Source organism: Pithys albifrons, chromosome 29, assembly GCF_047495875.1.
Source record: "Pithys albifrons albifrons isolate INPA30051 chromosome 29, PitAlb_v1, whole genome shotgun sequence".
Classification (NCBI taxonomy): Eukaryota; Metazoa; Chordata; class Aves; order Passeriformes; family Thamnophilidae; genus Pithys; species Pithys albifrons.
In genome coordinates, this window is record NC_092486.1 from 3987036 (window position 1) to 4124471 (window position 137436).

The window sequence follows — 137436 nt, forward strand, 5'->3', positions numbered from 1 at the left end:
TGTTTCACCCCACCTGGATGATTCCCAAATTCCAGGAATTCCCAAATTGCCTTCTCCTCCCGATTATCTCTCTTAGTTCTGCAGGAGGGGCAGCTGCACACTCGGGGCTCTGCTGCTGTGGCATCTCCCAGAAAGCAGCTCTGAGCTCCTACCCAGCTGTGGGTGGGATTTGGGGGGGAAAAATGGCATTTTCTTCTGAGGTTTTGGGCCTGGTTATCTCTCCCAGATAACCAGGTGTGTGTTGGGACTGAGCTGGGACAGGAGCCTGCAGAGCTGCTGGGGGGTTCCTGCCCTCCTGGGAATGGGGATGTCAAATCTCCTGTCTCCCCCAGACCAATCTTGGCTTAAATCAACTTGAAACCAGTTTAAACTACTCTGGAGAAAAGGCAGAGAGGAATATCTGCTGCAGGTTTTGCTCTGATTTAGTGAAACAAGCTTAAATCCGTGTTTATGCAGCCCCTGGTTCAATAAATCTCTGAATTATTGCCTGTATTTCTGAGTGATTTAAGTTGATTTAAGGGATTCGAATTTGCAACTCTGTGGCCAAATGGGGAATTCACACCCGGGTGAAATAAATAAACAGCTCCTGGAGCCTCTCAGAGCCCTCCAGAACCGACTCTGCATGTGCTGGCCCCCATTTCTCCCACAGGAAACACGGGATGCTCCTGCTCAGAGCTGCTCTGCAGCCCCCAAACTGTGCCCTTGGGGCCTTTTAACCCAGTTTAAACATCCTGTGTTTGAGCTGGGAAAAAGCCTCATCCCCAAAGCTCTCCTTTAGCTGACGCTCCACTGGGCTGGTTTTTGTCTGTCCCAGTGGAAACAGCACAAATATTTCATCCTGCACTTAGGGATCAGAGAATCCTGGAATGGTTGGGTTGGAAGGGACCTTGACGATCATATTGGTCCAACCCCCCTGCCATGGGAAGGGACACTTTCCACTAGCCCAGGTTGCTCCAGGCTGGACAGTCCCAGGGATGGGGCAGCCACAGCTTTGCCAGGAAACCTGTGCCAGGGCCTGCCCACCCTCCCAGGGAGGAATTTCTTCCTAATCTCCAATCTAAACCCACCCTCTGTCAGTTGGAAGCCACTCCCCCTTGTCCTGTCGCTCCAGGCCCTTGTCAATAGTCCCTCTCCCTCTTTCCTGTTGGGTCCCTTCAGGTCCTGGGAGGCCACAATTAGGTCACTCCAGAACCTTCTCTTCTAACAATCCCAATTTTCCCAGTCTTTCCTCCCAGCAGAGCTGCTCCAGCCCTCTGATGATCCTCTGGGCTCCAACAGCTCCATGTGCTGGGACACCAGAGCTGGGGCAGCTCTGCAGGGGGGTCTCAGGTGGGACAGAGGGGCAGGACCCCCCTCAGCTGCTGCTCTGGATGCAGACAGAGTTAACTGGTGCCCCAAATGTGGTGTGGGCTGCCCAGATGCCCCAGCACAAAGCAGGGCACAGACAGGGGTGCAGGGCAGGGGCAAACATGGGGTTTTTTTGGGGGTGCACCAATTTAACTGGTCACCAGTTCCCCCTGACTGGTCTCTGCAGTCACCCCATCTTTGCTCAGCTCTGAGGACTCCTGAACTGTGACTGCCCTGGAGCAGAGACAAGGGATGAGTCATGAGTTAAAAACAAAACAACTTCCCTAAAAATACTTCCTGGCATCCCTTGCTGGCTCCTGCCCTGCACAAACACCCCGTGACTGCCTCTGGTGTGTGGGGAAACAACCCCACACCCTCCAGCCCTCCCCCAAACTGCCCCAGCAGAGCACCAGTTTTGGGAGGGAGTCCCCAGTGCCCTCTCCCACCTCCCAGCCCAGACCCCCCAGCTCTGCCCACCCTCCCCCCAAGGCAGTGGCACCTCTGCAGCCCCTCCTGCTGCTCTGATTCCCTATCTGGAGGTGAGAGCTGGGGACCCACAGCCCTGGTGTGTCCCAAAGCCCCTGGGGAACCGTGTGGGGTCGTTGTGCAAAGGGCTCGCTCCTTTATGGGGTCTGATTATGGTTTATAACACACAGAGTTAAACTGCAGGGCACATTTGGATTTTATGGGAGCCATCAACAGCCTGGGGAGGAGCAGCTGGGCCAGGACCTGTGATGCCAAGGGGGGCATCACATCCCCGTTGGCATGAAATGCTGCTGGGTGAACCCAAACCGGGGATCTCAGCCCTGTTTCCAGCATCCCCCTCCTGCCAGCCCAGCCCAGCCCCAGCCCCTGGGGGACTGTGAGAGCACCATGTCCCACTGCTGTCCCAGTGCAGAGCAGAACAGGGGACACCTCTCTGTGGGTTTTGGGGGGATACTCCCCAGCGCTTGGCTCACACGTGCCCAGGAGGTTGGGGAGCCCCCTCAGGGGGGTGAGGGTGGTCTCAGCCCAGCTGCCACAGCCACCACTTGGCTGCAAATCCCATCTTTTATTGTGGTAATTGCCAATGCTGAAAATCAAATTACTCCAGGCAGAGATAAGGCTGAGGCCCAGCCCCACACTGGGCAGGAAGGGGATTTGGGGAAAGGAGCTCTTTATCATAGGGATACAGAGGAGAAAGGGATGGGAAGTACAGGGAGAGCAGTTGGGGATTTGGGTGGTTTTTTGCAGCCTGATTTGCTGGTGGGGAAACAAAGAAGGTCTGCCCAGTGGAAGAATAATCAGTTTTATTCTTGCCTTTGCTCAAGCTCTTTCACCCCCATTTCCTCCACTCTCAGCCCAGTCTGAACCTCTGGCTGTGCATCCACCTTCTCCAGGAGCCAGGACACGTTTGGGATCGGGGGTGCAGACCAGGATGGGTTTGGGGCCCAGGGCACAGGCTGGGGCTGCACTGGCAGAGCAGGGAAAGCTGTGCCAACATCCTGCTGCTTTCTGCAGTTTCCACATCCCAAACCCACCCAGTCCCCTGACATGGCACAGCCTCACCCCCAAAATCTCCTCAGTGTGGCCCCACCAGCCCCCATCCTGTGCTGGCTGCAGAGCTCTGCACACCTCCAGAACTGGCTGTGCTTCAAGCTGGGAAGGATTTATAAATATTTAAGCAAAATGCTTTCAGCACGATCCATGTTTGGTGTGAGCTGCTCACACCGAGCCTGGAACAGGGAGAGAACTGTGTGGGCACCACCCCACCCCCTGCCCTGTGCTGGGCAGTGATGCCCACCTTGCCCTGGCCTCTGGGGGGAATTCCTGGTTTATCAGCCCCCTGGAAAGGCAGCCCCGTGTGGGGGCTCCTGGAGAGGTCAAGATCCTGAGAACTGCTCAAGGATTCCCTGTGGGAGAGACATCCCCAGCAAAACAGGGATGGAAAACACAACTCGGGGGCTTCACACGTGGCGGCTCGACAGTTCTGACCCCCCACCACAGCCACCTTTTCCTTCTCAAAGGCCTCCCCTTGCCCAGGATCAGGCTGTCTAATCCACCTCCCTCCCTGCACAGCAGGATCCCAAATATCCAAAGGGAAAATGGGAATTGCAGGTCTCCCCTGTGCCCGGTGTGATGGTCACCCATGGGTGCAGCCCCTCATGGCACAGCCTTGCCCTGGGTTCCAGGGCTCCCAGAAGCTGCTGCCCCTTTCCCTCCTTCTCCTGGGAATTCCTGGATGAGACCAGGCTTTGCCCTGATCCCCTGCACCTTCAGGGACCCACGGAAAGGGGGGTGGGAGGGACCCTTGGTGACTGCGTGGGATCATCTCCCTTCAAAGCCCTGAGCTCAGCAGCTCTTCCCAACAGCACCAGCAGGAGCATCTTGGCTTGATCAGAGGGAAACTTTGCTCTGGAGGAGAGTGGCAGAAGCCCCAGCAGCTTTGCTCTGAAGGGTGATGTAACCACATTTCCCTCCTCAAAGCTCCAGGATGAATTATTTAGACCTGGAGTGCAGCAGCTCTGCTGAATTATTTAGGAGGATTTGGATTTGTAGGCCAATGAAGCAGAAGCAAACTGAGCTGAGCAGCACATTGAATAGTCCCAGGAGGACACCAGGCCCCTTTTCCTTTCCTTTTTTCCCCTGGTAAGCAGCAGAGAAGCAGCCTGGACCTTGCTGGGGGTGAGTCCTGGGAGCCAGGCAGGCACAGTCAGACAAACTGCTTTTTCCAGCAGAATATTTCTTGCTGCCCAACTGGTTACTGGAGTGTGCAGGGCTGGGAGATAAGCATTGCATAACTGGTGAGTAATGCTGAGGAGGAGGGGAGGGGAGGAGGAGAAGGGGAGGGGAGGAGGAGGAGGAAAAGGCTGCAAGAGAGAAAACTTCTGCTCCTGAGCTCCTGGACTGGGACAGCACAGGGCTTGGGGTGTTCCAGCTTGGCTGATATTCCTGTTTCTGAGCCCAGACTGGGATCTTTGCTCACCCTCCCACCTTCATCCCCTGACATAACACCCATCAGCTCCCTCCACAAACCAGGAGCAGGGTTTGGGGCACAGGATGCTCTGGAAGATAAAATATTGAGGGTCTGTGTGTGTGTGTTGCCTTTTGTCTCAAATGCCCCCAGGAGCCAAATTTTCCAGCTTCTCTTTCTGGCCCTGAGGACCTGAAACTGTGTTTACTGTCAGCACTCAGGGAATGAAATGACACCAGGGTGGTGCTTTTGAAGAATTCCTGGTTGGGTGAGATCTGGATGAACAAGGGAGACTCTGTGTGGTGATGGGATGTCCCAGATCAGTGCCCAGAACCACAGAGCAGCTCATCACTGCTCCACCTCCAGGGGCACAGGAGGTTCACTTGGAGACAAGCTTTGGTTACTCTGCAACAAACCTGAGGCTCTGGGGATGTGGTTTGGGTTGTCTCTGCTTCAGCATCAATCAAAGGAAGAGCCTGAAGAGCTCCCAAGATGTGCTCTTATCATCAACTGCAATGGGAAAGGAACAGATGAGTCCCAGAAGTGGAAGAGGAAATATCAATCTGTCTTTATAAGATGGGATGGGAGATGATGTTCTCATGACCTTTTGAAGGCTTTTTTTTTTTTTCAGCTAAACTGGCTGGGATTGAAATCAGAGCTTTTGGCTGCTTCTCAGGGCTCCAGGAAAGGGAGCTGGGAGCAAAGTCTGGTCTAAGTAGGCTTGAACTCACCAAGTGACTCTGCTGGGCTGGGAATGCCACGTGGAGTTTACTTTCCAAGCTGTGGCTGCCCCAAGTGTTCAAGGCCATGTTGGATGGGGTTTTGAGGAGTGGAAGGTGTCCCAGCCCATTGCAGGGGGTGTAGTAAGATCATATTTAAGGTCCCTTCCAACCCAAATCATTCTATGATTATTCTATTTTAGATTTTACCTGCAGTTACGCAATTTGTGCAAGGAGACAGCACAGAGGAGCTGCCAAGTGTCCTGTGGGTGCCACATTGCTTTGCTTGGTCCTTAAACCCTGGCAGGGAGGACACAGTTGGAGAGGATTATTTGAATGGATTCTCTCCTCAGCCTCAACCAAAACAAGAATTATCCCCAACCCTGGCTGGGAAGGGCTTTGTGGAGCACAATGGGGACAATATCCCGGGCACGTCAGGGGGATCAGCTGCTGGCTGGGCCACAGCAGGGCTGAGCTGGCTGATTAATATGCAGCAACAGCCTTAAAGCAAAGCCCAGAGGACACAGAAAGAGCCACCAGCAGCACCAGTCAGGATCCTCCTCGGCCACACACATGAGCTCTTCTCTCACTGTCTCACAGGGCATAGAATGGTTTGGGTTGGAAGGACCTTAAGCCCACCCAGGGCCACCCCCTGCCATGGGCAGGGACACCTTCCAAACCCCACCCAACCTGGCCTTGGACACTCCCAGGGGTGGGGCAGCCTGGGGTACTCTGAGCAGGCTGTTCAGATCACTCTCACAGTGTTTGTGGCTGGTTTCAGTCCTGCATCCCCTCCGTGAGCACACAAAGTCCCTTCAGTTCCAACACAATTATGCCCGAGGAGCTCCCCAGCCTAATTATCATTTGTAATCCACCTGCCCAGCTGAAAGAACCCAACACCAAGCCCTCCTTCTCTGCTGCATTCCACATCCCGATCCCCAGGCAGGGCCAAGCACAGCTCTGCCCACAGAGGGGTCTGTGACTCCAGGGAGGGGGAACCAGGCAGGGGGATTTGCAAAGGAGCTGCTCTGGGGAGGGATGGAGGAGGATTCTGACCAGCACTCAGCACTCCCGAGGACACACCCCAGTCCTGGAGTCCCAAATCTCAGCTCTGACACCTCCAGAAAGGCTCAGAGCCTTGGGCAGAGCTGCAGCCACTTTCTCTCCACCTGGAAGGGGAACACCTGAGCAGGTGGGTTTGGGGAGCAAAGCTGGGCTTGTGCAGGCAGAGCACTCGTGTCCCCCATACCAGGGGGGCTGTGACACCCCTTTGTGTGGCCCCAGTTCTCCCCACCCTGCCTGGCTCCCAACCCCAGCACAGGGATGCCCCTTCCCTGCCCCACCAGCACTTCCCACCTTGGTTTCACATCCTGTGTTGCTGTTTAAAATTGACATGCAAAAATAAAGGTCCTATTTATCATCCCGGTGTCCTCATCCTGCTCCTCCAGGTACCATCTGAGCCCTGCGACCCTCCAGAGTGTTTCTGGGTTCATTTCCTTTCCCCAGCATTGCCTCACTCTTCCAATATTGCTTCATGACTCTGTGGGGGAAAAAAGTCATTAAATACACCTACTTCTTGCTTTTATCACTGATCTTATTGTCTTGTAATTCCCTCCCAGAGCAGTAAATTAGTATGAACTAAGTTCCATCCAATTTTAATGGATTTGTAAATAATCTGGTAGTGAAAAAAAAAAGAAAAAAAAAAAGAAAAATCCTGTCTTTGTCATTTCTGCTTAGTCTTTATCCTAAAATATAAGGGAGGAGGGACTTTTATTCAATCCATCTGTGCAAATCCACTTAGGGCTGTGTCCAGGGTGACTGTGCTCAGTGATTAAGGAAGACTCCAGTGGAAGGGATGAGGGTGGGAGTCACTCCCCCTCTACCTGTGCCCATGCCCAGCAGCAGCTGGAGGTGCCAGACGTGAGTAAAGTGGGTGAACATTTCTCTGCCCAAATCTCCTGCAAGGAAACAAGTCACTGGTATTTCATCCCCTGTTTGCAGCCAAAGTGCACCAAGTGGATTATTGTAGGTTTTTCTTTTTGTTATTTTATTTGGTTGGCTGGTTGGTTGGTGTTTTGTTGGGGGTTTTTTGTTTTTTTTTTTTCAGAGTTGAGTTTTGCTGGAGGAATTTTTAATCTCTGTCAGTGAAGGTGGGAGGCAGGACAGTGTTTGGGGTGGGTGGTGGTTTCAGCTCAGCTCAGCTCCCACCATGGGCAAATCCAAGTTCTACACTGAGCTGGGAGCACAGAACCCCCCCAGGAATTCAGGTGGGGATCTGCCTGAGCACCCCATGGACAGGCAGAGCTTGTGCTCCTCAATAACCAAATCTCCACGAGGATTCTTTACTATTTCTCTCCGGGGCTCCCTTGCCCTGGGAAAGCTTCCAGGTGACTCGGGCTGGGAGGCAACACCCCCTCCCTGGTCAGACTCGTTTGCGGGGGCGAGGACGCGGCAGACGGACAAGCGCTGACACGAACAGCGGCTGGATGAGCCGGGGACGGGGAGTTCCAGCCCAGGAGGAGCCAGCACCGGACCAGCGGGGTGTGAACACAGCTGCCCCATCCCGGCAGGGACAGTCGAGGGACACAGCAGGGCCCCCTGCCACCCTGTGTGCCCCCACCTCGATGGTTGAACTCCTGAGCTCTTGGTTGCAACCTCTGCCCGAGTCAAGAGGATTCCTGGAAAGCTGCACATCCAACCGCTGGCCCATCTGGTATAAATAAACTTCTTGGCTTGGCCGCCTTGTTTTGTTACAACTGAACTATAGAAACACAAAGCTGGGCCCGACTGAAAATGAATTATAATTTCTTTTTATGCCTTTTCCCCTTGAGTGGAATCCTGCTCAGCCATTCCTCTGTGCTCACGTGAATGTGCTTTCTCCTCCTTCTCCCTCTCCCTCTCCTCCCCCTCCTTCTTCTTCTCTCCCTCCCCTTCTTCTCTTCTTCTTCTTCTCCTTCTCTTCTTCCTCTTCTTCCCTTCAATTTTTAGCTCCCAAAATAGCAAATTCCAGCTGACTGTGCTTTCAAGGCAACGAGGCACCCGCAGGATTGTGGGAGCGTTGCTCAAATCAGCAGAGAAACCAACTAAGCTGCCAGGAAACAATATTAAAAAAAGCAGGGGGTGGATCCCGTCTGCCGAGCGCCAGCTCCATAAATCAAAGCCCTGCGGTTTGTGCCGGGCTCAAACCTCACTTCTCCTGGGCTCCACCCCGGCAGAACCAATCCTGCTCGGTGTCAAACGCCCTGGCAGAGGGAGCTGAGGGCTGGGGTTCAGGCTGCACCTCCTGCCCGCTCGTGGGGTGCCCCAAAGCAAACCCCAGTGCCGAGCTCCGGCTGTTCTCCTCGAGATGTGCCAAAGGCAGGCAAACATCCACGGCACACAGTCCCAGTCCCATCAGCTGACCGGTTTGAGGCTGGTTTAGTCCCTGTCCCTGCGGTCCTCTCGTTCCCGGGGGTCCTGCTGGGCCGCTGTGCTGCTGCAGGGGCTCTGTGTGCTGCACCCAGGGGGTTTCCCAGCGGATTTTGGGCAGGGCGCGGCTGCCGCTCCCCTGCCAGGCACAGGACTGGGACTCCCATCCTTCCCGTCCCCATTCCCTGTTGGCAGGAGCAGACACGGGGCTCAGGGAGCTGCCGGAGCGGGGGGATCCCCCTCCCCGCATACCTGACCGGGACACAGCCCCGCAGCTCCGTGCGCGGGGCAAGTCCAGATGTGCTTCCAGCTGCCCAGAGAATTCCTGAGCGCTGCGTCATTGCCCAGGGCAAACAGGCCGGCTCGGCACGACCTGACTCCTGCAGGGAGGGACAGATTAACGACCAGGTGAGGAAGAAGGAGGCAAACAGACTTCCCCAGGGACAGTTGTGCAGGGAGGGAAGGGATGTGGGAGCAGAACTGCGCCTCCAACCCGGTTCCAGGCTAGCAGGGAGTAGCGGGATGCACGGAGTGGAAAGTCTGAAAGTTTGTGGGGAAATCTGCTCTGATTCCTCCTGATACTGAAAAAATCACATCTGCACAAGCAGGAAAGGCCTTACGTGTGAACAAGCACAACTCGCTTGGGCTCCAGAAACTGGGGCCAGCCTGTATCGCTGCAGGAAGGTGACTTAGCAAGGATGGCCAGGGTTTCTCCTTTGGACATCCCTGGCACCGATCAGCACTCGGGTGAGGCCAGGAGGGGGCAGGAGGCCGGTGCCCCCTTGGTCTGCACCTTGGCACAGCAATTCCCAGCCCCATCGATTCGGTTCCCCGTGGTCAGAGGCCTTGGGAACGTGTCCTTATTTCTGCCGTGAAGGACTAGTTGTGACATGAACCGGTCACACCCCGGTGCTCATCCCAAACAGGAGATATTTGGAGCCTCGGCTTCAAGTCCTTGCTCCGAATCAGGCAAAACAGGAACTTCAGCCCGGACCTTTCCCGGCCGGTGCCGGCTCCTTCCCCCGGGCTCTGGGCTCTATTTCCCAAGAGCTTCCCAAAGCGCCAGACGCAATCCCAGAGGCGGGACAGTCCAAATCCACCCGCGTCCCACCTCCCACGCCCCCCATCACCTCTCCCCTCTCCTTCAGCATCTGCGCCTTCAGACCAAGCAGCCAAACTCCCCCTTCCCTGCGGGCCCGGGGCGGGCAGAGGAGGGGCTGGGGGGTCCGGGGGCCGGCACACAAAGCCGGGGGCTGCGCCGGGGCGGGCCCGGTGCGCGGCTCGGGGCTCCAGGCTCCTCCTCCGCCGCCGCCAAGCCGGGGATGCTGCGGCCGGGCCGGCACCGGGAGCCCCGCGCAGCCCCGCGCCGCGCCCAGGAGCCAGCGGCCACCCAAGGTGGGCACGGGGGGCACCGGGGGGGCCGTGTCCGGGAGCTCCGAGCAGGGGGACGAGGCGGGGATGAGGCGGGGAAGCGCTGCGGGACGATGCGCGGGGAGCTCCGGGGAGGGGGATGCGCGGGAGGACAGAGAGGGGTCGGGACTCCCCGCACTGCGATGAGGGCGCGTCGCTTTGGGGTGAAACACCCCCAAGCCCCGCCGGGCACAGCGGATGCCCCGCACCACCTCCCTCCCGGGCACAGGGCGCGGGCACAAAGGGTCGGGGTCGCCCCCGGGAGCGGCTGGACTCGCCCCCGTCCCGGCTCACATCCCTCTTCTGCCCGGCCGGAGCCGCTCGCGGCTCCCCCGGGGCTCAGCTCTGGCTTTTCGCTTCCCTCTGAAGTCTGGAAAACTTCTTTTTCGCACGGCAGCGAGAAAATTCTGCGTGTTCAGCACCTCGGTGCGGCTGCCTCAGGTTACAGAGTCCCCAAACTCTCTGGGAAGGGAAAGGAAGGAGCCGGATGCCTTTGGTTTGTTGTCATCAGCACGGAGCCATCCCGGGAGAAGGGGCTGCGTGCCCGTGTAGGAATTCCGTGCTGACAGAGCCTGGGCGTGCGGGCAGCGCGGGTGGCACGGGATTAGGCAGTGCCAGGCGTGGGCATCGGCACCTCTGTGGGAAACGCCGATTGCAGCTGGATGCGGCACCATCCGAGGGCAGCCAGGGGTGGCTGGAGGGGTTTAGCCTTTCCCTGAGTGCAGAGCTGGCCAGGTGGCTCTGGCGGGCTCCCTTCGGGCTGTGCTCGCTGTGGATTCGCAGCCAGGTGGAAGCGCGGGCGGGAGGTCAGTGCCGAGCGGAGGCTGCACAGCTCCCGCAGCGCCCGCGCAGCTCCGGGAAAGCTGGGGATTAACCTCGCCTTTAAAAGCAGTGCTGGAGAACTGCCACGGCTGTGGCAGAAGTCAGCTCTGGGCTGTCACTGCTCACCCCGCTGACACTCTGTGCTCAGTGCCAGACCTGCACAGCCCAGCAGCTGGAAATTCAGTGGGTGCCAAGCACAGAGATGGGTCAGGCTCAGGACACTCCTGTCCTTGCTCAGCCAGCTGAGGAGTGTCCACCTTGCTGTCTCCAAACAGGACAGACACCTGCTTGGGCTCTGCAGAGACCACTTTGCTTTTTCTCGTGGTTCAGGAGTCTCTGGCCACATGACAGGTCCCCAGTGGTGTGGTAGGAGGGTCCCACAGGGCCCTCATGGCTCCCATCCAGATTCCCCCCCAGGGGTGTGCCCACATGCCCCTTACCTGGTACCACCTCATTCCTGCTACACATCCCTTACTCTCCACGGGAGAGTTGCATTTGATGTCCCGCTATCCCCTTCTGCCACCACCCCCTGGTTCCCGTGCCAGCCCCTTCCAGCAGTGCCAAGTCCTCCCTGGGCACCTCCTCAGCCAAGGCTGCCCCAGCAGAGCAGCACCAGGGTGGTTTCTTCTTTCTCGTGTTCCCAAGTCAGGCCTGTGACCTCCTTCCCGGTGTGCCTGGGTGTGCTCACAGGGACCAGCACCTGACCCATTTTCTGGAGCAGGCTGTTTCCATGGCTGTCCAAATTCCTCCCCAGAGCTTGTTTTCCGCACTGAAGGCTGCGGCAAGTGGAATATGAGCAGGGAAAAAAACTCTTCGTGAGCCTCCACTATCTGCCATCTCTCCAGACACTGATTAACCTCCCTTTGAAATCCCTGCCAGGGCAGAGCCTGTCCGGCTGCTCCTCGCCCAGTCCCAGCCTCCCACGCCAGCCCGAGCCCTGGCCATGCCCCTGTCACACTCCGAGCCCCTCCTTGTGCCCAGCTCACCCATCTACCCTCAGCCAGGCTTTTCTAGGGGACTGCAGAGCCCTCCTTTAGCCACTCTGCCCGTGCAATTAATCACCAGGGCCATTAATCGGTGGGACAAAGGATTCTAAGTGCAAACCCTTCACCGCAGTCAGCGTGGGGTGGGGGGACACAATTAATGGCAGCTGCCAAAGAGCACTCGGGGCCACAATCGCGGGCTCTGGGGATGCTCTGAGCTGTCTCACCCTCGGAACCCCCAGCTGTGCCCGCAGTCCTCCGGCTCCCCGGGTGACCCCCTCCCTTGGCACCCCGGGCTGCTAAATTGGGCTCGAGTCGTTCTCTCCCACCCACCCGTTAGTCACTCTTCCCTGGCAGGCGGCGCTGGCAACGGTGGGAGGCAAATGCATGTGAGACTCAGGCAGGGAAATGAGAGCTCCAGAAAAGCCAAGCTCCTCTGCGAGCCACCAGAGCGGGCACAGGGACTTGCAGGGCAGAATTCCTGTGCTGAGGGTGTGTGGGGCAGAACCCTCCACCCCAGGTTTGGGCAGAATGGGGGAACCCAGCGCTGGCAGATGCAGGAGCTCAGAGCATCCTGTGCTGTCCCAGCAAGCTGCTGCTCCCCCATCCTGTGCCTCCCTCGCTCTGCTGGTGTATCCTCAGCCCTCAATCCCTGTTTTCCCCCTCTTGGAAAGCGTCTGTGTTGTGGTGGGCAGGTCCAGTCTTGCTCAGCTCACGCTCAGGGGAGGCATGTGCAGCACGCAGGGGTGGGCAGAGCAGCCCCGCTCGGGACAACAGGCAGCCAAACCCGGGATCACCGACCTGCTTCCCTTGGGACCATTCCAAAAAATCTCCAGGGTCCCTCCCTGGGACACTCAGTCACCCACAGACAGCCTGGCAGAGCTCAGTGCCTGTGCTGCAAGGGGCTGCGTGGACAGGTGTGAAAATGTAGTAGCACCGCGGGTATTCTGGGAAAGTGGTGCTAAAACTGGTGCTAAAACTGGTGCTGAAACTGGTCCTGAAGCAGCCCAGGCTGGTAGAGACAGGCCCATGGCCCTACATGGCTCCATAACAGAGCCACATGCCCTGAACTCCAAGCCATGGGACCTTAACCCTGCAGCATTTAGGGAAAACTTAACGCTGACAGGAAACCTGGAGGCTTTTTGTCCTGCTTCTCCCCCAAACCACTGACTTGGGTGTTTATAAAATATTTCTTTCTCTTGGGAGGTCTTAAAACTCACCCCCCTGCCTAATTTATTTGCTGGTCCATGTTTGCCAGCTGCCCTCGGGTTTGCTGTGGTGGCTTTTCCCGGGGGGATGAGGAGGTGGAGGACCTGTGGAAGGGGCAGGATGGAGGGAGGAGGCACCAGGTCAGGGAGAGCAGCAGTGAAGGCGTGAGGCTGGGAGTGGGCAGGACCTCAGTGGACGGTTTCCATCAGGGATTAGTTAAAAATAGCTGGGAATGCACAAAGATTTGGCACGTGGTCCACAAAGACTTCCCTGCACAGCTCGTTGGCTGCTGTTGGGGGTTTGTGCTTGTTCACTCCACTGAGAGGAGCCCCCGTGAGCAGGAAGGGTGAGCAATGCCCAAATTGGCTGTGGGAAGCACTGAATGGGCTCAGCCTGGGTTTGGGGAGCCAAATCCAGGGGAAGGGCTGCACAAGGTGTGCTGGGATTCCTGCAGAGCTGCAGGAGCAAAGGCTGCCCCTTCATGGCTCTCTCACTGGCTCCTCTCAGCAGCATTCTCAGCCTGACCTTCGCCTTCCTCACAGGCAGAAGGTTTCCTCCTGAGCTAAAAGATCTCCCTTTATCTCCTGGTAGCAGCACAAGGGCTCAGTGGGAGGCAGCTCCTTCCAGCAGAGGGTACCAATGCCTGGGCACACTCTTAGATAAGAAGATTTTTAATGATTTACAGAAGAGCCTCATCTCCTGAGCCTCTGACTTCTGCAGAATGGAGCATCTCTCACTGGACCCTGGCAGTGCTCAGCTCTGAGAGCTGGAGAGGAGCTTTATCCCCTGACCCTCGAAAAGAAAAAACCTCCCAGATGTCCCCCTGGTGATCACAAGAGCTGTTGCCATCACTGTTTTCTCAGTTATTCCACGTTTCCTAGATGCAGAGCTATGGATTTGGCCACTTGCCTAAGCAAAGATAACCCTGTCAGAGGTTCTAGCTCAGGATGCCAGTTGGAAAGAACACTTAGATATTTAATTGCCCTTTTTTTTTTTAGTGAGCCAACAGCCAGAACTGTCTCCACAGACCTGCTCCTCCAAAATCCAAGTGCCTGTGTTTAGTTTTTTAAACAATTTAGTGATGTCTCTCTAAGCCAGTTAGGGATGATCTCCTTTAAAGGTTAATTGAATATTCCTTGCAACTTTGATGTACATTTCTCTGTTGAGAGAATTGCTCTATTTGGCAGCCAGGCATTAAAGGGGTGGTTTTCACCACGGGCCAAGTCTGAAAAATAGAGGAGGAGGAAAATAGGAAGCGAGAAGTGAATTTGCCTTTCTTTTTTTTCCCCTTCTCTTGCTGCTGCTGCTGCATTGAAGCTTTGAGCAGAGCAGGGATAGGGATGCAACACTCTGGAAAATGAGAGAGAGCTGAAGGATGAGGAGCAGCAGCAGCAGATGCTCTTGCAGCAAGGATTGAGTTTGGCTCATCAAACATGTGCAAGTTGCCTTTTCTCAGCTCCCACTTGACTGACCATCAGGCAGGGGACAAAAATACCCCAACTGAGACAAAACCACGGTGTAATTGGTAACACAAACAGGGCAGGGCAGCACAGAAATCATCACAGCTCAGTTTTGGAGCTCAGCTTTGTGAAGTCAAGCCCAGGTGTGACACAGAGTTCAGTTTGCTGGAAGATCTTTAGGTCCTACCTCAGAGAAGTTCTTCCTCTGATAGTCACGGCTTTCCTGAGGGTAAGGACAGAGATTGAAGGGTTTCAGCTGCTGTCAGGGTCAGTTGTCTCCCCCTCCTGTTTCTTAGACAATCTCAAACCTGTGATTTTAGGAATATGCCCCAAACCAGCCCCTGGATGATCATGTCCTCACATTCCTGCCCATCAACAGAGGGTGAGCAGGTCAGACCTGCACCCTGACAGGGCTTCTGATGCATCTGGAACCCAACAAGGCTGAGAGACAGCAGCACAAACCTGCTTTATGGCCCCCAGATACAGCAAGGAGGAGCCAAAAGTGACACCTAGAGGAGGTGAAGGACCAGAGAGGAGACCCAGCTGGGCCTCCTGAGCACTTACAGGACAGGGAAGGTGTGCTGGGCAGTGTGGCCATCAGGAGTGTGGAGGCAATGCCAGCCATGCTCCTGGCTGCTTTTCAACTGCCTGGGAGAGGGGGAGAGACAATAAAAAGCGAGAAGATTGCAAACAGAGCCCTGTCTCCATGGCAGCCTGTGGCACCACTTCTAAATTTTCCCTGTACATGGAGAAGATGCTTCTCCTCTGTGTGTTCTTGGGGGAGTTCTGCAGCAGAAAGGACCCTAGTCCAGCATTTCCTGGTGGCTGGGAAGGTTGTGGCTTGTGGAAGGAATCCTTGGTGCTTGGCATAACCTGGGGGCAGGGGGCTCACTGTCCCTCATCTCAGTTTTATCCATAACTGGAGGGATGGAGGAGACACGTGCAAAGCCTGGGAAAGTGAAAAAGCTGGGAGGAAAAGTATTTCGGGCTCATCTCAAGTTACATGAAGTTCTTGCTATTTTTAGCTGGGCAGAACAAAGCCCTTCCATCAATTAGACCCCAGGGAAGGTGTGTGGGAGGACATGGAGGACACCAGACCCCACTGGCCTGGGGGCTGAACGGGCTCTGCTGGGCAAGGGGTGGGAATTCCAGGACAGCATCATCCCAGTTGCCCATCCTGCAGGATGCACAGGAGCCCCTGAGCTGCCTGAAGCAAACCAGTGCCCTGCAGGCAGGTTTTTGGGTGCCCCCCTCCCACCCTGGCAGGTTGTGCTGTGCAGGGTTGGAAATAGATGTGTGAGAAGGGCCTGGCAGCTCCCAGTGAAAGCCACACTCAGCTGTCACCCACCCTGGCACCACCTGCCAGCCCCAGACGGCTCCCAAAATAGCCAAACCCGGCCTCCTGCACCTGCTGCCTCACAGGGATGGGCCACCCTGGGTGGGACCTGCTGTGAGGTGTTTCCTTGGCAGTGGGGGCCTCTCTCCCCAACAAAAACCTCCCCAAAACTGGCCCTAAACAGGGGGCTCCTGTCCCAGAGTGTGCTGGTGACACAGAGGGGTCATCATGGACCTGATGGTCCCTGGCATGGGAGGGCACTGAATTCACCAACGTGTCACCATCCAGGTATGCCCAGCCAGTGCCCAAACCTGCAAAAGACAAAAGCAGGACCAGCATTTGTGAGTTCCCAATTAGCAGGGCTTTAATTGCAGTATTAGTTGCTCATTAGTGGGAAAAGCCAGATGCTGAGAGGAATTAACTAAGCTGAAAAGATCTTTCTCCCCACCCCAGGAATATTTAAGTATGTCTCATACAAGTGTTTCCTTTGTACCCAGAGCATGACTGATATGACTTGTGTGGGTGCTGTGCTCAGCTGTTGAATCACTGATGAGCTCCCAAATCCGTGTGACAGGAGGCTCCTGGCAGGAGTGGGAATAAATCTGGGGAGATCTGGGTGGCACAGGTAGGGTTTGACACGTGGTGGAGGGAAGGCTGGGACCTGGAGGGTCCTGGAGTTATTGGCACCTAAAAGAGGGGGAGAAAGCATTTGGGTTCTGGTCTGAGCAGGGAGCTGGGAATGCCACGGGTAGGACTGAGGGCTGGAACTCCCTGCAGGCTGCTGGGCCAAATACTGACTTCTCCTGGGAATAAACAGCTGCTGGCTGTGACCTTTCAGCCACCAGCAACAAGGTTTGTCTCACTTTTATGTCCTTCTCGGGCTATGAGACAGAAAGGAGAATAATCCATCCCTTTTCCAGCTCAGAACTGCCCAGGCAGTGTTTGCTGCAGAGAAAACATGAGGCTCTGCAGAAACACAGATGTTGGGAGTCACAGGACTCTGCTGCCACCAGTCCTCTGGGGGTTGAGCAATGTCCTTGGGCAGGGCCAGGAGCCTGTCCCTCCACAGGGAATGGCAGGAGCAGTGTGGAAGCAGGAAGAGCACAGTGGGGGTGGAGGCCAGACCCTCTAAAGCTCATCCTGCCAATGTGATTCATTGTTAATTTGAGAAATTCCTCTTATTCTGGGACTGGCTTCCCCAAACACAGCTCAGACCAGTCACCTCAGTCCCACCTCCACCCTCACAGGGATGATTTCACCTGCTCGCCCAGTAAAGCCACTTGTTGGCACATCCCTGGTCAGGGTTGGTGCCGCCTCCATCAATGGAAGAGACGTGTCCACAGCTCCTCCAAGCCCTCCCCAAAGCTGGTGCTGAATTCAGCATTGAATTTTGGTTTTTCCAGCAGGAGGAAGGGTGACATAAATGCCCCTGCCCTGAGCCACCCACCCAGGAACTGCCAAAGGAACTGGGTGCAAAGCGACAGCACTTGGTGCTGCTGACGGGCTTTGAAACGGAGGCAAATTGCTTTTTTTAGCCTTTTTTCCCCACTGAGCAGTTGCACCTTCAGCCCCAGGGCCTGCAGCAGCATGACCAGCTGCCAGGGGACACTGGCAGAGCCTCGGCACGGCCTGGGCTGGCACGAAGCCCACCCAACCCCCTGCCAAAGGCACTGCTGGCCCCTCTAACAAGCACCAGGCAGGGGGTGTGAATTCTCTCAGTGTTCATTGAAACAACATTAAGTGTGATGGACTCCTGGGCTATTAGAGTGGATGTAACATGTAATTGAGGCTGGTTATTCTTCCTCTGGAGTGTCCCCCTTCACTGCTGGCAGATCAGGGCGGAACACATGGTGTGTGCTTTGTGCTGCCCGCGCTCCATTCACTGCCGGCCGCCGATCCAAACGAGCCCAATGAATGGCACTGAATGGGAGGGCACAATGGAGTGGAGTGAATGAAAGCCTTGTCGTGGGGCCCCGAGCCACAAAGGAGCCCCACGGGCCGGCGCCTGCCCGGGCAGGCTCTGAATTCACCCCCATTAGCGCCGGGAGAGGGGCGATGACAGGCTGGGGGCAAGGTCGGCTCTGCTGGTGGGGTCTCCAAGCTCTTAGAGGTGCCATTTCTCCGGAGACCGAAATGAGCAGGGTTTGGAGAGCCTGGGGGCAGCTGGGCACGGGGAGGGCAGGTAGGGCTGGAGCAGAGACAGGCAGATGCTCACACAGCCCTGGGTGCACTTAAAGCCTAAGTCAGATGCTCCAGGTAACACGTGTGTGGCTTTTTACCGTGGAAGTGCCCACATTTCCCCCCGGGGCCGCATTCCTGGTGTCTCAAAGACCCAAATCACCGCGTCAAACAGGGGCACAGCACCTGGCAGCGATCGAGGCAGAGAGGAAGGAGGCTGATCCCGGAGCCAGGCTCTTGGCAGCTGCTCCTGTATTATCTGTGCATCTCCCAACAAACACCCAAATGTGTGGGAGCATCTGCACAGAAAGGATGAATAATAATTCAAGAGGGAAAAAGAGTAGGCGAGAGATTGCAGGGAAGAAGGAAGCTTTGGCATTCCAAGGGGGAAAGAACAGGATCAGCAGGGAGTGAGTGACACTGGAAACGAAGGCTCTTGCGAGGGTGACCTGTTGGGGATGGTGGAGGGAAAGCTGCTGCCTGCGAAGAAAACTCTGCAGGGAAGTGGCAAAAAGCTTCAAAGAAGCTGCGCTGGAAGGAGATAAGATTAAATTCCTGCAGCCCATTCAGGAAGGAGGCGATGGGAGAGCTGCTCTCCCACGTGCAGGGAAGGCATGACTGGGATGACGAGATGCCATTCATTTTTTCCCCCTCTTTCTGCACAAGCAGGAGTGGGAGCATCCACGTGCTCAGCCCCGTGCCCGTGGGTTTAGCCCACACTGCCTGAGTCCTTTTTGGGGGTCTGTCCCCCCAGCAGCACTGCCGGACAGCCCCCCCCCACCCCCCAAACACTTCCTACTTCACCTGTGGGATGGGACTGGATCTCCAGAGGTCCCTTCCAGCCCTGACAGTTCTGTGATTCTGTGACTCCGTGGGGTTTGTTCGCAGCCCCTGAAGGGCTGTGGAGCACAGACACTGCTCGGGGGTCCGGCTCGTGCTGCAGCCCCCCGGCCCCCTCCCCACCGCGGCGCCGACAAAAGAGCCTTGAAGGGCTCATTTGCCGGGGGCGGCGGAGCGAGAGGGGAAGGCTTGTGCCTTTGCTGGCTTTCTGTCCCCGTTAATTGGTGAGTGACAGGGCAAATCACGGCTCAGAGTAATCACATTTAGCGCCGAGAGCCAGGCGGGGCCGCGGCTGAGCCGGGGGAGTGCAGCGTGTGGCTTTGGGGACAGAGCCAGGCTGGAGTGGTGACATTGCCACCGCAGCTGCTACTCTGGGACATCCCCATTCCCCTTCGCTGCACTCTCAGTATCACTTAGATTTAATTTTTGTCCCCCAGCCCCCTTTTTACACTTTGCAACAAGCCTGACTCGACCCAACTGTGCCTGTTACCAATTTGCAGCCCCCTTAAAATGCCCATATGTGTCCATGCAGCTACATGGGTGTGGATGTACAGAATGACTGGGGTTTGGTGGGCTCTGCAAACCCATCTGCTCCCTGCAGAGCCACAGGGTCACTGGATTTGATGCAGGGGAAAATGCAAACGTGAGGCTGAACAAGCAAGGGAACCCTTTTTGGAGGTGTCCCAAAGCTGGAGCAGGAACCTGTGCCCTCCCAACTCTGCTGGCTCCAGAGCCTTCTGCTTTCTGCCATCATTGCCCATGAATTCCAACTCCTCCACAGGTTTCAAAGTGTTCATTTTTAAATGGAAAGAAGGAAGGAGAAGAATAAGACGTGCCCAACCCTCTCAGGCATGTGTGGGAGGGCTGGGATTGATTGAAACACCTCCTGCCAAGAGGCTGGAAAGTCCCAGCTCTCCCTTCCCCCTATTTCTTCCATTTTCTCCCACAAAACCAAGGGCACATCCATCCAAGGGGACAGTGAGCTTGGAATCCCTGGAGCACCAGCTCCATGCACCCTGAAAACCTCTGGTTTTGGGGATCAAACCTCTCACTTCCCTGGGCCGTGGGTGCATGTAAACACACACAGGTGTAAAATACGGGCACAGGTGTGTGCCAGTGCACCAGTGCTGCTCCCTGGCACGTGCTGAGCCCTGTCTGGGGATGCTGTCGCTGCAGTTGGCAGCTCTGCTGCTCTGACACTGCCTTTGCCCCCTGCAGACACACACACGGGCGGTGTCAGGAACACACTGAGCCTCCTGTGCCAATTATCCCCTTCCCTGCAGCGATTCCACCCCCTCCCTGTGCACGTTGTGCCTCTTCCCCTGCAAGAATGAATGAAGCCAAAGTCATTTATCACTTTTAACACATCAGCATCCCGGCAGCAGCTCAGACCTTACTTACTCCTCCTAATCTCCCAAAAATGGATTTAGGGATTAAAGCAGATAGTCTGTCTCTCTAGGACTTTCCTTTGACACTTAATCAATCTGGGTCCTCGGGGCACGGAGAAAAGGAAGTGAATAAAGCTGAGGGATGAGCTCAGGTGGGTGTCACCCTGTTTGGGATGCAGGGGCTGGCACTGGAGCAGGTGTAAGGCAAGGATGGGAAAAACAGAGGAGTGACTGTCTGAAGCTTGAGGATGAGGCAGCGACGATGCCCTGGCACACCCACCACCCAGCCAACCCTGTCCCACTGCCAGGAGACACTTTTGATGCCCTGGATTCCTGTTTGGGTGATGAGAGCTCAGCTTGGGGTAGCTCTGGGGAAGAGCTGCATCACACAGTGCCTACACTGGGAGCTCTGAGCTATTCCAAACACAGCAAGGAGCAGAAATGTTTCCTCTCTCCTCATCTCGTGCAAACAGGATTTAGCTCATTTGGATTATGTGCTTTCCCCTTTCTCTCCCTAATTACCTGGATGGAAAGTGCATCTCCATTAGAGCCCTGGCACTGGGAGCCAAACACCACAAAGGCCACCAGGAGCTGGGGGTTTATTTCCTCTATTTTTCCCCCACAGCAAAGAGAAGGAGCACAGAGTCCCACATACCTCTGATCCCTAATCACAACACTCGGCACACACACACACAAGGCCTCTTGTCCTCTGAAGTGCTGCACAGACATTAAGTGTAATTAAGCCTCACAGCTTCCCTTTTCAGGCAGGTTAAGAGGAGCACTGAAAATTGGAGAGGAATCAGGGAGCAGAGGCTCGTGCAGGAGAGGCTGTGCCTGGTTGTGTTGGTAGGAGGTGGGATCCATCCAGCACAGAATAAGCAGGAGCCATGAGGGCTTGTTGAAATTACACCTAAAAATCATAGAAATCCCTTTTCCTCCTCTTACCATTTTTAGAGACTCCTGTAGAGAACCTTCCTGGCTTCATCGAGGTGTGCTGAACCACACAGCTCATGATGAGCACCTGGCACAGGGCAGGATGTGCCCAAACATCCAGGAGCTGTGGCACCCTGGGTGCCACCTGGCCTGGGAGACTCAGGCAACTTGTGGGAGGTTCCTGGAGCCATCTCCAGGCTCAGGGAAAATCCCTGCCCTTCCCTGCCTGCCACCCTCCTTCCCCTGGGGCTGGGAACGGGGTGGATCAGCCTCAGTAAACATCCCTCTCCCTTCACATGCCTGAGGACCAGCTGGTTCATCTGCACCCACAACCCCATCCCTGGGCACACACTGGAGATGTGCCCAGAGGTGCCCTTTGCACAAACCCTGTCAGTGCTGGCTTGTACCCAAATGTGCCTATGAGGTGTGTTTAGAGCAGAATCATGGAATATCCAGAGCAGGAAGGGACCCACAAGGATCAGAGTCCAACCCCTGGCCCTGCACAGACACCCAACCATCCCATTCTATCCCTCGGAGTGCTGTCCAGATGCTGCTTGAGCTCTGTCATGTCAGTCCTGGAGCCGTGACCAAACCCTGGAGAGCCTGTTCAGTGCCCGCCACCCTCTGGGGGAAGAACCTTTTCCTGAGTTCCAACCTAGCCCTGCCCTGACACAATTCCAGCCTTTCCAGGGTCCTGTCACTGCTCACAGAGAGCTCCCCTTGGGAGCCGCTGCAGACCCCGATGAGCTCTGTCCTCAGCCTCCCAACCATCCCTGCAGCCTCACACCACCTCCATCTGCTGACCCCGCTCTCTCTGTGTTCCCAGACCCTCTCCTGGCTGCACCCAGGGCTTTGCTATGAGCTCAGCCGGGCCCTGCCCGCGCCGGGAGCAGCATGGGCAGCGTCAGCAGCCTCATCTCCGGGCACAGCTTCCACAGCAAGCACTGCCGCGCCTCCCAGTACAAGCTCCGCAAGTCCTCCCACCTCAAGAAGCTCAACCGCTACTCGGACGGGCTGCTCCGCTTCGGCTTCTCGCAGGACTCTGGCCACAAGGCCAGCTCCAAAAGCAGCAAGAATGAGGACTTCTTTTACATCAAGGTCAGCCAGAAGTCCCACGGTGTCCCCCGGGACTACACCGCCCTGGGCGGAGCGGAGCTGGGCCAGGCGGGCACGAGCGGCATCGACTTCGGGACGCCCACACCACAGAAGCTGATGCCCTTCCCCAGCCAGCTGGAAGTGGTTAGTGGGGGACAGGGTGGCCCCGGGAGTGGGGGGTGTCCCACTGGACCCATCTGTCCTCAGAGTGGGTGCAGGTCCCACCACGAGGTTGTTCGGGTTGTGGTCTGGGAGAAGGATCAGAGGAAACAGTTTGTGGTGGGAAGGGGGAGCAGAGGGGCAGGTGGGAGGTGCTGGGGGCACTGTGCCACCTTCTGGTTTGGGGAATTTGGATCAGCAATAGGATCCAAAGCATATGGACCCTTTAATTTCCAGACATATCCTTCACCTCCCAGCAGAGACAACTCTGCCCATCAGCATCTTCTCATGCTTTTGGCCTTTGAGGGGGACTGGAACTGTCCCACCATGGGGGTCTCATCCCTGGGGGCAGAAGGGCTGGGGGAGGACAGATGGCTTGCTTTGGGTCTGTGTTGACGGGCTCTGCTCTCCCCCCAGGGCATGGACAAGCCTCCTGTCCGTCCCACTGCCTTCAAGCCGGTGCTGCCGCGCTCTGGGGCCATCCTGCACCCCTCGTCCCCCCCTGAGAATGGGGGGCACGTCCCCCCACCCCTGAAACCCCCAGAGAAGGCCAAGGAGCAGGAGCTGAAGCCCATGCTGTGCTCAGGGGGTCTGTCTGACTCCGGCAGGAACTCCATGTCCAGCCTGCCCACCCACAGCACCAGCAGCAGTTACCAGCTCGACCCCCTCGTCACGCCCATGGGCCCCATCAGCCGCTTTGGGGGCTCTGCCCACAACATCCTGCAGTGTGCCATCATCCAGGACAGCAACATGATGAGCCTCAAGGCCATGTCCTTCTCTGATGGGGGCAACAAGATCCTCAATCCCGGCAAAGCCCCTCACCACCACCACGGAGTGGCAGAGAAAACCACCTGCATCCGCTCACCCATCTCCACGGACGAGTCCACCATCCAGGAGCTGGAGCAGAAGCTGCTGGAGAGGGAGGGGGAGCTGCAGGAGCTTCAGTCGAGCTTCGAGGAGAAGGAAATCAGCTCCTGCCAGGTTTATGAAGAGAAGCAGCGGCGCTGCAAGGAGGAGCTGGAGGGCCTCAAGCAGAAATGCAACAGCAAACTCAAGCAAACCTCGCAGAAAACGCAGCGCACGCAGCAGGTCCTTCACCTCCAGGTGTTCCAGCTGCAGCAGGAGAAGCAGCAGCTCCGGGAGGAGCTGGAGAAACTCATGAAGGAGCAAAACCTGCTGGAGACCAAGCTGAGGTCCTATGAGAAGGAGAAGACCAGCTTTGCCCCGGCGCTGGAGGAGACACAGTGGGAGGTGAGTGGCACTGGGGCATCAAACCCTGGGCTGAGGATGCCCAGAGCAAAGTGTGTGTGTGTGGAAGGTGGCAGTGCCACAGCAGCAATAAAACACACAGCCCTTCTCCATCTCTGTTCCTGCTCCCAGCAGCACCACAGGGGCTGCAAGGCTGTAGGACATGGATGTAAAATCCAAGGAGATCCATGTCTGTCACATGCAGGTTGTGTAAGCTGTGGAGGTTCTCCCTGCCCCTCTTAACCCCTCAGCCCTTCCCATCATCCAGGGAAACAACCAGTGAATAAAAACACTCAGTGATTAAAATAACTTGGCATTTCCAGCCTCCAGCTCAGGGTTTTCCAGCTGCCTGCCCCAGAGGAGCAGTAAAGCTGCCTTCCCCCCTGGAAATAGGAACTACTTGGACTTGCCACGATCATTTATTAGGGAGCAGTAAAACCTTCCACTCTCTGCTTAAGTTAAATTTACTCACTCGTTGGGTATTGCTGAACAAAGCCTGTTAAAGTGATGAAAATACCAAAGTTTAATCATAATAATTACTCTTAGTATTATTTATAACTCGTAATTTATTATAAATGAACATAAATGAAATAAATTCAGGGTTTCTATACGCTGAACCCCAGCTGTGCCCAGCACAGATCACATGAGATGCCATGGGCTTCCCCCAAGGTCCAGCCCAACTCAGGTGCTCCATCCCTGCCCACAGGTGTGCCAGAAATCCGGGGAGATCTCCCTCCTGAAGCAGCAGCTGAAGGAGTCCCAGACAGAGCTCAACACCAAGACCACCGAGATCCTCAGCCTGAAGGCTCAGCTGAAGGAGGTGAGGATGAAGATGGAAGGGCTGGAGATGAAGACCCAGGACCTGGAGGTGTCCCTGCGCACCAAGTCCATGGAGCTGGAGGTGTGTGAGAACGAGCTGCAGCGCAAGAAGAACGAGTCGGAGCTGCTGAGGGAGAAGGTGAACCTGCTGGAGCAGGAGATCGTGGACCTGCGCACGGAGCTCGCCGTCCTCAAGGAGCAGCTGAGCGAGGCTCAGGAGGGGCCCAGGCCCTGTGCTGGGCTGGATGAGGCCCAAGCCCTTCAGGGAGAGGTGGAGAGGCTGCGGGCAGAGCTGAAGGCTGAACGGGACAACAACGAGCAGATGACCTCCGGCTTCCAGCACGAGCGGCAGACGTGGAAGGAGGAGAAGGAGAAGGTGATCCACTACCAGAAGCAGCTGCAGCAGAGCTACCTGCACATGTACAAGAGGAACCAGAACCTGGAGAAGATGCTGCAGCAGCTCGCCACAGGGGAGGATGGCAAGGAGCCCATCGAGCTGGAGATCCCTGGTGCTGATGTGCCCTACGAGGACATCATCGCCACTGAGATCTGAGCCAGCTCTGCCCTGCCCTGCCCACAGCTCGGGGCAGGTGTCTCTCCCACAGGGGACACGCTGCCCGTGCCTTGTACAGTCCAGCTGAGCCATGTATTTATCTGTGGGGCTCAAGCCCTGCTGCCTCCCCGTCCTGGTGCTCCCTGTTGCCTGTTGTGTTACAGAGGTGAGCAAGCAACTCGTGCCAATGGTGACGTGCCAGCAGCTCCCCCCGCCCCGGCAGTGCCCCTTCTGCCCCTGGTAGGACTGAGGAGCCAGTGATGGGGTGGTCAGGGAACAGGAATTCAGCAAATTATCTCTCATCGATGCACAACGCCCAGGGGATGCTCTGCTCCAGGCTCAGAGGGATCCAATGGCAGCACAGCTCTGGGGATGGGGACACCACAGCTCCAGAACTGGGGACACCACAGCTCCAGGATGGGGACACCACAGTTCCAGGATGGGGACACCACAGCTCTGGGGATGGGGACGCCACAGCTCCAGGATGGGGACACCACAGCTCTGGGGATGGGGACGCCACAGCTCTGGGATGGGGACGCCACAGCTCCAGGATGGGGACGCCACAGCTCCAGAACTGGGGACACCACAGTCCCAGGACTGGGGACACCACAGCTCCAGAACAGGGAACACCACAGCTCCAGGATTGGGGACACTACAGTCCTTCCCACCACCTTTGAAAGGAATCAGCCACAGCACATGCCCAGCTCCCTGCAGGAAGCACCACGCTGCTCTCACTCCTTCTCACCCTTCTCCACCAGTGCCAATCCCAGGGTGCTGTGGGACCACAGAGCCACCTCCTGCCTCTGGCACATCCACTCCTCCCGCCCTTGGGTCACTGCAGTGCCTCAGGAAGGACCCCACCTGCACCCCACAACCTGGTTACAGCCAACACCCCACTGAAATCACCTTTCACTGAGGGCACAGCCCCCCCTGAACCCACTCTGCACACCCTCCTGCTCCCTGGGCCAACCTGGCACTCCCTGCCCAGATGGATGAGGACTCAGCATCCCTTTTCCCAGCTGTCAGACAGCAACTGGATTTAAGAATTATGAGAAGTCTCCCAGCCACAGTCTGACCAAGGAATCAGGGTTGTGTTCACCCCACAGCCCCACACACTCGCTGCAACCGTCCCTCCCGGGACCCTCGGCTGCCTTATCTCCTCCTATGTCCTTAAATCCATGGGATCCCATCAAGAGGAGCTGGTTAAAAGACAAACCCCAAAGACCCCACTTTATTTTTTACTCCAGCTCTTAAAATTCCCTCCTGCCACCAGCACGTGGATACTGAGGCTCCACGGGATGTCCCTCTTATGTGCCCTGTGGCTCAGCACAGCCAGGAGGGAGGGAACCAGCCAGGATCCAGCTTCCCAGGGCGGAGTTCTCCAGCCAGGATCCAGCTTCCCAGGGCGGAGTTCTCCAGTCAGGATCCACCTTCCCAGGGTGGAGGTCTCCAGCCAGGATCCAGCTTCCCAGGGCGGCGGTCTCCAGCCAGGATCCACCTTCCCAGGGCGGAGGTCTCCAGCCAGGATCCATCTTCCCAGGCTGGAGGTCTCCAGCCAGGATCCACCTTCCCAGGGCAGAGGTCTCCAGCCAGGCCCCCTCTGTGCCAGTACAATGAGATTTTCTCTGCAGTGTGTCTGTTTACCCACTACCCCAGCCCAGGGTTTCAAGGGTGGGTCTTTGCACAATCCCAAAGCCGTGAATTCAGCCAAGGGCTCAAAGCTGTGCCCGAGCAGCCAAATTCAGCATCCCTCACACCATTCCAGCCTGGAAAACTGACACACAGAAACCAGTCTGTGCCTTCTGCACCTGGCCCTGAGCACCCCCAGATGCAATGCCCCAGTTATCCCATGAACATCCCGGCTGGTCTTGACACCAGCACACCCTGATCCTTAAAATCAACCACCCTCAAATCCTCGTGGCTGTAAATCGGGGCCACGCTGGGCTAAGCCTTTGCCCAGCCCTGCTGAAGGATGCTTTGGAGATGGGATGGCTCTCAACTCCAGCTTGCGAGGCCAGAAGGGATTCAGTGCAGCCCCCAAGCCATGGCCCCTCTGCCACCCCAGAGCACGGCCCCCAGGAGCCTCCCAGTGCCAACCCCAGGGGTGCCCAGGGGAGCAGAGCCCTCCCCGGCCACCCCATCCCAGCAATGCCCTGTTCCCACTCCCACTGGCCCCGGTGGCACCGCCCCTGCCCCCCAACCACCCCCTGTGCCCCCTCCCAGCCCCTGCTCTATGATGTGATGGCCAGAGGCCTCGACGTGCTGCCTTTGCACAACGCTGTGTGTGCCCGTCCGCATTCCAGGTGTGTCGCTCCAGGTGGGAGCCGTGGCCTCCCCCCGTGGCTGCCCAGCCCTCAGCCTGTACAGAGAATTATTTTTCTGCAGGTTTTTTTGATTTTGTTTGTTTGTTTGTTTGGGGTTTTTTTTGATGTTATTTCTGGTGACTGATGTAAACTACTGGTAATTTTATGTTTATTTATAAATAAAATTTTTTAAAACTTCTTTGGTCTCCCTGAGTTCTTGGCAGTATTCCAAGTCTTTTTTTCCCCTACCAGAAAGCAGGATGGTGCTTTGTTGTGCCCCTCTTTGGGGTTCATCACCTCCTCCCCCAAGCCACAAGCCATTTATCACAGCTCCCCAAGGTCCCCTTTGGGGACATCCCTCCACCTGGCCCTGTTGTTTCCAGCCCTGTTATCTCTGCTCTGCAGCTGGGATAACCCAAGCATGGAAAAGCTGGAAAAATGTGTCTCCAGCAGACATGGAGGGGTTGGAGAGGGGGGGATAATCCCTCTGGCCCTGCTCCCACCCTGCACTCACCAGTTCCACCCTCCTGCTCTGCAGGTGAGGCTGATTTTCACCCTGACCCTCCTCTGTCCCAGCAGTACCCAATCCACCATTCCTGGCAGGTCCGTGTCCTGAGGAGATCCAGGGAAAACAATTCCTGAGGGAGAGATGAAGTGTAACCACCTTAACAAACCCAAAGGGATATTTTGTCTATTTAAGCTGTTTTCCTCCAAAGCAAATCAGGCCTGAGCCTCTTTGCACCACATCAGTCCAAAGGGGGAAGTTGAGGAGCAGAAAATGGGGAAAACAAATGACAGAAAACTCTGCTCACCCACAGGGCACTCCCCCCATCACAGGGCAGGGTGGGGGGCTGAGCCACACACAAGCTGCTCTGTGCCCACCCCCCCAAAGGGCACCCGGCACTCTCTGAGCTTTCCAGGAAAACCTTGGCAGTGCTCACACTGCCCCAGGCACGAGGGAAGTTTATTTTTAGCGCCTTTGAAAGCTACTGAGGAGGAAGGAGACAGAAAACCACCTGTGAGGGTTCTGTCTCATGAGAGGCACCTTCTGTTACAGATCCCTCCTGGCCACCCCCTGCCCTGGCTGTGGGTGCTCCCAGCTCAGCCCAGCCCTTCCCAGAGTGATCCGTGTAATCCAGGTCCAGGGAGCAGCAAGGAGAAGACCCCTGGGCTGCCAGTTATCCCTGGAATAACTCCCAGGAGACATTCCTGTCCCATAGAGATCCCAAATTGCAGATGCTGCAGAGCAGCAAAGCACAGACTCTCCGGAGCTGAGCGGAGTCGGGAGGAGGGAGGGCAGGTCCAGCAGCCAGGGCAGCACCCCTGAGGGCACACACCCCTCAAGGAATTCTCAGGAATGCCCAGGGAAGCCAAAACTCAGTCCTGAGGACCCTGGGCTGCTTCTCCCACTAAAGCAGGTGGGATTCCCACCCCTTTCCCACCAAACCCCTCACGATGAGGATGAGCTGTGCCCTCCCCAGGGTCGGGCTTGGAGCATCCTCTGCCCCAGACCCAGATCAGGCAGTGGGCACCACCTGGCCCTTGTGCAGCTCTGTTAGGATGCTGGGAGAGCACAAGGAAAGCTGAGCAGAGAGGACAGACATGGCCAGGGCAGGCTGGTCCCTGCTGTGTCCAAGAGCAGACACGTTCAGGAAGGAGCAGAAATGCCCTGATAATCCCAGGGTGAAGCCATTCCCTCGGGACACCCAGCGCTCCCTCGGTGGCAAGGCTGAACAGGAATGGGATGGCACCAGGTCCCCGGGGCTGAGGAAGAACCTGAGGGGCACAGCTGGCTCCGGTGTTGGGGGCAAACAGGAGAACCAGCACAGCTCGGGCATCTCCCCCCATCGCTGGGGTCCCTGTGCTTTGGGTCAGCTCAGCTCCAGCTGCCTCAGCACCAACCGCACAGACGGAGAGTGAATCGCTGAACTAATCAGCGGATGCAAATCAGCCTCAAGACGGAGAAAAGCTGATTTGCATCTTCTTTAAACACCCCGGTGCCACCGCACCAGTGTCTGGCTACGGGGGTGGTGGTGTTGGGAGGGGCGGGGGGCAGAGTCAGCCCTAAAAGCTCAGCAGCGACAAGCGCGGGGCCGGCTTTGAAAGAGCAATTAAACGGAGGCACCTCGTGCTCGGAGGCAAAGCTGCTTTTGATGTGCAAATAACCCGCGGCAGCTCTGCCCACCAGCCTGTTCCCCGGCCTTGCATCTGCCACCCCGGCCAAGCCCCAGGGGCAGGGGGGCTGCCCGCGGGTCGCCCCCTCCCCTCAGTGGGCTGACAGCTGGCGTGTGCTTCTGCAAGCACCGCCTAACACCCGTCGACGAGGGGGGATAAGCCCCCCCAGGCAGCCCTCATTAGTCATTATGGCATAATAATAATAAAAAAAAGGAATAAAAATAGCAAACGGCGTGGAAATGCAGCGAGGCAGCAGCTGGGAGAGCAGCATGTCCCCCCCCCTCCCCGAGCCTGGTACCTGCTGTCTCCTTCCTGCTGGCAAATGTGGGGCTGTTTGTTTGGCACCCTGCTCAAAGCCCTGCCAGGAGCCCTCCGGGCACTGCCAGGGCTGATGCCACGCAGAGGGGCATCACTTTCCCTACCCCAAGACCTTTGGCTGAAATCGCTGTGCTCAAGCCCTGACCTGCTCCAGGGCCTCTGGGAGGGGACACAGAGGTGGGTTTGTCATTCCTGCCTTGCAGAGCCTGTGCCAGGCTCAGGCTGATCCCACCTGGGACGGGCTGTCCTAACCTGGGAACCTGCTGAGTGCACGGGGTGATGTTCAGGGAAGGGAATGGAGCTGGGGAAAGGGCTGGAGCAGCAGGAGGGGCTGAGGGAACTGGGGGGGCTCAGCTGGAGAAAACAGGCTCAGGGAGGGACTTTCTGGCTCTGCACTCCTTGCCAGGAGGGGGGAGCTGGGAGGGGGTCAGGGTCTGCTCCAGGGAACAGGGACAGGAGAGGGAACAGCCTCAGTGGTCTTTGAGGTCTTTTCCAACCGGATGACTCTGGTGGCAGATACATTTTCTCCAGCAGCTGGGAAGCACAAACCAGGAGATTCCTGCTCTCTCTGGTCTCCAAGGCTGAAGAGATGCATGTCTTATTCATTCCCCTTTGCTTCCATCAGATGCCAAGCAGTGCAAGTTTAATTGCCATGGATGTTCTTTTCCTTGCAGAATTCCCTTTGCTTTGGAATATACACACACATTCCAGGAGCTGTGCTATCCCCTACAGAATCCTGCAGGTATCCCAAGAGAAGCAGCTTCCTGCTCACACACCTTTGGGAATGTTTGTTCAACCTTTGTCCCCAAGCCCAGGCACGTGCTGAGGGATTTCAGGAATTCACTGGACTTTGGAATTTCTCCTCTGACTCATGTTCTCAGAGCCTCAGTCATGGAGTTATTCCCATGCCCTAAGCCCAGGCTCTCCCTCAAGACAGTGTAACTGGGTAACAGGAGGGGAAAACAGGTAGAAAAGCAAAAAAACTCTTATCCCAACTAGTCCCTGATCTCGTGGAAGGTGTCCCTGCCCCTGATGAGTGGGGATCTTTAATGTTCCTTCCCACCCAAACCATTCTGGGATTCTGTGAAGTCACAGAGGGCCTGGCACAGGAACTCAAGGAGGAGCCTGGCTGTGGGAATACCTGAGCAACCCCCCCAGGCCCTCTGACCCTCACTAGTGCTGATCATACCCAAAACCCAAAGCAAACTTATATCTAAAGCCCTTTTTTCAAGGAGTGTATTGTTTCCAAGCCTCATCAAGCACAAACTACCCCTGGAGATGGATATGGGAACAGAGGTATCACATTCCCTGCACATTCCTGCAAAGCCTTCCCCCGTGACTGCACCACCCCCCACTCCACAAAGCACTCAGGTCTGAGGCTGAAGGTCAAACCCTCATCATCTGCAGCCACCAGCTCAGGGAATAACATGGGGGTGGCTCAGGGCCCTCCCTGCCCATTGAGGTGTTCCATTCCTGTTCCCAAGACACCCCAATCCCTGCTGAACCACCCAGAGCTGCTTCCAACCACAGAATCACAAAAGCCTCCCTTTTGTTCAACACCTTCCATATTTAATTTATTTAGATATTCTCTACATTAAAGTATTTTCATGCCAACACTTCCAACCTCCCATCCTGACCTGAAGAGGAAAAAAAAAAAAAGAAAGAGACTTGACACAGCTTTGAGTGGAATGCACCAGAATAGAGTCGCTATTGCAGTCACAGAGAACACAGAACTAGGAGGAACTGCACATGGGAGACGTCAGGGGGAGCTGGAATTAGCACACTGTCAGCCCAGGCATGTTCACACCTCCCCAGACGGGCACTGAAGGCACTCAGAGAGGTGCAACATGCCTTGGAGAGCTAGACCAGAGCTCAGACTACACGAAGCCTGGAAAAAGCATGGAAGTCTGCCAGCAGCAGGCCTGGAGCCCTGTCTGAACCCATTGGAAAAAGAACAGCACGGAACTGCCTAGCCAAGATTGCAGTGTTTGGGAATGCTGAGCTCAGGGCCAGGCAAATCCGTGCCTGGAGTGCAAACCACAACAGCTTCAGACACGGCGCAGGCCCAGCACACCCAGAGCAGAGTTCAAAATATCCTTTCTGACATTAAAAGCTGCTTTTTGCTTTTTCTCTCCTGTTGCATAATTTAGTGCAGGACATTTTGTAAAAGCTGAGCTCCCACCAGCACACCTGTGTCAGGTTTAAGGATGGTTTTCACACCTCAGAATCCCCTTCAGCAGCACAAAGCTTTGAATTACCAGCAGTTGTGGTGACGCTTCTGAGCTCACAATCACTTGAGGTGCCAGTTTGTGCCTCTGGCATTTTCAGAATTCAAAGGAAAAAGGGTTAAGTAGGAAACTTATCCTGCAAAATTCAATTAAAAACCTTTAATTTGGTAATTAAGCTTTATCATGCTACTTTTCAGGTAGCAACTCACTGGCCTGTGTCCTCTAAAGACCCTTTGCTGGTGGAAATGCCCCCAGCATTGACTCCCTGTCCTCAGTTCCCACAAACCTTTCAGAATCTTAAGCCATGGTTCAAAACTTGCATTTTCCAGAAAGGAATGTTGTCATGCAAGTCACATTTGCTCTTTCATGTTCTCTAAACCACAGTCTGCAAGTGAAGATTTGCAGTTTCTGGTAATCCTCAAATACTCCCTTGAAATGCCTGCAAAAGGTTCAGTTCAAAGAAACAAACCTTGTGTTGGCTATTGCACATTTGTAAGAGCTGGCCTAAGTGTTCTCCTGAAGATCCAGGCTTTGGGAGAAGGGATATTTTAAAAACTGGTCTCAGTGGACATGGGAACACTGGCATGAGTGTCACCTACTCCTGGTTTAATCATAAAGGGCGACAAGTAAACACCAACACATGGAAACAGAAACCAAACCAGCATCTCACAGAGCAGGGGCAGGGGGAGCTGTGTTAGTGCTTTGCAGTGGAATCCCGAGGGTAGAACTCGGCCAGTGTTGTCTGGGGAATTCTCTTGAGCATCTCCTTGGGGAAGATCCGCAGGAGCTGCCAGCCGATGTCCAGGGTCTCGTACACGGTGCGGTTCTCGTAGGGCCCTGCAGGGACGTGGGGCAGGGAAGGGTCACCACAGGCAGCTCTGGCAGGGAGCCCCCAAGGGTTAATGCCCACTGGGATGTGCTGCAACACTCACCCTGAGCAATGAAGTTCTTCTCGAACTTCTGCAGGAACTCCAGGTAGAGAAGGTCATCAGAGGTAAGAGCTTCCTCCCCAACCACGGCCTTCATGGCCTGCACGTCCTTCCCGATGGCATAGCAGGCGTACTGGGGGTGGGAACAGAGCTGCTCTTACCTCCAGCATGGAATGATGGAAAGGGACCTTCATCATCCAAGTCCCAGCCACTGCCATGGGCAGGGACACCTTCCACTGGACCAGGTTGCTCCAAGCCCCTTCCAACCTGGCCTTGGACACTTCCAAGGATGGAGCAGCTACAGCTTCTCTGGGCAACCTGTGCCAGGGCCTCCCCACCCTCACAGGGAGGCATTTCTCCCCAGTATCCCATCTAGCCCTGCCCTCTGGCAGTGGGAAGCCATTGACCCTTGGTCTGTTCCTTCAGGCCCTTCTCCAATGTCCCTCTCCAGTTCTCTTGGAGCCCCTTTAGGCACTGGAGGGTCTCCCTGGAGCCTTCTCTTCTCCAACCTGAACCCTCTCAGCTTTCCCAGCCCTTCCTCATAGCAGGTGGTCCATCCCTCTAATCATCTTTGTGGTCCATCATCCATGTAACAATTCCTGTTCCAACTCAAAGGGTCTCAACTAACACCCAGTCAATGTTTTAAAGCAGCATGAGGAATGTTCTGGATCACAACTGCTTGGCTTGTTCTTTACAGACCAGGCAGCAAAAGGTGTATTTGTAACGTGGCTTTGGCCTCCCAAGGAGGTTTCTACCTACCAGCTGGTTGGACACATCTGCATGGTCCTTCCTGGTCATTCCCTCCCCAATAGCTGACTTCATCAGTCGAGACAAGGAGGGCAGGACATTAATAGGTGGGTAAATCTGGGGGGAAACATTCAACAATTAACATAACACTTAAAAACCCAGAGTAACCTTAAACACATCCTAAGTGTTGTGGCACACACCTGCCTGTTGTGCAGCTGTCTATCCACGTAGATCTGCCCCTCAGTGATGTACCCAGTCAAGTCAGGGATAGGATGAGTAATATCTGTGGGAAAAAATATTGGTTTGACAGCCTTCAACCCTTTTATATCCATTCCAGCACTGATGCAGCAGCTTCCTGCTATTAGGTGACTTCTGAAACACAATGCCATCAGTTATTCCATCATTTATCCCTCAGTGCTCTTGGATCAGGGCTATGAGCACCAAGCCTGAAGCCTCAAACAGGCAAAGCATTTTTATTAACAACACAGAAATCAGCCCAAACTTGGAATATTTAACAGGAAACTTAAAGGCCACTGTGTTGCTGTGTGCCCAGAATAAGACAGGTTGCTCAGTGGAGCCCTCTGAAGGGCAGAGCACTCACCATCGTTGGGCATGGTGAGGATGGGGATCTGGGTGATGGAGCCGTTCCGGCCCTCCACGCGCCCCGCGCGCTCGTAGATGGTGGCCAGGTCCGTGTACATGTACCCCGGGAAGCCTCGGCGCCCAGGGACCTCCTCCCGGGCTGCTGAGACCTGGGAAAAGCCACAAAAATGTTTCTAGGAAGTCAGATCGCTCCTTTGGAGCTGCTGCCTTCCCGAATTTAGCTGCACTGGTCACTTAAAAGTGCCTCTTCCTGCAAAATGGAGCCACACAAAACCAACTCTGTGTCACAACCATGTAGGACAAGACAGGATGTCAAGGCAAATCCAAAACTGTGGCATGAAACTGCTGATTCATGGAATGGTTTGGGTGGGAAGGGAAGGGACCTTAAAGCTCATCCAGTCCCACCCCCTGCCATGGGCAGGATCACTTTCCACTAGCTCAGGTTGCTCCAAGCCCCATCCAACCTGGCCTTGGACACTTTCCAGGCATGGAATTGCCACCAGTCAAATAAATTTAGCTCTCTCATCATAATGAACATAATCCCAGACACTCAAGGACCAACTAAAACCCTCTCTGGCTATTTAAGAACATTGCAATGAATGTTAATTGCAACAGCTTGAGCAGAAGTTTCAATTCTCACTTGACGCCACAAACCTTTGCTGCCAACACCCAGCTCATTAATAAACACGGTAATTAACACGTTAATAACCACATACCTCTCGCAGAGCTTCAGCATAGGAGCTCATGTCTGTCAGAATGACCAGCACGTGCTTCTCACACTGATATGCCAAGAACTCTGCAGTTGTCAGAGCCAGACGGGGCGTGATGATGCGCTCGATGCTGGGACAGAACGTGGCGTTAGTTGTGACAAGTGATTTAAGGATGGGAACTGACAGATTGGAGCTACAAATAGTTTAAAATCTGCTGCTGCACCAACTGGAGCACCAGCAGTTTCTCTTCAGCTTTGCTGCAAAACCTCCATCTGATACCTGATGAGACAGCAGCAAGGCTGCAGCTCCCAGTTTGTTCTTCCCAGCCCTTTCCCACCCAACACGGTGTAACTACTCACGTGGGGTCATTGGCCAAGTTCAGGAACAGACACACGTTGTCCATGGACCCGTTTTCCTCAAAGTCTGACTTGAAGAACCGAGCAGTTTCCATGTTCACCTAAACCACAGCAGTGAGGCATCACTTCCACAGCTCAGCTTAGCACATTTTGCATCAGATCAAGGTCTGAACACCTCACTAATAACCCATAACAAGGCTCTCCATCATGGAGGCTTCTCTGTGTTTCCAGAGTGAGTAACTTCTAGAATTCCAGACTGGAGATCAAGTTAAAGATACTTTATTCTGATCAGACAGACTTTGTTGGAATCATGGAATGGTTTGGGTTGGAAAGGACCTTAAGGCCGATCCAGTCCCACCCCCTGCCATGGGCAGGGACACCTTCCACTAGCCCAGGTTGCTCCAAGCCCTGTCCAGCCTGGCCTGGGACACTCCCAGGGATGGGGCAGCCACAGCTTCTCTGGGCACCTGTGCCAGGGCCAAACAGTTTCAGCACTTCTGCCCTTGGGGATTTTCAGCCATTCAGCCTCTCGTTACATACACATAAAACTTCTCAGAATACTCCAGCTACTCTCAGTATTCCCATTTGTTCCTCCCTCCAGCAGCATGGACTTACTCCCATGGCAGCAAACACGATGGCAAAGTTCTCCTCACTGTAGTCCATCACATCTTTGGATTTCTTCACCAAGCCAGCTTGGCGACAGATCTGAGCTGCAATCTGGGGGGAAAACACTCCAGGCATTATATTGGATGCTGTCACAGAGCCCAGGATTTCATTTCATTTATTCTTGCCCCCAGTGAGATGCAAGTTAACAGTTTGGAGAAGCTCTGAGTCCTCACCTCGTTGTGGGGCAGCCCAGCAGCTGAGAATATGGGGATTTTCTGGCCCCTGGCAATACTGTTCATGCCATCTATAGCTGAAATTCCAGTCTGGATCATTTCTTCTGGATAGATTCGACACTGGGGGTTGATGGGCTGACCTGTTTGTTTTTAACAGAACACATGTTAGCCCCTGTACATGTTTGAAGCTTTATCAAACAACTGATAAAGGGGAACCAACCCCACTGTCAGGCCAACAAATCTCTACATGCACCTGGTCACACCTGAGGATTTTGTAAGTGTCAAAGCCCTGGAATTTGTGATCATGTCAATGGTTAGAATTATTTAAAAAAAAAACCCTGCCAGTTATCAGCTTTTTATCTCTGCAAGCTGCATAATTAAGATCTACAAATAATAAAGAACAGCTTCCAAGCACTGCAGAAAACAGTTGTTTTCTGCTACCTCATCCACTTGCACTTGTGTAATTTGATTTGAGTTTGATGCCACACACAATTAAGATTAAGCACCTCTTTAGTTAGATCTAAATGAAAGCTACTGTAACATCCCAGGCAACAGAAACACTGGATTTGTTTTTAACTGCCCACCCAAAATGGATTAAGAACATACCCATAATGTCAAGGAAATCTTCAGCCAAAACAATGGGGCCTCTGTCTATAGGTTTTCCTGATCCATTGAACACTCTGCCTGTAAGAAACAACAATAAAAATGTAAATTACTGTGAAAATAAGTTAACCTGGGATAGATCTATTCACTCCTCAGAGTAATGGGCAAGTCCTCACCAAGCATGTCCTCCGAGACCGGGGTTCGAAGGATGTCCCCAGTGAACTCACAGGAGGTTTTCTTGGCATCAATCCCTGAAGTGCCTTCAAATACCTGCAAATGTGGCAGGAAAAATAAGTAAAATACAGGAAAAGGGTATTGTGCTTCCCAAAATAACCCCTGAGTGCTGCTGGAGCACCCCAGGAGTCCCAGGCCCTGCTCTGCAAAGGGCTTCAAGAGCAGCTTTGCTGGTACAAAACATCACAAAAAACAACTTTGAACAAAATTCATGAGTTTTATCAGCAGCAGCCAACAAACCTGGTGCCATTCCCTTGATCTCGAGTGTTTCTCTTTGCTAACAGGGTAAAGTTCTTCAGATCAGAAGAACATTAACAAGAAACAGGTTTTTGGAAGAAATACCAGCAGCCACAGCAGAGGGGCTGATTCTGAACCTGATACTGTAAATTGCAGTGGATTCCTTCAATCCAGCAGCAAAGAAATCCATGGGGGATGCACATAAAAGTGTCCCTGTACCCCAGTTTGCAACCTTCCAATGTTACTCACACTACTGGCACTTGGAATAAGCAGGTGATTTATTTCTTTTTCATTTACAGGACCAAAAGGATTGAACTCAAGGCAGATTTGATTTGGCTGAGACATACCCTGATTAATAAAATATTAATCAAATACCCAACAAGAAACAGCCTTGTTCATACCTGAACCACAGCTTTGGAGCCACTGACTTCCAGGACCTGCCCACTCCTCCTTGTGCCATCAGGAAGGGTCAGGTGGACAATCTCTGCATACCTGGGGAACTGAGGGTGGAAAACATCAAAGTCCACCAGCCACGACAAAAGTTGCCAGTTTCAAGCAAGCCTAAGCCTAAAAACTACTCAATTTTAGGGGTAATTTTATCACCAGAACAAAACTCATTCCATGGATATTAAATTTCTCAGGCTAAAGACATTCTTGTAGGAAAACACAATATTTGCAGAGTGGCAGCTGCAGAAAGACCTGCCAGAATCAGTTCCAAAACCCCTGAGAGTGCTGGATAGTGACAGAAAGACACAATGAAGCATCTGACAAGGAGAAAAGTTGTTTGCCTTCAACAGCCACTTGAAAACAAGCCAGAAGCGTTCACAGTTTCCTTTCACAGAGCACTTATTTGGAAACAGAAAGGTCAAGAACAAAACAAACAGGTCTATTTCAGCGTTAAAGTTTAAAACAACATTCTGGGGGGTTTGGTAAAACTGCAACACTGTTTCCTTTCTTATCCCAACTGCCTCAAGAACTCTCCCTTTCCTCCAGGATATGGACAACCCTCCCCAGCCTTGGAGCCACTTCCACACTCTCAGCAGTCCGAAATGGATTCAAGGGGCTCCATGAATTTCCCAGCAGTCTGGATTTAACCTGTCCCACCTTTTCTTGTCAATTCTTCCTCAAAAAGCTTCATTAAGATCCAAGTTTTTACCTTAACTTGATCCAAGATAACCAGGGGGCCGTTCACACCCGATACAGTTTTATAGGCTGAAAGAAACCAAGACACAGGTCAGGCACTTCCTCAGAAATACCCTATATCCAGTTTTCCCAGCTGCATTCCTATCACCAGGCTCAGCTTTGCAGATCTGGGGTCCACTTTCTGTATAAACACAGCCCCAGAATCCAGGGATGGACACGCAGCCCCCCAGAGTCCAAGGGTGGACACACACACACTCCCCCAGAATCCAGGAATGGGCACACAGCCCCCCAGGATCCAGGGACGGGCACACCCCACACTACCCCCAATATCCAGGGAGGGACACCCGGCCCCCCAGGGACCCAGGGACGGGCACCCGGCCCCCCAGGGATCCAGGGAGGGGCACCCGGCCCCCCAGGGATCCAGGGAGGGGCACCCGGCCCCCCAGGGATCCAGGGAGGGGCACCCGGCCCCCCAGGGATCCAGGGAGGGGCACCCGGCCCCCCAGGGACCCAGGGAGGGGCACCCGGCCCCCCAGGGACCCAGGGACGGGCACCCGGCCCCCCAGGGACCCAGGGACGGGCACCCGGCCCCCCAGGGACCCAGGGACGGGCACCCGGCCCCCCAGGGATCCAGGGACGGGCACCCGGCCCCCCAGGGATCCAGGGACGGGCACCCGGCCCCCCAGGGATCCAGGGACGGGCACCCGGCCCCCCAGGGATCCAGGGACGGGCACCCGGCCCCCCAGGGATCCAGGGACGGGCACCCGGCCCCCCAGGGATCCAGGGACGGGCACCCGGCCCCCCAGGGATCCAGGGACGGGCACCCGGCCCCCCAGGGATCCAGCTGGAGCCCAGCACCACCTGACCCACAGATAACAGAAATACTGAGTCAAATCCCCTCCAGGGTCATGAGGTGCAGTGACCACAAGTGTGCCAGTTCCTCATGGATCATGGGAGGGGAAAATGAGCCACTGGAGCCAGGGGGGAGACCAGCAGGATCACAGATTCCACCAGGGAACCATCCAGGATTACAGATTCCACCAGGGAACCATCCAGGATTACAGATTCCACCAGGGAACCATCCAGGATTACAGATTCCACCAGGGAACCATCCAGGATTACAGATTCCACCAGGGAACCATCCAGGATTACCCAGCATGGCCAGGCCTGGCAGCTCCCCAGGCCTTGTCTACACCACCAACAAGGTGGTGTTTACACTGCAATAAAACAGCTTGAACTGTTGCAATGTAACAATCTTAACAGGCAACAATCAAACTGCGGCAGATACAAGTTGAGAGGAGCTCAGGGTGGGAGCTGGGCCAAGGATTGAACTCCAAAGTATCAGTTTTACTCCTAAAATCCTCCTGAACACCCTGAGATAGAACATGTGCCCCGGAATTATCCCTAATGAGAAGCAGGGGGCGGGTCACACAGACACTGGCAAGGAGGGCTCTGCTCACCCTCCCAAGGTTTGCAGCCCACAGGACATGGAAAACATGACCCTGAGAGGAGCATTTCATCCCATGACTGTCTCATGAGCTCTCCTTCCTCAGTCAGCCCCACAGGGCTCACCCACCCCTCCTCTGTCCATGAGAAAACACTTCCCTGGCATTAACCAGCACCAACCAGGATCACTCAGCACCAATCCCTTAGAAAAGCAGCTCAACACCCACTCAAAAATCCCCCTTTCCATTCAGATCAACCAGTTCCATGACAAACCAAACACAACTTAAACTATTTTCCATACCCAGCTTGATGTCAGCTCAGGCCAAAAAAACCCTGGAAAAACCTGGATTGGACATGGAGTCACCTTGGCTCCAGCCTTAACAGAAGCCTCCAAACACTTGGAGGAGGCTGGAATTGCAATGATCCATTTGGCTTCCCAGCTTGACTGGCATTTCCAAAGGATCCATCCCCGAGGAGCTCCTGGGCACCTCCTGCAGGTCCCGGTGCTATTTTAGGGCACCAGTGGAGTCACTGCTGCAATAGCCGAGCAAAGCAAGGCCGGGAAAACCACCCCTTCCCTTCCCTTCCCTCAGCTCTGACCTTGCCCCACCGCTCTGCAACAGCGGCATTTCCACAAAGTTCCTGCATTTCCCCTTTTAGAGCAGATTTCTCAACAGGGCGATGAAGGCACAGCCTCCGCCGCACCCCACCGGCCACAGCCATTCCCAGGCCCTGCTGCAAACGCCGGGAAGGGCCCAGCGGGGCCGATCTGGGGCAGGACACGCCGGGCAGCCGCGGTGATTAATGGACACCAATTAACAGAGCGACAGCAACCAGACCCGACCTGACACACCCTCAGGGAGCCCGCAGGTCGCTCTGGAGGTCCCGGGGGCGGCCGGGCCTGCCCCGGTGCTGCGGCCTCAGGGGCCTGGTGTTGCCGCCGCAGCCCCGAGCGGGGCCGGCCCCGCTTCCCCGCGCCCGCCCCACGCCCCGAGGTGCCCCTGCGGTGCCCCCGCACTCACTGAGGCGCGGCTGCGACAGGAAATCGCGGGTCAGCGCCGCCGCCTGTTCGCGGGGCCCGCCGGGCCCGGCGCCGTTCACGGCCCCGCGAAGCGCCCGCACCGCCGCCATCTTGGACCCGCCGCCGCCACCGCAGCGCCGCCGCGCACGCGCCGTTATAGCGCGAGGGAGGGACACGCCCACCGAGGACAGGCCACGCCCACCCCACCCGGGAGGGACACGCCCACTGGAGCTGACCCTGGTGCTGGGGGGGGAATGGGAATGGGAAAGGGAATGGAATGGGAATGGGAATGGGAATGGGAAAGGGAAAGGGAAAGGGAGAGGGAAAGGGAAAGGGAAAGGGAAAGGGAAAGGGAAAGGGAAAGGGAAAGGGAAAGGGAAAGGGAAAGGGAAAGGGAAAGGGAAAGGGGAAGGGAAAGGGGAAGGGGAAGGGAAAGGGAAAGGGAAAGGGAAAGGGAAAGGGAAAGGGAAGGGAAAGGGAAAAGGAAAGGGAAAGGGAAAAGGAAAGGGAATGGGGAAGGGGAAGGGAAAGAAGGAAAAAGAAAAAAGGAAAGGGAAAAGGAAAAAGGGGAAAGGAAAAAGGGGAAAGAAAAGAGAGAAAGGGAAACAAGGAAAAGGAAAAAGGGAAAAGGAAAGGAAAGAGAGAAAAGAAAGAAGGAAAAGGAAAAAGGAAACGAAAGAGATAAAATAAAAGAAGGAAAAGGAAAGGAAAGAGGGGCAAGGAAAGGAAAGAGGAAAGGGAAAGGAAAGAAGGAAAAGGAAAGAAGGGAAAGGAAAGGCAAGAAGGAAAAGGAAAGAGGGACAAGGAAAGGAATAATGGACAAGGAAAGAGAAAAAAGGAAAGGCAGGAAGGAAAAGGAAAAGGAGAAGGAAAAAGAAAAGGAAAAGGAAAAGGAAAAGGAAAAGGAAAAGGAAAAGGAAAAGGAAAAGGAAAAGGAAAAGGAAAAGGAACAGGGACTCCACAGTCCCTCTCCCAGCCGCAGTTCTGGGCTCCCGCAGCAGGTGGTGGTGCTGCACTGCTCAGGCTCTGCCAGGCACAGTCAATTCTGCGCTCCTGAAATATATTTAAGGGCTTCATCTCCTGCTCTAATGCTCACCCAGGGAATTCCTGGGCTGGATGTTCTCATCTCACCTTATTGGCAATAGTTTGGGCCAGGCAGGAGCAGATAAATGGCCTCAGTGGCAGATTTACGTGCCCAGGGAGAAAAGGTGAATATGTTTGGGATTTATTTCCCCTCTCTGCTGTGAATCTCTGCACCCTGAATGAATGATGGGATCACTTCTGGGGTGTGAAAAAGAAATCGTGGAGCAAAATGGCAAAAGTTTAAGGAAAGAGAAATGGTGGAAAAAAGAGCCCCTGCTGTGAGGGGCCTTTGCAGCACCTCACCCCTGCCTGGAGCTGGTTTTGGATCCAGCTTGGCTTGGTTAGTCTGGGAAATATCTCCTTGGAGGTAGAACAGACAGGACACAGCACAGGGAGGGCTGTGGAGAGGAGTCCCAGTGACAACACCCCATGGGAGGAGGAGAGGGGGGACCACAGCCTGTTGGAACATGCCCAGAGCTGTGAGAATCCCCAGATCCAGGAGTCCCTGAGAGCTGGAGAGCTGTGCAAACACTCCTGGCTGCCTCCCTCCCTCCCTCCCTCCCTCCCAGCCCACCCCCAGCCCTGCTGACGCACAGCCAGCTGCAGGGCGCAGGGACAACTTGTTTGAGGTTCCAATTAGATCTCCATGGACGAGGGACACTCATATCCTCTCCTGATAATAAAAGGGGACCATAAATCCAGAGAGCACCGAGGCAGCGGCTCCGGCTCCGAACTCCCCGATGGGTGCCAGGGTAAGGAACCAATTTCCTCTGCTCCACATGCCAAGTGTGCAGGGAAAGGGGACAGGGTTTGTGCTGGAGAGGTTAATCTACATGTCTTTGTTGCCTGTGCTTCCTTATTCTTCCTCTCTCTTACATTTATTTATATTCTTCTATTATTTGGTGTTTATTTGGAGGCACAGTGAGAAACCAGCCCCATTTCCCAGCTCAGTGACATTCACATTTGGTGATAAAGCATTTGCAGAGTTTGCTTTTTGTAATTAAAAATTTATAACTGTCACTGGCTGGGATTTCAGGAAACTTCAGGGATTGTTGGGGAGAAGGATAGTTTGGACCCAGCTCCATTAATTTTATCACTTAGTCTCTTGTGCCCAAGAGCTGTGAGAGCATTAATGGTTAATTGGTTGGTTTAATGATGATTTCTGGTGGGTATTTTTGGTGTGAGCAACGTTCTCTCAGCCCTGATCTCCATCACGTACATCAGGCTTTGAAGTCCTGGATCTTGCCCTGACATTTCAATTAGGTCAAATAAAAAGACATGGAAGATAAATGAATTTCCTTTGAGGCCGAATTTAATCTCCAAAGAGCAAACATGGAATAAAAGATGTCGAGATTACCTCAGATAAGCTGCTGGCTTGATCTGTGCCTGGAGTCTCTGGGAGGAGACTTGAATGATGCCTTGAAGCAGGTACAAGATGTCTCAGGAGAGGGGAAGTGGTTGGAACACACTCCAGCTGTGAATTTAAAAGGAAGATTGATGAAAACACGGGCTTTGATAGCAAAGTTGGTGGTCCCAGCTCCTGAGGAAAGCACACAGGTTCTGGGGAACAGCAGCAGGCTCTTGGGGAAAGCACAGGGATCCTGGGAAAAGCATCCAGCTCCTGGGAATGGCACCCAGCTCCTGGGAAAAGCACACAGATTGTGGAGAACAGCACCAGGCTCTTGGGAAAAGCATCCAGCTCCTGGGAATGGCCCCCAGATCCTGGGAAAAGCACACAGATTGTGGAGAACAGCACCAGGCTCTTGGGAAAAGCATCCAGCCCCTGGGGAATGGCCCCCAGATCCTGGGAACAGCACCCAGATCTTGGAAAATGCATCCAGCTTCTGGGAATGGCACCCAAATCCTAAGGAACAGCATTCAGGTCCTGGGGAATTGCACAGAGCTCTGGGGGAATGGCACCCAGATCCTGGGGACAGCACCCAGATCTTGGAAAATGCATCCAGCTTCTGGGAATGGCCCCCAGCTCCTGGGAACACACTAAGTGACCCCAGGAGCTGCTTTCCCACGGGAGAAACCATGAGCTGGAGGAGGCTATAACAAGGAATGTTCTCTTTAAAGGTTGTCAGAGCCCTTCACCCCTGAGCCCAGGAGCCCCCCGGACCCCTGGCTGAGCCCCAGACCCCTGGCAATGCCCCAAGCCGTGTCCCTGTGCCCCCAGCACCCACCCCAGGGCTGGCTGGCTCAGGGCAGGGGGTCACCAAGGCTGGTGCTGGTGGTCGTGTTTGTGGCACTGCTGCTGGACAACATGCTGCTGACTGTCGTGGGTATGGGGGCTCCTGGGGGGGACAGGGCTGGGTGCTTGGGGGCTCCTGGAGGGACAGAGCTGGGTGCTTGGAGGGCTCCTGGGGGGGACAGGGCTGGGTCTTTGGGGGGCTTCTGGGGGGACAGGGCTGGGTGTTTGGGGGGCTGACCTGGGGGGACAGAGCTGGGTCCTTGGGGGGCTCCTGGGGGGACAGGGCTGGGTCCTTTGAGGGGACAGTGAGGGCTTGGGTCTTCTGGGGCTGTCTCGGGATCCAGCAAGGGGTTGGGTCCTTGGGAGGGCTGCTCAGGGGTACAGTGTGGGGCTTTAGGGGGACTGCTCAAGGGTACAGTGTGGGGCTTTTGAGGGACTGCTCAAGGGTACAGTGTGGGGCTTTAGGGGGACTGCTCAAGGGTACAGTGTGGGGCTCTTGGGGCTGAGTCCTTGGGGGGCTGTCCAGGGGGCTCAGTCTCTCTGTTGGTCTCTGGGTGATGCCAGGGAGGTCCCTGCTCAGGGCTGGGTGCTGGGAGCTCCCGGTAGCTCCCAGGACCCCCACACCTGGCCAGCACCACTCAGTTCAGCTCCGTGTAGAGCCAGGAAATGAGGGAAATCCTTAAATAATCCCTTCCCTGGCTCTCCTTCCAGTGCCGATCGTCCCCACCTTCCTCTACACGACAGAGTATGAAAGTGCCAACAGCTCCGTGGCCCCAGCCCAGCCCGAGCCATCTCCACCAGCCTTGAACGCTCCTCCTTTCTCCTCCCTGTTCTCCTATTTTGACAACACCACAGTGACTGTCGCAGGCTCTGACAGCCCCCTGGAGGTGCCGAATGGGACAGAGAGCAGCCATCCCACAGAACCCCCCAGCAGCTCCCCAGCACCCCCGAGGGGCTGCCCGGAGGGTGATGAGTTCCTCACCAAGGAGAACGTCCGAGTGGGGCTGCTCTTTGCCTCCAAGGCTCTGGTGCAGCTGCTGGTCAACCCCTCCGTGGGTGTCCTGACCAACAGGTAGGTCAGAGACCCAGGTTTGTAGCCCCTCAGGGATGGGCAGCTCCTGCTGGTCCTGGAATCACCACGAGCTGGGCATGTGCTGCAATCATGGGATTACAGGAATTAGGGAGAGTAGCAAGAATATATCCATCAAAATAGCGTGAATTGTACCTTTTCTACAAGCCTGCTCATGGCTTGTGAGTATATATCACAATATAAACCTCAGTAATGCTCTCCTCAGGTGTTGACAGATGCTGTTTAATACCAGCACCCACCAAATAAACAAACACAGATTCCCAGCCCACCATGGATATAATGTTGGGTTTAGATTTTCCTTGCCTGTGTCTCCTGCAGACACGTGTGAGCTGTGCTGGGCTCAGCTCCAGGGGATGGGCTGGGAGAACAGAGCTGTGTCTCTGGGATGGCTGGGGGGCTCTGGATGCTCCATGACCAGCACTTGTGGGCTCATCCAGCTGCTCAGGAGACACTTCCTAGCCCTCTGTGTTAAGGCTGAGCAGCAAGGCCTGATCTCAAGGGGGAATGAGGAGCCTTCACTGAGCTGGTGCCTCTTTGCTCCCTTCCCAGGATAGGATACCACATCCCCATGTTCATCGGGTTCACCATCATGTTCCTCTCAACACTCAGTGAGTATTGCCCTTCCCTCTGCCCTCCCCTGGCAGCAGCACAGCAGGAAATCCTTTGGTCTGTGCCCTCTCTGCTGTCACTGTGGAGGTGAAAGGAGTGAGAGCAAAGCAACACAGAAATGAGTGACAAGAAAGGACAATGAGCCCTCTGTCCCTTTGCCCCCTCCAGCACCCCAGCTGGTGCCAGCTGAGGCCACCCTTACCCTCTGCAGGGTTGTGAGGCCCAGGCTGATGCAGCTCTCCCCTCCCTCTGCAGTGTTTGCTTTCTCAGGCACCTACACCCTGCTGCTCATCGCCCGAGCCCTCCAAGGCGTGGGCTCCTCCTTCTCTTCAGTGGCAGGTAAATGTTTTAGCTTTGTCTCTGTGTCAGCTCCCCTTGTGTGGGTTCAATGATCCTCCTCCTCCTCCTCACTGAGCCTGCCTGGCTGGTGTAGGGGTATCCCAAAAGCCCAGGCTGCCTCCAGAGAGGAGCCACACCATGGAACCACATGGCCCTTGCTCTCTCCCGCTCCCAGGGCTGGGAATGCTGGCCAGTGTGTACCCGGATGACTTGGAGAGGGGCAATGCCATGGGGATTGCCCTGGGAGGCCTGGCCTTGGGCGTGCTGAGTAAGGACATCGTGATCCCAGTGGGATTCATCCACAGCACCTCCATCACCTGTGGCTTCCACCTGCCTGGATGTGCCCCTTCCCCATCCCATGGGCATAGCTGAGTGACCTCCTCCCTCCCCATCTCCATGGGCACTGCTGTGGGACCTGACACCTGCCAACCACATTACCACCCCAAACACCCACCAGGGACAAAGAGGGAGCAGCTGGGGATGGTGGCACTGCCCTGGTGTGACACAGCCTCTCCCTTGCAGTCGGAGCACCCTTTGGGAGCATCATGTATGAATTCGTGGGGAAATCCTCTCCCTTCCTGGTCCTGGCATTCCTTGCCCTCTTGGATGGAGGTGAGAAGACAAATGGTTTAATCCTATTAAAAAAAAAATGAAAAAAAGCATGTGAAAAGATTTCAGTGTGGATGTTCTGGGGAGGATCTGTGAGAAGGAAGCACAATAACACAGGACGGGTTCCACCATCAGTGCTGGTTATTCTGTTAGTGCTAAATCACATGTTTTCAATCTCCAGATGATTGACACAGAAACATATAACAATTAATCCCTCATTACTTAATAAACCCCCTGATTGCTTGAATGGCTTGAACAGCACATTCAGTAAAGCTCTTTGAACTGTGAATTCTTTGGCAAGGCATTTGTCTGCAGCCTCTTCACGCCATGAAGGAATCAGACTTTGCCAGCACAAGTGGTGTCCTGTGCCTCCTCCCATTGCTGCATCACAGACAAAGGCCCTGAGAGCCTTCTGAGTGCCACAGCAAAGGCAGCAGGAATGTGCATTTTCCACGGGAAGTATTGAGCTAATTAAATTACAGCCCCAGTTACCATCTCTGCCCAGATGTGAGGCGAGATATCTCTAATGAGGCGTGTAAGAGCTTTTGGAAAATGAAACGTGGGCCTTGTACGTATCAGCCTTTCTGGTTTAATCCCAACCTTTTCCATATCCAATTTCTGTCACGCTCTGGTGGCTGCTCCCAACTGGCAGCCAGACAAGAGCATTGGCACTTTTTACTGCTCAGGGGTCGACAAAACCCTTCTAACACACTCCACTCCAGGCAGTTTTGGTGTTTGCTCCTGTGGGAGCAGGGCTGGGAGTCACCCCCCCAGTTCAACCGTGTCCCCAGACACAACTCCTGCCTCCCCAGGGGTTCTGCTGCTGGAAGGGGTCAGGCTGAGGGAGAAGCCAGAGGGAAGGGAGGATTTAAGGGGTGCTGCCTGCAGAAACAAGCTGACAGCAGGGTTTTCTCCCCAGCCCTGCAGCTGTGCATCCTGCAGCCCTCCAGGATCTCCCCGGAGGTGAGTACACACCTGGAAGCTGCCAGGTGAGGGAAGAGGGCACTGCCAAGGGCCAGGTGAGTGCACACAAAGCCCCCAGCCCAGATAACCCCCCTGGACACCCCACAGGGCACCAAGGCCACCCCGGTGTCCACCCTGCTGAGAGACCCCTACATCCTGGTGGCTGCAGGTAAAGGTGGCTACTGGCACACACCATGCTCTCCTTGTGCATGTCCTGACTAAAAAATCCCCTTGTGCTTACTTGAAACAGCAGCAAAAAGAGCTAAAACAAGGCATTTCTCCCCTTTCTCCCCACCAGGAGCCCTCTGCTTCTCCAACATGGGGGTGGCCATGCTCGAGCCCACCCTGCCCATCTGGATGATGCAAACCATGTGCTCCCCGCAGTGGCAGCTCGGTAGGTCTCCAGCTTTGCAGGCTCCACTCTTCAGCCTGAAAGAGTTTAGAATCCCAGGATCAGGGGGGAAAGATCTCCAGGACCACCCAGTCCAACCTGTGACCCATCACCACCTTGTCAGCCTGACCAGAGCACTGAGTGCCACATGCAGGGTTTCCTGAAAACCTCCAGGGATCAAAGAAGCAGCTCCTGCTTGGGCACATTGAAACATCTTTTATATAATTCCAAAAAGAAGAAGAAAGCAGATGCCCTCACTCACAGGGGGTGAGCCATCCCAGGCTGTGTGTGGCTCCAGTTTGAGCTGGAAACATCTTTAGCTGCAGCTGCACAATGTGCTTTGCTCTGTTATTGAAGAAATTGCATAGAATCAGGCTCCCTGCAAGAGCAATAACGGGGAAGGGAGGCTGTTGGGTGCCTGGGAAGCCTGTGGAAAGCCCATCTTCTGCAGGGCAGATAATGGGCTTGTGCTGGGCTGGAATGGTGGAGGCCAGATGGGCTTGGCAGGGGCTGCTCAGTGTGAAAAGGGGCAATTCTGAGCGTGCCAGGCAGGGCAGGGTGGGACCTGCTGACCCTCAGCTGCCTGGGAAATGTGATGGGGAGATAATACTGCCTGTGTTTGCTGCAGAAATAAAAACTAATGGTTATAAAACCCAATTGGTGCAGGAAACACCTGGGGGGTGCCCCAGGCTGCACTTAGATCCCAAATTGGATTGTAGGCTGGGAGCAGGGGGGATGAGATTGCTCCTGATTGAATTATCCCCTGGGCAGCAGGAACATCCATCCAGTAAAAGCATATGATGCTTCTCTTGAGCAAGGATGGACAAGGGGAGAGCAGCACCCAAAGATTCTGGCAGTGGGAAGAAGGGACAAAACTCAGGGAAAAAGAACTCAGGGCTGCCCCATCACCACTGAGCCCCGGGGGAGCCTTGGAGGTGACTTAGAGCACAGACAGCAAAGAAAATCCCAGATATATTCCCCAGATGTTCAGCAATCTGGGATTTGAGAGCAGTGTGGATTTAGACACAGTTCAGTGACAAACCACCATCTCACAAGCTGTTCTGAACTCAAGGGGCTTCTCTATTTGTCTCCTTTAGTTCACCCACTCCCATAATTCTGGGATAAGAGCCCAGAAGAGTTTGGTCTAAACTTGCAGGATTAACTATGTTCCGTAACTATTAGAGAGAGGAAAGAAAATTAAACACAAATCAGTGTCTTTTAATAAGGAAGTTGTCTCAGGGAAATGGAGCTGATCAGTTTTATTTATAGTCAGCGGGAGAGTATATGAAAAATAAACAACTGGTAAAGCAGCAGGCAGAGCAAATATTTAATTTTGAGCTGCATAATGATCCCTGAGCTTTTTACTTAAGCAGTTGTTTTATTCCTCCTTATTTAGCATGTGAAAAGCAGAAGGTAAAGGAGGAAAGGTGGAAAAGGGAGAAACTATGACAGGGGGACATTCAGCCTTGCCTGACTCATGATATTCACCCAATGAGGCAGTGAGGGAATGAAAATTGTGCAGATCCCCTGTATTTCCTTGGGGATGACACACTCTCTTTTCATTCTTTCCCTCTCCAGGGATGGCATTCCTCCCTGCCAGCATATCCTACCTCATTGGCACCAACCTCTTTGGGATCCTGGCCAACAAGATGGGGCGGTGAGTGGAACGCCAGAGATTCTGGCTCAGCACAAGTTGTGCTCGTGGTGTTGTGCAGGCTGAGAACTCCTGCCCTGTCCCAACTGCAGGTGGTTGTGCTCCATGATTGGAATGGCTGTGGTGGGAGCCAGCCTGCTCTGTGTAAGTACCACAGGGGGAATGTGAGCCCTCCCTGCAGGAGAATCCACAGGCACTGAGCTGGGTTACACCTGTGTGTCGGTTTGGCAGACCTGAGAAAGGTTTTGCAGATGTTAAGGCTGAAGGATTTGGGACTGTTGAGCCTGGAAAAGGCTGCAGGGTGAACACATTGTGACCATCCAGTGCCTGAAGAGGCCACCAGGAAAGATGGGGACTGTTTACAGGAGAGGGAATGGCTTCACCCAGCCAAAGGGGAGGGATAGATGAGATATTGGGAAGGAATTCCTCCCTGAGATGGTGGTGAGCCCTGGCACAAGTTGCACAGAGAAGTTGTGGGTGCCCCATCCCTGGAAGTGCCCAAGGCCAGGTTGGACAGGGCTTGGCACAACCTGGTCTGTGGAAGGTGTTCCTGTCCATGGCACAGAGTGGGACTGGATGAGCTTTAAGGCCCCTCCCAACCCAAACCATTCCATGATTCCATGATCTATGTCTCACTTCCCACAGCAATTCTAACCTCATGTCTCCTCTCCCTCTCCCCTCTCAAAGGTACCTCTGGCCAAAAACATTTACGGGTTGATTGGCCCAAACGCTGGGCTGGGCTTTGCCATAGGTAAGTTGGGCTTTGCCATAGGTAAGCTGGGCTTTGCCATAGGTAAGCTGGGCTGCTCGGGCTCCTCCAAGGCTCTCTCCCCAGCAGCAGAGTGCCTGAGGAGCCCCTCCTTGCCCTGGGCAGGAATGGTGGACTCCTCCATGATGCCCATCATGGGTTACCTGGTGGACCTGCGCCACACCTCTGCCTACGGCACCGTCTATGCCATCGCCGACGTGGCCTTCTGCATGGGCTTTGCCATCGGTACTGGGACCTTCCTTCCTGTGTCCAGGAAACTTCTGTGACGTGGTTTGGGGAATATTTTATCTTCTAGGCCTCCTTTGGGCAGCTTAACTACTAACTACTTGATTAAAGGAGAGATAGAATCTACAGGCAGTCTTGGAAATCTACAGAATCTTGGAAAAGTAGATGCTCTTCCATTCTCTGAAAACAAACCAAAACCTTCTTTAAACCTTCTTTGCCAGTATTTGGGGGTTTTTAATACAAAATACTTGCTGACTTGTAATATTAGAACATAGTTAATATTACTTGGATTACCTCAAGTTAGTGAACATTTATGGCAGTGAGGGAGCATCTCAGTCGGGTTATCCCTCCCTTTCCTCCACACAGCATTCACCACAGCACAGACTCTGTAGCCCCATCACCACAGATCCACAGGTCCCTTCCAAATGGACAAACCTCCTGTTCTCTGGGCTTTTATTCCTTTTCAATGCTTCAATTTGCAGGTCCCTCCACGGGCGGGGCGATTGTCCGAGCCATTGGCTTCCCCTGGCTCATGGTCATCATTGGAGTGACCAACCTGGCCTATGCCCCGCTCTGCTGGTGCCTGCGCAGCCCTCCGGCCAAGGAGGAGAAGATGGTCAGTTCAGGGGTATTTTACTGGAGTACAGGGGATTGATAACTCAGAAATTTTGGGGAAGAGAAGAATAAACTTGCTAGGGATTGTGTCTGCTGTTGTGGGTGGACTCTGCCCTCCTAAAGGGACAAAAAGCTCAGACAAAACCAGGGGAGTTTAGAGGGTCCTTCCCTTACCTCACAGCTCATATTCCCTGAGGAAAGGTTGGTGACTCCTGTTAACTTCAAATTAATCACTATTTTTACCAAAGCAGGATTTCTCCTCTCCTCCACCCAGGCAATCCTGAGCCAGGAGTGCCCCATGCAGACCAAAAGCTACACTGGGCAGAAACCCCTGAGGGAATTCCCTCTCACGGACGACAGTGACGTGGAGGTGGAAAATGTGGAATAGCCAATGCAAGGGTGTGTGCTGTGCTTGAAAATCAATATTCTGGGTACAAACAGGGGTGGATGAGCAGTGTAGGTATCAACCTGTCCTGGAGAACAACACTGTCTCAGGCATAGCCTGCCCACGCCAGAGAACATCAACATCTCTCCCAGTGTCCAGGAGCTTTGTGAATGTCTCTGAAGCACTGACTGTTCCTGAAAGAAAATGGAGGGACAAAAAAAGAAAATTAAATCACCTTTGGGAGATTTCCCTCTCCACATCCTGCTCTGAAGCCCAGCATGAACCTGTGCTTAACAGCAGGGCACAATCCATCTGTGCCACTGGCAACAAAGATGCCACTGTAATGTCACTGCTCCTCTGGAGACACAAAAAATGTTCATTTCTGTCTTGCTGTAGCTTGACATGCTGTGATGCTTCTGTGCTACTCAAGAGCTGCTTGTGTGTCCTTAACATGCATTAAATTAATTCATTTGTTTGAAGAACTCTACGAAACTGAGGTGGAATTAAGGTTTAGACTCTTAGAGCCAGCTAAGATCCCTTGTGATTGTGTGTATATATATATATATATATATATATATGTATGTATTTCTCAGCAAGTTAAGCAAAAACGCAAGGAGAGGGAACTGTGGGGGAACAACAACCAGGACAGGGCTCGCTCGGGGTGTGTTTGTGCCGCGGGTTCGTTCTGTGCCGCTCCTCAGGGCGCGCCCGCCGTTCCCGCCCTCTTTTCCCGCCATTCCCGCCCTCCTTTCCCGCCATTCCCGCCGTTCCCGCCCTCCGGTGGCGTCACGTCCCGTTCCGGTAATGGCGGCGCCCTGACCGTGTGCGCCGAGAGTGTCACCGATCCTGCCACCGCTGTCACCGTCGCTGTCACTGTCCCTGTCACTGCTGTTTCGCTGTCACCGCCACCGCCACCATGCACTCGGACGATGTGAGTCCACCCCGCCGCTCGGTTGGCGCGGCTGCCCCACGTGGCCGGGGGTGGGGGCTGGCCCCCTGTCCCCAAACCCGGGGTGGCACATGAACCGGAGGGATGCGAGTGGGGATCTGGCAGCAGGAAATGTGCTGTGCCTGCGCCTCTTGTGGCGCCGTGCCCTCCCCTGCCAGTGGGGCCCCCAATGTTTGTGGGGTCCCCCCCATTAGAACTGCAGGGGGGTTGCTGGAACTGGGAGGGGGGACGGATTGAGGGGTGCCAGGCTGTGTCACTCACCCTTTGTCTCCACAGATCGTGTGGAGCATGTTGGGGAACAGGCAGTTCTGCTCCTACAAGATGACGTGAGTTTCTGGGGGCACAGGGTGGGCTGAGCCCAGAAGGGCTGCAGAGAATGTGGGGTTGGGAGGGGCTGGGTGAGCAGTGGGGTCTTCCTGCCCTTCCCTCATTAATTCTCTCTCACCTCTTTCCCAGGACCAAAACCCAGAACTTCTGTCGCAACGAGTACAACCTGACAGGGCTGTGCAACCGCTCCTCCTGCCCCCTGGCCAACAGCCAGTACGCCACTGTCCGTGAGGAGAAAGGTGGGAGCCCCTCTCCTGGGACACCACAGGGAAGGGTGGTCAGGCAGTGGAAGGGGCTGCCCAGGGAGGTGGTGGAGTCCCCATCCCTAAAGGTGTCCAAGGAATGACTGGATGTGGCACTCTGTGCTGGGGAATAAGATGGGGAAAAGGCACGGGGGGGACTCAATGAAATTGAAAGGCTTTTCCAACCTAATTGAGTCTGTGATGCTGCAGCGAGCCCGTGGGTGGGGAGAGGGTGAATGGCACATCCCTGAGGGCACCCTGGCTCTGGGGATGTGCCCAGCAGGATCATATTCCCTGTTCCCAGGTCGGTGTTACCTGTACATGAAGACGATCGAGCGGGCGGCGTTTCCCCGGCGCCTCTGGGAGAGGGTGAGCTCAGGGGGGCAGAGGGGGCTCTGGTGGCCTTTGCTGGTGAGCTCAGGGGGGCAGAAGGGGCTCTGATGGCCTTTGCTGGTGAGCTCAGGGGGGCAGAGGGGGCTCTGATGGCCTTTGCTGGTGAGCTCAGGGGGGCAGAGGGGGCTCTGGTGGTCCAGGGAGAGGGTCCCCAGGACAAGAGGATATGGCCTCAAGGTGTGGCAGGGGAGGTTCAGGTTGGACATGAGGAGGAATTTCTTCCTAGAAAGGGTTGTTAAACACTGGAAGGGGCTGCCCAGGGAGGTGGTGGAGTCCCCATCCATGGAGGTGTCCAAGGAAGGACTGGACATGGCACTCAGTGCCAAGGTGGGGATCAGTCACAGGTTGGACTCGATGGTCTGGAAGGGGTTTTCCAGCCTCAGTGATGGTGGGAGCGATGTGACTGCTCCCAAACGTCCCTGCCCTGTAACTGAACTCTTCCTCTCTGCCCCCAGGTCCTGCTAAACAAGAACTATGAGAAGGCTCTGGAGCAGATCGATGAGAACCTGATCTACTGGCCACGGTTCATCCGGCACAAGTGCAAGCAGAGGTTCACCAAGATCACGCAGTACCTGATCCGCATCCGCAAGCTCACCCTCAAGAGACAGTAAGGGACACCTCCAGTGGGCACTGGAGCCCCCCAGGACACTTACACAAGTTGCAGCCACGTTTCTAATGATGAAACTGCTGGTTGTTGCTGCCCAGAGGGTGACAGATTCCCAACTGGCTGTTGTTCCCTGCAGGAGGAAGCTCGTCCCGCTGCGCAGGAAGATCGAAAGGCGGGAGAGGAGGCGAGAGGTAACAACACTCCCTCTGTCCCCTTCTGTCCCCACTCCTGCCCCTCCTGTCCCTCAGCCTCACACAGCTGCTCTTTCTCCATTAGGAGAAAGCCCTGGTTGCTGCTCAGCTGGATAATGCCATCGAGAAGGAATTGCTGGAGAGACTGAAGCAGGACACAGTAAGGATCCCACTGGGAGCACATGGTGCTCCTGCTGCTCCTGTGCTGCTCGTTCTGGGGGGGACACACTGGAGGGGTGGGGGGTGACTGGAACCCCCAGAGCACAGAACCCCTCATGTGCTGTGCAGGAGGGAGGGTTCAGAACTGGGGAAGGGGCTGATCCACACACTCAGCTATTCTGATGCAGACTTTGATGCCTGTCCCCTCCTGTTCTCCCAAAGTCTGCCTTGCTCCTGTGACTTACAGAAAATCTGCTTCTTTTCCAGTATGGAGACATTTACAACTTCCCCATCCACGCCTTTGACAAAGCCCTACAACAGCAAGATGCAGAGAGTGAGAGTGAGTCCGATGCAGAGAGGGAAGAGGAAGATGATGAGGTAAAGCCTTCAGCCATCACTCCTGCCCTGCCCTGGTGCTGAGCTGTGGGTCACCTGCATGCTTGGGCACTGCAGGGTGAAGTGACATCAGGAATGCTCAGAAAGCTCGTGTGTGTGGCCTTGGTGGCTCTTCTGCCATGAGTTATGACCCTGTTGTGCTCAGTCCCAGCTCTGTTTCTTGCAGGATGGGGATAAAAGGGAGTTCGTGGAAGCAGAGGACAGTGACCTCAGTGATTTTGAGGTAGGTGAAGCACCAGGTGTAAACTGTCAGACTGAGCTGTTGGACAGTCACTTCTGCCCTTTGGTGTCTCTGGTGATGGCTAAAACCAGCAAAATCAGATCAGGGAGTGATAGAGTCAGACTGCAGTGTGTCCTCTCCACCCCAGGTTCTCTCGTGGGAGCCAAGGATTGTAGAATGGAATTGGATACAGAAGGTAATTTTGTAGAAAAAGGAGGTTTAGTTACACAGCATGCTCTGACATCACTCTTGTCACTCAATTCTTTCTCAGGACATGGATAAGTTGGAGACAAGTAGTGAAGAGGAGCAGGAGGAGGAGGAAGAAGTAGAGCAGAAAGCCTCTCACTCCAAATCTAAAGGGAAAATGCCCTTGAAAGGACCAGCCAGGAGAAAACGTGCCCACATTGAAATAGAGTATGAAGAAGAAACAGAGCCAACCACCAAAACAAAAGCAGCCTGAGATCTCCCTGATCCCATTTTGTACCAACTGACAGGACTCCAGATCTGTCACTCCAGCAGGACCTTCAACAACTCCTTGTTTTATACTCCTGATGAAAACATTTCTCTAAGAAAAGCAGGGTTTCTGTCCCAACCCCAGGCAATGACAGCAAGTTTGTACAACTGGATGAAGCAGAAATGTAAGGAAGACGATCCCCCACCTTTTCTACAAGCACAAAAAGCTCAGCTTGGACTGTGCTCCAGGAAAGGACCTGCCCTGGGGGGCACTGATGCTTTGTGCCAGGGCTGGGGAAGCCACACGTGGCCCAGAGAGCACACAAGTGTATTTTGGGGGACATGGGAGTTAATGGGGCTAACAGATGAGACAAGACAGACAGTAACTTTAAATAAATAAATCAATTTTACTATACAAAAGCTGGGTGGGCATTGTCAGCCTCCTCAGGTGCTCTCCTGCACCTTCCTGATGCATTCCCGCACACGGTTCTCCTCACAGCTGCTGTACACCCCTTCCAGCAGCACCTGGAAAAAGAACAGCATCATTCCCAGTGCCATGGCACTGGAGAAAAGATTCACAGTGGGCGTTATGGTGTTGCCAACCCTCCCCCACCTCTGCTGGGAGAGACTTGCCCAAAGCACAGATCAATAGGTATTGAGTCACTTATCAAATACTGATGCTGGGAAGGGGGAAATCGATGCTTGAGGAAGGAACTGAGCACCTGCACACATCACACTGCCCTTCCTGAGGTGCTGAGTCCCTGACTCACCTTCACCTGCCCTTGGGAGCAGCGATCCAGCAGGATGAGGCACTGGGTGGCCCTTTGGAGCAGGGCAGCTCTGACGGGCTCTGGTGTTGGGCCCTTGTCTGTGTGAACATCCCAGAGCAGCCTCAGCAGGGCTTTGAGGAGCACGGGGAGCCTGCACGGCATCCTGCAAGGGAACAGCCACCACACCTCATCCCAAACCCCTGCCAAGCCAGGGGGAAGCACAGCCTTGGCTGAGCAGTTCTGGGAGCTGCCTGAGGCAGGAGGAGACAGGCCTGGACACATGGATAACCTTGGGATGGTGTGTCAGGAATGCTGTCACCGATTCACAGCACGGGGCTCACTCCACATGGATTTAATTTACAGCCAAGCTGATGCTTCCAGAAGAGGCATCAAAAATGAGGACCCAGCTTAATTTTGGGGCCAGGTTTTTCAGGCAAGCAGTTATGCCAGGGACAGATTCTCCCTTAGGACTTCAGGGCCTTTTCCTCAAGCAATAGTAACTGGCTCTTTAAGTGGAAACAGTGTTTGTGTTCAGGACATGTTTTTTAATCTGTCACCCCCGAGGTACCTGGGCCAGGCATGCTCTATGGTGCACTGCAGTGTCTCGAGTATTCCCAGTCTGGCTTCTTCCTCAGGGCCATCACTGACTTCCAGATACCCCAGGATGACTCGCTCCAGCCTCTTCAGGTGCCGCACTACCAGGATGCCGAGTCTGCGGGCACAGACACACCCTGAGGGGGGAGGATACCCCTGGATGGTGAGGCCAAGGCCCTTTCCCATGGGGTCCCCCCTCTCCCCTCCTCACACAGGCAGGGCCCAGGCACAGCTCTCCCCTCTCCCCTCCTCACACAGGCAGGGCCCAGGCACAGCTCTCCCCTCTCCTCACACAGGCAGGTCCCAGGCACAGCTCTCCCCTCTCCTCACACAGGCAGGTCCCAGGCACAGCTCTCCCCTCTCCTCACACAGGCAGGGCCCAGGCACAGCTCTCCCCTCTCCTCACACAGGCAGGGCCCAGGCACAGCTCTCCCCTCTCCTCACACAGGCAGGTCCCTGGGCACAGCTCTCCCCTCCTCACACAGGCAGGGCCCAGGCACAGCTCTCCCCTCTCCCCTCACACAGGCAGGTCCCTGGGCACAGCTCTCCCCTCTCCTCACACAGGCAGGTCCCTGGGCACAGCTCTCCCCTCTCCTCACACAGGCAGGTCCCTGGGCACAGCTCTCCCCTCTCCTCACACAGGCAGGTCCCTGGGCACAGCTCTCCCCTCCTCACACAGGCAGGTCCCTGGGCACAGCTCTCCCCTCTCCTCACACAGGCAGGGCCCAGGCACAGCTCTCCCCTCTCCTCACACAGGCAGGTCCCTGGGCACAGCTCTCCCCTCCTCACACAGGCAGGTCCCCAGGCACAGCTCTCCCCTCTCCCCTCACACAGGCAGGTCCCTGGGCACAGCTCTCCCCTCTCCTCACACAGGCAGGTCCCTGGGCACAGCTCTCCCCTCTCCTCACACAGGCAGGTCCCTGGGCACAGCTCTCACCTCCCCACAAAGGCGGGCAGGGTCCCTGCGTACACCCTGCGCAGTGCCAGCCGATGCTCTGCCTCCATGTGTGTCAGGACCAGCTGCAGCACCTCATCCCAGTGGGACAGGGGTCTCACCTGGCCCTGGTGCCGCTGGGATCGCTCCAGGATGGGCAGCAGGTCCAGCAGGCACAGCAGCACGGCCTGGTTTGGGGAGAGAGGGGAGCTGAGCAATCCTGCTCATGTTCTCTCCAAAACACCAACCCTCTGACCATCCACAGCTGCTGCTCACCTGACAGACCCAACTACTCCTACTACCTGTTACCTGCCCTCCTCAGCAAGGCTGCCACCTGGAATGGGGCAGGAGGCAAAAAAGCTTCCCTCTGCACTGACATTTCCCTGGAGTCTCCCAAGTTACTCTGTCCAGGGCACAGGCTGGTAACAGCCTGAGTGGACTGTGAGGGGGAACAGGCTCTGCCTCCTCCTGTCCTACACTATGATGAAGCAGATAAACAACTCCACAAGGCAGATGAAAACCCAGTTCAGGTGTCCCACCTGGATGAGAGAAGCCTCCCGGGAATAGAGGTGGTTGTAGAGGGCATGGAACACCACCTGGGCCCTGTTGAACTGGCACAGATCTGCACCTGGCTGCAACAACACAGAGCAGGGTGTTAGTCCTGGCCATCACATCCAACTACAACCTAATGAAAGAGCACAGCCCTCCCAAACCCTGGGACACCCTGAGCACTCTGCTCTGAGCTGCTGTAAATGCAGATTCAACCCTGCCATGCACTGGAACAACCATTTTCTTTGTCTTAGTTCACCTCCCAGCTGCTGCTGGGCAGTTCCACGGGCAATACTTGCTGCTGTCAGGTCCGTGGGTGAATTGGCTGAGCTCAGAAAGTGTCAAAGCAATTCTTTGCTTGGTGTTACAGGTGTAAGAACTGCACAGATTTAACCACACAGGGACAGCAGGGAAGATGGGGCAGAATTGCTGGTTTACAGCAGAAATCAGGATTAGAAGTTAAGAATCTTAACAGGAGTCTGAGGGAACAGCTGGAGCTGTGCCAGGGCAGGGTTAGGTGGGATCTCAAGAAAAGGTTCTTCCCCCAGAGGGTGGTGGGCACTGAACAGGGTCCCCAGGGCAGTGGGCACGGCCCCAAGGCTGCCAGAGCTCCAGGAGTGTTTAGACAATGCTCTGAGGGACAGGGTGGGATTGTCAGGGTGTCTGTGGAGAGCCAGGAGTGGGATCAATGCTCTGCGAGTCCCTTCAGCTCAGGATACCTTTGACTGACCCCTCCTTCAAACAACACAAGAAAGGGATCCAAGATCCCTCACCACATTGAGGACGATGTGGTGCAGGCACTGCACTCCCAGGATTTTGTTCTCTTCTTGGAAGTCGTCAGAGATGAGCAGTGCAGGTGGGAGGACTCGCTCCAGGTGAGGGCCCAGCCAGGGCCGGGTGAGGTGGGGCAGTGTCCAGGAGAACACGTGTTTTGTGGCAGGGTTGCACTTCCAGGTGTCTCTGGAAACACAAACAGCAGCTCAGGGAACGCTGGGAATAACAAGTGCTCATTTCCTGGGCACCTAGGCCTCTCATCTGACAGCAAACAGACTGATCCTCTCCCAACATCTCCCATTACTGGGTATTTGTAATGCTCCTGACCCCTAATCACGTGTTTTATTTATTAATTAATAAATATTATTTATTCATCTCACATTTGTAATGCCTGAGCTCAGATTCTCAAAGGTTACACAGAGCCCATCCCAACACACCACCCTCCCCTCCCTACTCACTTGGTCAACTCGCGTTTCAGGAGCCCCATCACTGCTCCAAACCTTCCTTCCTCCTCCTCCTCCTTTCCCCGCAGGAACTCAGCCACGGACCCGCAGCCCGCAGCCCGGACGAGCAGCTCCAGCAGCTCCCGAGCCACGGCCCGGCTCCTCGCGGTGCTCCAGGGCTGCTCCCCGAGGTGTGTCACGGCAAAGATGTACATGTGTCCCTCCACCCGGCGCAGGGCGGGCGCTGCCGGGCACTCCTGGCGCTTGGCATCCTCCAGCTTCTCCAGGAGCAGGACAAACACGGCGCCCACCTGCTCTGCCCTGTCGGCCGCAGCACTGTACTCTCTGTCCCGGCCAGGGCGCTCCGCACCATCCTGCTCCCGCCCGGGGGGTGCCGCGTACTCGCCCAGCGCCGCCGCCAGCTCGCCCAGCGCCGCGGGGCCGGCACCGAGGAGCCACCGCGGGGCCGCCGCGTCCAGCACGGCCCTGAGGGCAGCGGGGCCATCGCGCTGCAGGGACAGCCGGGCCTGCAGCAGCACCCGCTCGGCCGGAGGGGCCGCAGGGGGCGACTGGTCGGGACCCTCCTCCGGCCTCCCAGGCACGTCCTCCGACCACTTGGGCCCCTCCTCCGGCCTCCCGGGACCCCCCTGCGGCTTGCCAGGACCCTCCTCCGGCCTCCCGGGCCCTCCCTGCGGCCTCCCGGGCTCTCCCTGCGGCTTCCCGGGACCCTCCTCCGGCTTCCCGGGCCCTCCCTGCGGCCTCAGCCCGCTCACATCCATGGCGCGATCGGCGCGCTAAAACAACTCTAAATACACATCCGTGGCGGCAGCAGCGCCCCGCGGGGAGCGGAGAACCCCCAAAGACCCCTCAGAGAACGCAAAGGCTCCCTAAAAACCCCTCACACACCCCCCGGCCCCTTCATCAAACCGAGACCACTTCCCGCTCCAGAATGAGCTGTCGCAAAACCCCAGCGCTTGCCGCAAAGCCGGAGAGGGAAGGAGGTGAGTGGGCGTGGCGATGTATGAATAAATTACCATGTCTAATTAAGGAAGAAAGTGCGGGGAAAGAGGGGCAGTGAGGGGCAGTGCGGGGCGGAAAAGGGAAATTAAAGGAGCCGCGCTGTAGTGCGGAAAGAGCTGCGTCAGCTTAGCGGGAGAATCCATTGCGGGTGATCGCCCTGATCTGATAGGAGTGGCGCTGCCCTAGGGTGGGGCGCGGGGACAGCTCCTGCGATCCTTCCGGTTCATGAGCGTGATGAATGGGATGGGCACGCGGCTGCGTGACGTGTGCGCCCTCGGTTACGACGTGGCACAGTCCCTTCTGACGGCCGGGGGGTCCTGACGTCACCCGTGACGTCATATTTGCGTTTCTACAGTTCAATGACAGATTTGTGAATTTCAGTCACTTTTTCTACGAAATTGTTTTATTGACACAAACCTGAACATTTTGTGTGTCCCATTCGGGGCCGGAGGGGTCAGCGACAAAAACACTCCGTGCAGTGAAGGGGAAGGGCGGACACGACCCCCACCCACCCGTGGGGGGCTCAGCTTCCCACAGGGAACCCCCCAGGCAGTCCTGGCTCTCCAGGGTGGACACGATCTCAACCCACCCTGTGGGGGGCTCAGCTTCCCACAGGGAACCCCCCGAGCAGTCCTGGCTCTCCAGGGTGGACACGATCTCAACCCACCCCGTGGGGGGCTCAGCTTCCCACAGGGAACCCCCCAGGCAGTCCTGGCTCTCCAGGGTGGACACGATCTCAACCCATCCCGTGAGGGGCTCAGCTTCCCACAGGGAACCCCCCGGGCAGTCCTGGCTCTCCAGGGTGGACACGATCTCAACCCACCCTGTGGGGGGCTCAGCTTCCCACAGGGAACCCCCGGGCAGTCCTGGCTCTCCAGGGTGGACACGGTCTCAACCCACCCTGTGGGGGGCTCAGCTTCCCACAGGGAACCCCCCGGGCAGTCCTGGCTCTCCAGGGTGGACACGATCTCAACCCACCCCGTGGGGGGCTCAGCTTCCCACAGGGAACCCCCCAGGCAGTCCTGGCTCTCCAGGGTGGACACGACCCCCACCCACCCCGTGGGGGGCTCAGCTTCCCACAGGGAACCCCCCTGGGCAGTCCTGGCTCTCCAGGGTGGACACGATCTCAACCCACCCCGTGGGGGGCTCAGCTTCCCACAGGGAACCCCCTGAGCAGTCCTGGCTCTCCAGGGTGGACACGACCCCCACCCACCCCGTGGGGGGCTCAGCTTCCCACAGGGAACCCCCCGGGCAGTCCTGGCTCTCCAGGGTGGACACGATCTCAACCCACCCCGTGGGGGGCTCAGCTTCCCACAGGGAACCCCCCGGGCAGTCCTGGCTCTCCAGGGTGGACACGATCTCAACCCACCCTGTGGGGGGCTCAGCTTCCCACAGGGACCCCCCGGGCAGTCCTGGCTCTCCAGGGTGGACACGATCTCAACCCACCCCGTGGGGAGCTCAGCTTCCCACAGGGAACCCCCCGGGCAGTCCTGGCTCTCCAGGGTGGACATGACCCCCACCCACCCCGTGGGGGGCTCAGCTTCCCACAGGGAACCCCCCTGGGCAGTCCTGGCTCTCCAGGGTGGACACGATCTCAACCCACCCCGTGGGGGGCTCAGCTTCCCACAGGGAACCCCCCGGGCAGTCCTGGCTCTCCAGGGTGGACATGACCCCCACCCACCCCGTGGGGGGCTCAGCTTCCCACAGGGAACCCCCCGGGCAGTCCTGGCTCTCTGTGGAGCACAACAGGGACAAGCAAAGCCCCAAAGTGATGACCTGGGAGTGAAAAACCCCAGGTGGGAAACGGGATGAGCGTGGGGTGATGCTGTGGGCCATCCTGCAGTGGATCCCATGGGATTGGCAATTCCGTGTGGAGCTGCCATCCCGCAGTGGATCCCATGGGATTGGCAATGCCGTGTATGTGGAGCTGCCATCCTGCAGCAGATCCCGTGGGATGTAGCAATGCCGTGTGTGTGGAGCTGCCACCCTGCAGTGGATCCTGCGGGATGTGGCAATGCCGTGTGTGTGGAGCTGCCATCCTGCAGCAGATCCCGTGGGATGTGGCAATGCCATGTGCATGGAGTTGCCATCCCACAGCAGATCCCGTGGGATTGGCAATGCCGTGTGTGTGGAGCTGCCACCCTGCAGTGGATCCCGTGGGATGTGGCAATGCTGTGTGGAGCTGCCATCCAGCAGCAGATCCCGTGGGATTGGCAATGCCATGTCCATGGAGCTGCCATCCCACAGTGGATCCTGTGGGATGTGGCAATGCCGTGTGTGTGGAGCTGCCATCCTGCAGCAGATCTCGTGGGATGTGGCAATGCCATGTCCATGGAGCTGCCATCCCACAGCAGATCTCGTGGGACTGGCAATGCTGTGTGCGTGGAGCCGCTATCCTGCAGCAGATCCCATGGGATGTGGCCGGTTTGGAGTGGGGATGGATCACACCAGTTCGTCCAGGAGGGTCCCGATGCCGGCGCGGGGCTGAGCTGGCCCAGCCATGGGCTTGTTGCACATGGGGCACACACAGCGCACCTCCAGCCACTTCACCAGGCACCTGCGGGTGGGAATGCCGTGGAATTCCAGTCCTGCCAGGGAATTCCCCCCTTCCCGAACCCTTACTCACTTCCTGTGGAAGGCGTGCTGGCACGGCAGCACTCCCAGCTCCTCCTTCGCCCTGAAATCCTCCAGGCAGACGGCGCAGGTCTGCTGTGGGAGGTGAGAGCGAGGGCGAGGGCGGGTGTGAGCGAGTGGGACCCGCCAGGGCTGGGGGAATCCCGGGGATTTCCAGTTGGGAGCTCAGCCCAGTTCCCAAACCGTCTCTGCGGCTTTCCCTCCCTGTCTCCAGGCATGCAGTGCCAGCACAAGCACCATCCATCCCATTCCCACACATCCCATCCCCATCCCAGTGCTGCCACAATCAACGCCACATCCCCATCCTGGTACATCCACACATCCCATCCCCATATCCCAGAGCTGCCACATCCACACATCAATCCCCATCCTGGTACATCCACACATCAATCCCCATCCCAGTGCTGGCACTTCCCCACATCCCATCCCCTTCCCAGAGCTGCCACATCCACACATCCCATCCCCATATCCCAGAGCTGCCACATTCACACATCAATTCCCATCCCAGTGCTGGCACTTCCCCACATCCCATCCCCTTCCCAGTGCTGGCACTTCCCCACATCCCATCCCCATCCCTGTGCTGGCACATCCACACATCACACCCCATCCCCTCACTCTGCCCTCAGCCTGTCCTGAGCATTATCCCTGTTAACCCCAAATCCATCCCAAGAGCCAGAGGTGGCTCTGCTCACCCCATGCACGTTCAGCCTCCGGGCATCACCCTTCAAAACCACCTGAGGGAGAAAAGCAGGGAGAGGATTCAACACCAGGAAGGATCTTACCCCGACAGGAGCTGAGCAGAGCTGGGCAGGGGCAGGGTGAGCCCAGGGCGGGTTCTGGGCAGAGTGTCCCATCACACCACTTTGGAATGTGCCCATCTGGGACGAGCAGCCTCTGTGCCCCCTCCTGCCCACCCCAAACCCCCCCAGGCTCGTGCAGGAACAAACCCTGGGTGTTACCTCCTTGTACCCAAAGCGCTCGCTCTGCGCCTGGTGCCGCAGTTTGCTGGAGAGGGGAGAAAAAGGCACTGTTAGTTGAACAGCACAGACAAGAATATTCCAGAGGCACATGAAATCAGGGCAACACACCCTTCCCGACCAGGATCTGGCAATAAGCACCCCTGAGGCTGCAATTTTGGGCTGTAGGAGCAGCGTGGCCATGGGCAGCACCAGCCCAAGCTGCTCCTGTGGGGCAGGATTGGCACCGAGGAGGGCTAAGGGATGGCATAGCCCCGATTGTTTGCCTTGGGAAGTCGTTCACAGCGCAGGAAGTGCTGCATTTCCAGCCAACAGCTCCCGGCCCCGCCGTGACCTTGGGTTGGGAAAACCGCCTGGCACAGAAATTCAGCGGGAATGAGGAGGAGGGCACAGTTTGCAGTGGAGCTTCTGCTCCCACTCAGGCACCAGGATGTGCTTCCACAGTCCCAAAAGTTTCTGAGGGGTGCAGGGGCCATGGGCAGAGCTGGGACATCCCCCAGGGCAGGACTGAGCCATCAGGAACACCAGCAGCTGCCTCGGCTCTGGGGTTAAAAATAGCCCTCCCTGTACAAGGAGCAATGGAAAGACACATCCTCTCCCTCCCAGCAGTGCTGCTCCTTCCCTGCCCCACACAATGTGTCCCTCCTTTGGTTCCCTGCAAAACAAGAGCCCCTTCCTGTGCTTCCTGCTCTGCTCCAGCCCCGGGAACTGCAGGGACCACGAGCACAGCGGGGTTTGTCCCCGTGTTCTGGGACAAAACAAGGGCAGCTGGCAAGGGGGGGATGCCCAGGGATGCCCACCCTCCACCACAGCCCCCCAGTCACCTGATGAAGTAGCAGCAGAAGATGAGGCTGAGCACGAAGACGAAGATGCCAGTGCCGAAAATGACCATGTAGATGTTGAGGGGCAGGTCCTGGAAGGTGATGGGTGGCATCGTGCAGGGTTTACTGGGGTACACCAGCCCCAGGCTGCAGGAGCACCCTGAGGGGAGGAGAAAAGTCAGGGTTTAGGGTGGAAAAAAGGGGAGAAGGAGGTGAAGAAGATGTGCTGTGAGAGCAGAGAGAGCCTGGGCTGACTCTGTCCCCTCTGGAGTTTGCAAAGTGGGCAGAAACCAACACCAGGACATCATCCTGTGAGTTGTGATTCTGTGAAATCTCTGGGATCTGCCCTGGAAGAGCAGCAGCCCCTCAGAGCAGCATCAACAGCTGCATTTCCACAGCCACCAAATCCTCCTCCAACAGCACAAATGCACCCCAGGCACAGTCCAGGCAGCTGGGAGACAAGGGGGCCCTGTGCTTTCATCTCCAGAGGAACACATGGAGGCTGCAAGGGGATTTAGGGAAGGGCAGAGGGAAAAAAACACCCTGAAAAACAAAAACAGTTAGTGTCTGTCTTTGCTCTGTGGGATGCAGGAGAAGCAAGTGCTGGTTCATCCTCAGTGCCAGGGGAAGCACCAGGAGCACACTCAGCACCACACTGACCAAATCCCCTCTCCCAGCAAAACCAGGGGTGCCAGCACAGCCCACACCCTCCCTGCTGTTGGGACACCACAGGGGAAATGTGGGGGTCATTCAGGGCTGGTGACAGTGGGAGGGTCCCACTGAGCCAAAGGGAACAGGCACAGAGACCCCACCCTGCCTGACACTGCTCAGAGCTGCTGCAAAGTCAGGCTCTGGCACTGCATAAGCACCATTTTATGTCTCAGTGTCTCTGTCCCCCCCAAGAGCTGGAGCTTTGATTTCTCCTCAGCTCTCACTCAGATGGGACTTTAAAGGAGAGGACCCCCAGCCCCATCTGTGCCTGATGGAGCAGCTCCCCCAGCCCCTTCGTTCTGCTCATCAAAAACCTCCTCCAGAATCACTGCTGGCTTCAACTGCAGCCCTCTAAAGCCTCTGCCTGTTCCTCAGGATGGGGTGGCACTTGCTGTGCCCCATGGAGAGCAGGAACAGGGGGGAGTGGGCAGCAGAAACCTCTCTGTGAGTGGGGACACCACGTTTGGGGTGTCTGTGATGGGGCACAGTGGGGCACTGCAGGTGGCACCTCGGGCTGAGACCCTGCCCTGGGACTGATCCCAGCTATTCCCAGGTCTCTACTTTGCTGTGCAGTTTGGATTTTATCCCGTTGATGTCACAGCCAAAGGCATCACATCCAAGGAGCCACCTGGCCCTGAGGGCCACAGTTTCCCTCTGGGCAGCTGGAGCAGCACCAGAGGAGAGCCTGGACTGGAGGAAATGGGGTTTTCCTGCCACAGAGGGCAGAGCCACTTGTAATCACAGCAGACAATTCATCATCCACCTCATGCATAGAGTGGGAAAGGGAGGATTTGTTTGCTGGGTCCCTCTCTCCCGGCCTCCTGCTCCTGAGAGCACCAGGTGCAGGAGGAGACAATAGGAAAGGTTCATTATTTTTCGCCATTTCCTTACTGGAAATGATTGAGAAATGCTCAAAAAAAAAACCAACCAAAAACAAAACCCAAACCAACCCCAAACAAACCAAAACAAACCATATATGTCTGAAAAAACCCACTGAGCAAAAGCCATGAGGTAATGCTGGTGCAGCTGGAGGTGGGACATGGGCTGGAGAGTGGCTGCGGATGGATGGATGGATGGATGGAGGGATGGATGGATGGATGGATGGATGGATGGATGGATGGATGGATGGATGGATGGATGGATGGATGGATGGAGGAAGCCCCACTCCAGGCTGGGCAGAGAGTGGTGGGTTGTAACAATAACAGGTCACAGCAAAAAAATAATCCTTCCTATGGCTATTTCAGGCCATTCCCAGCCATTCCCCTCCGTGCCACAGGAGTGGGGACAGAAACAGCCCCAAAGGCGGAGCCTGGAAAGGGGAGAGGGGCTGACAGGCAGCAAGGGATGGCCTGGCCTTGTTCTATGGGCAGCTGTTTGGGCCCCATGAGGGGCTGGAAAAGCCCTTGTGTGGGACAGCAGGAGAAGTGAGATTGGAAAGCAGGAGAAGAACTGAGATGGGAAAGCAGGAGGAGAACTGAGATGGAAAAGCCCTTGTCTGGGATAGTGGGAAGAGAATCAGCTCCACAGAGGGCAGAGAAAGCTGGGATGTGCATCCTGCAGGTTTTCCAGGAGAAGTGTTGCATGGGCAGGAAGGAGGACCCCAAGAGACACAAACCCTCCTCAGCACATCCCTCTGTGCTTGTTTAAGGAGCTCAAAACCCCGACTGTCACCCCCAACCTCCTCCTCCTCTGCATGGCATCGTCCCTTCCATCCTGTGGGACACAAACCCTATTCCCTGACCCCACAGGCTCCACATTATACACCCAAACTCCCCACAGAGGGACAAATCCCCATGGAAAAACCACCTGGGTGCTGACAGAGGGGCAGTGAAACAGCAGCTGGAAAGACCTGAGGTGGAACACGAGATGCTGAAAGAGCCCCGGAGCAAAGAAAGAAGCAGAGAGGAGCTGACATGTCCCTGCCAGCCACAACACTGCTAATTCTGCACTCACCAGCTCAGCAGGGTCATTCCTGATCAATGGGCCCTCAGGAGTTCAGGAGCTCCGGGCTCTGGTGCTGAGAAGTGCCCCGGGAAGTGCCCTTTGGTGGTCAGGGACAGCCACAGGATGGTCCTGCCAGGAGGAGCCCCAGAGCAGCAGGTCCCAGCGAGGCTGCTGAGCTCAGCCTCCCCCAAAAGGGAGGCCCTGCCATCCCTTCCCTCCCACCCTGGAGGGCGAGGGGTGGTTTTGATTAACACAAACCCTGTGCCTGACAGAGGCACTCGTATTTTTAGTTCAGGGGAAATGGATCAAATCTGGGTTTAAGCGACATGAAATGAAGACCTGATGAGCACCAAACCCATTTCACCAGCTCAAGGCTCCCAGTTTTGCACCACAATCTGAACTCTCAAAGACTGGAGCAATTGTTTAGTTGAAAAAGTGAGAAAAGAGGGGTCAGTTGACATGTGTGAAAGAGCCCTCAGGCACATGGGGATTTTCTGGACTCTCCTCCTACACAAAGGATGCTCAGAAAGGTGCTTTGTTCCACCAGCAAAGTAATTTTCATGCAAACTGCCAAAGCTTTGGCCCTTCAGACACCACATTTTGGAGTATTTCACTGTATTTCAAGTCAGGCCAGACACGAGTTTCCACACACACTGTGCAGGCTCAGGGTTTTTGCTGAGCAGAACTTCTCCCTCACCCCAGTTCTTCTTCAATAAAACAAATGGAAAACTCAGCAGGTCATTAAATAAAACCATTTTTTCTCCTCCCACACAAAAGCTGTGGGCTTTGCATCAGAAAATTGAATGCAGCTTCCATATAATTTTTCCTGTGATGCTGGAATAGGTTTCCTGCAAAAGCTGCCCCCAAGCCAAGCAGTTCTCCATGGGGGACAACCAGGTCCCCTCCAAACAATGTCACCTGGCTCCTGCCCCGTGACTGGGAAGTCCTGAACTCCAGGTGAGCGACAGGAGGGAAAATTGTGATGCAAAGGAGGAGCTGAAATGCCAAGGCAGCAGCTCAGCCTTCAGGCTGTGAGGATGTTTTGAATAATGAAATGGGATTTCTCCAGTGGGTCTCAGACTGATTTCCATCAGCAGCCCTGGCTCTGTAAAGGTCCTTTTACAGCACTGGGCTTTGCTGATTTATTAAATATTTGCAAGCTCAGGGCTCAAAGCCAAAGTGCACAAACTGGGTCGCTTCAACCCTCGCCTTGGCTGCTGAACAAGGGTGGGCTCTGTCCCTGGTGCTCCCCAAAGCCCGGGCTGAGCCTCTGAAGGCAAAGCCTCTCTTATTTCGGATGTTTCTTGTAACACAGCCCCGTTGGGAGCCCCCGGGGAGCATTTCCTTGCACCCACACACTCCCAGGTGTGCCGGGAACTCCCCGAGGGACCGGCGGCTCCTCAGCCCCCCAGCACACGCGGGATGTGTTACCGGGGAGGAAGCCACTGCTGGCAGTATATTTAGCTTCAAAGGCTGTAACCCTTTCAGAAATTAAAACAGCCCAGCCTTTGTTGCTCAGGCAGGGCTTTGATGGTGGAATTCCCAGCGCAGCTCCACAACTACTTAGTCATAAAAACAAACCACTTCTCATTTAAACCAAACCCCTCCTCACATGTGCAAACTCAGCTCCACGTTCCTGAGAACTTCTTACGGCAGCATGAGGAGCCGGGGCCCTGTCTGGGGAGGGGGAGCGGGCTAAAAAGAAGTTTATTCCGCTTTTGCGGACACACGAAGGAGGCTTTGGGTTGGTGGTTTGGGTTTTTTGTTTGTTTGTTTGTTTGTTTGTTTTTCCAGCGAAAACGTGGCAAATTAATTTCGCTGTTGGATTTATTGCTGGGAACTGGGCAGGAGTCGCTGCTCCGCGTGGCACCGGGACCCGTCGGAGCGGGGCTGGGAGCGGAGCGAGGAGCGCGGGGTCCGTGCGCTCGGAGGGGCCGGGGATGCTCCGCTGGCCCCGACCCGCGTCCCGCATCGCCCCCAGCCCGGGCAGGATGGATGGCAGCGGCTCCCCCTCCCCATCGCCCCCACCCCGACCCTCCCCGCGGTCCCACTCGCTCTCACCGTGGCACCGCTGGAACGGGGGCATCCGACAGCCGCTCCGTGGGGCCGGGGATGCTCGGCCGGGCCATGGCCGGGAGCGGCCGTGCCCGCAAAACCCCGCCCCGGCCCCGGCAGCCCCCCCCGGACCGCCCCCGGACCGCCCCCGGCACCGCAGGGCTTGGAGCAACCTGGGCTGGGGGGACGGTGTTCCTGCCCATGGGAGAGGGTGGGACTGGATGGGCTTTAAGGTCCCTTCCCACCCAAACCATCCCCCGGAGACAGCCTTGGGGACACCAGTTAGGGGGACAGGGGGCTTGGCGTGCCCCAAACCTCTCCGCTCGCCCTGTGTGGCCATGGGGCTCCTCTCCCTGTTTACGGGATCCCAGCGCAACATCCCGGCGCTGCTCGGGGCGCCCTCAGGAAGCGCAGGAAGAATGGAGCTAAAATAAGAGCGGGAGGACAATGAGCGCTGGGAGCGTGTGGGGCACCCTGGAGCCACCCCTGCCACACAGACACCCGCTCCTGGCCTTGGCCACCCTCTGAGCTCGGCTCAGCACTCGGGGGAACGTGTTTTTTACAAGCCTGGGTGGAGCTCGGTGCTGTTTTTGGGAGACCGACGTGGTCACCTCGTGCTGGATGGAGCCCCTGTGGCTGCCAGCCCAGCTGTGCTCTCCAGTCTGTCCCCACTGCTGGAAAATAGAGTGGGGATGCCCAGCACAGGCTCTGTGGTCAGGTTTGACCCCTGGACTGAGGATCTGGCAGGAATCAGATCCATCCCGACCCCCAGCACTCCGAGTGATGCTTTGCCACCACCCCCTGTGGCAGGTCCCACCAGCCTGAGCTGCCCCAAAGCACACAAAGGGGGGCCAGATTTGTCCTTAGCACTGGCTTTATTTTCACAGGGTGACACGAGACATGGAGAACACCCAAACACCACGACAAGGGGCTGGTTTGGCCAAGCCCACACACCAGACCTGGTTCACGTGGCTACAAAAACACACAGGAAACACGACAGGGACACACAGAGCTTCAGGCTCCTGGGAGGGAGGGACAGGACTGGTTCAGCAAGTGCATCTGCCAGGTGGGAGAACAAAGCCTTGAAGGCTCCCTGGAGCCCACAGGGATGGAGTGACTGTGAGGTGGGGCCGAGTCCCTCCGGAGGCATCTCGGAGCGAGTGGGCTGGGAAGGAGGCTCTGGGTAGGCCTGCCTGGGTGGCAAGATTGCAGGTGGAGGGTCTATGCTGTACCACTAGGACTAGCTGGCAGGGCTGGGCACCCCCTGAGCTGAGGGGGCACCCAGGGCCGGTGCAGGTGACCTGTGAGCTGCCAAGCGACTGCGCCGTGGGGAGAGCCCGGTCTGTGCCCCTCAGTGGGCACGGGGTGGGCAGTGCTCCCACCACACCACCGCTCTCATCCTCCTCAGGAGCTCCTCTTCAGCCTCAGGGCATTGTCCAGGGCCACCAGCTGGCGCAGGAAGCCGCGGTTGGGGATGATCCCACGGTGGTCCTTGACTGTCTTTATGGCTTCCACGAGGGGCATGTGGTGGCGGATCATGAGGTAGGCGAGGACCAAGGTGGCTGACCTGCTCACCCCGACAGCACAGTGCACGAGGATCCTCCCTGGGGGCCAGACACGGGGGCTGTGTCACAGCAGAGTTCTCAATTCTCCCACTGGAAACCTGCTGAGGACCCACAGAGCGTCCTGGGGCTGCAGCTCAGGGGGCAGCACCTGGCACGGGGTGCAGTGCCCCAGTTCTGGGGTCACTCATGGCAGTGGGCATCAGACTGAATAGACCCAAACCAGACTAAATAGACCCAAACCAGACTGAATAGGACCAGGCACAGCTCAGGACAGGGGTGGGGCTGTGACCTGGACAGGAAAGTCTCTCACAGAACCACAGAACATTCTGAGTTGGAAGGGACCCCCAAGGGGATCATCAAGCCAAACTCTTCAGTCAAAGGCCCATACAGGGATCTGCCAGGTGGGAGAACAAAGCCTTGAAGGCTTCCTGGAGCCCACAACCTTGGCATTGTTTGCACCATGCTCTAACCCACTGAGCTCATCCCAGGGTCACTCCCCCACCCTGTTCCCTCTGTGCAGGAGGTGTTCCCGTGCAGGAGACACCACCCCAGGCTACAAACACCTAGAAATCCCTTTGTTTACCAGCTTGCTAACCAACAGGGTGTCAACCCCCTTGCCCAGGGCACTTCCCTCCCAGCCCTGCTCCCCTCTGCCCTCCCAGAACCCTTCCCCACAGACCTTCATTGAGGGCCTGGTGGATGAAGTCGGCAGCAGGGTAGAAGTAGGGGCTCATGTCGAAGGAGGGTGAGTCGTGGGCCTCGATGCCCAGGTAGCGGATGCCAGTGCCCTCGTAGTACTCTGCCCCTCCCCTCCACTTGCTGTGGGAGGCGTTGAGCACGTGGGTGATGCGCAGGTGGGCCAGTTCCCGCCGGTTGGAGGCTATATCTCTGCACAGAGGGCACAGTGCACACGAGTTAAACCTTCCCAAAGGCTGTCCAGGATGAACATTTCTGTCTGAGAGAGCTGGTGCAGAGGGAAAGCACCAGGCTTGAGTTCTTGAGTTTTGAGTCAATCTCATGGACAGCCCATCTCTGCCCACCCCACCACAACAGTAGTGTGCAACTCCCTCGGGAGGGGAAGAGGAGGGAATGGCTTGAAGTTGTGCCAGGGAAGGGTTAGGTTGGATATCAGGGAAAGGCTCTTCCCCCAGAGGGTGGTGGGCACTGCCCAGGCTCCCCAGGGCTTGGTCACAGCACCCCAAGGCTGCCAGAGCTCCAGGAGTGTTTGGATGATCCTCTCAGGAACAGAGTGTGACTCTTGGGGATGCTCCTGTGCAGGCTGAGGATTGGACTCAATGATCCTTATGGATCCCTTCCAGCTCAGGATATTCTGGGAGTCTCTGAACTCTCTTCACAGCCCTCCTCACGTCCTTCCCCCTTTCTCCCAGCGTTCCACACCCCCCACATCCTCCTCTCCCTCCTTCCCCCAACATCCCCCTCCCAGATTTCCCCACTTCCCCAGAGCACCCCTGACCCTCCCCAGTCCTTGTCCCCTTCCCAGATTTCCCCACTTCCCCAGAGCATCCCTGACCCTCCCCAGTCCTTGAGCCCTTCTCAGATTTCCCCACTTCCCAAGAGCATCCCTGACCCTCACCAGCCCTTGTGCCCTTCCAGATTTCCCCACTTCCCAAGAGCATCCCTGACCCTCCCCAGTCCTTGAGCCCTTCCCAGATTTCCCCACTTCCCAAGAGCATCCCTGACCCTCCCCAGTCCTCGTGCCCTTCCCATACGTACTGGTCTCCCAGGTAGAGTCCTGGCCACACCTCATCAGCATGGTTGCAGGCTGTCTTGCCCGTGTAGAGGAGCCTCTCCAGCTCGAACACGCTGAGGATGGGGTGGGTGCGACGCTCGTCCCGCGGTGCCCGGCTCGGGGAGCGCCCGCTGTGCCGGTAGAGCCTGGACAGGAAGGCCATGGGGGCTGCCCAGACCCACACGGCATAACTGAGGGGTCCAGAGGGCCGGGGAGGGGGCCTGCAGGTCACCTCTGCTGCTGCTGCCACCACGGTCCTGGCAGGGAAGAAGTGGAGATGCTGTTGGAAGAATTGGCCCCTCACTTTGAGAAATGGAAGAGAGAAGACACTGAGGGGCTGGAGTGTGTCCAGAGAAGGGAATGATGCAGGGGAAGGGGCTGGAGCAACAGAAGCAGCTGAGGGAGCTGGGGGGGCTCAGCTGGAGAAAAGGAGGCTCAGGGAGGACCTTCTGGCTCTGTAATCCCTGCCAGGAGGGGGGAGCCAGGGCAGGTCGGGCTCTGCTCCAGGGCACAGGGGCAGGAGGGGAGGGAATGGCCTCAGGCTGGGCCAGGGCAGTGGCAGGTGGGACAGCAGGAGGAATTTTTCTATGGAAAGGGTGGTCAGGCACTGGAAGGGGCTGCCCAGGGAGGTTTGGAGTCCCCATTCCTGGAGGTGCCCAAGGAATGACTGGATGTGGCACTCAGTGCTCTGGGCTGGGGGACAAGGTGGGCATCGGGCACAGGGTGGGCTCCAGGGGCTGGGAGGTCTTTTCCAAGGTGGGCATCGGGCACAGGGTGGGCTCCATGGGCTGGGAAGGCTTTTGAAACCTCAGTGATTCTGGGATTCTGTGGTGCTGTAATTGGGGATCTCTCACTCCATCCCTTTTGTAGAAATACAAGCCCCAAGCAGCCAGTTCTCATCTCCCTGGTGCCAGGTCAGACACCCACTGCCTCCCAGAGTGGGGCTGAGCATCTCCCACATCCCTTCCAAGAAGGAAAACTGCTGGGGAGGTTTGTCCTGCCAGGGCTGGTGAGGCAGCCAGAGTGCTGAGTCCCCTCAGGCTGAGGTTTTGCTCCAGCCCCACAACTTTGGTGTGAGGCCACGTTGGCAGGAGATGCTCTGCACAGGACCACCTTCCCCCTGTGCCAGCTCAGGGCTGGTGCTGCCAACCTGTGCTCAGCAGCGAGGAAAGGCAGCCAGGTCTGGGCAAAACACCAGGCCTGGGGAGGAGAAACCCCCAGACAGGTGGAGGATTCCATATGGCACCAGGCAGCCTGGCCAGGACCCAGCCTCCTGCAGAGCGGGCACAGGAGCCTGTGGGGAGGGGGAGGCAGGATTAACCCCTGCAGGGACAGCAGCCCTGGAACCCCCAGCACTGGGGTGGGGTGGGAAGTGTTAACTTCAGGGGAAGGGAAAGCTCATTTTACAGAGCAGCTCCTCTAGGACACAGCTCTGCTCCCAAGCCTTGGCATCACTGGGATGTGTCCCACACCTCTGCAGGAACCCTCAGCCAGCAGGTCACAGGCCCTGGGCCAGATGTGGTCAGAGGGGCCTCTTTCTGCTCCTTTGCTGCTGCCCCACTGATAGACCCTCCCACATGAGAATCAATTCTCGATCTCCCATCACTGCTGCTGCCCTGGAGGGTGCCCAAAGACCCTCCTCTCGCAGCCCCCCAGCCCAGCCCAGCACTGGCCAGTTGTCCCTGGCACTGGGGGGGAGCTCAGCGACCTTGGGCTGCCCAGCCTGGGTCAGAGTGTCCCTCTGCTCTGACGTTGTGCCTGAGGCACCAGCCAGTGGAGCAGAAGGAAGGAGCCTCCAGCCATTTCTTGGCAACGTGCAGAGAAAAACATTGCAAGGACATGGGGGAGCTCAGAGGGAGCCCAGGGAGGCTCATGGATGTCTCCCTCCCCTCTCCCCATTCCAGGCTGGCACTTCAGCCACTGCCTGGCACCTCGTGGAGCTGCACAGGGCAGGTCAGCCCTGCCCAAACTGCTCATCCCTGGCCCCCAGCACCACACCCCCCAGCATGGGGCAGATCTCACCCTGCTTTGCTCACGTTTGGACTCCACGCTGGGAATGCAGACTTGGCAAAGCCCACCTGGAAAAGGCACCGGGCAGGGCCCTCAAACCTTGGCTGACCTTGGCTGCAGCACAGCCACATGTCACCACCCCTGAGAGACAAACAGCAGGAGGGGCTGCAAAAGCGACTGAATCGCCAGAAGCCTGGAAGGAGAGAAACTGCAGCCCCTTTTATTGCCACAGCTGGAAAAACAGTGATCCACACCTTTGCTGGGCCTGGGGCTCCCAGAGCTCCTTCCAGCATCCCACCCCCAGCACACCCCCATGCCAGCCCCTCAGAGGGGTACAGAGACCCTTCCCCACATCCCAAGGCTTGGAACAGCCCCCATGGCACCCAACCCCCCACCCCCAGGCACTGGATGTGCCCCTCTAGAAAGAAGGGTCACTCCTTGCTCCCCCCAGGGCTGCTCCAGCCCCCTGTGCCATCCTGTTGGGGGGCACCGAGAGGGGCACAGCGCCCTGGCAGACAGACACCCAGACACCCAGACGCGGCGGGGAGGGGATGCCCACCCCTCACTGTACCTTGGCGAGGGCTGGGGCTCCTCCCGGGCGCGGGGCAGGCTCAGCTCCAGCCGGCCATGGCTCGCCGCTGCCGCCGCCGCTGGAGAGAGGCTGATGCATGAACAGCTATTTTAAGGCATGACATGTCCAGAGGCAGGATTGTTTATCTCACGCTGTGCATGGCTGGGCGAGGGAGGAAGGAGGGACGCGGGGATCGCGTGCCCGGGCACACACAGGAGCCCATGGCAGCGCAGCAGCAGCAGCAGCACATCCAAAACCTCCTGCCATCCTCTCTCCCTCCTCCTCCCGCACAGCAACAGCCACACTGTGCGGAGAGGAGGAAAAGCTGATGAAGTGCTGTTGGTGACACGATTCCCCGCACCAGGAATCTCCAGCTGGCTCTAGGGGATGCTTCTTCTTACAGCTGGCTTCATCCTCCCACCCCTGCCAGGGTCCCTCTGCACAGCCGGGGCTTGGTGGGATTTGATTCCATTGCAAAGAAAATCAGCCTTGGGAAAGGGGCAGTGCTTATATGTGGTGATAGAGAATAGAACCATGGAATGGCTTGGGCTGGAAAAGACCTTAAAATCATCCCTTAAAGATCATCCCTTAAAGATCTTTCCTTAAAGATCATCTCTTAAAGACCATCTCTTAAAGATCATCCCTTAAAGATCTTCTCTTAAAGATCATCCCTTTAAGATCATCTCATTCCAACCCTCTGCCTGGGCAGGGAACAAGCAGTGACAAAGTATTTACAAATTCATGTCAGAGTCAGGGAATATTTTTTTTCCAGAGGGAAAAAAAAAAAGGAAAAAAGAAGAGGAAACTGGGAAGATGGAAGCTTTTTGTTTTGACAGTTCCTAAACGACACCGTTCATTTCACAAGTGCTGCAACGTTTCAGTTAAACATTTTCCAGGCAGAATATGCTCCTTTTGCCTTTGAAGTGCTGGCTTTCCAGTTAAGGGTTTGACTCAAATCAGAAAGTAGGAGTGTGGTGGGAAAAACAAGCCGAGGAAGAACAGAAAGAAGCTGTTCCAGGCTAAATGACACATTCCAAGATTTATGGAATGCCCTCCCCCACTCCTGTTTGATTGAAACCCAGGGAATTCTCCTGCTGTGTTTATCCCAGGATACAATCTCAGGAGCTCCAAGGATGAGCAGGGAGGGCCTGGCTGAGGGCTGGCTCTGCTGTCCTCACTGAGCCAACAGTGTTTCCTGGCTGTGTGATGCTGCCAGCTTGGGAAAAGCCTGTCCTGCCCCTGGAAAAAAGGGGGTTGACTCCACTTACCTGCAGAAAGATTGAGATTTTCTCTTCTGCCCAGTCACACTCCTCAAAAAAAAAAACAAACAAACAAAAAAACCCCCCAAAAAACAAAAACAAAAACCAGGCACTGGGTGACCAGAAAGGAAATTTGCCCTTTCCCAGCTCTGTAAGACACCTTTAATGTGGCCAAGCAGCACCCCCCTCCCTCCCCTCCAGCAGGGAATTACATTCCCAGGAGTCTGTAAAATGTGCTCCTGAACAGAAGTGCCTCCAACCCCCATCACAAAAGGTTAAATCTGAATTTAAAGATACTACATGAAATAAAATTGGGTGGATAAATGTTTTGGCAGAGCGTTGCCTGCAGGGAACTTACTGGTCATTTAAACAGAGGATTAGTAGTTGTTATGTTTTTGTTCCAATAATAATGCTGGAATTGCTTTGTAAAGCAGCCAGAAGTCGCCAACAAAGCCAGTGAGTGCTCCTTAGATAATGAAATTTCAGAAGCTTTGAAATGCCTGGGCAGCTGCATCGAGGAAAAGTGTCACCAATCTATCTTTTGATAAGGGAAGTTTCAGACACAGACCTCTTTGCCTCTTCTCTTAGACACAGACCAGACCTCTTTGTCACCTCCTCTCCTTGTTTTCCATAAAATCAGCACTGTAGCCCAGCATGAGCTGCCCGTTGCTCCCTGGAAGGATTTATCAGCTCAGTGTGTTGCTCCTGAAGTTCCTGACCCTGGAGACTTGAGGCTTCTTGGGGTCTGGAGCTGCTCTGAAGGCTCAGGGCAGCACAAGCACCCCTTGGGATTTGCTGTGACCTTCACACACACCTTCCTCAGCTTCCCTGCCCCTCCCACTCACCCCCAGGTCACAGTCCTGCCTCTCACCTGGTTTACCCCAGGAAGCAAAACCCACTCTGAGAACTGCCAAGGCACAGGGAGAGAATTTAAAAGACAGCCCCCAAAACTCACTCTGCTGGCAGCGATTCCCTCCAAGCTGTTCCTCCTGGGAAGCTCCAGGTGCAGGACAGCACACAGAGGGATCCTGCAACCTCATTTCCCTGCAAGCTGCATCCCTGCACCACCCCTGAGCCCACAAACCGAGGAGGACCATCTGCTGCTTGGCAGAGACAGATGATGTGGGAGCACAGCTCGGAGACAGAGCAGCAGGATGTGGCTCCCCCATCCCAGGCACCTGTAGGGCTGGGGGATTTGGGATAACACTGGCAGAGAATGCCCACATCCCTGCCTGGCAGCCTGGGGTGCTGCTTCCACCTCGGGGGTGGGATGCTGGTGCTGTCTGTGCACAGCAGGGTGGCCCCGAGCCCTGAGCAGCTGCTTCCAGCTCAGAGGGGGACAGAACCGGCTCTGGGCTGCATGGGCAGGACACCCACTGCTTCCAGCTCATCCATCCCCCGCTGGGAGGAGATCCCAACCCATCCTCCTGGGCTGGGCTCGGGCTCTGCAAAACCCTCCCCTGGGCTGGGACAAAGGGCTGTTGGAAAAGTTCACAGATCCAACCACTGGAGGCTGCTCTGGTTATACATAAATCACCTCTGAGCACTGTCAGACGAGGAAAACTCAACCCAAGGAAATTTTTGGAGAGTTCTAGAGCTGCTGTTTCCCATCAAGTCACCGTGGTCTTCAGCTGCTCTGTTTTAAAGATCAGGGATCAATCACTTCCCTGGATGCTGCGTGTCCAGAGGCACCTGGAAGGCACAGGAGCCAGACTTTGTTAAACTCAGTTGTAAACAAATGAGATGTTTCATCCAGCAGGTGCTGTTGATAGACCCACTGAGGAGGCCTTTTCAGCCCTGACAGCTCCAGGATTCCAGGCACATGCCAAAAGGGCTTGGAACAGATGGGATTGACCTGGCACTGGAAGTGCCCAGAAGGGATTGAGGGCTCAGCTGAGGGGCAAAACCCACCAGCCTGGGGAGGAAAATCCACCACAGAGTCACAGAATTGTTAAGGTTGGGAAAGACCTGCAAGATCATCAAGACCAACCATAAAACCAGCACCATGTTCACCACTGAACCGTGTCCCCAAGTGCCACATTCATGGGGTTTTTGGAACAATTCCAGGAATGGTGACTCCACCACTGCTCTGGGCAGTCTGTGCCAGTGCTTTGCAGCTCCCTGTGGCACAGGTTCTGCTGTGGCTGCACTGTGGGAGACGTGGGTTCACTGCCTCAGAATGGAACATCCAGGGTTTATCCCAAAGGCTGAGGTCGTGTGGCCACTCAGCTCAAGGCAGGATTGAGTCTTTGTCACTGCAATGGTGTAATAAAGAGTAACCTTCACTCTTTACTTACCCACACCTCATCAGGGATAAAGATTTCTTTCGCCCTGCTTGAACATGAAAAGAAATCCCACAGCTCAAGGTGCCCACCCTGCCAGGGGCTCTCCCCAAGTCCAGCCCACCCTCCCCATCCTACTCCCCCCAGCACCTCTGGGCCAGTTTTGTGCTCTGGAACCCTCTCCCAGCACCTCTGGGCCAGTTTTGTGCTGTGGAACCCTCTCCCAGCACCTCTGGGACAGTTTTGTGCTCTGGAACCCTCTCCCAGCACCTCTGGGACAGTTTTGTGCTGTGGAACCCTCTCCCAGCACCTCTGGGCCAGTTTTGTGCTGTGGAACCCTCTCCCAGCACCTCTGGGACAGTTTTGTGCTCTGGAACCCTCTCCCAGCACCTCTGGGCCAGTTTTGTGCTCTGGAACCCTCTCCCAGCACCTCTGGGCCAGTTTTGTGCTCTGGAACCCTCTCCCAGCACCTCTGGGACAGTTTTGTGCTCTGGAACCCTCTCTCAGCACCTCTGGGCCAGTTTTGTGCTCTGGAACCCTCTCCCAGCCCCAAAATAAATATCTGCCTGCCTGTAAGAAATGTGATCGAGGGCTGCAGACCCTTGGCAGGGAGAACAGGCAGTAACACAACCCCTCTGTGCCCACTCCAGCAGAGACAGCAGAGCCCTCTCTGGCTGCATCGATTCACTGCTGGAGGGGCCACTTGAGCCCTGGCAGCGCTGAGCTGTTTGCCATTAAAAGAAAGGAAAAGCAGGAGGAAATAGCCGGCACCAGGCTCATTGTCTGCCAGCTGTAAACCCTGCAGAGCCTCAATTTGTGCGGGCCCTTCACAGGGGGAGGAAGGGAGGGAGGCAGCTGTTGGCTTTGCTGCACACTCACGGTGCTTGTGGGCACTTAGTGGGCACACCCCGAGCTGCTCCTGGATGCAGTTTTGCTGTCATGCTCTGCCTTGGTGCTGTCAGGAGCAACCTGGGACACACTGAAGTTGCTCCCTCAAGAGGAGGTTAAAAAAAAAATCAAAGGGAAAAAAACAGCTGAAAAACCAGTAACTTTGTGGTAAAATATGCTGTGAAATCGTGGTGTTCTCTGGAGCTGGTCACTGCAGCTTGGCACAGCCTGGCAGCAGAGCAGTGGGGCACAGGATCTCTGAGCTGGTGGAAGGTGGTGACCTGAGTCTTGTTGTGATTCAACCCTTGGAAACATGGAATCATGGAATATCCTGAGTTAGAAGGGACCCACAGGGATCATCCAGTCCAAGTCCTGGCCCTGCACAGACACCCAACAATCCCACCCTGTCCCTCGGAGCATTGTCCAAATGCTCCTGGAGCTCTGGCAGCCTTGGGGCTGTGACCAAACCCTCTGGGGGAAGAAACTTTCCTGAAATCCAAGCTAACCCTGCCCTGGCACAGCTCCAGCTGTTCCCTGGGTCTTGTCCCTGCTCACCCAGAGCAGAGATTGGAGCTGCCCATTTTGAGGAAGCTCCAGGTTACCACGAGGTCTCCACTCCTCTCTCCTTCCCCTTCTCCAGGCTGAGCAAATGGAAGAGAAAGGCAACACAGCCAAGACACCCCTGAGCCCTGTTAGGAAGGATTCTGAGCTCCTCACACTTTCCAAAGGCTGAGATGGAGGGCACTTCTATCTTGCACAGCAAAGTGATGTTCAAAGCAGAGCCAGTCAATGCTCAGCCAGCAGACCCTCGAGGGCAGAGGGTTGGGAGCAGGGCTGGGTCCCTGTGGGCACTGCCCTGGAGCTCCCCCCACCCACCCCATGTGTGCAGAGCCCCACACTCTGAGCTGAGCCCAAGTGACTCCCCTGACTGCAGGAGCTCAGGTTTTACTCTTGGCAAATCCAACCTCCTTTGGGAAATCTGCTTTGGAGGAGAAGGGATTTATAGCTACATCAGGGTGGAAACTGGGGCCAAGTCCTTGGCAGATTCCCAGTGACTTCATTCAGGGAGACTGGGATGTGTCTGTGGCGGTTTCTTGGGCCAGGGAGCCCTGGCTGTGGGCACAGACACGGAGCTGCAGTGCCTTTGTGAGTGGCTGCTGTTGCCACAAAGCCTCTCCATTCACCGTGTCCGTGGCACTGAGAACCCCAACAGCTCAGCTCCAATTTCTAAAGCAGCAAGAACAGCTTAGGAGCTCAAATATAAAGTCAGAGAGAGTTGGGTGCCTAATTCCATTCAATCTCCTTTCTAATTCCTCGCCTTAGGGCTTTGAGGAAGTGGCTGGTTTGATTCGATGGAGAAAAAAGCTGCTCCATTAGCAGGTCTGATGTTTGAGAGGTTTCTTTCAGGCTGTGATGAAACCCAGCACCCTCCATCAGGCTGTTCTTGCTGCTAGATCCTATTTTCCCTTCAGTGACATTATGTCTTAAACAGGCTTTCACTGTAATAACATTTGCAGTAATGAAATCACCCGGCTGGGCCGCTCCTTTTAACAGCAGAAATATCTGAGCTGGCTACAAAGGGAGATTTAAATGTCACACAGAATGTGCTGGATGTGGCCATCAGAAGATAAGGCTTCTCTTTGTGGATGAAGGGAGATGTGGTGGTGACTGCTGGGCACTGGGAGGACAAAGGCTCCCCCTCAATAGGGGATGAGGAGGTTGGGGATGGGACAAGGGAAAGGCTCTGATAGTGAGAGCTTTTAAAATCCCTCCCTGGCTAAAGGGCTCCTAAAGATGTGACTGTGTTAAGGCACTACATTTGCAAGTGAAATGAATCAAAATCAGCTCTTTTTCCTTCTTTTTTCCTCCCTTTCCCGAGCAGCCTGATCTGGTGAGTGGCATCCCTGGCCATGGCAGGGGGTGGCACGAGGTGGGCTTTGAGGTCCCTTCCAACCCAAGCCCTTCCAGGACTCTGTGACTGAGTTTGTGGCTCCCCCTCCCAGCAGGTGCCTCTGCAGGACTGGGAAGGGACAGAGGGAAGGATCTGTACTGGGGGAGGATGATCCCAGCAATGATGCTCTGGGAAGCTTCTAAATGCCTTGGTGAGCCAGCAATTAAAGGATATTAACTTTAATATCCAAATATCCAGAGGAGTGGCCTGGCTCGAGCTCACCTTCAGAGTCAGTCCCTTCCACAGCCACAGACTCTCCCCAGCACACAGAAATTCAGATTTTCCTTGTGTACACTCAGCTTTTCCTTGGGGGCCTGATTTGCTCCAGCTGATTAGACCCCCAAGTGGTGATTCAAATCCAGGAATAGTCCTCCTTCTGCAGATCTGGCTGCTTCACTTCCTGGTATGCAAATCCTCTGTTGTTTATCCCCAGGAAAACTCTCACTTGATTGATTTATTCCAATAACAGGCTAAAAATTCCCAGTTCAACCAAAGCCAGTTGTGAAACTCTCCACACCTCAAAGGCAGGATTTTATCAGCACACTTTGCTGGGCCTCAGGGCTGGGTTTATTTTATTTTATTTTATTTTATTTTATTTTATTTTATTTTATTTTATTTTATTTTATTTTATTTTATTTTACTTTATTTTATTTTATATTTTTAAATTTATTTTATTTTATTTTTTATTTTATTTTATATTTTAAAATTTATTTTATTTTATTTTTTATTTTATTTTATTTTTTAAATTTTTTTTTTTTTTTTTTTTTTTTTTTTTTAGTTTGGGGGTGGGTTTTTTTTATTTTATATTTTTTTGGGAAACAGCTCTGCCAACAACTTGAAGGGTTACATTAGGAGCAATCACATCTCTCTGCTGGCTCTTAATGGGAACATGACTTGTACCTCCAGCTTGGCTTTCCATCTGCTCCCAGCACAGGCAGTAATGTCACAGTCAACATGGAAAATACTCCTGTTCCAAGGAGAGCAGAGCAATAAAGAAAGATGGAAAAGATATTACAGCTGATGGTTTAGCCTGAGGAAGGGCAGATCATCCCTCCATGAGGAAGGGCAGATCATCCCTCCAAGATGCCCCAGAGCACAGCTCTGGAAGGAATAACCTTTCCTCAGTAGGAATGTTTGGTACAATGAGAAGAGAGACCAATTTTCCCCTTCTGCTTTTTTTGCATAAATGTTAATTTTAGCCAAAAAAAAAAAAAAAGTAAAGGTCATGAAGGACAAAAGATTGGGAGGTGGTAAAAAAACAAACCTTCTCCTCCCTCCCCAAAGACCCAGCAGTCTGAGCTGCTTTGCCTAATAGAAACAGGCAGCAAAGAACATTTTGGCTTTAATAATTCTAATTATTCCCTGGTATTGTGAAATAAATTAGAAACCCAAATGAAATCAGCGTCCCATGGCACTGGGAAATGTACAGTCACAGAATGCAGGTACCCAAATCTATCCCCTGCTCTGTCTTGCACAGAGAGATGGAAAATAATAGAAATTATGCTCAGGAACGGGAGAGAAAATTAAAGCAGTGACTGCTGCAAAGTCATGCAGGCAGCTGAGGCAGGGCCAGCCCTGTGCCAGAGCTTTCCTTTTCCCAACTTTTCCATGACTGAGGGGGCTGATTCCCTGTTTCCCACTCTGCCCTTCTCCCCAGGGACACACAGCTGTGGTTCCCTGACCTGGAAGCTCCAGCAGCTCCCAGTCCCTCAGGAATGAAGCTCCTTTGGAGCTGGGAAGTGCCAAGGGATTGGGCACTCCACAGGCTGTGAAATCCAGGAGGATTTGCTGCAGCCCCAGGGGTGTCTGTGGGGCTCCCTTGGAGACATTGCCCCATGGGAAGGATCTGAGCAGGGAAGAAATTCCCTTTTATTTCCAGCAAGGGAGCAGAAAATGCCCAGCCCTGCTCCCCATGCCCAGCCCCAACCCTGGGCACGGCATCCGGGTATCCAGGAGCCTTCAGCTGCTGCCCCTGGAGCAGATGAGCAGGAAGACAGTTCTCACAGCCACAGATGGGAGCTAAGGACCAAAAATAGACTTTCTCACAGAGGCAGCTATTTATCAGTGTCCTCATCCATCACGCTGAGGGATGAAAGGCCAAACAAACCACCCTGCTCCCAGCTGCTCTTATTCCACAGGGGGAGGGAAATGCCTTGGCAGAGTTTGGCTGAGCCCAGGAAAGCAGAGCCCAAAGCTCTGGGACAGGCTGTGGGAGCAGGAAAACGTGCCCAGGTGAGGCCAACATGGTGTGGGGAGTGACTGCTGTGCCAGCTTCTGGATGCCCCAGGGAGGAGGTGGGAGGAAGGCTCACACATCCCTCCTCTGTTATCTCCCCACGCAGACCTGGCAGAGCTGGTGCCTCAGCAAAAGCCAGTCCTCCCTGTTTTCCTCAGAGCCAGCCCAGGGCAGGATTTCTGGCATCTCTCTGGCCATGGTCATCTCTGCTCTGCCAAAAGGGAGTTTTGCTGTCCAGCTGCAGGCCTGGAGCTGTGGCAAACAGCCAAGGAGCAGCATCACCCCAGGAACTGCCTTTATCTGCTCCTCACACCTGGCATTTTTAATGGAAATATTCTCACCTCTGAGGTGGATGGTTTTGGGCAGGGGAGGCTGAGCCACCTGCAGCAGGTGTTCAAAGGAATGCCCATGGAAAAGGAAAAGGGGACAATGTGGGAAAGGGGCATAGCAGCAAGTGCTGCCATCCCTGGCATCAAAATACAGAGTGTGGCGTGGAGACACTGAAGGAAAAACCCACCAAGATTCTGTGCAAGGTCCCAAGTTTTTCCAGGTGACTCACAAAGGGAGAGTCTCACTGCCTGAGGGACCCTGCTCTGCTGAAGTGCCTTTTCTGCAGGGGCTGTGCTGATTGCACTCTGCTGGATGAGCCCCTGTGCCCTGGGCAGCACCACTCAAGCCCTGCAAAGTCCATCTATCTCCGTGTTTCTTGCCTGCAATGATTTACAATGTCACTGGCAAGCTGGAGGCAGAGCAGGAAATTAAAGCAGGTTTCCCAGGGTGCCCCATCCCTTGGATCCCTCCACACCTCCCTGTGGGCTCTCAGAGATAAAACCCAGAGTGTGGCACTGGTGGAGAGGCAGAGCAGCATCAAAAGGCTTGGCTGGGTTTGTGTGACAGTTGTTGGCTCCTGTGTTTGCAGGATCCCTTTCTGGAGCTCTGTGATACACACAGGGAAGCAGTGGCTGCCCCAGAGGGTTTGTCTGAAAGTAATGAAGGCAGAATAGAAATGCAACAGTTTTGTTTTTCAGGTAGAGAACTGAGGCAGGAAGAGCTGAGCTGATTTACACCATTCCTGTGAGAAATTTGCCTCAATTCAGGAAGAAAGTGAGCTCTGCTAAGCCAAAGCACTTACCTCCCACTCCACCCCTTCTGTCCCCTGCACACCTGAGTGCAGGTTGTGCCCTGGCACCACAGCCCAGCGTGTCAGGGCATCCCCTGCCCACTGGCACAGGGCTCAGACCTGCAGATCTGCCTCTCACAGGCCCTTTCCTGGCTTTCCTGCCACCACACACTGACAGGTGTTTTATGAGTCTGGGGACCCAACTCCTTCTGTTCACTTCAAACCCACTTTGCTGAGCAAACGGAGGCCGAGGGGGAGCAGAGTTGGTGCCTCTCCCAGGGGCTCTTGGAGCTCAATCCTTTGCTGCCTCCCCTCTGGGGAGCTCTTTCTGCTGTTTTTGACCATCTTTCTTCGTGAGTTCCCCAAAAGTGACAATGGCAATTTATTATGTGCACACAAGGCCCTGGGAATCTCCTGGAGACACATCATTGCTGCCTTTATCCCCCTGGCTGCAGGAGCTGCTGTTCCTGTCAGCCCCACTCGCCTCCTCCCTTGCAGAGGGAAGGAAGGATGCTGGGCATCCTTCATTAATCATTTTTACGCCCAGAGCTGCAGCTCCTGTCTGCATCCTGATCACTCCTGATCCCTGGCACCATTTTTCATGGCAGCACTTATGAGGATTGTTTTATGCTGCTGCTTCGAGGTGCATTAATGACCAACCATTCTGTGGCCAGAGCAAAGCTTTAAATTTAATGTACACTCCAGTGGGGGAAATCCATTACAGCCTTATGTCTTCCTGCTATTCTCCTTCAAGGAAGGTGCAAGGAGTGGGGGAGTGAGGGGGGAAAGGCTGGCAGGAGGAGTTTGGGCTGTGGTGAAAAGCAGGGAGAAGCAAGGAGAGGTTTCTGTGGTTGAGCTGGGGCTTGGAGAGGTTGTACTTGGAAACAGGGAGATCCAGTCAAGGAAGGGCCATGTGGGAAGGGGGAATGATGCCAAAACATAATGATTTGAACTGATGGGAGCTCAGTGTGTCCTAATTTCTGGCCCATGAGGTGCAGCTGCTCCTGACAGTGTGCCAGGCTCTCCAAGGCTGGGCTCTGCCAGGCTGCTTCCCTGGGCACTGGGGCAGTGCTGGGCACAGCATTTCCATCCCAGTCACTGCCTCCTCACGCACATCTGGGTTGAGCAGAGCCAGCCTGCAAGGCTGGGGCTGGATTGGCTTGGTCCTACTCAGGCTTTGGTTCTTCACCCTCCTGGGCATTCCCTCGTGCCTCACAAGTCCAATGGTGATTATTAATAATGACAAAACTGGCAAACCTGAGCTCCCAGAGCTTCAGGAAGGCAGCAGGACCAAGCAGCATTCTGCCACTTCCCCTTCAGAGGAGGGTGAGGATGTGCAGTACCCAAAAATAGCACTAAATCTGGCCCTGGAGTGAGTCCCTTGCCTTGCTGAGCTGCTGGACTCCTCCCAGCTCCTCCTGTGTGCTGGTGCTGTGCTGGCTCTCTGTGCAGAGCAGCAGAGCCTTGTCCTGCCATCTGGGATCAGTGCCCTTCCATAATGTGCGTGTTCTGGCACCTCTGCCCATGCAGAATTAATCCCAAATGTCATCCTGTCTCTGTACACGAGGGCAGCAACTGGCTCCTGCTCCCTGGGTGCCTGAGTGAATCCCCCTGCACTGTCATTCAGACCCTGTGACATCTCATTTTAATACAAAAAGAGGTTGGAAAAGACCTTCTGGACCATGAAGTTCAGCTCTTTGAGACACAATTCCATTCATACCTTATCAAATTTTCTCTTGAAACCATCAGGCTTCCTCTCTCACTGCCCTTAGTCCAGGATGAGTCTTTCCAAAGCAAGGATCTCTAATTCCCCAAGTTTACTCACACTGAGGTTGCTCTTGTACTAACAAGTTTAAATAACAACCCCAATACCACCATTAACAGCAGTAACAGTTAATTAGGAGCCTGGACAGGCTGTTTCTGCCCTCAAAAATGCCATGGTGAGGCAGCTCTGAGGGCTCTGCTCAACGTGAGTGAGGTTGGACAAAGGAAAACACAAGGGGAAGAGAAAAGAACCCTCATTCCCTGGGAGCAGCAGATTCCAGTTTCCAGTTTCCAACTTCTGGGTCCCCTGGGAGCAGGGAGAGGGGGAGAGGGAGAGATGTTCCTGCTGCCTCTGGGCTGGACCTACATCAAACTCCTTCATGTCAACAGGAGGCAAATTGAGCTGAGCTTTGGTGCAACCCTAATGAATCCTTTACCAGTTACAGTAAATTTATTCTTTTGATTTCCCTTTCTCTCCCCCCTGTCCCATCTTGTTTCACGTGGGCTGGGCTGTTTTTTTTTTCTTCCCCTTTTATTTAATGTTCCCTTTCTGGCAGCATCTTCTTTTTATTTCCCTCCAATTTAAAACACAGTTAAAAAGCTGTGGTTGATTCCAATTAAATACCCCCTTTGGGATTACCTAAACACACACAAGGACCCCCTCTTTGATTGTTTCCATGGCAACAGCATTTAAATATCTCATTCACTGTGTCCAAGTGAGGAGCTGAAGGATTTGGAGAAGCTCTTTCTCTCCCTGCTCCCTCACCTCCCTCCTCCCCAAATTACTCATGCAGGAGCTGGGACTGCTGGGCTTTGGCTGGAGCACAGGATGCATCAGGAACATGTCTACACACTCCTGGAATTCCAAAGAGGGAGGATTAAGCCAATAATATATGGATTACAATAATACAGAGCCACGGGGATGACTCAGGGATACTGGGAATGGTGGGGAGGGGCCGTGCCAGGAACAGGGGAGGTGGCACTGAGGTGCAGGGTGGCCTTGGGGGCACCTCTGCTGCAGCCCCAGGGCAGAGGAGGAGCCCCATGAGGGTCCATGGCCATGACCTGCCCGTGTCCCAGCCCCAGGGCTGGGTCTGCACTCCCATGGGGTTGGGCAGCAGCAATGGAGAACCCCCCTGAGCCACGGGCTGGGGGGCACCTGCAGCCCCTGCTGTGCCCTTGGCACCTCCCTCCCTCCTCTCTGCCTGTGCCCTTGGCACTCCCCTCCCTTCCCTGTGTGCCCTGCCTGCTCTGCAGCTCTGAAATACGAGTTCTGCCTCCACAAAGGGGTTTTTTAGCATAAGTGCTCTGTCTCCAAGGAGGGAAACAGCCCAAGTGCAGGAGTCAAATCCCCTCTGTGGTGGTGAGTGGAGACTCCTGCAAGGCCTGCACTGAACCTGCTGCTGTTTTCCCTTTGCTTTGTGCTCCCTCCCTTCCTCCCTGTGGCAAAAGGGGATTCTGGCTGAGCTTTCCACACCCCCAGAGTTGGCCACGTTTAAGGGCTGAGGATGTTTGATGCAGGGGGGGAGGTTTGTGCATGGCCAGTGAGATCCCTGCTTTCTCTGGAGCATCTCACATGGAATCAGCAGCCTCTGTGTGTCTCTTATGAACTAGTTTACCTCTGTGGACATGTATTTTCCTTTGCAGAGGGGAAATATCTGACCCCTTTGGGTTTGGAGGTGCAAACTGTTGTTCTCTGCAGCTCCAGGCCTGTGTTGTGTAAGGTTCCAAACCCCTCCAAAGAATGATGAATGCAGGGGATGTGTGTTGTGCTTGTTAAAGGAGCTCAGCATCCAGTGTGAGCTCTGCACTGACCTGGTCCCCTCCTGTCCTTCCTTAATGGAAGCCAAAAGCTCTGGAGCTGTTTCCCCCCTGCTCCCAAATCCCACTCAAGTGGATGCACCAGACCCCAGGATGCCTCCCAGTTGCTGCTGATTTTACTCTGAGTCCACCTGCAGGTTTCATTTTGCCTTGTTCTTCTTCTCCTGGAAGTTTTGAGGCAAGAACAGCTCCAAACAGGTCTGGAAAGACTCCTCAGAGATCAGGGCTTTGCAGACCTCCTGATTGGTTCTGGGGTTTTCTATTCCATGGTTTTCTATTTCATCTCAGCTCTGATTTTTTTTCCTTACCATCTTAGTAGCTGAAACATGGCAAGAACATCACAAATTCCACTTTGCTTAAAGAAATGGGAGGGGGAAATAAGAAAAACCTCAAAAACACAAAGGAAAAACTTGCAGAATCAGAAAATGAAGCTGACAATGTATTTTAGCATTGCTAAACTTGTGACTTGTTAAAAGGAGATCAAAATACTTCTGGATGATACTCATAATTTCTCAGTGCTTGGTAGAGACCACAGAGACTCGTGAAAGGGTTCACATTTGTAAATATTTTATTCCTCTGACTAAACCCTGTGTGACTCAAGCACACACTGCTCCATGTTCCAGTACAAGGACTGAATAATAAATGACCACGGTGGAAAGTACTTGGCCAGAAAACAGAACAAAAGCCCTTCCATGGGCATGATCAGAGGGTGAGGAGTGAGGAGCAATTGTGGTTCATCCCAGATCTGCTCAGGGAACTCTGCAAAGACAAGTATTTCATGCAGCTTTCCCTTTCAGCTGTTCTATTCCATGACATTTCAGCAGCATCTTTAACAAATGAGAACCCTCAGAGCAGTCAATAGCAATTACAGGGATTTATCACAATTGCCAATCAAAGGGTGTTGGAAAGACTCTTCCTCCTTGTTTAAAGGAGCTCTCGATGCTCACAGGCCACAAGGTGCCTTTAGGAAATCAGCTGCAGGAAAAGCAGAGCTTCCATGGTGTTCCAGGACCTCATCAGGCACCTTGGAGCTCAATTCCTGGCCCCAGATGTTTGGATGGGCTCACACAGCTGTTTTCAGGCCCTCAGCTCAAAGCCTGAAGTAATTAATTCATGGTTCTGATGCAGGGAGGGTGTCAGGCAGAACACAGGGAGGGTGTCAGAACACAGGCTCGCCTTCCCAGTGCTCTAAAGGAACGTGAGAAAACCCTGGCCAGGCTTCTGCCTTGGTTTGCTGCTCCAAACCCTGCTGGCCAAGGAGTTCTGCCTTTGGCTGTGCTGACCCAGCAGCTGTTTGAACTGGAGACAGAACTAACACACCTCAAGGCAAAATTCAGCTGTGCCTGGAGGTGCAAACGTTTCCTCCCAGATGATTAATGCACATTTCTAAGGACTTTATTCCCTGCTGATAGTTCTGCCATGAGGAAACTACTCAGCTGATCTATATCAGCTGGAGCCCTGGCTCTGCAGGAGAGTGAAGGGAAGCGATTCAAGCCAATAAAGGGTTGATTTCATTCTGCTGATAAGAGTCTATATTCCTGTCTCCTCCAGAGTTATTCTGCCACCCACATATTCCTGTTCCCAGATTTTGGCCAAGTACATATGTCAGGGACTATATGAACCACAGACTGATACACTTGAGGAATTAAATTAGACCATAAAACTGCCCAGGGATTGCTGACTCCTTCCCTTGACCTTGCTGAGCTCTTGGCAGCAATTTATGGCCCAAGTTTTCCACCTGAGCAGTCCCTTGGTCTGGGGAAGGACCTGGAATGTGTGGTGGGACTGGAAGCACCTGTGAGGTAACATTGGAGGAAACCAGGAGGCCCACAGCAAACATTCCGTGGTTCTGCCTTCCTTTTCCATCTCCCTGCAATGCCTCTTGCAATCAGCAGCTCTGTTTGGAATGTTTTCCTTGGCTTTCAGTGGGATCTGCTGCAGTTAAAGGATTCTCAGTATCCAACTGCCATTGATTTCAGTGGCTGTTGGGCACCTAAAGGGGTGTTGCAATCCCAGCCTCCAGTGATTTTTACACTGGCACAGCCTGTTGACTTTCAGGAGGGCCATTCCTGTTGCTCCGTGCTGTGGAAAAGCTCCAATTGACCTGGAAGGCCTTGGCCAACCCTGGGATGGGTCAACAGTGGTGTAACCCCCCCCTGGGGTGATGCCACCATCCTTGTCCCCCTTGTCCTTTGTCCTGCTGCTGCTCCAGCCCCATTCCCTGCTCCCATGTGTACTGATTGGCTCTGGTCCCATTCTGACCCCTATCCTGGAAAAGGAGTGATCAGTTAACAGGGCTCATCATTTCACAGGAGCTACACAAGCAAACACCTCTGAGTTTTCAGAGTGAGGTTTATCCATCCAAGCCCCCTCAGTGACAGGTGCTCAAAAACCACACGTCTGCCTGTGTCAAATACTGTGTTAAAAGAAGCAAATGCAGTTAATTTACCTTTCCCTGGCACAATATGGAGCCTGTCATTTGTGGGGGAGTGGTGGAGCTGTGAGCTGGGTTGGTATGAAAAGAACACTTGGGCTCCAGCTTTGCTGACAAGGAGAAAAAAATGAAGTGAAAACAGAAAAGGCAAAACAGTTGATATTTAATGGTTTGAGGATCAGGGAAGACACAGGGTGAAAAATAAAATGGAGTTTATGGAATAATTGCTCCTGTGCACGCTTGTCTGTTCCAGAGGATGAGCCGTATCAGCTCTCATAAAGTGTCACCACTGATGGAGTGATTTCAAATTGCAGTGGAGCAGGACAAAAGGCTTTTAAGGAGCTGTGAATAATTCCTGTGCTGGGTGGCTGCGGGCTGTGCAGCACATTTGGGGGTGTGAGCACACTCAGGGGTGTGTGAGCACATTTGGGGGTGTGAGTACACCCAGGGGGGTGTGAGCACACAGGGATGGGTGAACACATTTGGGAGTGTGAGCACACTCAGAGGTGTGTGAGCACCCCCAGGGATGTGTGAGCACATTTGGGGGTGTGAGTACACTCAGGGCTGTGTGAGCACACAGGGATGTGTGAGCACACTCGGAGGTATCTGAGCACACTCAGGGGTGTGTGAGCACACTCAGGGATGGATGTGTGAGCACATTTGGGGGTGTGAGCACACTTGGAAGTATCTGAGCACACTCAGGGCTGTGTGAGCACACTCAGGGATGTGTGAGCACACCCAGGGATGTGTGAGCACACTCAGGGATGTGTGAGCACACCCAGGGATGTGTGAGCACACTCAGGGATGTGTGAGCACACAGGGATGTGTGAGCACATTTGGGGGTGTGAGCACACTTGGAAGTATCTGAGCACACTCAGGGGTGTGTGAGCACACTCAGGGATGGATGTGTGAGCACATTTGGGGGTGTGAGCACACTTGGAAGTATCTGAACACACTCAGGGATGTGTGAGCACACTCAGGGATGTGTGAGCACACCCAGGGATGTGTGAGCCCACTCAGGGATGTGTGAGCACACCCAGGGATGTGTGAGCACACTCAGGGGTGTGTGAGCACACAGGGATGTGTGAGCACACTCAGGGATGTGTGAGCACATTTGGGGGTGTGAGCACACTTGGAAGTATCTGAGCACACTCAGGGGTGTGTGAGCACACTCAGGGATGGATGTGTGAGCACACACAGGGAGGGTATCCCTTGGATTCACTCCCACTGCACCCAGCCAGGAAACCTGTGTAAATGTGGCCTCAGTTCTACACAGACTGGGGATGTTCTGGTGGGAGTGGGATGTTGGGGGGCTCTGTCTGGTCCCTACGAACCTCTAAAGGAAGGTGAACAACCAGCTGCTGCCTGAGCTCATGGCAGTGTGAGGGATGCACGTCACAGCCTATTTGAGGCTGTAACACTGAGCAGTAAAATCATCTCCTAAAGCTCATTAATGCAAGAACTGCAAATTCCTCCCGGCACTGACTGCCTGGGCAGTGCCAGCAGTGGGCTCCAGTCTCAAAGCTTTGTATAACCTGGATGCTGTCCCAGCACAGCCACAGTCTGCTGGAGACCACATGGGGAGCAGCCCTGAGGAGAAGGAACTGGGGGTGTTGGTGGATGAGAAGCTCAACATGACCCAACAATGTGCACTGGCAGCCCAGAAATGCCCCGTGTGCTGAGGCTGCGTCGAAGGGAGGTGATTCTTCCCCTCTGCTCCACTTTTCTGAGGCCCCACCTGCAGTGCTGACTCCAGCTCTGGGCCCCCAGCTCCCTGCCTGCCCCCCTAAACTGGTGTCTCCTCCTAATTAAAGTCAGCAGGCTGGTAATGTCCATTTTGCAAACAACTTCCAGTTCAGCAGCGGGGAGGTGGGGACAGGCACCCAATCCATCACTGGAGACAAAGAGGCCTCCACGTTTCAAAGTGGGGAGGAGGGAGCATCCGAGGGATGGGAAATTAAAAAGCCAGCACAGGAGAGGCCATCATTTAAATTCCCCAGTTCCAATTTTGTGAGGTGCTTCTTAGCTGCTGCTAAATATGCTGAGAGGGGCTGGGAGATAAATGGGTCAAGCTTAGCCTTTGTCAGCACTCCTGCATCTCTAAATCTCCAGGCTCCTTCCATTGCTGTAATTGTTTACTGGGTTCCCAGACTTAGGGAGGCATTTGCTACATGAAAAATAGTCCCTCTCTTCTTCCTCTAGACAATCCCCTTCTTGGTCAGTAGCCATGAGGAAGGAAGTTTTCCCTGCAGACAGATTGCATTTCCTCACCTTAAAAGATCTTCACGTGGATAGAAAGAGGGAGGGTGAAGAGTCATGAAATCATGGAATGGTTGGGTGGGGAGGGACCTTAATCAGGAGCAAAACCAGCATCAGATCTGAGGCTGTAGGGCCACTGAGTGTCCCCTCACCCCAGGGGACTGGATGCTGAATTTACCTGTCATTGAGTCCCCAGACTGGGGCAGTGCAGGGAAAACTCAACCCTTGCTGTCCCTAATACAGGGATAAAAACCAGCAAAGCCAAGCACACCCCTTCATTTCACTGCTGCTCTCACCCAAAGGGGATTTCTCCATCTGAAAAGGTCTCCAGGACTGGAAGAGCTCAGATAAAGGTTGTTCCACTCCCCCAACATCTGCTGCTGTTCCAGCTCTCTCCCCTCGCTGTGAATGAGCGTCTCCACACTCGGTTAATTACGTGATTGCAGCATCCCGTGACAACGGGGAAATGAAACCTCCACGCTGCCTTCAGGCAGCACTTTATTACCCTGCAAACAGGCTGCGTGCGATTCTGCAGCGCTGGGCTGGGCTGGACTGGACTGGGCTGAGCTGGGCTGGACTGGGCTGGGCTGGGCTGAGCTGGGCTGAGCCGGGCGGGGCTGGGCTGGGCTGAGCTGGGCTGGGCTGAGCTGGGCTGGGCTGGGTTGGGTTGGGCTGTGCTGGGCTGAGCTGGGTTGGGCTGGGCTGGGCTTTGCTGGGCCGGGCTGGACTGTGCTCTGCTGCGCTGGGCTGGGCTGGGCTGGGCTGAGACACTGGGATTGCTCCTTCCTCTGCTCCCTCCACAGCTCCTCCTCTGCTCCTGCTGCTCCCCCAAGGACAGAGCCCTTTGCAGGGGTTGATAAAGCAGGAGGGAGAGCAGAGGGGACAGGAGACATCCATGACCATCAGCCCTGGCAGTGCTGGGCCATCCCACCATGGAGCAGGAGCAGTCCAGGCAGGCCATATAATCAAGTGCTTTGCTTTGCTTCCAAGGGTGATGCTGGTGAGAACCTTGGGATGGAGAGATCCTGTTGGGAATATCTAATATCCTGTCACAGGTGCAAAGGAGCGTTTACAGCTTTTGAACACCTGAACATCATCATGGACCAGGTTGTCCTGACACCAGGATTCCCTTCGATCCCCAGGCAAGGCAGAAGTGCCCCTGAGCTCTTTGGAGATGCCAACACTGAGGGTTTTTCAAACTCAGGCCCCAAAGCCCCAGAGTTGGTCCTCAGTGCCATTTTCACCTTGTCATCCCTTGACTTGGACATATCCTTGCAGCAGATTTGCCAGGCCCTCCTGTAGCTAATGGGTGGCATTTATTTCCATTCTTTTGGTGCTTCAATGTTAAGTATGGCAATAATTCAATGTATCTCATTTTGGGGGAATGAAAGATTACCCTTATTTTCAGCTCATTTTTTGTGAGTTTTATTTCCCTCTCTCTCTTTTTTATTGAGCTCTGAACATTAATAATCAACCCTCATTAATTCAGTTAATTCTTCAAATCCTCATATTCTTCATGCCCAGCACTATAAAGCCAAGGAGGAGACTAATGAAAGCTGAAGAGATGGTTAGAGTTATTAAAAATCAATTTTTTTATTTGGTAACCCTGGGGGTGTTAATATTCTCATCTCACATCTTCACAGTGACATTCCTCCCACAGGAGTTTGAAGCTTTGTGGCTTTTCAGGAAGCAGGAGGGGCTCTTCCAAGCTTCTGGGAAAGCTGAATTGTGAGGTGTTGTGGTCACCTGTTGTTCATGATGATGCAGAACCTTCTCCTGGGGAGGTGCTGACCTTTCTGGGGCACAGGAGATGGGAAAAGAGCTTTGCTGGCCATTCTCCCCAAGAGTGAGGTCGGGAGAGACTGTGGAAGGGAACTGGGCAGCCTTCTCCCACATTCCTGGCAGGAAGGAGGGCTGGGATGGACCCCCAGCCTGGCTCCTGCCTCTGCTTGGGGAGTTTGGGTGTAATGGAAGATTAAACATTAAACATGGAGCAGGACTGGCAAACAGAGCTGGCCCAGGGGCTGAATAAGGACTCACAAAGCCAAAGCTGAGTTTCCTTCAAGCTGAATAGGTAAGAGAGAGACGATGTTCAGGTTTTGCAACAATTCATTCCTGTCTTGGTTTTGATCTGAGTTCCCTCCCTCAAGAGCCTTTTCCTTTTGGAAGCATTTCTAATTCATTAATTCACTTGCAGGCCCTTTGCTCACCTGTCCTAATGACTGACCTTCTGTTCCCTTCACGTGGGTGAGTCCAAGTGCCAAATCCTACACCTTAAAATGTGTTCCTAAGCATGAGAGAGGGAGAAAAACCACCAAAGTGCAGAGACTCCCCATTCCCTTTGTAGGGCATGACAGGAGAGAGGACAGAGCTGGTTTAGGAGGCAAAAAAGAGTTGTGAAGAGCTGGCTGAGAATGTCACCTCTCCAGCTGGGGCTGTGGGGGGTCTGCAGGGGCTTGGAATGCTGCCTGTGGGATCTCAGAGCTGTTGTTCCCATCGTGGTACAGCCTCAGACAAGGCTCCATGGCAACCGATGCATTTTCACTCCCTCCACTTGAGGATGATGCTCCTTTAGTTCCCAGCCCTTCCCTGAGGAATGGGGGACAACTCCTTCCCCTTCCCTTCTTGCCAGCACCTTCCTTCCCCTCTCAGAGCTGAGAATAGACCTGGAGAATACCCTGCTGGAGGTATCATCACCTTCCAGCCCCACTTCTGTGGGATAAAGGGCTTGGTGGGTACAGGATGGTGGTGCCACTCAGCCCTGATCCTCCCATGGCAGCTCCCACCTCCTGGAGTGACTTTCCTGGGCATTTCCATTGTGTATTCTGGCCAGGTTCCTGTGGGATTTGCTTTTAAATCTCCTATTCAAACAGATAATTAAAACATAATGGTGTTTACATTACAGATGGAGCTGAGAGAAAAATAATAATAGTAATAATAATCATAATAAACACTACTTTGCTGCTCAGGGGAGTTTGTCAAATGGCTCCTGGAGAGGCTTGGCACACTTTAATGAGTTTAAAGAAGAGGATTTACACAGAGCAAACTTACTCAATTGTTCACAGGCGACTGCTGGGGTGAAGCAGCATCCAGAACACCCAGAGCAGAGAGCACCGAGTCTGTAGCAGGACAAAACCAAAACATGAAAGGGAAAGGGTATTAAAATCCCATCACTTTTCCAGCAGTGGGTATGTAGAATGGAATTGCAGCTCTGCAGAGTCCAGAAGCTATTCTAAATTAATGGCTTGGCTTTTCCAGTCCATTCAAACAAGCTCATTTCATGCAAGATAAATCACAGGACCCTTCCACCCTCCCTCCCTGAAAGAGCTTTAGAGAATTCATGGTGTGTGTGAGAGGGACCTGCAATGTTGGATTCACCCAACACCAGCTGGAACAACAAGTGCCTGTCTAAGAAAAAAGTGGGAAAGGACCAAAGGCTGGTACAGCCCCTAAAACAGCCCCATGAGAATTAATGTTTGTGCTCCATAAATGTCTTATAGAGATGGGTGGCTGCCCCAACCTGATTTCGGGGGGCCAAAGAAGAGTCATTTGGTTGTAGAGGGAAGGTGGCTTGAGTATTGGTCTGGTCTCAATCCCACTGCAAAAGGGAATAGTCAGCCCTGCCCAACAAAGCTGAGCAATCCAGCAGCTGTAACCCCGAGCTCCCTGTTTGCCAGTGGTAAAATGGGCTCAATCAACTTAAACAGCCCCTCATTAGAGCTCAAGAACTGAGTCCCAGCTTTTCTTCCTTTGCAAAGGCAGCAGTAAATATCCAGTGGACTTCTCCTCTCAGCACACTCTGTTCCCCTCCTGCCAACCCCATCTCTGTCACTCCTCTGCTCTGTTTTTGTCACCCACTTGGGCCTCTTAATTACGTTCCCTTTTCTTTTGGAAACAGCTGACGTGTAATTATTGTCGTGATTAACGCCCTTGTGCAGCTAATTGTAATTACACCTTATAATCACAGTTGTGATCCTCAATTACTCATCTTTGCTTCATTCCAATGTTTTTCTTTCTCTGAGTTTCTGGAAGTTGTCTCGACTGCCACATGCACAACAAACTGGCCCAGCATTCCAGACTCCTCTGCCTTCTCCAGAGGGATTAATTTGAGGCCATAATAATGAATAAAGGCCAGATCATTGCTTGGTGTAAATCAATGCAGCTTCCCTTGTGTCAACACAGTGATTTACAGCAGCTGAGATGTTGGATATTTTACTAAGAAACTGGTGACACCCAAGGAAATTTATCTGCCTTTGTGATATAGTTTCCATGTATCGAGAAATGCATAATTTTTCTTTTTATACCTCTATCCTCTTATATATTTTGGAGAAATGAGAAAAATCAACCATGCTGCATCCTTGCTGGGTTGTATATTATGCAGCACTTGGAAAGGCATTTCATTGTGCACCTTGCAAACACACAGGGGACTGATCCTCCTCCTGCTCCTGTCAATTTTTATGTGGTGTAGCTGTCAATTGGAATCGAGCAGCTCCTGCTTTACACCCCAGTGAGTGCAACCAGCACCAGGAACAGGATGAATACCTCAGGTTTACAGGGAAGGCATTAGAATAAATTCTGATCCAAGCCACAAACAGGAAGCTCGATGGTCAAAGCCACTCATTTAATGACTTCCAGAACAATGTGGTTTTCGGCTCAAAAGCTGGGCAGGGTTTTGCTTGGCTTGCTCTACACCTTGGGCAGGGCACAGCAGGGTTATTAATTGTGTGGGTTCCCAGGAGCTCAGAGTCGAGGCTTAATGGACCTGAACTATTTTGGGTGCTGAGGAAATACCAAATGGCATCAGGTGGCAGCCTGATGGGAAGCTGTCAGTGTGGTTTCCTCTCTCCATCCTTCTCTGGGCAAGGACTTCCCTCCTGGACAGGGGCTGCAGGCTGGGCCTTCCCAGCCAGAGCAGGTGCTGCTTTCAAACTCCATCCCCATTCCCAAAGAACTGGGTGGATGAATGAATAAAGAGCTGAACTCCCAACCTGAGGATTATTGCTGCATTAATGAAGCAACTGTGAGCGAATTGTCTCAGCTGCCAGAGCCAACCAGGATTATTAAAGCAGGTCCCTGATTTAATTAGAGCACTTAAAACTCGTGCTAAACCCCCAAAAATGCAGCTCTCAGCTGGAACAAGAGCTGTGTGCAGGAGGGGTCACTGCAAAGGGCAGCTCTTCCCACGGTATATTCATGATTATTGAATCCAGTGCTGGGCTGGAGCTGCTGGGAGGGCACAGGGGGCAGAGCTGCTGTCCTGGGCTCAGCTCTGGGCACTGCCCACACAGCACAGGTGGTTCTGCCTGCCCAGCACTGCTGTGAAACAGCCTGAAAGAGCAGCCTTGGCACTGCAATAAAGCCAGTGCCCTTGGCCCAGGGCTGGCAGCCCTGTCCCCGTGGGCAGAGGGAGCCAGGGCAGCACAGCCTGACCCCACACACCCCACTGGTGACACGGGGGTGACATGACTGTGCTGTGCCCCAGCAGGAGCTTGGGACACCCTGAACTGGCAGTGCAGCCTCTCCCCAGTGCCAATTCAATGAGATGCCCCCAGCCTGGCCAGCAGAAAATGGAGCTGAAGTGATGCCTTGTGACTGACTAAGCATTACACACTATTTATTCTTCAGCTCTTAGTCTGGGCTTAAACTGTGACTACAGGAAAAAGCCACCACTGCCCGTGACTGGAGCTGGGAGCTGATAGGAAGCTTTTTCCCTTTTGAAGAAAATCAATTTTCAGACTTCAAAGGCTCCATACCTCAACTGCTTTTTTCTGGCCCAAAACTCTGCTGCATGTTTTTCCTCAGCTGACTAAAACTATCAGCATGACTGGGACTTACCACAGCATCTGAAAACTGCCATAAATCATATTTCTGGTCTTTTTTTTCCCAGCATTGGTACTCAACCTGCATCCTCTGTAACACACCAGCTCTGAGATCAGAGCTTCAAGTCCCTTTAATAGTGACAAGCACTGAAAAGAAAGTGAAGGCAAATTAAGGTTCAGAAAAGAAAAGTAAAATGACTCTATTGTTATCTGGGTGGTTTTCAAATGGACCCATCAAAGTTTGGAGAATTATTTTAATTGATAGCCACAGATCAACAATAAGATAAATGGAGAGATTAAAGCACAGCCGTTACACTCAGCTGGGGACAGAGGAAATCGTCAGCCCTGCCTAATTGTTCTATTTCTCAGTTTTAATTAAGTGCAGCCTCCTGAACGAACTGCTCCAGATAGTGCCCAGTCTGTGCATTCCAGATCTCTGAAAACTCCCTGGATGTGCTTTGAACTCCTTGGAAGCAGCTCCTGATCTGAGGGACTGGAGGTGGACAGTGATGGTGCTGGGTGAGGTTCATCATGGCACGTTATCCCTGCCATTGGAAAATATCCCTGCCATTGGAAAATATCCCTGCCACTGGAAAATATCCCTGCCATTGGAAAATATCCCTGCCCTTGGAAAATATCCATGCCACTGGAAAATATCCCTGCCACTGGCTGTTATCCCTACCACTGGAAAATATCCCTGCCAATGGAAAATAACCCTGCCACTGGAGGTTTTCCCTGCCACTGGAAAATATCCCTGCCACTGGAAAATATCCCTGCCATTGGAAAATATCCCTGCCACTGGAAAATATCCCTACCACTGGATTTTATCCCTGCCATTGGAAAATATCCCTGCCCTTGGAAAATATCCATGCCACTGGATTTTATCCCTGCCATTGGAAAATATCCCTGCCCTTGGAAAATATCTCTGCCAATGGAAAATAACCCTGCCACTGGAAAATATCCCTGCCCTTGGAAAATATCCCTGCCAATGGAAAATATCCCTGCCAATGGAAAATAACCCTGCCACTGGCTGTTATCCCTACCACTGGAAAATATCCCTGCCACTGGAAAATATCCCTGCCAATGGAAAATATCCCTGCCAATGGAAAATATCCCTGCCAATGGAAAATAACCCTGCCACTGGAGGTTTTCCCTGCCACTGGAAAATATCCCTGCCACTGGAAAATATCCCTGCCACTGAAAAATATCCCTGCCACTGGAAAATATCCCTGTCATTGGAAAATATCCCTGCCACTGGAAAATATCCCTGTCATTGGAAAATATCCCTGCCACTGGAAAATATCCCTGCCATTGGAAAATATCCCTGCCACTGGCTGTTTTCCCTGCCACTGGAAAATATCCCTGCCATTGGAAAATATCCCTGCCACTGGAAAATATCCCTGCCCTTGGAAAATATCCATGCCACTGGATTTTATCCCTGCCATTGGAAAATATCCCTGCCACTGGAAATTATCCCTGCCACTGGAGGTTTTTCCTGCCACTGGAAAATATCCCTGCCACTGGAAAATATCCCTGTCATTGGAAAATATCCCTGCCACTGGAAAATATCCCTGCCACTGGAAAATATCCCTGCCACTGGCTGTTATCCCTACCACTGGAAAATATCCCTGCCACTGGAAAATATCCCTGCCATTGGAAAATATCCCTGCCACTGGATGTTTTCCCTGCCACTGGCTGTTTTCCCTGCCACTGGAAAATATCCCTGCCATTGGAAAATATCCCTGCCATTGGAAAATATCCCTGCCAATGGAAAATATCCCTGCCACTGGCTGTTTTCCCTGCCACTGGCTGTTTTCCCTGCCACTCTTGGTCTGTAGGATGGCAAGAATTCTGCATTAGCACCATAACTCATTGTGGTGTGTTTAGGAGATGCTGAGTGAGCTTGCAATGAATCCTTTGATGTGCACTGGGGGGATTCATCTCATCGTCCCTGTTTAGCAAAGTTTTTAACTGTGTGCTTAACTTTAAACAGCAAATAAAAGCAGAGCAATCCTTTGTGTATTTATTCATATGGTCACAGATCTTTTTTATGGAATGTTGTTTACAGCACTGTCATACCTATAAAATGCCTAAAGCACCACCCAGAGACCAAGCCACGACACATCTGCATTTCCTACCTGTCTGTATTCCTGATTTTTGAGTTGTTCTGCACAGCCCAAGCATTGGGTGTGCAGGGGAAGGGCAGCACAGGTGGCACTGGGTGTGCAGAGTGTTTGCACCTCATGTTCCTGCTCCCTTCCTCCTCCCCAGGCTCTCCCTGCCCCAGTGATGCTTCTTTGATCACACCAAAATCAGAAACATCTTCCAAAAATTCAGGTTGTATTAAAAGCCTTATCCTTAATCCCTCAACTTGAGTGTATTGATAAGAAAATACCAATTAAGATTCATATTCCCATGCTGGACCTGTAGTCAGAGACTAAGGAGATTATGTGATCATTCTAATTTCCCACCCAGGAATGTTAAATAATTATAATTTTATCTCATTCAAGCAGCAATGGCCCATGAGCTCCAGGGGCCTTTTGGCCTGTTTGTTGGTGCCACTGCAGGTGTCCCCTGACCTTCAATGGGGACAGCCTGGGTGGCCTCTCTGTACCTTCACAGGAGAGATTTCTGCAGGAGAAACAGTCCCAGGTCCTCAGAGAGACCCAGACATGGAGGACAATATTGGTGAAGAGCTGCCAGAGCAGGAGCTGCCTGAGAGCAGCAGACAAGGATAGGCTGATGTTTGCTGAGGTAGCAGAGATAAAAAAGGACTTTCAGACACCTGAATCTGCCAGGCCCACCTAAAATCAAGCAGGAGCAACAGGGCATAGAATCCGAGAATCCCACAATTGTTTGGCTTGGGAGAGACCCCAAAGCTCATCCAGTCCTGCCCCTGCCATGGGCAGGGACATCTTTCATAGCTCAGGTTGCTCCAACCTGGCCTTGGACACTTCCAGGGATGGGGCAGCCACAGCTTTTCTGGGCAAGATTTACAAGAGAGTTCCAAACCACATGCAGGGCTGGCAGCTGTGGCATGTCCCCAAGTTTGCCACCCATTTCTGTGATATAAAACAGCAAATGTGGCTTAGGGGAAGTTTTAATTATCAGCCATCCTTAAGAGCCTAAAAACAGGGAGTGAACTAAGGGATCCTGCAGAGCCTGATCATTTTCCTTTGGCAAATCTGGGGTGAATTTGGAAATTCATGTGGAGCAAGTGAGAAACTCCCAGCCCTGGAGGTTGGTTTGGGGCACCAATGTTGGGCACAGAACAGCTGGATGTGAAGTGACTGATGCACCAACTCTGCCTGTTCCTGTTGCTGGGACATCTTCCATCTCTCCCCACTTTTCCATGTTCCTGTGAGCCCCTGAGCCTGCAGGAGCTCTGAGGAGACCCCCCCTTCAGCCAGGAGGTCCCACTGGAACCCTTGAGGCTCCACACCATGCCCAGCATGTTCCTGGCCCATGGCCCTGGGCTGCAGCTGCCTCTGTGGCACAGGCAGCTCCTGGGCTGGCTTGGCACTGCTGGAATATGGAAATCAGGCATAAAAAAATAACAGCTCCAGGCTCTACAGATGTGGGAAAACTGGCTCCAGTTTGGCTGTTGCAAAGGCATTATTTTTACAGGAAGAAAAGCAGCAGCCCCTCGTTGTGTGGCCAGGCAGGCACAGCTCTACCTGCAGGACCTCCAGCCTGGGCAGTTGGAGCTTTTCACTTGGTCATCAAGGCAAGGAATTAACCTTCTCCATTTAATTTCTGAAAACTCCAAACTAATTGTCTTTTCATTCTTCTTCCACCCTCTCTCTGCCAAGGGAAAGAAATCAGGACAAGACTCCTGGGCTGTCTGGATCTTGCAATATTTATCCCCTGAAGGCTCATTCCCAACAGGAACACTCAGCACTGGAGCCTTTGTGCTTGGATGAAACCAGTCAGGGAGACTGGGACAGCACTGGGAGCATCAGCCTGTGGACAGCCCTGAAGGGAACAAGACCATTCCAGCTGGGAAGAGCTGAGTGTCAGATTTTTATGTTGTTGGGGTTTTTTTGTTGAATAAGGACTCAGAAGAGTGAGACAACAGCAGAGAGAGGGTGGAAGAAAAGAAGATGAAACAAGAAAAAGTGTGAATAAACAAGAATAAGGGAAGGATTTTTAGGAAAAAAAGGCAGTAGAGAGGGATTGGGAGTCAGGCCAGCCCCATGTGCAGCCCTCCCAACATATGATATATGTAAGGCAAAGGCAGTCAGCACATCTGAGCGAGAATTACAGGTGGCTGAATTAATTAGCTCCAAATCCCAACACCCCCAAACATCAGGCGCTGGGATTAAGGACTCAAAGCTCGTTTGCTGCCGAATCCCAAACCTCAGATATTATTTGGATTCAAACTGGAAGTGTTGCAGATGGGTTTGTTTGGGGAAGGAGAGAGCTGCCTTTTCCTGTTCTCCCCTCAGCTCAAGCAGAAAGACACTTTTCCTTCTCCTTCACAACGTGGGGTGGAAATCCCTGCAGCCTTTCCTGCCCCTCTCTGGAACTGCTTCCCATGGATCTGAACAACCTTCCAGTTCTATTCCAACATCCCTGGAGCTGCAGGATGGGTAGGCAGATTCCCTTCAAGGTCTATTCCTATCCTCTGTGCTTGTGGGACATTATTGCAAAGGAATTAAGAATTCACTGTCCTTAAATGCTGGAAAGTGTGACCAAACAAAGGGATCCAGTGACAAATGGCATCTGAAACACTGACAATTCACCAGCTTCTCCTGATTTCAAGGCAAGACCTCTAAAAGCTCACCCATCACCACGTGCTGCCAGGTTCAGAGAGGTTGGTCAGAACAGGCATCAGAACTATATTGTTTTCCTGCTCCTCCCTGTGAGGAAAATGGGTTATTCCCTCTAAACTCGTGGGTTGTTCTCTATGGAATGGAAATAACCCTTGTTTAGCAGCAGAACAAACTGCAGAACAAAAAACACTCGTGCTGGTGAGGGGACCAGACACATCATCCCCATGTGAATGGGGCACAATCTGTGCAGCATCTCCTGCTAAATCAGGTGAGTCGATGCCATTTGCCAGGACCACCCTGGGCAGGTCTATTATCTGCTGGCAGAGGAGGTGCAGAGGCAGAGCTGGCAGGGCCCTTCATCCAGCTGGAGGTGCCAAACGAGCTGGTAAGTTCATCACAGCCCGTGAGCAGCATCCAGGAGTGGCTCCCAGGGACACAATTAGTGCTCATGTGGCTTTGGACTGGATGTGAGTGGAGGCTTGGAGGGTATTTGTGTTTGTCACAGCACTGGTGCCCAGTGAGGGCTGGAAACACAGCCAGAAATGGCTTCAGCCTCCCAAAATCCACAGCCCAAGTAGTGCAGCCTCAGCCCTGGGGCAGGAAAAGGAACCTGGGCCTGCTGTGGAACTTTGCTGACAGCATCAGAAGAAAAGCACTCAGAGGAAGAGATTAGGAAGGAACAAATTCAGAGCAAAGAACATGCTGTGAACAGTTTCTTTATTAGCTACTAGTTATTCCAAAATTGCCTCAACCTCTGCAGCTTCCTGCACTGTTCAGGTGATCAAAGACCTCATTCCAGCCCAACACTCTGCTATTCTTTCCCTCCAGTGTCCAGGGGAGCAAATCCAATCTGGGGAGCCTTTGTCCTGCTCTGCCTCTCTCTGCTCTTTGTCAAGGTTTGCAGAGTCCTCTCCACGCTGACAAAACGCATCTTGTTTACAGGCAAAGGAAAATCCACCTCAGCACTTTGGCCACGGGAGGGAAAAAAAGGTACATTTGAAAGCATTTCAGATTGTGACTTCTGCAAATTAGAAAGTGCAGACGCTTTCCCCAGCTGGAATAGAGGCAATTACACTGTGAAAGCAAGTGCTGTTTCCATCCCTGCTGCCTCACAGCCCTGCTAATGCTTTTGAGATACACAAGATACACTTATTTGTGGGGAGGAGGATGTCCACCTTCAGCAGTTCGTGTCTGCTCTGAGATCAGGCAGCGAGGAAATAGCTTGGCTTTGTATTGGTTCTCAACCCACTCAAATAAAATTCTTTTAAAGCCTTGAGGACTGGATTTCTTTTTATCCACAAGAGCCTGCAAACTTTCCTGCACAGTGTTCTTCAGGCCCCAAACCTGCCAGGGCTTTCCACTGCTGGTTATTCACAGTATAGGGTATTTTTTTTAATATATATACACACCTCAGGACTTGCTTAACAACTTCTGTGTGCAGGAAAACCACCATGAAATAATTCTGAATAATGTTGCCCCTCTGATTCAGTTTGTTCTATCAGGATTGCCTTTTTTTTTCAGCTGCCCTTTCTTTTGCAGTAGCAGAATATTACATTATATTTTTCCTCCCTCAGCCAACCCTTTCTCACTCCATATGTGATTGGAGGAACTATCTACCAGCAGCATATGTGTTTAATCAACTTTAATACTTCCACAGACTATAAGTAAGAGAAATGTGCTGGACAGGGAATAATTATCATTTTAATTGCATTAGAGAAGCTGGTTGGACTGCCAGAGGGGAAGAGATCTGTGGATGGTGCACTCCCAGGCTGGGGAGAAGGAGCCAGGAGGTGGATCTGCCTTGGCTGTAGGGCAGTAGAAATACGGACTGAGAGAGAAAACCTCTGGAAAAGTTTCCATAAATGTGTAATTCTGGCTCTGGCAAGTGAGGAAATGGCTGGAACTGCACTGCTGCATCCCTGTCCCATGGAATCATGGAATGGGTTGGGTTAGAAGGGACCTTAAAGCTCATCCAGTGCCACCCCCTGCCATGGGCAGGGACACCTCCCACTGTCCCAGGGACACCTCCCACTGTCTCAGGGTGCTCCAGCCTGGCCTTGGACACTCCCAGGGATGGAGCAGCCACAGCTTCTCTGGGAATTCCATCTCAGCCTGTTCCCACACTCCCAGGGAAGAATTCCTTCTCAGTATCCCACCTAACCCTGCCCTGTCACTTTGAAGCCATTCCCCTTGTCCTGTCACTCCTGGTCTTTGGAAATAATCTCTCTCCATCTTTTTTGTGGCTCCCTCAGGTCCTGGAAGGCCCCAATTAGGTCACTCTGGAGCCTTCTCTTCTCCAGGCTGAACAATCCCAGTTCCCTCAGCCTTCCCTCCTGGCAAAGGGGCTCCAGGCCAGCTCAGAGGTGAAGAGAATCTGAGTCTTATTGCCTTGTTCTGGATTATAAACAGACATCAGGAATTAGGAATTTACATCTGAGTGACTTTCAATAACAAAGAGGAAAGTTTTCCTCTGGGGAATTATCAGGACAACAACTGCCTGAGGCAGGAGCAGGACAGGGAAAGGAGGCAGATCCAGCTCAGCTGAGGCTGAGGTGTGTCAAAGACACAGCTCACAATACCAGAGTCTCATTAGATTTATGGAATATCTTTCAAGATCAAGCTTAGGCTTCTTTCTCTTTGCCCCAGGGCACAGGCAAGGCACATCTCCCGTTTCCCCCCTAAATCTACAAGGGTTACAAACATTACTTTTCATAAAGAAACAAGTGCTCAATGCCAAGATCCACATGTAATCACCTCCCTGCAACAAACACAGCCTTAAGAACAAACAGCAAACAGAGAGGCTTGTACTGATACAACCCCCAGCAACATCAGAAATCCCCTTGGAGACTTTGAATATCTCCTGCCTATCCTTACAAGCCTTCAATTCAAAGGAGTATTTGCTCAGTGAGTTTTTTGCTCAATAAATTTTCTGTACCTCTCTGCTCTGGGTGATGGGATTGGGGTTTTAAGTCTTCCAGGTCTGTTTTCTAACTAGAAACTTACAGTGGTTTAACCAAAGAAAGAACAAAAAGCATGTGGTGTGTGGCCCTGCCAGGGAAGCAGAGCCCTGATGTGGCATCACAGCCTAAAGAAGGGACCTGGGATCTGCCCCAGCCTTGCAGGACCTCTTGTTTCTCCTCTGGAATCTGCTCCAGCCTTGCAAGACCTCTTCTTTCTCCTCTGGGATCTGCCCCAGCCTTGCAGGACCTCTTGTTTCTCCCTTGGAATCTCCCCCAGCCTTGCAGGACCTCTTCTTTCTCCCCTGGGATCTGCCCCAGCCTTGCAGGACCTCTTCTTTCTCCTCTGGGATCTGCCCCAGCCTTGCAGGATCTCTTGTTTCTCCCTTGGGATCTGCCCCAGCCTTGCAGGACCTCTTGTTTCTCCCCTGATGGGCCCTTTGCCACATCCCAAACTTCCCAGGGTGAGCTGTGAGATCCAGGAATTCTTCCTGCTGAATGACTGAGTTTCCATGTGTTGGCCATGAAACCCTTCCCATGGATCAGAGCCCCACCTGGTAAAGCAGCAGCTCCTGATTGGGCTGGATAATTAGCATGATTATTGCTATTACTCCCATTCCTAACTGGCTCTGGGTTGCCAAGGGACCAGCCAAGTCCTGCGTTGTGTTTTTTCAGCCCAACCTGGGTCCTTTTGCAGTGCCACAGAGAAGCTGCTGCTGCTGCAAGGGAAGGAAAAAAGGATGCAGGAACTAAAAAAGTCGATGTTCTGATTTGTTTCAGGTTTGCTTTGGGATTGTTCATTCTATTTAATGGCCGTGTTTCTTTTCAGCCTGAATTATAAAACATCTAAAACAAAGTTGGTCTGTTGTTTTCTTGTTTGTTGTTTTTTTTTTTAAAGTTCACTTGTAGATGCAGCTCAGCCTCTCCCCCATCTCCTTCTCTGCATTAGTATAATCACAAAATCAAGAAGGATAATAAGCCCTGAATTATGCCCCTGGAGCCAATTTTATTAGAATCACATCTTTTGACACAGCACCTTAAATTTTAAGCACTTGATTATGTTTTGCATTGAGCACCAGCTTGAAATACACTTGTTTTGGCCCAGTAGTACCAATATTTCACATCCTGCTCCTCTGCAGGGCTAAGTAATAAATATGCATCAGCCTATTATTCAAGCAAGGAGGGTGGTTTTTTCCTTCCCAGCTCTTGTTGCACCTCAGTGCTGACCCCAGGCAGCCCTTGTGCTCCAGCTCTGCCACCGTGTCTATCATTGCAGTGCCTGCAGGAGCAACAGCACAACTACTCTGGGTAGGCAGGGAAATGACAGACCTTGGATCAGCTGAATCCACTTCTGCAAACGTTCTCTCATTTCCAAGCAAGATGCATGTGTTGAGAGCCAGTGATTAATTAAGGGTTAAATCTCCCTGACCCATTTAATCTGAATGTGGAGCTGACTGGAACCCTCATTACCCTGAGGATGGTCTCAATCCCACTCAGGAATTCCCATGGAAGGTGTGTCTGTGCCACTGGGGGTTGGGTAATGAAGACTGGGCTGCAGCAGCACCAGTACCTGAAATAAAATGTCCCTCCTTTCAACCTGTTCCTGCCCATGACTGGCACACATTGTAGTAACTCAGCATGAACTGACTCCCACACAATCCTGCAAGAGTCAAGGAGTTACCCTTGTGCTTTCCAGCTCCTTTCCTCCAAAAATGCCCCAGTTGGTTGTGCTGTGGAATTCCATGGGAGTGATGTCCCTGCCTGGAGCAGCCACTGCAGCACAGGCTGCCCAGGTGGCACCAGCCTGTCCCTGCCCTCCTGAGGGGTGGCATTCCACACACCTTCCCATCCTGGTGGAGTCAGGGAGCAGCAGCTGAACTCCTCTGCACAGTGTTGTATGCTGGGAAAGAGGGGCAGCTCCAAGACCATTCCCTGGATTGTGGGGTCACCCCTGTACTGAATTCCCATTGTTGGGAGGGCTCCACACTCGTGTGGAATAATGGGACTGGCAGCATCCCAGTGCCAAACACAGCAAAGCTCTGGGAATGTCAAACCCAGCCCAGACAGCACCAGAATCCAGAGCTGGGTCACATACCCCAGGGTGAAATAAGAACTGTGTCTGTGCAGGACCCAGACTGGACCTCCAGCCACAGCTTTGTGTGGAAGGGCCCAAATATTCCTTATTTTCTCATTTGGTGTTCTCTTCCTACCAACAGGCTCAGAGAAGGACCAACAGCAAACTCCTAAAATGGGCTGTGGGAGAACATCCAGTAGCAATGACAGAGCAGACAATCCATGTTGACTTGTCTCCCTGTCCTGCCCTGTTTTCCTGTGCAGGACTGAGATACTTGGGAAAGTGCATCTTAATTAACTAATGATGTGAATTTAGTTAAAGCACATTCGTCCTCAGGGGGGCTGACACTCATAACTGAGGCAACTCTAATTCCATGCACAGACAACAGATATTGTTGAGAGCAAACCAGGACTTGATAACTTCCTTCCTATCAACCAAGACCTGCCTGGGTCTGCCCTCAGCTCACCCTGATGGGGAGGAAAACATTCCACTTGTTGGGATTTTGCTTTACAGTTGGACCAGGGTGGGACTTGCAAGCTCTGACTGTGGATTTTAAGTCTATGAGTGTGAAAAATCCCTGCCTTTAATTTCATCAGACAACTACAGGTTCTTCCTTAACATAAATAATAATCAATAGGAGTAATGCAGGTGGGCTGTGAGAAAAGTGCTCCTGTAAAGTTTTTATATCAATTTTACATTCCAAAATTGATTCAGATAATCATCTGAGATTTTCTCTGCTTATCTGAGCCTTCAATACAGGGGTAACATTGTTAAATGTATTTATCACACACACACAAACACAGCAGTGAAACTCATGAAGGCTTTGTGCTCAAATATCAGAGTTTCCTGGGGGAGATTTACCTCATAGGGGAAACAACTTCAAGGTCAATATCTCACTTAGCTCCAAAGCCATGGCTCTTAAATTCTTAATAGGACTTTTCAAAATCAGACTATTTTATTCCAGGATCTCAGAAATGAAAGACTGAAAAACAAGCCTGACTTTCCATTTGTGCTCTCCAGTTTGCTGTTTGCTTGGTGAAGTCAATGGAACCAGCCAGACAAGCACCAGCTGGGTGTCTGCTCTGAGGCACCAGAAATCATTGCTGCTTTTCAGCAGAACAATGGGCAGACTCAGCATTGCAAAGTCCTTGTGATTTACTTCGCCCAGCACAGACACGCTGCAGATAAACACTTAATTTCCAGCATTATGGAGATCAGAGGGGCTCTGCTTTCCCTGCTCACAGGCTGAATTTATCATTACCACCAAAAGGCACCTCTGGATTGAGCAGAGGGCAGAGATCAGTTGTTCCATCTAAATGAAACATCCTTCTCTTAAATGGCCTTTGAGTTGGTCCCATCCTTCCCACTTTGTCCTCTGGCTACAGGATCATCACTAACGCTTTGGGATTGGACCTTCAGCTTTGCTTTGGGATGCACACAGAATAATCATTCCTGAAAACAATTTCCCCATGATTAAAGATCTGCTGCTGCTAAAAATATTTAAAGCAGGAATCATCCCGAATAATAGACTTGGCAACGTGCACCAGAGATGACAGAAATTGCTGGCACAGTGCAGAAAACAAACATCAAAAGACAAAATAGCATCAGACACTGTGAAGCACTGGAATTTTTTTCCTTTTGCTCATGCCATTTTGCCAAGGTTGTTTGTGCATCCTTGTGTAATTCCAGCTAATGGCACAAATTCTTTAATTCAGGATATTCTTTGAGATCTCACTGGGATGGCACCTACACTTGTGTGCCCCTCATTCTGCTCCTGTTGTGAACCACCCCCTTGGTTCTAACTGACAACCCACATTCAGCAGCAAACTGTCAGGGCTGTTCTATTTTGCAGCTTTTATTCCACTTCATTTGCTTTTTTCCCCCCTAAAGAAACATTGTGGAAGTGGCAACTGGCTCGTTCCTTCCTCCTCTCTCCCTTTCTCCCAGGGAACTGTCTGCAGATACATCTGCTTGTTACCTCCTGTGCTGTCACCGAGCTGCCCTTTATTGATAACCTGGCCAATAATTGGTTCTAATGGATGTGATTGGAAGGCTAATGAGGGGCCTGAGCCAGAGAAGTTCCCTGGATTCCTCCCTGAGGGCACAGCACTCCAGCACCGAAGCCAGGGCTGGCAGCATCACGTTCCCCAGGGCAGCCCTGGCACCTGGCAGGATCAGTTTGAGTGGCAGGGCTGCTATTAATTATTTTTCACAGACTTTAACCCCCCTGGGCAGGGCTAAAACCTGCCTGGGGCTTTGCACTCGCCTGGGGAAGGTGCAGCTCACTCTGAGACCTTCCCAGGGAGAACAAGGCCCACCAGGGACTGTTCCAGGGTGACCTGCCTGGGTTCAAACCACTCTGCAGAGCCCAGAAAGACACTCAGAGGGGCCTGACAAGGTGAGGACGAGAGCAGAGCAGAGCAGAGACAAGTTTTTGTGGAATCAGCGCTGTGCTCAGTGTTGCAGTGTCAGAGCCCATGGGAGGGGAGCAGAGTGGTGTGAGATGAACCAAGGCAACTGTGGCTTTGTTCTTTCCGCCCCAGGGAGCTGATCTTTTGTGGTTGTGCAGGGACAGAGACTCCTTTTTTTTTTTTTTAATTTTTATCATTGCTTCAGAGATGAGAGTGGGACTGAAAAGCAGGAGGAAGAACAGGCCAAATCTCACTTCACTAATTTCACTCCTTTGAGCATTATCTGCAAGTGAACTCTGAGCAAAACATGCAGATGCTTCAAATGCCACACACATGTGCTACATCTTAGGAGCTTTTTCAGTTAGGGGGGCTTAGAAGAGCTTGTGGGAAGTGCCAAGAGGGGCAAGGCTGCAGGAGCTGAGAAAACCCCTTTGGGGAGCTGAGAAACAGCAACGGCATCAGTGGGATCAAAGAGAGACTGGGAAGAGGCAATGACAGAGGAACATCAGAAAGGTGAGGCAGTGACCTTGCTCAAAGCTGAGCAGCCTGAGGGATGATGGTGCTGAGGATGATGGTGCTGAGGATGATGGTGCTGAGGGATGATGGTGCTGAGGATGATGGTGCTGAGAATGATGGTGCTGAGGATAATGGTGCTGAGGATGATGGTGCTGAGGATGATGGTGCTGAGGGATGATGGTGCTGAGGATGATGGTGCTGAGGATGATGGTGCAGAGAATGATGGTGCTGAGGGATGATGGTGCTGAGGATGATGGTGCTGAGGATGATGGTGCTGAGGATAATGGTGCTGAGGATGATGGTGCAGAGAATGATGGTGCTGAGGATGATGGTGCAGAGAATGATGGTGCTGAGGGATGATGGTGCTGAGGATGATGGTGCTGAGGATGATGGTGCAGAGAATGATGGTGCTGAGGGATGATGGTGCTGAGGATGATGGTGCTGAGGATGATGGTGCTGAGGATAATGGTGCTGAGGATGATGGTGCAGAGAATGATGGTGCTGAGGGATGATGGTGCTAAGGATGATGGTGCTGAGGGATGATAGTGATGAGGATGATGGTGCTGAGGGTGATGATGCTGAGGATGATGGTGCTGAGGGATGATGATGCTGAAGGTGATGGTCTGAGGATGATGGTGCTGAAGGACAGCACTCCCAGGAACATCAAGCCTGAACACGAAGGAACCAGTTCACAGGACTGAAATGCAAAGAGATGTTTTGCGGGTTGTTGATCTCTGCAGGTCCTGGGGACATCAAGTACAGAGGATCAAGGCTGGGGTCGTGTTTACACTCACACACAAACACCTACAAAAGCAGAGGCTTTGGCCAGGTCTGGCTTAAAGCCGGCGGGAGCCCAGGGGAGCTGTTTGATTGGCATCCAAGGGTTGGTCCGGGGCTGACGAGCACCTCGGACAGGGCACAGTGCAAGCTGGTCCCTGCTCTGAGAAGGCACAGCCGATGCAAACCACGTGGAGAGTCCATCAAGCCGTGTCAGACGCTCCTCAGCACACAGCAGGTCCAATTAGGAGCGGGAGCTGTGCAGCCAGTGCCTGTGGAAAGCTGGGAGGGTTTTTTTCCAGGGTCAGAGGATAATGACCCCAAAAGTTTAAAGACCTTCAGCACAGCGGCACAGCAGCCCTGCCAAATCCTGCTGTCAGTTTGAAGGCTTGTTAGCAACACTCCTCTGGTTTATCTCCGTGTGATTAGTGAGTTTCCAGGCTCTCAGACCCTGTGAAAGAGCAAGGGCTAACAAGGTTTAGATTTCGCCTTCTCCTTATAAGAGCAACAGCCTTTTTACTTCATTTACTTGCTTGTTTGGGGCTTTTTGTTTTGGGGTTTTTAAGGGGGAAAAGTTGTTCTGGTCAGGAATCTCACTTTCTGAATGTGTTGACAGTAATAAATGTATCCTATTACTTTTAGTGCAGTTTTTAAAATTCACTGGTATTTGTGCAAACACTCCCACATACACACAGAGTTATATAGGGATGAGACTCTTAAACAAGCATAATGACTGTCTGTGCAGGCACAGGCACCATCTATAGATAGATCCACACCAACACAAGCCACAGCATATCCATGGGAGCACACAAACCCCCAGGATGGATGTTGGTACAACCACTTGTGCAGAAATGTGTTGGTGGACACAGAGGCACGAGCAGGAGCTGCATGTGCTCAGCAGAGCTTATCAGTACAACCATCACGTCTGTGATCGAGCTCCTGCCCCCTCAGCCAGAGGGAAAGACTCAAACCCTTCCTTCCAGAGGAACAAAATATCAGCCTGCTATTCACCGAGCTAATTTTCCTAATTAAAATGCTTCTGGTCAAACGCATAGTATTAGCATGAATGATTGCCAGATGGAAAAACAGGGCTTAGAGGTGGGAGCTTGACTGCGGGCACTGGCATCGCTCGTGCCCTCAGCGAGCCACACGCACACGAGAGCTGCGGCCCTGGCATTGCTTCTCCCCTCCACAGGCTGCTCGGGCACTGCGGCAGCTCCTGCCCTGCCCAGTTTTCCCATTCCCATCGAGGCTCCAGCGGTGCCGCCGCTCCGCGCGGGGGCCGCGCAGGGTGCGCTTCCCACCACCGCCCGCAGGTGGCGCTGCGGGACCGCCGCTCGGCCCCGCAAACTCCGCGGAATTGGTTTTTTTTCGTTTTTTGTTTTTTTTTTCTTTTGTTGTTTTTGTTTTGTTGCAGAAAAGCTCAAATCGAGTCGCCTGCGGATTAAAACCTCGCGGTGCTCAACTGCACGAGCCGTATTTCAGTCTGGCACCTGCGTGTTTGCCGCTAACGTGTCTGGTGCGGGTGTGCTCCTGCTGGGCTGAGTTCAGGCAGAGGTTTGGGCTGGGGGGTGGTGTCCCTGCTCACCAGCCTTGGTCAGGTGTTGTCCCCAACCCCACTAGAAGGACAAGCCTTCTCCCAGACCTTCAGGACTCCTCTGGTCACAGGAGAACCTCCAGCTACTTTATTCCCAAACCCCCTTTGCATCAGGCACAGCATCACCGGAGGGGACTGTCCCACAGGCAAAGCTGGGCTGTGAGACCACAATCACTGAGAGCACAAGATCCAACCCAAGCACCTCCACAACGAAGCAGCAAAGAGCCCAATTTGCAAACTGCGTGTCTGAACGTTTAGTGTTTAGTGCGTCTCCAATGTCGTCAGCTCCTGGGCAGGACTAAAGATCTCCTCACATGCAGAGCCTCAGAGCTGCTCAGAAAACAGCCCAGCAGGAACATGGGCAGACCTCAAATATCACCAGAGGTCAGGAGTGTCAATACATTAATGCCAAGCACTTTTAGGGAGCACAGGTTGCATTCAGCTAATGCCAGTGGCTGATTTCTGCTCAGGAGGTAAAGCAAGGGGCAAAGGTTCAGCTCCTTGGCACTGGACCCATGGGGAAGGTTGCTCTTGTTGCTAACCAGGATGAAAGAGCAGAGATTAAAGAGGTCAAAGCTGTGAAGTCTGGGTAGAAAAAGTTTAAATCGAACTTGAAAAGCATGGAAAGTAAAAAAAAAAAAAAAAAATCCACATTGTATCTCCTCCAAAAGCAAATGCCATTATAATTTTTAAGTCATCTGCTCGTGCTGTGACGCCCACAAGGAATTAGCTGACTAAGCCATTTCTACTCATTTATTTCAGGAATTTGTCTGATGAATGAATTGCTTGTCTTCATGAGGGGAGAAAACACAAGGACACAGAAGGAGAAGTATGGAAGTGCAACAGGATAAAGGGGGATTACATGATGGAAGAGGGGAAGGAATGGGGGATTTCATGTGTTCAGTGTATTACAGGAAGAAACACAATAATGCAGAGCCACACATGTAGGTTGCCAGCCTTGCTCCTTGGGGGAAATCATCAGGATTCCCTCAATTTCCAGTTGCCAATAAAAATTCCAACCTCTTCATAGCTGACCAACATTTTCCAATGGCAGAATTCAGAGGAAATCTCCCCCTAAATTTCAGGGAAATGCCTGCAGCAGGAAGGCTTTCCATGGAAAGGCACTTACCCAGTAAGAGCTGAAGTTGGGTTTAAGTTTTGCTTAGTGAAATTCAGGGATGTTTTTACTGATGTTTTTACTGAAATAGTCTCAAATGATCCCAATGGTAATTTGTTTTCAACTGATAAAACCAAACACATTCAAGAAAGTGTGGATGGTAAAAGATGGAAACATGAAATTACTTCAGTTTTTGGGGTTTTTTTTTTGATTATAGATGTAGAAAAGAAATATAAAATGACAGGTAAGTAGAGCAGCAGACAGGTCAGCCTAATTATATATGATTCCTGTATTATTTTTCCATGTTTATGAGTGATCCCATGTAAATGAAATGCAAAGGAAAGATGTTCTTCCCTTCCAGTGCCCAGGATGCTGCCACTGTCCACCTCTGAGCAGTGAGAAAGGCAAAGCTCTGTGGGCTGACCCCTTCCATCCTCTGCACAGGAATGTTTTCAGATTCCTCTGGTTCCATCTTTGCCTTCTCACGCTTTGACTGAGGCAAAAGCTGCTTCCCAGTTAAACATCCCTTAACAGCCTCCTAAGCCAGAAACGCATCTCTTGCCTCAGCATCTTCCTTAATGAGTGTGGAAAGCTCTTCTCAGCTCTGAGTGTATGAGATTGATAAAGATTCTATTTACTTTTTCTCCCCTTATAAGAACTTAATGAGACAAAATTGGTAGCTCGTAATCAGGCATTGGCCTTTTCATCTCCCCAGGTTTTATTTACAAAGGCTTATTAGAGCGGAGCACACCCGGTGATAGGCGGCGATAACGGAGCGCTGCTTAACGATCCCTGGCAGGCAGCGGGGCAGCGACAGTGAGACAGAAAAGGTGATTAAAGGAGCCTTCCCCAGTGCAAACAGAGCCCTGCCCCTGCTGCCACCAGAGCCACCAGCGCTGCCCCCGAATCTGGGCACGAGCCCACCCAGATCTGCATTGCCCCAGGTTGTTGCATCGCCCCAGGTTGTTGCCCCACAGTGGTTTGGCTTGGAAGGAACCTTAAAATCACCCGGTGCCACCTCTGCCATGGGCAGGGACACCTTCCCATAGCCCAGGTTGCTCCAGCCTGGCCATGGACACTCTCAGGGATGGGGCAGCCACAGCTTCTCCAGGAAACCTCTCCCAGGGAGGAATTTCTTCCTAATATCCAACCTAAATCTACTCTCTGCCAGTTTGAAGCCATTCTCCCTCGTCCTGCCACTCCAGGCTCTTGGAAATAGTCTCTCTCCATCTTTCCTGGAGGCCCTTTCAGGCACTGCAAGGCCACAATTAGGTCACCCCAAAGCCTTTCCCAGGCTGAACAATCCCAATTCTCTCAGCCTTTCAAGGTGTGTGACTCGTGACATCAAAGCTCGAAGGGCTCTGGACCCAAGTGAGGCAGAGCAGAGGCACTTCTGCTCCCCACTAAATCTGATTTTCCAGCTTTTCAATCTGAAAAAAAGTGGTAACTACCAACATTTGCAAGTAAAAGTTGCCCTGGGTCTCAGTTTTCCCCTCTGTAAAATGGGGCACCCAACTCAAACTCAGCCAACCTTGGAAAATATAATTAAGAACAGGAAGTGCAAGGGAGGGTGAGGGATGCTGGAATTCTGCAGATAGAAAATCCAGAAGAGGCTTCCCCAGGACCTGCTGCTTTCCCCCTGCACTGGCAGTTTTCCTTCCCACAGGAGAGATGCAGCAGCTCCTTCTCCCACTGGAATTCACTGCTTTGGCTTCATCCTGATAAAAACCACCATCCTTGCACAGGGAAAGAGAAGTTACTGTGTCGTGGGGGGCAATCACAGCACACACAAAACAAGGGTAATTGAACTCCTTCCAGCCCCTCTCCCTGTTCCTGTTCAGCACAAAGGCTGTTCATCTTTGGCACAGCACAGGCAGAGGAAGCAGCAAATGTTCTTACAGCAATTCACTGGCAGGAGGAGGGGGAGACAAACACATTCAGCCTTTGGAGCTGGTGCTGTCCCTTGAAAATAAATCCCTGCACCAGGACCACATCTCCAGGTGATTTTCCAGGTGACTGTTTTGACAGAGACTTGTCAACCCCCTTGTAATATCAAGTGCTTTGTGTTCTCTCCAGATGTTCCTCCAGTGCTCCAGCTGTGCACAAGCACATCGTGCTCTGCCATTCCCTTCTGAAAAGAGTTTCTGCATTAGAGGAGCAGCCTCTTGTGCTGATTGACTACAGGAAAGTGAGCTAAAAAGAGCAAACAGTTTAAATACAGAGAGTAAAGAGAAAGACAGAACATGAGCCACCTCCTGCTTAGAACAGATTAAAAACTTCACCTTGTAGCAAATACATTGGCACAGGGGAGCAAATTCCAGCTCCACCACGTGCTCCATGTGGAATCTGTGTGTGAAATTTTGGTGTTACCCCACCTGAAAAAGAGATGCCAATTCCTTTGTCTGAATTGTGTGTTGGTGTAAGGGTGGGAGGCCCTGGAATGGATTTCCCAGAGAAGTTGTGGCTGCCCCATCCCTGGAAGTGTCCAAGGACAGGATGGAGCAACCTGGGCTAGTGGAAGGTGTCCCTGCCCATGACAGGGGTGGAACTGGAGAATCTTTAAGGTCCCTCCCAACCAAACCATTCTATGATTATAAATTCTTCCAGCTTGGGGCTCCTTTAATCCCTTGCACAGCAGGACTTTGCCCTCAGCTGGGGTTCCCAGAAATGGTCAAAGTGGATGGAAAACAGAAGGAAAGGTGCAAACACACATCTCTGGTGAGGTCAGTGCACAGGCTGAGAGACCCAGCCCTGCAGCTGGTTCCTCCCTGCCCCCCTCTACACGTGTGGCTGAAAATCTGGGTCTCTGGCTCTGTGCCCATCACACACTGTCTGAGTGCTCTCAATTTGCATCTGCCATTATCTTTTGTGTGTGCCGGGGTTTAATGTGCAATAAATGTAGCTGGGTGATGTATATTCTGCCTTTTATTAGCCCTCGTTTCTCCTTGGCCATTATGTCTCACCAGAGCTGCTCTACCAGAAAGGCCCCAAAATGCAGGTTTGGTGCATTGTCACTGAGAAACCAAGAGTGGTAATTTGTAATTGTTAAAGACACCATCAAATAATTTCACCCATTGTTCTCAACCAGTTTTGACTCGAGGCTTTTCTAACTTGTCTAAAACTGAGCTGAAAAATTAAGGACCACAGGCCTTTTGGTTTGTCCTGCTTTTGGCCAGAATGGGCCAGAACACACAGAGGTAAATCACATTCCTCTATTCCACCAGAACTGAGCATTTCTAGGTGCTTGTGCTCATAGTTTCTACCTTAATTAGGCAATATCCTCTGTCTAGACAATAAGTAATAGGGTGTTCTGTTCCTGCCTGTGTTCCCAAGAGGTGATTGAAACATTCCTTTCATCTCCTAAACAGAAGGGATGAAGTGGGATACACAAACCCAGGGCTTGCTTTGAAGCCCCTCAGACTGAAGCCCTGGAATTCAGGGAGGGCTGATGGGCACAGCCAGGGCATTTCTGCTGCTCCCAGCAGGGAGCTCTGCACATCCCCCTCCCTCTCCTAGTGCCTTTTCCCACGCCAAACCCCACCTCCTAAGTGGCATTCCCTTGGGATTGGGGAGTGCCAGGGGAGGATCTGCTCTAAGGAGGTGTGAGCTGAGCTGCTCTGCAGCCCCCAGACCCTAGGAGAGCACACCCAGGGGCATTCCCTTGGGATTGGGGAGCACCAGGGGAGGATCTGCTCTAAGGAGGTGTGAGCTGAGCTGCTCTGCAGCCCCCAGACCCTAGGAGAGCACACCCAGGGGCATTCCCTTGGGATTGGGGAGTGCCAGGGGAGGATCTGCTCTAAGGAGGTGTGAGCTGAGCTGCTCTGCAGCCCCCAGACCCTAGGAGAGCACACCCAGGGGCATTCCCTTGGGATTGGGGAGCACCAGGGGAGGATCTGCTCTAAGGAGGTGTGAGCTGAGCTGCTCTGCAGCCCCCAGACCCTAGGAGAGCACACCCAGGGGCATTCCCTTGGGATTGGGGAGTGCCAGGGGAGGATCTGCTCTAAGGAGGTGTGAGCTGAGCTGCTCTGCAGCCCCCAGACCCTCGGGGAGCACACCCAGGGGCATTCCCTTGGGATTGGGGAGTGCCAGGGGAGGATCTGCTCTAAGGAGGTGTGAGCTGAGCTGCTCTGCAGCCCCCAGACCCTCGGGGACCACATCCAGGGGCAGGCAGGGGGGTCCCACTGGATGTGCAAACACCCTTTAGTCAGACACAGCTGCTGCAGGAGGAGAGAGAATTCTCTTAGATGTGCCCAAAGGCTCTTCCCCAGCCCCTTTCCCTGGCCTGTGATTCCAGGGGCACAGTGAGCACAGTCCCCTCAGCAGCTCCCCTGCCTTAATCCACTTCCCTCCACTTGAAATCAGAGCATCCCCCTGCAGCTCCAGTCACGAGCTGCCCTTGCCTCCCTCAATAGAGCTGTGAAATGGAGATGTCCCCACTGAGGGCTGGTGCTTTTTATCAGTTTCTGTGAAGTTTGGGGAAAATCACATCATGTCCCTTCCAACTCAGATTCCCCACTCTGTAAAAAGGAAATAATAACCCAGCCTTTTGCCCTTTGTGCCACTCACTCTTTCAGCCTGTCACTGTGTCAGGGAAGGGACCAGCTCTCAGGTTATAGAAAAGATTCACTATCAAAAGGGCTGCACTGGTTTAAATTGTCCTTCTCTTGACAGAAGTTGCCTTCCTTGAAGCTCTGCTGGGGAAACAGGACATGGAGTCTCTTCAGTGAGAACCCTGCCTTAGTTCTGGCTGCTGCAGGAGGCACCTGGAGCTCATTCCCCAGTGCCAGGAATCCACATCCCTGCTCCTGGCAGCAGAGGGATGTGCCCCTGGGCATTTCTTGGGATCTCAAACAGCAGCTTGAAGTTAAGCAGCTGATCTTTACCACACCGAAGGTGGCTCATCTCTCCTTTCCCATGGAAACAGGATCAGAGATCAGCTCTCAAATATGGCTCCAGCTGGGATTTTGTGCAACAACCATTTAACCATCAAAACTTCAGCCCCTGTTGATGTGCTCAGGCCACTCATTGAGACATAACAGAAATTGGCTCAAGTACCAAGGGGGTTCTTGACAGAGAGAGGTCACTTTTCTCACTTGACCCCCAGTGACACCAGAACCATTACACTGGAAATAGTTATTATTGAAATAAAACTGATTTTAAGGTTCCTTGTAAATTACTTATTTTATAGACCTTGCAATAAAACTACCAAATAGCTTAATCATATCCTGAAAAGTCCAGAACAAGCCAATAAAAAGGCAGCATGTTGTGAAGGAGGGCAAAAACAATGCCAGCAATCTGCAGTTTCAAAGTCAGAGCAATAAAAAGCTTGGGCTCCAATCGTGGGGCAGCTCCCAGCGGGTACAAATGGCACATTTCCATTGGAGATCAGCTGAAAATAGACCCACAGGGAGCTCGTGTTGCTCCCTCAGACAGCAAGAGAACAAAGCAGGATTTAACCCAAGTGATTAAAAGAGACAGACCGACAATTCTCACACCCCTATGCAGATCAGAAGCTGAGGGTGATGAGAGGAGCTGCTTGGGAAGCAGAGCCCATTGGCTCTGTCATCTCTTAGTTTGTGTTTTTGTACCAAAGCTTATCCTGTACCACCTGTATGGATTTTTTTTGTTGTTTAGCACATCCATCTCTTCTCCCTCCTGTGCTTTGCTGAGTCCTGGCTGGTCCTGGGTGGTCCAGCAGGGCAATGCAGAGGGCAGGGGAGGGATCCCACTGCTGGGAGCTGCTCCCTCCTCCCTCCCTCCCTTCCTCCCACTTCTGGCTGCAGCTCTGCTCCCACGCAGCAGATCAACAGCATCTCAGCTCAGATTTTCCTCAGGGACATGTCTCCCTCCTCACTCTCCTCATTGGTCTCTAAAATGAAATGTAAAACTCTGTCATTTGTGTGTTCTCACCAATGTTGGGGTTTGGAGTTAAAACACACACAAACAGCTCGTATGTATTAGAACCAAATATATTCATTTAGCACTTCATGCATTCCATCTTTGATCAGGGTATTTCTGCTGTGAGGATATTCAAATTAAATCAAAGCAAAAGAGATAAAAGCTGGCTGGCTTTGGTTGATCCAACCATCCAGGGAAAAAGTACATGTTTTATTAGTGCATCTGGGCTGTGATGAAGGGAAGCAGAGATGAGGCTCCCCAGGACTCCACGGGGGGGATTCCTCCCTGTGTCCCACTAAGATCTGTTCAGGTGAGAAGAATAAAACCTTAGGAAACCATGGAGCTCCTGGAGCAAGGCCAGAGGAGGCCACAGAGATGGTCCCAGGGCTGGAGCCCCTCTGCCCTGGAGCCAGGCTGGGAGAGCTGGGGGGGTCATCTGGAGAAAAGAAGGCTCTGGGGAGACCTGAGAGCCCCTTGCAGGGTCTGAAGGGGCTCCAGGAGAGCTGGAGAGGGACTGGGGACAAGGAATGGAGAGACAGGACACAGGGAATGGCTTCCCACTGCCAGAGGGCAGGGTCAGATGGGATATTGGGAAGGAATTCCTGGCTGTGAGGATAGGCAGGCGCTGGGATGGAATTCCTAGAGGGGCTGTGGCTGCCTCATTCCTGGGAGCATCCATGACCAGGTTGGAGCAACCTGAGCTACTGGAAGGTGTCCCTGTCCATGGCAGGGGGGACACTGGATGGGCTTTAAGGTCTCTTCCAAGCCAAACCACTGTGGGATTCTGTGGAACTTGTGCCAGAGCACAAAATTGTGGCCAGATGCAAATCACTGCCAAATTTAATACACTGACACCTTTGCTTTCAGCTGCAGTGAAACCACAACAGCAGCAGCCCCTTCCCTAAATAACACCCCGTGATGGAAGAGCCAAAGGCACAGGATTTGGGATTTCAGAGTCCTCATCTTCTGCTGCAGAAATCCCTGAGACAGATTTGGAGCCTCAATATCCTTCCCTTCTCTCATATTCTTTTATAACTCAATTATCTGTTTTATAAAGTACTTCTGTAGATCAACCACCAAGTGTGAGAATGACACAAACAGAACAGAAACAATAAAACAGCAGTACAAAAATCTTCTCACAGACACTGCAAATAGCTGGACTGTAAACTTGTCTCTTAATGACTCTACCAGCACAGGGGAAAGAAAAAAAATATATAATTGATATCCCACCTCAAAGCTGAACCCACAGCATGCATTTAAAATCAGACACAGCTCTCAATAAGCACCTTTCAGACAAATGGTAGGTCAAAAATGAGGTGCTGTCACTGGACAGGCAATAGTTTAAAATGACAAATGTATTTCAGAAAAATCCCACTGTATTCCTTGGAAATTCATGAATCAGCATGAACTGGAAATCACTCACTTGTCCCCAAAGTCAAAGTGTTAAATCCCTTCCACTGGTACCAGAACTTCAAAGAGCTCAAATTAACTGGGATTGTCCTTAGAGTTGATTGAGCAAATTGTTAAGAAAAAGAAAACATCCGATGTGGCACATTTCAATTGTAATTATTGACTTTTCATGGGCAAATTAAACAAGTAGCTCTTTCCAATGACCTTCCAACCACTGCCAAGGAAAATCAGCCCCGGCCCTTCCCCTGCTCGTGGCTGTGGAGGAGGAGCCACTCCAAGGCCATTGCAGCTGCTTTTAAAAGGAAGCAGAGGCAAGCAAAAAAAAAATTATATAGTCAGTCTTGCTAAATTAGTTTACCTAAAATTGTATGTGTGAGTGATTTTAATCAAAATCTAATTTCCCCTCTTTTTAGAGTAACTGAAATGAGATTTTTCTAATTTACTTTTCGCGGTTCAAGTTTCTCATAATTCTTCTGTGGTCGTGACAGCGCCGTGAAAAGCGTCTGCTGCTACAAAGCATTAGAAAAAATTAGATTTTCAAATTGATGTGCTAAATTAAAAATGTTTAATGTTTCTCATCAAAGGCACAGGAGTGTGCACAGGGCCTTTGGTACAGTTGGAGGCACACGACTTTTTTCATCTGTTTCTTTAATTCACGGCGCAAGGCGACTCTGCCGGGAAAATTAACAAGCTGCAAGCAAAAAGTGTTGTAAAAGGGTGGCTTCAGAGAAACTACCTTTTAATTTCTTCCCCTCCCCGTTGCTGGTCTGACCTTAAGGATGTCATCATAAAAAAAACAGGTGCTGTGTTCTGTTTCTTACTAACGTTAGATGGAGTTTCAGCACATTCGTGCAGAGCGTTTGAGCCTCTGGGCAATTTGAATTCTCTGGGCTTTACTTGCTCATTCCCACGTTTTAGGAACCCACATTATTTCTGTGAATTGACTCAAATTATTAATACTTTCAAATCTGGGCTTCTGGCTTCGGCAGCTGCTTGGGAGGTGGCTCCAAGCTGGGGCTGCTGGAGCAGCTGTGACTTTGGGTGTGTTTCAGGAGTTCCAGAAGAAAGGTTTTCATTTCCAACCAAGTCGTTGGGAGCTGCAGATTGCTCAGCGTGGCTGCTGTGCCTGGCAGGACCAGGAGATGGGAAATATGGAGCAAGTGGGCTGCTGGCTCTGGACTGGCACTTGTGTGCCCTGCTGGGCACAGCTGGTTGGCAGGGAATGGGGAAGGGCCTCCAGGAAGCAGCTCCACAGGCACAGCATCGCTGCCCACATGGATTCTGAGCATGTTTCCTGTTCAAGGGGAGCACATCAAACACCAGCAATGCCCACTGGCCCCTTCATTCAACCACATCTTTTCAGCAATCAAAGCACTCAGTGCAAATAACAAATGAAAAGCACATTCAGGATATTTGCATAAATGTAATTGCTTTGATTTAAATGCGTTTTCTCTGCCGAGGCCGGGCATGAACAAAGGCTTCTGGTGAGACAAGTGCCACCAAAGAGAACACCATGTCCTTCTGAAGCCCAGGCTGTGTGAGCACAAATAAAAGGCTGTTCTGTTTCATGTCATCCTCAAACACTTCAGGAAACAGCCAGGGGAGGATCAGAACCCGTGTAGAACAGCTACAAGCCCACTGAGCCATGGGCTGTCCCTGCAGGGAGGGAGGTGGTTTCTCCACCACCTTTCCAGGAGAAACTGGAGCTTAGAACCTTTTTGCAGTAAATTCAGAGCTAATCTGTTCTCAGGGGCTCTTTGCAGGGTAGGTGGCACAGCCCAAGTTCTGCCTGTCTCCAAATACACCCAGTGCAGAACAGGGAGAGCCAGGAAGGCTGCACTGGAGAAGGGAAGAGATCAAGCACAGGAGCAATGTCCTCTGTTTCTGCAGGAGTAGGGAATTCACCAAAACAAAAAAAAAAGGGGGAATTATGGTAAGAAACAGGCTGTACCCTCTGCTGGAGAACAATTGAGTCGGACTCAATGATCCTTGGGGTCCCTTCCAACTCAGACTACTCTGCTGCCCCTTCACTCCCTGCATTCCCACCCAGCCCCAGGTGTCACCTAAACCCTGAGCACACACACAGTCTAAGCTGGGAGTGTCTCCATTCCATTCAGATTCAACAGCTGTAACCAGAAGGGCAGAGCCTGGATGCACAAACTGCTCTGTGCAGCTGGATCCCCATTCACAGCCATCCTCCATCCCTGCCTTCTGCTGGATCCCCATTCACAGCCATCCTCCATTCCTGCCTTCTGCTGGATCCCCATTCACAGCCATCCTCCATCCCTGCCTTCTGCTGGATCCTCATTCACAGCCATCCTCCATTCCTGCCTTCTGCTGGATCCCCCATTTCACAGCCATCCTCCATCCCAGCCTTCTGCTGGATCCTCATTCACAGCCATCCTCCATCCCTGCCTTCTGCTGGATCCCCATCTCACAGCCATCCTCCATCCCTGCCTTCTGCTGGATCCTCATTCACAGCCATCCTCCATCCCTGCCTTCTGCTGGATCCCCCATCTCACAGCCATCCTCCATCCCTGCCTTCTGCTGGATCCTCATTCACAGCCATCCTCCATCCCTGCCTTCTGCTGGATCCCCATTCACAGCCATCCTCCATCCCTGCCTTCTGCTGGATCCCCCATTCACAGCCATCCTCCATCCCTGCCTTCTGCTGGATCCTCATTCACAGCCATCCTCCATCCCTGCCTTCTGCTGGATCCCCAGGAATGCTGCTTTGGCAGGGGAGGCACAACAGGGAAGCCAAAGTCAGGGCCAGCCTTCACCACGGAGCACCAGGCACAGCCATGGATAAAACATCAGCCCAGAATATCAATAGTTTATCCAAGGATGCAGCTTCTACCTATAAAGCAGGTCCTTAATTTCAGCTTCAACTTCTGACTCCAAATTGAGTGCAAAGCCACAGCAGCTCAGCACAGTTTGTCTGACTCAGAGAGAGGGAGGGAGACAAAGACACACACTCTGCCATTCACAACCTGCACATCTTCCTGCTGCTGCTAATTCTAATCTGCTCATGTAAAGCCTCCTGAAATAGTGTTGTCCTCCAGCAGGGTGAGGGAAAATGAACCAAGCCAGCCACGTGTCTCAGAGAGCAGCAGAACAAGGAGCTGCAAACCACAAAGTTTTGGTGACACAGGGAAAGGTTGGATCCCATTACAGGGCAGAACATCTCCTGCCCCTTCCCTCCCTGCCTCCCTCCCATGGATCACTGGCACCTTCCATGGGTGGCAGGAGGAGGTGGGTGTGGGGGGCACGTTCAGAGCTGAGAGTTTGAGAACAAGCGTCAGCGATGACATTCAGAACAGCACCTGAGGATAATTTGAAAGGTGTAGTAGCATAAAATGAAACCCTGTAAAATACTGTCTGGCAAATTAAAAAACATAATTGATTCTATTAGCTCATTTTCAAAATTAAGTGTTGCTAATTGCCAGAGAGAGTGTTTATTTGGTACAGCCACTGTATCTAAGTGGCTGATCTAAGTTTACATTATTGACAGGCAACTGAGACAAAGTTGCTAAATGTTTGTTTTTCCCCTTCTATTTTGCCCAGGATTTGTTCCCAGAATGCACAGAACAGGCATCAGGCCATCTCTGACCTTTCTAGTATCTAATTCCCACCTGCACCTGAATTTGTCTGCGTGCAGAGATGTCAAAAGCCTGAACACATCCTCAGACTTCTGGAAAACCACAGAAGGGGATTAATCTGGTGCAGAGCTGTATTTTGACAGCCACAAACACAAACTGGTCTCAAAGTTCTGAAGCTCTGCCTTTAACAGCAGCTGGAGCTCAGTGTCTGCTGCCCAAGGTCATTTGAGAAACAAAACAGGAATCAGATATTTCCACTGTTCCATTGCTTTCTATCATACATCAAGAAATTAATTTAGTTTTGGTACAAATTGCTTGGCATGACCTTGATGTGTTGACCAAGTTTCCAAATTCAAGCCCAAAAATACAAGGACAACAACTGGTTTGAGCTACACCTTGTGCAGGTTTCACACATCCCAAAGACATAAGGAATTTGTCCATCCATCGTGCCTTTGTTCCAGCACAGACAACACTTTCCAACTGCTGAATGCTCTAATTAAAGCCTCGAACTGGGCTCATTAAGTGCTTGGTGCAGATTAGTGCTCCTGTGAAAGCTGAAGGAAGAAAGGAAAGGGAGTCCCTGGAGGCCCCAATGAACATGATCTGCCCCACAGGGACTCTCCCCACTGCAAAGTCTCTCCTGCTTTCCACGGCCAGGCCAGGAGCTTCCAAAACTGCAGCGATCAATTGTTGACATGGGAGAAGAAGTATGGATTAAGTTTGTGACTGTGTTTAGAGCACCAGGGGATGAATTATCCTAATTGGTGTATTAGTCTCAGTTACACAGAGTAATCACCACAGGCTGCCTCTGTTTTCATTAGAAATTTAATTAAGTTTATCAATGTTTAGCTTCTTTGGCCTTGTTTTCCACCACCTTCCCCAGGCTTTTCTTTGTTTAATCAATACTTTTAGTGAGATGGGAGGGAAACTTTTTTTCCAGGGCACCTTGTTTTCCATTTTTCATTTTTCTCTTGACACAAATCTGTTCAAAACACAGCAAGTCAGGGATATACTCACAGCCTCTGCTGCCTAAAGGTGCTCTGACTCTTCAATACAGGAGGACATCAAGCTTTCAAGTCAAGCTTTTCACACTCAGGGTGAATCTACACTGAGCACAAGCATTTCTTTGAGATAAATAAGCTGAAATCGACTGATCAGCCCATCAATACTGCAAAGCCCAAGCCTTGAACAAAGACAGATGTTCCTGATGTTGGTCATATTTATTAACCACCTTCATCTTTCCCACACATCTCAATGCAGGTCCTTCACAAGTGCTGTGTTTTCAGGACATGGTTCTGGGTCAAGTCAGGCTTTTTTGGCTCACACACCTCAAGCCACTGCACCTCCAGGTTTAAACTGAGGGTGTTGGAGCTCCACTGATGCCCAGAGCTGCAAAGGTGAGGCTGCCACACTCCTGGGCAGCAAGTGAAGAGCTGTTTCTAGATGAGGAAACGTGCTCTGGAAACACTGGCTCTGGGTTCTGGTCATGCTGCTGCTTCTTGCACATTCCTTAGTGCCAGCACAGCCCTGCCCAGCCCTGCCCCAGCCCTGCCAGCCCAAAGCTCAGCTCTGAGGGCTGGGAGGACACCACTGATGGGCTGGAGACACGTCCTACTCTGTGCAGGCTGTTAAAATCCAGCCTGCAACCCATTCTCCTGAAATGGGAGAAGCCACAATCTGCTCCTGGGGAAGTGCTGGAGGCTCTGCTGCATCACCTTCCACCACAACCACCAGGGACATGGGACCTTAGAATCAGTTGGGTTGGAAGAGACCTCTGAGATCATCAAGTCCAACCCTTGTTCCAACCTCACTGTGATCTCCAAATCATGGCATCAAGTGCCACATCCAGTCTCATCTTAAACACCTCCAGGGATGGGGAATCCACCCCCTCTCTGGGCAGCCCATTCCAATGCCTGAGCACTCTCTCTGCAAAGAATTTCTTTCTGATATCCAACCTAAACCTCCCCTGGTAGAACTCAACCCCGTGCCCCCTTGTCCTGTTGTTGGTTGCCTGAGAGAAGAGCCCAATCCTCACCTGGCTACAACATCACCTTGTTAACTCCCCCTTGGGTGAACCTCTCCCTGCCACCAGCACAGCTTCAAACACAACCCAAACACTCCACATGGCTTAATGTGTGTCCTGAGTGTGAGAGGGGCCCTGGATGGATCCACTGAGGGGCCCCAACACTTCATCACCATGAGAGTTCCTGCCTTGGGAAGACACACTTTGCCTTCATTGCATTTAATATATTTCTCATTATACAAATCTGCCAGAGCAACAATAAGTCTAGTTCATAAATCACTTTGCCCTTTTGCTTTGCAGTCTGGGAGAACTTTCATCAAACAAGACATAAATGGGACCTGGAAGACAGGAGGTCAGAGCAGCCCTAACTAGATATTAATATCTATTCCTTAAGCTTATTTTAATAGCACACTTTAATAGCTTCTGTAAAACAATTACAGGTACTTCCTTCCTCCCCTTCTTCATGGTGAGATTTTTCAATCTCCAAGGATAAGGACTGAAGTGAATAACTGGATTACTGGGGGTTATTGTTTGTTTATACCAGAATCAAGAAAGGCCAAAAGGGTTTTTGGCCTCCTTGTGTTTGGTGCTGTACATTAAACCTGATTGATTACCATTCCAAACCTATTTCTTAACATTTTGATGGAAGTTTTCCAGGAGACCTTTCTGGGAAAAAAAAAAAATTAAGAAATTGTGTCTTAATGCCACATTTTTGGCAGTTTCCAATAGCCCTCCAAGCACACAAAAACACAACTGCATTTGCTCATGGCTTGTTCAGCAAGATGCACATCTGCATATTTATGGATGACAGGCCATCAGTTATTCTACAACATCTGGAACAAAGATTATGAGTCATAACAAACTGCTCCCTGGAACATCATCTTGGCTTACACAAAAAGCACCTTCGAGCCAATTCTTCCCTGGTAAAGCAGTGACAGACAAGTTCTTAAGTAAAACAAGAAAATTAAGGTGCCAAGGGCTTAATTCTTCACAATCTTTATTGCCACAATCCAAGTGGTTTTATTTAAAGATCCTGCTTATACCCTGCCCCCTTCTGAGGACACTGCAGAATGTTTCCTCCCCAAGAGGATCAACCCCAAACCAGTCCAGAGTTAGGAACAAGTCTGACAAATCTCTGCCCCTCTGTCCTCTTCTCCAGTGTTATTTCTTCAGCTAATTAAGATGTAAGAGCTCAGGAGAGCTCAGTGTGGTGTCAAAGTTCTCACTTAGGGGCAGGTGATCCTTCCAGTTCACAGGATGCCACAACTACCCCATGGACTTTCATTTGGATTGTTTGAATTTGTGTTAGAACAAATCAGAAAGACCTTTGGGCTTCATAAGGATGTAAATGATGTGTGTCTAAGCAGGATGGAAAAGATTTCCTTTAGGCACAGCAGCAGTGGTTACTACTCATCCATTTCCTCCCTATTTTTATTGTTATTTAGCTTCCCTTCATCAGTTTTTAATACAGATTCCTCTGGAATTTATGACAGCACTTTCACATCCATGTGCTTGAGATACCCTCACATTTTGGTTTCAGGTTTACATTTTCCTGGGGATTTCAACCAGTCTGTCACTGCCCCACTGGGTTAAAACTGGGCCTGGGGTAATAAAGGATTAATTAAATGACAGCATAAAAAAAATATGTATCTCTTAGTTGGAGAGTTAAGTTTGACTTTCTGAGGTACCAGAAAAGGGGAGGAAGTGACTGAGTTCTCTTCAGTTTTGATCCCAAGTCAGAACCAGGATCAGCTGTCAAAGGACTGGTAGGGGAGTTATCACAAAGGGATAAAAGGGTGGGAGTGGAGAAAGATCTCCCTTGCTCAGGAATGTTTGTACATTTTAAGTGACAGTTTGAAATGTTACAGAGAAAATGCTTGACTGAGTCTTGCATTAACTTCTCCCTTCAGTTCTAATAAAAAGGCTGGTGAGGAGAATGCCCTGACACGATCCTGCCATTACAGTCATTGCATCACAAATTTAGAGCTTGTACTTTCAATTAAAAGCAATTAGACAGAGCACAGTAAACACTCAGTACATGAACACCAGGGTGTCTTGCAGGACTCCACCTTAGCACAATTCCACTCCAACAGGCACAGAAAACCTTGTTTGCCTTTTGCACCTCTCCCCTTACAACATTAAAATAGTTACTTTAACCCTTGGTGGAGACTTTACATTCTCCATCCACAACAGTTGGAAAAATACCAGTTTTCTTGGAATGGGATTAAAAACTGCTCAGTTTCATTAACAGACAGCAAGAAAATCAGTGTTATCCTGTTAACAAGCAAATGGTTTCAAAGTAAAGAGATTCACTGTCGAGGTTTTAGCTGAGTGTTCACAGTGAGGGACTCCCTGAGCTCTGCGAAGCACTGATGGGATTTTCCCTTCCCCACTGGACCCACAGCCCCAAAACATGGTCTGCAGTTTATGGAGCACAGGTAACATTCACCCCTCTCTTCAAACTCTGCTTATCTGACCTGCTTGACTCAAATAAAACACTCTCCAACTACAGGAACACCCCCAGAAGACACCCAGAAGAAACCCTTCATCACCACCTTCTATATCCCTCTGAACATTCCAAAGCATTAGGAAACTTGGGGGCCCTGAAATCCAAAATAAAACCTGAAACACTCACAAGAGTGAGAAACTTCTGTACAATTTCATCCCTGGCAACGATTCCTGGGGTGTTCAAGAGCCAACCAGCCTCCCTTGAGGGCTGGACAGCAGAGCTTGATTCATGTTTGTGGCTCATTTCTGATGCCCTCCCACCACAGCTATTTCTGTCCTTTACAAATGTGGTTTGCAATTTAACAATCTATTGACTTCATGATGTGTTTTTTTTTTCATAAACACACTGTCTGCTGGCTGTATAATTCAAACTCACATATAAACTGTGAGCTGTTTGCTTTAGCAAACAGCTATAATTTAACATAACCTCAGCAGAAAGCCATTCTGTGCCATCTCCCTGTAAAGTGTAATTTAGCCTGGCTGTGCAATCTTCCTCCCTGCCACTGGAACAGAGGAGCCTGTTTGCTAAATAATCATCATGGAGTTTTGCTCAGAGCACCAGTTTTATGCAGAGTTGGGGGGTTTGTGTCCTCCACCCCTCTCCTCCTCCTCCCTGCCACACATAAAAGTTGCCAAGGTAAATGAACACTCTTTGGAAAGCTGTTAGTGCCATGTAGTTTTCATTTGAAAATGTCACAATAAAGAAATGTTCTTTGATGCTGAGCAGCACAACAGGTTACAGCATGATAAAAACAGCAAGGAAGATGAATGATACATTAGAGAGGTTGAAAGGGCAAGAAACTTACACTTTTTAAAGCCTGAAGGACTTTTTTTCCTCCTCTCCTCTTCTCGGTGCCCTCTTGGCAGGGAAGAGAAAGCAGAAGGCAGTGCCCAAAGTGAGCCAAAAACATTGTTTTGCTCCTCAGCCACATTGAGGGGGGCCATGGGAGCAGCTCAGGGCAATTAAAAATCACAGCCAGGATGGGGCAGTGCAGGATCTATCACTGAGGGTGAAAATTCAGAGCCTTTTCTGGGTACCTCAGGTGTGCTCAACCCCCAGGGACACCCTAACCCAGCCTGGACTCAAAGCCCAAGGCAACGACCATCATTTGGCACCAAGGATTTGAGAAAGGGATGATATTAGTGAGGCCACAGGGAGCTGGAGAGGAGCAGGGAACACCTCCAGGACACCCCAGGCTGCTGAGATGAGGAGCAGGGAACACCTCCAGGACACCCCAGGCTGCTGAGATGAGGAGCAGGGAACACCTCCAGGACACCCCAGGCTGCTGAGATGAGGAGCAGGGAACACCTCCAGGACACCCCAGGCTGCTGAGATGAGGAGCAGGACAAGGTAGGAGCCCTTTCTGGGAGATGTTTGTTGAGGGTTGGGTGGGGAGTGCCCTGACCACGTGTCCTAGTTCAGCAGGAGGGACCAGCTAAACCTGTGTGGGGGTGATCAAAGCTGTGTATTCTCCCCCCTCTATTCATTCCCCAAGGTCAATGGGCCATTAGCAGCAGCTGCCCAGGGAGTCATTATCACTTCACACCCAGCCTGAGGGGGGGGAGCTGCTCATGGGCCATCAACAGTTCAACACCCCCTGGCTCCCAGAGTTAATCACTCATTGTGTGAGTCCCTGCCCAGGGGGAGGGACTGAGAGCTCCCTGAGGGTACATAAGTGGTGGGTAAGAAGACCTCGGGAACTTCTCATCGGATCCAGAGGAGCAGCAGGACCTTGACAGGAGGAGATCCCCGCTCTCGCCCAGACCACAGCCCTCACCTGCACCAACAGGTTTTTCTTTTCCTTTTGCTCTGGATTTGGGGGAACCACAGGGGTCTCAGCACAAGGGCAAACAAACCCCCTTGGGTTTGTGCCCCAGGACACTGGGTTATACTGCTGGGGTTTTGTGAGTTGAAAGCCATTTCCCTTGTGTGTCAGTGTTGTTATTATAATATTATTATTAAATTTTAGCTCTGACTTATAATCTCTCTCGTGGTGAGTTCATTTCCCCTGCTGGTTCACCTTCAAACCAGCACACCATGCCAGATGGAATCAGCCCTACCTGGGGAGGGGGTTTGTGGTGGAAAAGGGCAAAGAGCCAGCTGGTTTGTGTGAGAGTGGTGGAGGTATCTCAGGAGCTGCTGCTTCAGGCCAGTGATGGGGTCATGGTGTGTCAGGTCTGTAATGAGTTTTTAAAGGTGTTTTCACTTGAATTGTGTGGTGGTTTGGGTGTGTGTTGCTGAGTCTGTGAGGAAAGTGGTGCCTTTGCAAAGAAGCACCTGCACCCCTGGAAATAACTCCATAAAATCATAGAGTTTAAACTCCATGTCCTGGAAAAGCAGGAGCGGTTCAAGCAATGGAAATTAAGGAAGTGTTGAATGAGAAAAGCTTTTTGGGACAGTTTAAAGCTCAAGTTGTCTGTTGCTGAAGGTTTTCTGGTCAACAGGAGGCCATGAAGCAGCTTTTTGAGTGGAAAGGAGGGGTCAGTGGATTTTGGTGATGGTCTGTGTTGTCAAAAGGAGTGGTCAGTAGTGAGAGTGACAGAAATAAGGGGTTTGGGAACTGAGTGGTCTGTGCTGGCTTGAAATCTGACTCCTGCTTTAAAAGTCCAGTATCTGGAGGCTGTTAGAGCAGAAATTATGGATGTGCTGCTCTGTGGCCGAGGTTCTTGTAGTGTGTGGCTCCAGGGCATGTTTAATCCTGGAGTTCTCAGGGTGCTAAAGAGACTAAAGGGGCTCTGAGTGATGAGTCTTGTTCCAAACTCTTCTTTTCCTTCTTCTGAGGAAAAGAATAATTCCCCCCTGCTCTCACTGCAGAAGAAGCAGCAACTTTGCTGTCTCAATTTCTAACACTGAGCATTGCTGGCAACTTTTCAGCAAGAAAGCTTTGCATGGAAGGGAAAGGGAATAAAATCCCTCAGAACAACCTTGAAAATCTCCTGTCAATGCAAAGGTTATGCAACTCAAAGGCCAGACAAGAGGGATTTCGAGTTACTCAAATGTCTAAGCTGACTATTGGAAAGCTTGTTGTGCCAAAGACTGCAGAAAGATGCTCCCCCTCCTCTGTGTCCTGGGAATAGCAAAGATTTTTAAGAGCTCATTTCTCTATCTGGTATTTCCTGACCTTTGCATCCTACTCTATGTGAACAGCAAGGATCAAGCTAAAGATGTGGCAGAGCTCTCAGATGGGCAGGTTATTTAGTCTGAAAACCATGTCACATCTGAGCTTTATCTTGTGCTTTAATATGGTTCCAACCTTGACTTTGTCACTTTGATTTTTCCTTGTCTTTTCTGGTTTGTTTTGTTTTGTGTTGCTGGTCCTGATTGACCAGAGTCTGTAGCAGTTCTGGGAAGGAGGAAAAAGTGTTTGATAATTGCTGAGTTTTGCCACTTCATGCTGTGAAGAAGTGCTTTAAAACAACAAAAGCTGCAGTAGAGTTTGCTGGGGAAAGACTTTGATCCTTGTGGAAATCTGCTACTTTAATGGGAGGGGAACTCTGAAATGAGAACTCCAAAAATCCTTCAAGTGAGGGAAGAGCTGAATGTAACCACTATTGTTTATCTGCACAGTTTCCTTCCTGCTGATTTTTAGTTCACTGGAAAGTGAAAGTCTGTTTCAAAGTTCTCAGGAGGAAAAGCATTTAATGTGTTTTGCTGCTTAAATGGCTGAGACTTCCCCCCCCCAGCCAATATATCCCTTTCCTCCTTCCCTTCCCTGCTCACTCCTGCCTGGTCCTGCAGCACCAGTGCCTTGTTTCTTTGTGTTGGCCAGGAAGGAGGAGGCTCCAGCTGTGCAGCTCAGGCTCTGGGAGGGATTTGTCATGGTTAGAGACAGTTTTATACTTCCTTAATGCACTTAACTGTGCTCACACTGCTGGGGCCATTCGTCTTCTTAAGTGAGGTTTTAGTCCTGTGCATGTAACACAGATTTACCTCTGGGATGACTCTTAGGGGTGTTTGGAGCTTTTCACCAGAGGTTTTGCAGCTGACTGGTTGGGATTTAATGCCAGCAGTGTCAATAATCATAAAACTAAGCTGAGGAAGGATACTGATGACTTTGGGCTCCCTCAAGCAGTGTGATGGTCAGGAATTCTGTCTCCCATCCTTGCAGGCATTACAGCAATGACAGCACAGGAATATTGGACTTCATTGTTGTTGGTGGGGGGAAACAGCAACCAGCAAAACTGTGCTGTGGGAGTTTAGGAAAAGAGGAAACTCTTTTGTGTCTTAGATGTTCTACTTATCACAGAATAAAGTTTGACTCAACTTTATCTGGACAGCCTGGGCTGGTGGAAGGTGTCTCTGCCCACGAGGGGCTGGAATGAGATGAGCTTTAAGGTTCCTCCAACCCAAACTATTCCATGATTATTCTGTGCCCCTTGCAGTGCTGAAATTGTGTTGGTATCTGAGCTTTACACTTCTCAAATCTCCCAGACCTGCCTCAATCACAGTGGTGTGTGTGAAACAGCCCCACCAAGGTTTGACCACAAAGTGAGAGCAAAAACAGCTGAAGAATTTCAGAATCTCATTTGTAAGAGTCTGGTTTGCCACCTCAGAGAGTGTCTCTACTGTTAAAACATCTGACTTCTCCCAAGGAGTTTGACTTTGAGCTAACACAGTTACAAAATTGGATTTGGTGTACTTGGATCTTAGAGGTAGATCCAGGGGGTGGAAAAGCAGCATTTCTCCAAGCCCAGTGTTAATTAGAACCCCCCGAGGTTGCCAGGAAACCTTATCTGAAATGAGTGCACAGCAATCAGGCTGGATGCTGATATTAAAGACATGCTGAGGAGATTTGCTTTGTCTCATTCGTCCTCTCCTGGCTGTGAGAGGAGATTGATTTATATGGAGCCCCATCAGTGTGAGGTTTGGGAAGGAATCATCCCTCTTCTGAAGTGTCCTGGGAGTGCAATAAGGGGTGGGGACAATGCTGTCTTTGTCACATCTATTTTGTAAGCGAAGGGGTCATGCTGACAACTCCCTTATTAAATTGAATCCCTTATTTGCTCACCCTGCCAAACTCCTTTGACTGAAAGCTTTGGGGGTATTAAACAACTTGTACTCCTAATGAAGAACCATAAAGGAAGGGCAATTTTTTTTTAATCCTTTCCAATGAAGTGTGACTTGACTTGCTCTAAGTCAACAAGCTTTTATTACCCTGTCCTGAAGGAGCAGCCACAGAATATGAATCTGAGTGTTTACACCCAAAGTCAGGTTTTGACTGTTGTCAAGGGCTTTAAAAAACACACAGGAAGGGACTGAGAGGTCATTGATAAAAGGTGGAACAAAGTCCTGCTTGAAAATGATACAAAAGTCCCTAGAAAAGAGAACAGTCTAAGTATAGCTGCCATTCTGAAAGAGAGGTGACTTATAGATTGGAAAGGGACACTTGTTCCACTCCAGATCTGGGAGTTTTGAGCTCTAAATGCTGCTGGAACAAGTGGCTCTTCTGCACACTGGAAGGACTGGATGCACTTAACTGTGCTATTAGAAATGTGGGTGCCTCTAGAGACAAGTGGCCTCGTGCTTTGCTCCAAGATTTGGCAGAAGTTGAGGCTGAATTGTGCTTTAAGAAACCATGCCCTGTTTTTCCAGCCTTCTGCTGGCTGGAGAAGCTCTCACTGCTGGAATGTCTTGCCACAGACTGGCACAAATCCTGAGCTTTCCTGAGCTGTGGGCAACTTTGGCAATGTGGGACACTGAAGGTGACAGCTACAGGAGGAATTTGGCTTAAAGATGTCAAGGATGGGGCTCTTGGGTGTGCCAGATGCTCCCTCTAAAGACACCTCCTCCACCTCCTTTGTGTCTGTCCTAAGGCAGGAGGGAGGATTGGCCAGCACTTTAATTCCACTGATCCTTTTTTCCTGTAAGACAGAAAGGCTCAGAGGTGGAAGCAGGTTGGGAGTCTCAATGGTTGGGTATTGATTTGGAACTCCTGGGCAAGGCAGGAAGCAGCACATTGACAAACCAACCATACCTCGTGCAGCAAATGGGTTATTGATGATCTGCTGCAATGAAGTCATGGGGGTGACCTCCCTGCCCTGACTTCCAGCATTTCTCTGACTGCACTGATCAAAGGCCACAAATAATACATGAATTCCATGCTGGAGCCGGGGGAATTACCTCTTAGGGTTTGTTTGTCATGTCAGCTTTGTTAATTATCCAAAGAGCTTTCTTGATAGTTGTTATTACAGCAATTTTGTG

The 137436-nt window shown here is 52.8% G+C and overlaps 7 protein-coding genes and 1 non-coding gene across 10 annotated transcripts; 4 read left to right on the forward strand and 4 right to left on the reverse strand.

The window, feature by feature from the left end:
- The first annotated feature begins 9646 nt into the window (after window positions 1–9646).
- LZTS1 (leucine zipper tumor suppressor 1) lies at window positions 9647–27361 on the forward strand. Its single transcript, XM_071579224.1, has 4 exons — window positions 9647–9822; window positions 21813–22225; window positions 22658–23491; window positions 24195–27361. Exons 2-4 carry the CDS (start codon window positions 21881–21883, stop codon window positions 24858–24860), a joined length of 1845 nt encoding a protein of 614 aa, XP_071435325.1. The 5' UTR covers window positions 9647–9822; window positions 21813–21880; the 3' UTR covers window positions 24861–27361.
- A 3842-nt stretch (window positions 27362–31203) lies between these two features.
- On the reverse strand, window positions 31204–40903 carry ATP6V1B2 (ATPase H+ transporting V1 subunit B2). Its single transcript, XM_071579178.1, has 14 exons — window positions 40754–40903; window positions 38299–38354; window positions 37544–37642; window positions 36848–36941; window positions 36675–36752; window positions 36069–36208; window positions 35845–35946; window positions 35233–35330; window positions 34880–35003; window positions 34162–34312; window positions 33761–33843; window positions 33573–33677; window positions 32817–32946; window positions 31204–32721 (listed from the first exon to the last, which is right to left on the reverse strand). The coding sequence occupies exons 1-14, from the start codon at window positions 40860–40862 to the stop codon at window positions 32579–32581; spliced, it is 1512 nt and encodes a 503-aa protein (XP_071435279.1). The 5' UTR covers window positions 40863–40903; the 3' UTR covers window positions 31204–32578.
- A 1617-nt stretch (window positions 40904–42520) lies between these two features.
- SLC18A1 (solute carrier family 18 member A1) lies at window positions 42521–52160 on the forward strand. Its single transcript, XM_071579160.1, has 16 exons — window positions 42521–42587; window positions 43915–44120; window positions 44741–45101; window positions 45669–45727; window positions 45984–46067; window positions 46243–46335; window positions 46590–46679; window positions 47596–47639; window positions 47748–47808; window positions 47938–48033; window positions 49609–49687; window positions 49777–49828; window positions 50372–50435; window positions 50559–50678; window positions 51161–51294; window positions 51568–52160. Exons 2-16 carry the CDS (start codon window positions 43985–43987, stop codon window positions 51679–51681), a joined length of 1587 nt encoding a protein of 528 aa, XP_071435261.1. The 5' UTR covers window positions 42521–42587; window positions 43915–43984; the 3' UTR covers window positions 51682–52160.
- A 308-nt stretch (window positions 52161–52468) lies between these two features.
- MAK16 (MAK16 homolog) lies at window positions 52469–56049 on the forward strand. The gene is made up of 10 exons (XM_071579159.1): window positions 52469–52609; window positions 52904–52953; window positions 53084–53193; window positions 53501–53565; window positions 54045–54196; window positions 54333–54387; window positions 54473–54547; window positions 54814–54924; window positions 55109–55165; window positions 55434–56049. Exons 1-10 carry the CDS (start codon window positions 52595–52597, stop codon window positions 55620–55622), a joined length of 879 nt encoding a protein of 292 aa, XP_071435260.1. The 5' UTR covers window positions 52469–52594; the 3' UTR covers window positions 55623–56049.
- Window positions 56003–60642, reverse strand: TTI2 (TELO2 interacting protein 2). Of its 2 annotated transcripts, XM_071579157.1 has the most exons (7): window positions 59695–60642; window positions 59236–59422; window positions 58453–58545; window positions 57917–58101; window positions 56954–57097; window positions 56386–56548; window positions 56003–56140 (listed from the first exon to the last, which is right to left on the reverse strand). In XM_071579157.1, exons 1-7 carry the CDS (start codon window positions 60456–60458, stop codon window positions 56060–56062), a joined length of 1617 nt encoding a protein of 538 aa, XP_071435258.1. In that variant the 5' UTR covers window positions 60459–60642; the 3' UTR covers window positions 56003–56059. The 2 variants fall into 2 exon arrangements, 1 of the variants encoding a protein (XP_071435258.1); XR_011699808.1 differs by lacking the exon at window positions 56003–56140 and having other exon boundaries at window positions 56463–56548; window positions 56954–57116.
- A 269-nt stretch (window positions 60643–60911) lies between these two features.
- LOC139683846 (small nucleolar RNA U13) lies at window positions 60912–61005 on the forward strand. The gene has a single exon (XR_011699818.1). It is a non-coding gene; the product is annotated as a small nucleolar RNA U13 (small nucleolar RNA).
- A 1805-nt stretch (window positions 61006–62810) lies between these two features.
- On the reverse strand, window positions 62811–69924 carry RNF122 (ring finger protein 122). Of its 2 annotated transcripts, none has more exons than XM_071579143.1 (6): window positions 69848–69924; window positions 65135–65291; window positions 64293–64338; window positions 64026–64067; window positions 63326–63408; window positions 62811–63256 (listed from the first exon to the last, which is right to left on the reverse strand). In XM_071579143.1, exons 1-6 carry the CDS (start codon window positions 69870–69872, stop codon window positions 63142–63144), a joined length of 468 nt encoding a protein of 155 aa, XP_071435244.1. In that variant the 5' UTR covers window positions 69873–69924; the 3' UTR covers window positions 62811–63141. The 2 variants fall into 2 exon arrangements, with proteins under 2 accessions (XP_071435244.1, XP_071435245.1); XM_071579144.1 differs by lacking the exon at window positions 69848–69924 and adding an exon at window positions 67796–67892.
- Window positions 69925–70697: 773 nt separating this feature from the next.
- Window positions 70698–75842, reverse strand: DUSP26 (dual specificity phosphatase 26). Its single transcript, XM_071579087.1, has 4 exons — window positions 75738–75842; window positions 73141–73413; window positions 72086–72294; window positions 70698–71445 (listed from the first exon to the last, which is right to left on the reverse strand). The coding sequence occupies exons 2-4, from the start codon at window positions 73317–73319 to the stop codon at window positions 71246–71248; spliced, it is 588 nt and encodes a 195-aa protein (XP_071435188.1). The 5' UTR covers window positions 73320–73413; window positions 75738–75842; the 3' UTR covers window positions 70698–71245.
- Window positions 75843–137436: the final 61594 nt, after the last annotated feature.

What these genes read in the sequence shown, in the direction of transcription:
- LZTS1 (XM_071579224.1), top strand. Translation starts at nt 21,881, where the DNA reads ATGGGCAGCGTCAGCAGCCTCATCTCCGGGCACAGCTTCCACAGCAAG. An exon ending in TCCCCAGCCAGCTGGAAGTG is followed by an intron (nt 22,226 to 22,657) that starts GTTAGTGGGGGA and finishes CTCTCCCCCCAG; the next exon opens with GGCATGGACAAGCCTCCTGT. An exon ending in TGGAGGAGACACAGTGGGAG is followed by an intron (nt 23,492 to 24,194) that starts GTGAGTGGCACT and finishes CCCTGCCCACAG; the next exon opens with GTGTGCCAGAAATCCGGGGA.
- ATP6V1B2 (XM_071579178.1), bottom strand. Translation starts at nt 40,862, where the DNA reads ATGGCGGCGGTGCGGGCGCTTCGCGGGGCCGTGAACGGCGCCGGGCCC. An exon ending in TCGTGTTTGCTGCCATGGGA is followed by an intron (nt 35,331 to 35,844) that starts GTAAGTCCATGC and finishes GCTGTGGTTTAG; the next exon opens with GTGAACATGGAAACTGCTCG. An exon ending in GAAGAACTTCATTGCTCAGG is followed by an intron (nt 32,722 to 32,816) that starts GTGAGTGTTGCA and finishes ACGTCCCTGCAG; the next exon opens with GGCCCTACGAGAACCGCACC.
- SLC18A1 (XM_071579160.1), top strand. Translation starts at nt 43,985, where the DNA reads ATGCCCCAAGCCGTGTCCCTGTGCCCCCAGCACCCACCCCAGGGCTGG. An exon ending in CATGTTCCTCTCAACACTCA is followed by an intron (nt 45,728 to 45,983) that starts GTGAGTATTGCC and finishes CTCCCTCTGCAG; the next exon opens with TGTTTGCTTTCTCAGGCACC. An exon ending in TGGGAGCCAGCCTGCTCTGT is followed by an intron (nt 49,829 to 50,371) that starts GTAAGTACCACA and finishes CCCCTCTCAAAG; the next exon opens with GTACCTCTGGCCAAAAACAT.
- MAK16 (XM_071579159.1), top strand. An exon ending in TTCTGCTCCTACAAGATGAC is followed by an intron (nt 52,954 to 53,083) that starts GTGAGTTTCTGG and finishes CCTCTTTCCCAG; the next exon opens with GACCAAAACCCAGAACTTCT. An exon ending in CCCGGCGCCTCTGGGAGAGG is followed by an intron (nt 53,566 to 54,044) that starts GTGAGCTCAGGG and finishes CTCTGCCCCCAG; the next exon opens with GTCCTGCTAAACAAGAACTA.
- TTI2 (XM_071579157.1), bottom strand. Translation starts at nt 60,458, where the DNA reads ATGGATGTGAGCGGGCTGAGGCCGCAGGGAGGGCCCGGGAAGCCGGAG. An exon ending in CTGAAACGCGAGTTGACCAA is followed by an intron (nt 59,423 to 59,694) that starts GTGAGTAGGGAG and finishes TTGTGTTTCCAG; the next exon opens with AGACACCTGGAAGTGCAACC. An exon ending in CTGCCCGCCTTTGTGGGGAG is followed by an intron (nt 57,098 to 57,916) that starts GTGAGAGCTGTG and finishes CTGTGCCCGCAG; the next exon opens with ACTCGGCATCCTGGTAGTGC.
- RNF122 (XM_071579143.1), bottom strand. Translation starts at nt 69,872, where the DNA reads ATGCCCCCGTTCCAGCGGTGCCACG. An exon ending in CCCGTTCCAGCGGTGCCACG is followed by an intron (nt 65,292 to 69,847) that starts GTGAGAGCGAGT and finishes TCCTCCCCTCAG; the next exon opens with GGTGCTCCTGCAGCCTGGGG. An exon ending in GGAGGCTGAACGTGCATGGG is followed by an intron (nt 63,409 to 64,025) that starts GTGAGCAGAGCC and finishes CACCTCCCACAG; the next exon opens with CAGACCTGCGCCGTCTGCCT.
- DUSP26 (XM_071579087.1), bottom strand. Translation starts at nt 73,319, where the DNA reads ATGGCCTTCCTGTCCAGGCTCTACCGGCACAGCGGGCGCTCCCCGAGC. An exon ending in GGACTCTACCTGGGAGACCA is followed by an intron (nt 72,295 to 73,140) that starts GTACGTATGGGA and finishes CCCTCTGTGCAG; the next exon opens with AGATATAGCCTCCAACCGGC. An exon ending in CCACCAGGCCCTCAATGAAG is followed by an intron (nt 71,446 to 72,085) that starts GTCTGTGGGGAA and finishes TCTGGCCCCCAG; the next exon opens with GGAGGATCCTCGTGCACTGT.